Genomic DNA, 144179 nt, shown 5'->3' with positions numbered 1-144179 from the left:
TTGCAAAACAAGCACTCAGGTCACAAGCAGTAAACAACAACATACCACTAGGGAAAGCAGAAGGAAAGACAATCATTAAATCACAAATGCGAAAAGTTTGGCAGGAATACTGGGATACAAATGAGACCGGAAGACACTTCTACAATATACAAAAACAGGTGGGGAAAGGAGGAATGGTGGGGCAGGAGCAGGAAGGAGGAGGACACACAGATTAGGACACACGGCGCTTAATAGCACGCTACACCAAATCGGCAAACATCCTACTGGTGAATGCAGAATGTGTGATCATCCTGAATCTGTGCAACATGTTCTCATGGAATGCAAGGGTTATGAGAGAGAGAGAGGAAAGAACTAAAAGCAGCAATGCATAGGGAAAAAGTGAGCTTCACGGTAGGGAACATGTTGCAAAGATCAGAAAGCATTAGGAGGTATGTGAGCAAGTACTTGAGGGAAACAGGGTTAATGGATAGGGTTTAACATTTATTTATGTATATTATTACTATTAATATTTTTTATTTATTTATGTTTTGTCATCTATCCTAACTGCACATCGAATGTACCACACTCCAGTCCGGTAGGTGGCGGCAATGCACCTGTAAGCTGGATGCCAGTCGCCAATCAAATCCAACAGAAGAAGAAGAAGGAGGGTTGGGCGACCGCAGCTTGGAACCACTGGAGGGCAGCAGGAGTCTGGGTGAAACCGGAAGTAGTACACGTCCGAAGAAGAAAGTGTTTTGGCTGGCGAGCGACACTGCTTTAGTCGTCACAACACCAACGAGGTAAGCAGTGGTCACTTAACACTAATGCGTGTTAATATAAAGGATACATCGGTGAAACGAAAGCGTAGCGTGTCTGCCTCGAGACGTGGCTCAGCGGAAACCACGAAAAGCTGTTCAAGAAGACGCACATCACCACCAGTTAGCATTAGCATCAGGGCTGTAGTGTTAAAATCAGAGGTGGGTAAACTCCGACTTCTGTGATCAGATGGACCACGATGCAGTAAGGCAGACCTGGATATACCGCACGGTGTAGGCCTTTATTTTGTACCATACCGGACCAGCGTCATCAGGGTCAAAATTGTTGGTTATGGTTATGATGATATTGTGGTTATTGTTGAATGTTCATTTCGTGAAAAGAAATGGGAGACTACCTGCAGTCCATTACCCGATGTTTCTATCCTATGCGCATGTGTGCTATCTGTGACCATTGAGGCTCCGTTATGCTTCCGCGTAGTGATCACGCAATGGCCACGCAGTTGCTTGGAGACGGTGATGGTTCTGCGTGGGATTTACGTGTGAAAATGCAATTCAATGCCACACCGGTAGAGAGCGCTATGTTTTTTTGTAAAGACTGACCGACCAACCGAGACTCTTGTGTAAATAGAGTGCCGAAGCGGAAGCAGGAAGTAACGGCGCCATGGGTCCTTTCGGAGCGAAAAAAATGAATGGTGTTCAATGGACGGAAAATAATTATTATCTGATCCCCCGGTCGTTATGCCTTGGATTACACAAATGTTGTTTATAGGCTTAAATTATAATTTTCCATGTCAAGAGTTTGACCGTTTATTGTGCAATTCTTCAGTTAAAATTCATTGAGAAAACACAATGATAAAGACTACATGTTGTGTCGCGTATGTGACGTCACGTCATCGCCCTTTCCCCATCGGCGAAGTTGAGGCTCTCCACATGACCCGACTTATAGTGGTTCTCCCCCCTTTCGATACTTTTATTCTGCCCTTGGAAAAAAGCGGTGAAGTGGAGCAGAGAAACAGCCATCTCGGCGGACTTCGGACTCGGCGGGTGGTGACGTATATCATTCGCGACGAGAACAGCGAGGAGCTGTAGTTCACAAAGCGGCTCACACAAAACCTAACTTTATCAAAACTCTTCGCGCTTAATTGTCGTCTTCTTTGCGTGAAAAATTTTCTTTAAATATCACAAAGAACATATGTGAAATCCATGGCACAATTCAAACGGGACCAGAAAATAATTTGTATCTACCCATTGAATCGCATTGATATTTTTTTGCTTTTGAGGACCCATGTCCCGGAAATGGAGGGGCGGGACTTCACCACTCTATAGACATATCGTCGTTAGCCTCGTTAGCCTATTTGTTTACCTTCCGGCTTTAAACATCCACAATTTTTCAGAACTTGTTGCTTCTTGGTGTTTTATTTCTTTGTGCAAGAGCGACAAGGTGCAAGCAATAAAACCAGGTGCAAACAATAAAAGTAGCCTATTAAAAGTTTAAATGGCGGTGTTAATGAGTGGAAACCGCAAAAGCGGTCTCCAGCGGATGTAGTTCGCGGACCAATCACAGCCACTGCCGCTGCATTGGTGCTGCGTCACCTCGACGCACGTCTAGGATTTTCTGGAGGTGCATCGGGAGTTCAGCTTCTCTGCCTGCCTTTAAACAAGCGTTTGTGTTCGTTCGTTCTTTTTTTTCTATCATTGCATTTATGCCTAGCCTTCTCCCCTAATCTGAGGAGAAGGCTAGGCATAAAAATTAAATATTATTGGTTGTATGTTTAGCAGAGTAGGTCTACGTAAGAAATGTGTACAAAGTTACACAAAGTAAAAAAAAAAGACGCTACACATACTGCGCACGCATCATTCATAACGGTTCCGCTCTGTGCAGCTAAATCAAAGAATAAAGGAGTTACGCTAAAGTGCAACATGGAACTTGGAGACATAAAGGATAAATTAAAAACAGGACAATTAACGTTGAGCAAGTCATCAGGAAAGTCCGAGGTACGGGATAATTTCAAGTGAGTAGTGGGGTAAGGCGAACATACGTGTCGGCTTTGTCCAGTCATATCCTAATCGCGGCACTAACGTAGCCTATACAATTATTTGTATATTTTTGTGACTGAGTAGTGGTGCAGCCGCACCCCCACTTCCCATGGATATGCACATACAACAGCCTCATGCATGAAAAATACAAATTTCGGGTTGAAATCGGGCTCGGGCTTTTAATTACAGTTAACGTGTCGGGTCGGTTCCGGGTTCGGACAGAACACGCACAGGCTCGGGTAGGGTCGGGCTTGATGTTCTGGGCCCGAACTAAGCTCTACTTCTCATTAGGTCGGAACCCGAAATACTGCCAAACTGCAGAAGTCGTGTTATTCTTTGAGACCAGGTCACTCGGTGCGCGACTCGCCATCTCTCTCTCTCTCTCTCTCTCTCTCTCTCTCTCTCTCTCTCTCTCTCTCTCTCTCCTATATAAGTGCATTGCATTTTTTAATGACGGTATTGTAACTGATACTGTTGCTATTTTTAAGACCCGTGGTATACCGTATTACTGTATTACCACCCAAGCCTAATTAAGGCTAAAAAATGGAAGTAAACACATCTTTGCCCAACTTCAGAGTCATATTCCAAAAAACTGACAACAGGTATCAGGTCCAAACTTACTTTTTTTGAAAGATCATATTCTTGTTCAAATCACATAAAAAAATCGGGAGGGTGTTTTGCCTCAATTTGTCGCAGTGATTTTTTAAAATCCTGATATTGGTGGGGGTTTTTGTAGGTTTCCTCGTGTTTTTTAATATCTTCTGCACTAACAAAGAATAATTTAATATTCTTAATGGTTTCTTTTGCCCATTGAAACATCTCCATTGGTCGCGTCATTCTCTTCTCCTCCTCTCTCCTTTTCTCCACTGTCTGGTGCACCTGTTTCTTTATTTCCTCTTACTATCCTCCTCTCTCTTTCTCCTCCCTCTCTGACCTCCTGTCTCTCCTCTCTCATCACTGCCTGTCTCACCCCTGCCTGTAAAATACATGTACAATGAATTGTATTGGAGAACTCTGCCCTGAGTACAGCTGTTAGGCAGCCTGTCACTTTATTCAGCTTATTCGCTAAAAGGCCTACAGCACCTGATTGGACGATCACTTTCACATCTGTCCTGTCTGCTCCCGGATTTCAAACCGACCAACATGGCGGCTCGTTTGGAAACTTTCTCTTATTTTACGACAATAGTTCACTGAAATGTGTTTCTGAAAACATTTTATGCGAGAAATAAGCTATGCGGTTGCTGAATCTGTCTTTATTTTAGATTGACAAAGGTCAGTTTAAAAGATTTTCGAGAGCTTGCAGGAGGAGGCGGCGCCCCGTCTCTCGAAGGCATTGCACGGCTGACAATGAATGGGAAGCGTGGAAATAACGCTGCCTGTGGCCACTTGCCCCGGCCTCCATTAGAGACCGGCCGTTATTTACCTCCGCCGACAGTGAGACCGGCCAATGTTGGAGACCGGCCGGTAATAGCATACAGGCCAGTATTAGAGAATCTACGGTAACTCGCTAGCAAAGAGCTGTGTCTTATGCGAACCAAAACAACATTAATACGTTATTACGTTGTTGTCACGTGAAAACGTGCACCTATAATATTACACCTTCCATTAACTCCGCCACCAAAACCTTGCCTGTGTGTATAATGGGTTAGAGACATCTTAGTAGGAGCTGGCATTACAATGCAGCATTTTACTGAGTAAAACGAAGATGATTTGGTTGCAGTGGTGAGTGACTTTTGTGTTCTTGCTTTGAATCTCAGATTGATCACCAACAGAGTGGCCGTGTGTGCAGGGTTTGCTTCCTCACTTTCATAAAGAGCCAGTGTCTGCAGACCAACAAAGACAACATGGAGGCTGCAGTAGGAGCACAAACATGGTATGCACATGTACTCTTCACATAGTTTACTAGGCCTTGGCCTCGGTGGTACCCATCTTTAAATAGCCATTATTAGGAGGTACTGAGGGCTTCTAACTAATCGATTAAAATCGCCTACAAAAATAGTTCATCATCAATTATTTGAGTCTGTGTTTGAATGCATGGCATCGTACATGTTATGCCAAATACACACCAGCAGCCAGGGTGAACTGTCATGTAGTGTCTATCGAAAGCAGCAGCGAGTTCAGCCAGCTAATGCACAACACAGCCAGCCATATGTTAAAGTCCCAGTCGGCAAGTCTGGCGGATAGAGGGCACTCTGTCAGATTTTGAATGTTTACAACTCTCACGCTCCTCCCCCACGACCACCGAGCTCCTTCCCCTCCCTGCCCTTTGAAATCCCTTAAATCACGCCACCTTTGAAACGCGGTTCCGATGTTGACTCTGGTTTTATCACAGGCACCGTCGCAATTTTTATTTTTTTCCTTATTTTCCACCGGTGTTTTCTTTTCCTTTGTTGTTTTGGACCTCCTCGTTTCGGTTTTCAACCGAGGAATTGGAAGCTTGTTGCTACTTCCCTCCGCCTCCCCCTGTGATAGTAGAACGACCCGAGGGTGGTGGGGCTCTGTGTGTGCACGAACACAATAAATAAAATAAAATCAATATATGGTGGTCAATGATGATATTCTGGAATCTGGAATCAATTTGTGGCATGTTGATTCTGTGGCGCTGCACCACACATTGGTCTATGTATGGGAAACACTGAAGAGAGAACACTAGGAAAAAGAAAAGGAAAAAAAAAAGTATAGGATCACCCTTCTGTCATCACCATCACGGGAGCTGTCCAAGGTGACAGCCAAACCAATAGGACTCGAGTTATTGGGGCCCTATGAAATCCTATTGTGAATTCTCTTCCATTCAGAGACCATTGCAATATGTATACATATTGATTCAGTTGATGTTTTCTGCATCAATAAAATCATATGGTCCTTTTTGCTACAGTCAGAAGCGATCCGTAGACTATGTGGACTTATCCATGACAGGGATTTATACTGCCGTTCCAAAGTTAGGAGTCGTCTGCCACAAAATCTTGATTCATTACAGTCGGATGGATGAAAGGCCGACTCTCTATTTTTGAAATGTCTATCATGCTTTTAGCTTGTAGAAAGTTCTCTTTAGTAATACATGTTACTTTGTATGAAAGGTTAGCTAAAAACACTGGTTCAAAATGGTTCAACCAGACTGATGGTTGAAAGGGAAGAAAGTCACAAAGGTCCCTATAAGCAACAGTTGAATAATTGAATAGAAATCAGCAGTCGTTGGTAAAAGACACTGGAAGCTTGGATTTAAATAGGAACAGCTAAGGCTGGACGATATGACCTATAAATAATATCAGGATACAATCTAAAATAAGTATTATGTACAATATGCATCACAGTATTTTTAAATCTCCGCTAAATAAATGCACAATTTAACCCTTTGATGCATACAATCACACCAGTAGGATGGGTCTAAAATAATTAGGAAAACTACACCACCATCTGGTGGTTAGACACCAGAATCCAATGCAAAATCCATTTGATTCATACAGCTCGGTTTTATGGATGTAGTCCATGGCTGCGCACACGGGACTGTAACGGACACCTCATGGTGGCCAGAATCACCTCCATAACAGTCACTATGAAAGCACCAAGTGAAGTTGCTGCATATTGATCAGGTTACAGGTGTGGGTGCAGTTACAAGATCAGAAGAGATATGATGCATCGATTCTGAATTGAAACATTTTCCGTACCAATTTGTCAACTTTCAAGTCTGCTCCTTAATTCACTCTGGGCGCGACACAGCTTGACACGCACCCAAGTCCCCACCCAGCTGCACTATGGTGAGCTCTTTGACGTCAAGCCTGGTGTGTAGACCCAGTGCCATGGAGTCAATCAAATTTATGCTTGAAACTCTCAATTATACAAAAACGTACTGGAATCACTTTACATTTTTTTTAAGAAACTAAAAAAATATAAAATAATTTTAAAAAGATTATGATAAATCATGAGGGGAACAAAACGAATTTCTCTTTTATGCTGTATTTTTTTTAATTCTGCCCTATTTTTCAGTTCTCCACCACATTCGTGAGCTAAAACGCTTTTTCAAGTCAATATCCTATTTGGTCCCATGCCTCGCTGCATGCGTGTGAGTGACATAGATGAACCTGCATGCATAACCAGTCTAAAATGTCCTGGATAGTAAACTGGTTGACTGTTGACATCCCTAGTGTGTGTGTATATTCATCTATATGGATTTATGGATGAATATGAAGAGTGACCCTGTCTCTGGAGTGTTACTGGAGTTTTAACCTCTTCCTCTCTCATCAGGTTCCTGATTTAGGTGAGCTGCAGAGTCTTGTTCGGATGTGTGATCAGAAAAATGGCGGTGGCCGTGGTGAGATGTCCAACAGTGATGATGTGGACGAGCTTTCAGCCAGTGATGAATCTGAGCCTGAAGAACGACCCAGCAATACTGTCTTTGACCCGGAGCTGGACGGCGATGATGATGACGACGACGAGGTTCGGGACGTTGAGATTTCTACTCCAGCTGCTGGACACAGAGCTCAGTGTTCATTCAGTCTAAGAGGAGGGAACTCAGCCTTCTCAAACCGCAGCCACAGCATCTTTGAATGCCTGGACAGTGTCACCTGGCTGGCATCCTCCCCTCTGAACCACGATAATGTTCCAGACACAGTATTCGCTCGGCCTCTTCCTCCACGGTCCAACAGGAAAACGAGCCAGCCTGCATCCACCTGTGTCACACCAGCAAAGAAGAGAGCAGTCCCAGACTACATGGTGCACCCTGAGCGCTGGACCCACTATAGTCTGGAAGATGTGACAGAGACCAGTGATCAGGGCAACAACAGGGCAGCTCACCAATTCCTGTCCAGTCTGCAGCAGAGGAAGAAGCAACAGGAGAGCCACAGTGATTCCTCCTGCAGCAATCAACAGAAGATGATCTTCTCCAGACCCAGCGGGCTGCTAAAGGAAGAACCTGCTGATCAGCTGTCAGCTGTTGCAGGCAAAGAGAAGGAGACTCGCCTCAGTCACCTGGAGGACGAGGAGGAGGAGAAAGAGATGGCTGGAGGAAGGAGGACAGGCCAGAGGGTAGAAAAGACTGAGGAGAAAGACATGTGGGCAGCAGTGATTCAACCAGAGGAGAAGAAACAGGTGGAGAAAGACAAAGAGGAGAAGCTGGAAGAGGCCAACCCTGCCTTTACCTCCTTCAGGAAGACCAAGCGTATAAACTACAGGAAGAACTCAGGAAGAGAGGACAACTGAGCAGGCAGCTCGCTGCCACCTCATCACTGGCAAAAAAGAATGCAAACAGCATCATTCATCTTGTATAAAAAAACAGCTACGGTTGTCCAAATCTGCTGACTTTACTGTTGTAAAGAGTAACTTTACAAAAGCACTGTTAACAGTCAACTATAGATTAAAGTGTTGAAAGTTTAAGTGTTTATGTTCTGATGTTAGCATGCCAACTAACTATTTTACCAGATGGTGAAGTAAGCTAGATTTTCATCCTTTTTTATTAGCTGGCTACATGCTGCTAGCCGTAGTGACTGTGTAGCTTCTTCTGTCTCCTACATCTAACTGCTTCCTTAAATCATTTTCAAAGAAAACTTTTTTTCTGTTATGGTTGCAGTTTTCAGGACGTGGTTAATGTGAATTGACTTGATTCATTTATAAAACATTTGGGTCTGGTTTGCAATAAGTATATCTATTGTGTTTCGGACGTAAATTCAAACTAGTCAACATTGACTTGTGGTTTCACATGGGACATGAACCATCGTCTCCTGGGTGAAAATCCTGCGTTGGTTTTGGCCATCACCTAGACTTTCCCTTCTGGACTTTGATTAGAAACGTATTTGTGATGTGTCAAAAATAAACCCATCATCAGTTGAATCCAATCCAGCCTGGAAGACAGATGTGAAACCTCTTCATTTTTTATTAAATAAAAGAATAAACATGAGGGCAGTGAGCACATCCTGATTACCACAGTTGTTCTTCAGGTGGTCAAAAGGGGGAGATTGATCCTGATTTGATTTAAATGTATTGTGGCATGTTCTGGATTTTGTAATTGTCTCAATAAAAATATTGATTTCTATTTGTTTTCCTTTCATAAACATTCTAGGCTCATTTGAGCAAAATATAGAAAAATGTGGCTTGTTGAAAATGAGATTATTTACATTTATATCTTTGTGTTATTATTATTAGTATTATTAGAAGTGATGAAAAATAGGATGATTCCTTTAGCTTTTGTTTGAATCTGTAATGATGATGTCCAAAGGTTTTGCAGTGTCATCAACACAGTCTTATAGGGACAATGGGCCTCATTCACGAACCGTTCTTAAGAACAAATTTGTTCTTAAGTCCTACTTAAGAAGTTTTCGTATCCAGGATTTGTTCTTAGGTACGAACAAATCCTACGAACACTCAGGAGTACTCTTACGCACAAATGTGCTGACATGTTTGTTATGTCACTATAGATTAATAGTTACTCTCAGACACACTTGGACGGACGGACTCGGACGCTTGCAGCTCACTCGGACATTGTTTATTTCCCAGAATGCGCTACAGGAAGTTACGTCATTCTAAAGGAACATTACACCTGAACTCTCACTGCACATCCCCCTTTCTAAGTGCATTACCAATGTTATTATTAATATCCTCACAGTTAAACTCTGTGGATTTATCATATCTGTGTAACCATTAGTTAAATCACATCTCGTTCATTCAGCCATAAAATTTATTCAGAAATGATTCTAGATTGTAACTATAACAATAATAAAGACAATAAATGAAACAGAAACAAACTCTCTGTCTGTCTGTGCTCTGTCAAAACATTTAACTTAACCTTTAACATATATTCAGTTGAACTTTTCTCTTTTTTTTTTTGACTAGGAAGGTGGGGTGGACTACCCATTCCTTCCGCTGAGTGAGGGGATTTATTCTGCCCCGTGCTGTTCACTCAGACACCCAAGCATCTTCTATCTATTTCAGTTCAAAGTCTTTAAGGTAACTCGGGAGGTGTCTCTCTCTCTAATGGGATACCGGCTTCTTGGAGGTGTAGAACCTTGTGGAGCTGGAACAGGAGCTGGTGCACTGTTCTCTGGTGGGACAGGGTTTGGTGAGTCCATGGGTTCAGCCCCAGCTTCTGGTAGAGTAACAAGATGACCACGGTTGCGGCGGAGGGTCCCTCTGGGGGTCTCGACTAAGTAAGACCGTGGTGTCCCTGCTCTCGCTGTCACTGTTCCTTTCTCCTGTATGTCTCTTACCCAGACATGGTCTCCTGGGCTAAGTATGACCTGGTCACGAGCGCTGTGTCTGGTGTTAAACCTCCTCCACTGTTTCTCTCTCTCCTCTTGTTCTCTCTCTCTCAGTTGTGTGACATCTGTCCATCCCGGGTCGAGGCAAGAAGGGAGGACAGGCACGTTGGTACGGAGTTTTCTTCCCATCAGTAGCTCTGACGGGCTATGTCCGTTGCTCAGTGGCGTACCACGATATACCATAAGAGCCAGGTAAGGGTACTTTACTCTTTTGTAAGAGGCTCTCCACTGTTCTCACCGCTCGTTCTGCCTCGCCGTTGCTCTGAGGATATCTGGGGCTGGAGGTAGTATGAACAAAACCCCACTCAGAGGCGAACTGGTGAAACGCGGCTGCCGAAAACTGAGGCCCATTATCCGTCCTGACTTCAGCAGGAATGCCATGCCGCGCAAATATTGATTTGAACTGTTCAATTACTGCGGCTGCTGTGGTGATTCTCAGCTTGGCGACTTCAACGTACCTTGAGAAGTAATCTATTACAACCAGATACTGGCTGTTATTCAAGTCGAATAAATCTGCACCCACCAATTCCCAAGGTCTGTCTGGAAATTCTGTTGGCATGAGTGTTTCTCTGTTGTTCAGTCTTTCTTTTGTGCATGTCTCGCACTCCTCCACCATCTGCAGAAGTTGTGTGCTCAGCCCAGGCCACCACACAGACTGCTTTGCACGCTCTCTACACTTTGCGATGCCCTGGGCCCAGTATTTAAAAAGTGATCCACTGGATTATCCTGGTCGGATTGGATTAAATCGTGATCTGATCTGAAAACTGGGTATTTCAACACAGATCCAGAGAATCCCGATCCTGAAGATCAGGATTCAGCTTTGGTAATCCAATCCTCCCTTGAATCCAGATAAAGGGCTGGATTTGGGTATTTCAAAACGTAAGGCAGAGATCTGGATCAGCTTGATACCAATCATTTGGATCCCACCTCAGAGGTGGATTTGACTTGGATTGACAATGTCTCAGCTCCGCTTCTCATAGATATTGTTACTCAAGATGTTCATTACACTTAATCTAAATTGTCAGTGCATTACTTGAAACAAATTGGAGTAATTTAAGAACATTTAAGGTGTAGCAAAAGTGTTTGGCTATGTTTGTGTACAAACTGATTATTTTACTTAACCAAATCAGATGCTATTTTGCTTTAAATTACCACAATTATGTTTAGTGAGAGCCTTCTACATAAAGGGAGACAAATTAGGATGGAAAAAAATTATCTAATTGTGTCACTGATTAAGCAATAATACATGAAAATAATGCAACTACAATTTCAAACACTTTATTCAAAATCCAACAACTTATCACTGCATTTGAATTGAAGCATTTCCAAGGATTTCCAGCACTCATCCAGACCCTGGCCTTAATAGCTGAGTGGGCTCTGAAAGTAGAAGAAAGGGAAGGAGTATGAGTGATATCTTTGTCTTCATTTGGAATCCACAATAGTCACAGAAAGCGTGTGCATGATGACAACAGCATGATTTCCCCAGCATTACTGTAGCATTCTGACACTTCTGAATGAACTGCATAATTCATACACGACACACATACACAGTGTGTGGTCTGTACACATGTAGCCTATTTCCAGTCTGCTGTGTTGCCAATGACGTAACGCTAATAAACTCTGAACAGGTTGATGTTAGTTTAAACAGTTGTGGTATAATGTATGTGAGATTTATTACCTTGTAAATCAAACCATCGACCGCAAAATTCGTAAACAAAGCCAGCGACCGCTAGCCCGCTAGCTGCACACGGAAGTCAATGGAGCAGAGTTAGCTACCGTTAGCATGGCCGAGATCACTACAGCCTGGTTTTCAGTACGTGACAATTCATATAGCTAGCACGATATGTTGGTTGGCGTTCATATGGTCCTTAAACCGCTAAACATTACACAACGGTAAACTTGCATTTTTGACGTGAAAGTCGCGCTCCCAGCTGCTACTTCCGTGAAGTAGACCGCCATGTTTCAGATCCGGAGGCGGAGACTTGAGACTTGGTAATCCGTATCCAGCCAGGTCGGGATCACGGTGATCCACCTGGCTAGTGTTTTGAAATACTCAGATAAAGTCAGCAGGATCACCTTGATCCATGACTGAGAAAAGGAGGATTTCATTATCCGGATTATTCTGATCCGGATTACAAGTTTTGAAATACTGGGCCCTGACCAGTGTGTAACCTGTCCAAGATGTCTTTCTGTAACGATTTTGGGATCACCAGACGTATATGTAGGGGCCACAGCCCCACGATTCTCGGATGTGACTTCTCAACGAACGAAAGATGAACTATTCACCTTTAAAAGATATACAGACAAAGGTCCCCTCGCAGCAGATGAGTAAACATTCTCCTTCAGGTCACTGGACCGACCTGGAGAAAATGGAGGCCGCTTTATGGCTCGGTTAGAGGATTTACGAACCCTTAAATCAGAGCATCTACAAGTTCTCCACGCACCCCCGAACGAGGAGGACCAGACCTTCAGAGTCACCAGACTTTGAGGCACCTAAACACATCTGGAAACTGATTAACACCTTTGTTTGACAGAGAGCCTCGATTGAAGTATAAAGGATAACACCTTATCTCTTCCTCACCATTTGCTCCCAAGGCATGGTGAAGACCACTTCCTCCCCTCTTGGGAGTCATAAACTAATGACCTGGTCTGCTGGCATGCAGAGAGAGGTCACATGAACTCTGCAGGAAATCATGTTCACATTTTGACCAATCCAAGAAAAGGATGAGATATGTGTTCAACATTAGTTTAAAACCATCCATAATAATCATTGAGGAATTATAAGCATACTGGCGAACTTCCCGTTGTTCTACGTCGAAGGACAGAGAAGTTACCAAAATTGCTCAAAATTAACATTGTCATTGTAATGGACTTAACTACTGCACTCACGCAGTCAGACGAAAATATGTTTGCTCATTAATCTGCCCGCATCACCAAGGACAAAATGCTTACTAAGTTACCAAACTTGTTTGGGCTAGCTTGATAGGTTTGCATTGTATGTGTTGGATCAAAGTTCCTTTCAACTCTACCAAAAATGATTTGTACAGAGAAATGTTTACAGTTCATGTTTCATTTGTTTGACCTATCATTCTGTGTGAGAACTATATGCAATGTGCCAACTTTGACCATAACGGCGAGATGGTGTTCAAACGTTCTAGTCATAAGATTGCATTTCGTTTTGTTTAACAGTTTAAATCACAAAGATTTCGGACTGTAACTCGAACGGGTCCCTCCTGGACACGCCCCCTCGGTCAGCATAAATGCTGCGTGTTACAGACACCCGTAGCTTCTTGCGTCCAGGCGCTTCTTGCCTCCCGGGCTCCCCTCCCGGCTCTGGCCTCCCGGCTGGGCTGCGCTCTTGCCTCCCGAGCTCTTGCATCCAGGCGCTCTTCCCTCCCGGGCTCTGGCCTCCCGGCTCTTGCCTCCCCGCTCGTGCCACCAGGCGCTGGCCATCCGGCCTTCGCCTTTGCTCTTACCCTCTTCAAGTTTCGTACTTTTCTTAGTTCCCAATTTTTACTCCTTTCATTAGAATAGTTCGTTCGACGTTAGATTCTTCATTTTTGCATTTTTAGCTTTTCCTGTTCCGCAAGCCTTTTTGATCAATGCTAACTCAACCAGCGGCCGCAAGATTTGGCATATTGACTAACGCTTATACCTAAGTCACCCAAGGCGGAACTCAAGGAGAAGACAGCTGTTAAACTAAGACGGATTACGGCAAAGACGGACGCCCGCTACGAAACTACCGCTGATCGGCGCTAACGGTTCCCTCGGGCCTCGGCAAGGAAGATCCCTCCGGGTCTACGTCACCGACGGAAGAGCGACCGCTTGGAGTTTCAGTAAGCCGAGAAGAAGCGTCCCAAAGTAAGACCGAATCCGCATTCAACAGTAATGACCGAGTTGCAGGGTGAAACTAAGTATAGCGTCTGTTAATATCTGTGAGGTCATTTATCCCATTATTCACCTTTTCCTCTTACTAAGGAGTCCAAATTCTTGGGAAGAACACACTCGCCTTTATCGCCAAACGTGCTAGATGAGCTGTTAATCACATTTCCAGTTATATTTCTGCCGTTGTATTGGTGTTTTGTTTATTACATCTGTTATTGTTTTATTCACTTTTGTTTAATCCCTAGTTAATCAATAAATTCCCCTAAAGCATAAAGTCGTTGTCCGTGGATATTTCTTCTGTGCAGAATACAAAGATCCCTATTTCAAGAACTTATGATCTAAGGAAATGAGACTGATTTATTAAATGATATTGATTAATTAGTTAATAAGTGGTCATTAGAGTCATTAACGTGAATTCTATAAAGTTCTGTCTGACCAACAGATGGTGCCCCTTTTACGAGAGCAGGTATTAAAATTGTAGATTAATACACATTGATATACATATTTTAATATCGTAGTTTCCTTACATACACAGTTTACTTAGGTACCATTAGGTATTAACCCTTGTTTATCCTACATATACCTTTCAGCAGTCGGTCATTTTCTACCGTGAGATCCCCAGCATGCTGATGGTAAGGATAACGTGGCCCTCCTATGCTCTTTTTGTCTGGCCATCCGCTGATACAGTATTGTTTCACCTGTTTCAGCACGTCGTCTCTATCTTGGTGGTCTTTGATTTGTTGCAGTCTCATTTCTGTGGCAGGAAGACTTGACATCACTTGATGTGCATACAGATTGATCTCTGTCTCCAGATTTCGCCTGCGGTTCTTTATGGTGCCCGGGATAGCACGTCAGTAGTTGCTATGTTCTTGCCTGGGACATGTGAAATAGTGTATGCATACCTCATCAGTCACATTTTCAATCTCTGTACTCGTGGGGGTAGCTCAACCAGGTTCTTTGAGCCCAAAAGTGGTACCAGGGGCTTGTGGTCGGTTTCACTGTGAAACTCGATGCCGATCAGGAAGTCTGAGAAGCGCTCACATGCCCAGGTGATGGCTAGAGCCTCCTTTTCAATCTGAGCATATCTTCGCTCTGTATCATTAAGTGCTCTCGAGGCATATGCAACTGGTCCTCCTGCCTCTGGAGCAAGACCGCCCCCAGTTCATAAGACGATGCGTCAGCTGAGACTGTTGTATGTGCTCTCGGGCTGTACAGTGCCAAACCTGGTGGTTGACTTAACTCCTGCTTGATGCTCTCAAATGCTGTTTGCTGAGGGTCTCCCCAGGCCCACATGTTTGTTCTCTTCAGCAGTTCTCTGAGTGGCTGTGTCTTTTCTGCGAGGTGAGGAAGGTATTTACCTAAATGGTTGACCATTCCCAGGAACCTCCTTACACCGCTCACATCTGTGGGCTCCTCCATGTTGGTGACTGCTCTCACCTTGTCTCGGTCTGCTTTTACTCCGGTCCCCTCAATTATTTGCCCCAGAAACTTGACAGAGGTCTTGGCGAACTCACATTTCTCTCTTTTCAGCGTCACACCTGCCGCTTCTAGCCGCTTCAGTACCGCCAACAGCCGTGTGTCGTGCTGTGCCTGCGTCTCTGCATGGACCAGGACATCATCCATCTGACAGACCACACCATCCATGACATCCGTCTTTGGAAGTGTTCAGGGGCTGAGGAGATGCCGAAGCAAAGTCTGTTTAAGCAGTACCTCCCGTAAGGTGTGATAAACGTGGTGAGTAGAGCAGACTCTTTTGATAGGGGGATTTGCCAAAACCCTGAATTTGCATCGAGTTTTGAGAAGATTTTTGCGCCTTCTAGCTGTCCCAAGGAGTGTTCCACTGAAGGACTTCCTTCAGATGTCTCTCTCTTTTGACAGAGTAGTTCAACTTTGTCAAGTCCACACAGATGCGAACCTCTGTGTCATCTGGCTTCGGTACCGGGACCATCCCCGCACACCAATCTGTGGGTTGCTCCACTCTGGATATTACTCCAAGTTCTTCCATGCGGGTGAGTTCTCTCTTGACTTTTGGCAGAAGGGGCAGTGGGACCCGCCGGGGAGTTGACAGGGCGAATGGCTTAGCGTCTGCTTTTAGCTCTATTCTGTACTCTCCCTCCATTCTACCTAGCCCACTGAAGAGTTTAGGGAACTGCTGTTTCACTGCCTCTACTGAGCTCAAAGACACTGTCTTTATTCTCGCTATCAGCCCAAGCGCAACACTGGCCTGACGGCTAAGTAGCCCCTTTTGCAGACCCGCAACCACATACACTGAGTTTACTACTTCTTTGCTGTCTGTACAAAGTTTAGCTGTAAACTTCCCCTTAACTGTGAGATGGCTCATACCTGCACCATATAGCTTAATCTGGGTGGGCAACAACTTTGGTCTCTGAGCTATGGGTTGATATTCACTGTCTGGCAACACAGTTACATCGGCCCCCGAATCTATTTTAAATTCACAGTTCAGATTGTTTACCCGCACTGTAGTAACCCAGACTTCATCTGTCTGATCTACTGTGACTGACCCCAAAAATGCTACATAACCCTCCTCTTCACCTGCAATCTGGACCTCTCCCATAACTCCTGACCTGCACACCCTGGCATAGTGCCCTTTCTTTTTGCACTTATTGCAGGTTACCTCACTGGCTGGGCACTGAAGTTTGCTGTGTGATGGAGTTTTGCCACACCGGTTGCATTGTCGAGTGTCTTTGTCCACTTTAGTGTTTTTCCACTTTGTCCGTTTTTCTCCTTGCTGTTTGGCAGGTGATATGGAAATTTTGTACTTCTTGATGAGAGATATCTGAACTGAAGACTTACACATGAGAAGGTTTGGTAAATGTGTCCTGTGACCTGTGGCCTGTGGCCATTTGTGTGTGTTTTGCAACCCATGTGTGCCTTGCGACATAGTTGTGGTTTATGACCCAGGTAGGGTTTGTGAACCATGCAAGGTTTAGTTAAACATTTGAGTTTACGACTTCCATCCCTGTGAACTGAGTGAAAACACACCCACAAGAAGATGGATAAATATCATGTTTGTCTCACAATACGTTGAGTCTACACTTAGTAACAGACCAGCATGTTGCTCTGTGAATTCTCCTCTTGATCAAGATTAAATCCCTGTTTGGACCTTGAGCTGACTCCGATCTCCTTCCTCCAGTTCTATACCAACGGGTAATTATTTTAACACTTTGGCGCCCAACGTGGGGCCCCAATATCTTTCCCTCTCTTCGTACCAGAGGACCTGAAGACCTTAAGGCAGAGGAAATAGAAACCCTCTGAAAAGACCTCCACCGCGGGGCTCATATAGCCTTGTTTTGGACAGGAGGCCAGGTCCTCTGAAGAGGGGGCGGTGACGGGGCCAACCACAGAGGGGAGACGGACCAGCCAGGCAAACAGAGTCAGGGACTCATCGAAAGGGTAAGAAATTTCTAATAAGTAAAGCAAGTCGGGAACTTGGGGGATCGATCTCTTAGAATAGGTCAAAGGACCTAATAGGAAAAAGGAAATAAATAGAATCAAGCCAAGGCTTGGGGGAGCAGGACTCTCTTAGATTTAGGGCAGGACCCTAAATCCAGGTAAGCTGTCTTTGGAAGGACAAAGATTAAACTAATCCCGAAGGCCTGCGAAAACAAAAAGACGTCAGGGAGGGTCAGAGACCCATAGGTAAGAGTACTCAAAAGGAAAAGAAATGAAAAGACCGGTAAAATAGAAAAAACGTTTAAATAAAAATACGTATTGAAAATAATTAAATAGATAAATAAATAAACAAATAACTAAACAAATTCAAGCTGGGAAATTGTAATAGTTGTTTTAGATTGTTGTTGTTTTTTTTTTTTAAATATTGTTGTGAACCTGACGAGGTTCAATATAAATGAGATGCAAAATGAATGAGCCAGAAAGCTCTAGATAATGTAAAATATATAAAGAAGTGGGAAGAGAAGTATGGGTTTAAAGGAAAGTTGCAGGTGGAAGAGTGCAAAGAATTGGTAGAAAAAATAGAGGAAAGGTCAAAGGGAAGTGAGAAAAGGCAGAACAAAGAGGGATACACACAGGCAAAAGCATGGTTAAAGGAGGCAGAAGCAAGAAAGAGAGGAATGTAGAAACAGAAAGTAAAAGTAAGAGACAATGTAAAGAAGAAACTGAGAAAAGAGAGGTTGAAGAAAGGAAAAGATAGGAAGAAAAGGAGAAAAAGGAAAAGAAAAAGATTCAGTATGTAATAAACTTTATCCTGTTTTGTACTCCAACCGAGATAAACAGGATGACAAGTATGTGCCTCTGGGTCTCCACCCTCCCCCGTACAACATCCCTCAGCCACCACTGCCTCTTGTCCAGGCCTGAGCTCCACTCCTTCGCCCTCCCTCTCCACTCCTGCACCGATAGCAACAGCCGTAGGAAGCACCTAATTGGTGTTGGAACTGCTAGGATACAAGCTACGACTCACCATGAAAAGCCAAGAAAGGCGGAACAAAAAAGGCAAGTGAATTATTTGTCATGGAAGATGATGATGATGATGAAAATTATGCTAATTCATTTACTGATGTGTATTTCCGAGGCAATGTGAACAGTGGAGCCTGGAGGGGGAGAGGAAGAGGAGAAGGACGGGGAGGACGAAGATTTGGAGATGAGAGCTGCTACAGTTGTGGTAAATTTGGACATTGGGCTCAAGACTGTGGAGCTCCAAAGGGCAGAGTACAAGGAGGCTGGCGGGGGAGAGGAGGAGCAGGGAGACCCAGAGGAGTTGATGATTCATCGGCGTGACTTCAATAAATCAGGTCATGCATGAACACACACACACACACACACACACACACACACACACACACACACACACACACACACACACACACACACACACCAAGACACAGAAGAGGAGGAAGAAGAAGTATGTTCACTAAAAAGTGCTGAAATATTTTTAAGCATGAATCAAAAACCGATTACCGAACAATTAGAATAATCAGAAAAGATGAAGGCGGTGGTAGACTGCCTACAGACAACTATCTTTTCTATGGCCATGTCCGCAAACTTAGCAAAATTTGTAATAAATTTGTAATAAATTTGTAATTTGTAAAATTTGTGTAAAAGCCAGATACTATTATATGTGGATGACATCTTAATAGCGTCTAAAACTGAAATAGATTGCAAAACAGATACCTTAGCTCTATTAAAGTTCTTAGCTGAACAAGGACATAAGGTCAGCAAAAATAAATTACAATTGTGGCAAACGGTTGTAAAATATTTAGGTTTTAAGATTTCACAGTCAGGTAAACATCTAGACGAAAAAAGGAAAACAGCTATTTTACAAGCACCAAAACCTACAACCAAAAGACAAATGATGTCTTTCTTAGGTATGACTAATTTTTGCAGACAATGGATTGCTAATTATGCTGAAATAGCACAACCGCTCCAAAATACTATATATGACCAACCTATGGCAGCTCAAGACAAAATAACATGGACTCAAGAAACGAATGATGCTTTTGTTAGACTCAAACAAGTTCTAGTGAGCTCTGCAGTATTAGCTTTCCCTGATTACTCAAAGCTGTTTGTTTAGACTTGCGATGCAAGATCTGGTTTTATGACTAGTGTTCTAACACAACCATTTGGAGGAAAACAGAGACCTATTGCATATTATTCATCAAAACTTGATAACATCACAAAGGCTATGCCACCTTGTTTGCAGGCAGTACAGGCAGCTGCACTCAGTGTGCAGAGTTCTGCTTCTATAGTGTTATTTCACCCACTGACACTTATGGTGTCACATGCGGTCTCAGCACTTCTAATGCAGAACAAAATAGCTTTATGTCACCAGCGCGACATCTTAGTTGTATGACTATCCTACTGTCACAGCCACATCTCACTATAGAGAGATGCACTACATTAAACCCATCAACCCTGCTACCAAATGAAACAGATGGAATAGCACATGATTGTGTAGGAGAAACTAGTGCTAGAGTTTTACCAAGACCAGATCTCACCGATGTACCACTTGATGCTGCTGATATTGTGATATTTGTAGATGGCTCATGTAAAAAGAATCCTGACGGGACAAATGTAAGTGGATATGCTGTAGTAACATCTGACAAGGTTTTGAAGTCAGGCTCCTTACCGTCGCATTTCTCTGCGCAGGCAGCAGAACTTGTTGCACTTACAGAGGCGTGCAAAATAGGGAGAAATAAAGATATAACTGTATATACAGATAGCCAGTATGCATTCTCGACACTTCACGTGTTTGCACAACAGTGGAAAAATAGAGGCATGGTAACATCTACAGGGAAACCTATTACACATAAAGATCTCATTTTGCAGCTACTGGATGCCATTCAACTGCTAAGAAAAGTTGCAATATGCAAGTGTGCTGCACATACTACAGGTAAAGACTTTATTTCAATGGGGAATAAAAAAAGCGGACGAGGAAGCAAAACTAACGGCTGCTACTCAGAAAAATGTAGATGACATTTATACTACTGAGACTACGCTTACACATATAGATCATGACATTTTGAGAGACATGCAAAATAGTTCACCTGAGACTGAGAAAAACATGTGGCGAAATAAAGGAGCCACACAGACAGAAACGGGGATTTGGGAGAGCCTCGACGGAAAGCCTATACTACCAAAAAATGTATTTAGATTTGCTGCGATATTGAGTCATGGGATTACCCATGTCTCAACAGGAGGGATGGTATCCACAATAGAGAACATTTTTACTACATATGGATTTCACAATTACACAAAAAAAAATTTGTGTCTCATGATTGATATGCTCTAAGCATAATGCTCAAGGTAGACTACATCCTAAACCAGGTAAATTCCCAGAAGCAACATACCCATTTCAATGTATCTGTATGGATTTTATTGAATTAAACAGAGCTGAAGGAAAGAAATACTGTTTAGTAATAGTGGATATGTTCTCCAAATGGGTAGAAATTACACCAACAGTGAACAATGATGCAATAACGGTGGCCAAAATTTTAGCTACAATAATAGCTCCAAGGTATGGTTTTCCAGAAAAGATTTATTGTGATAACGGTCCTCATTTTAGGAATCAAGTAATACAAAAGCTATCGGAAATATTTTCAATCCAACTCAGGTTCCATTGTAGTTATCATCCACAGTCAGCAGGACTGGTGGAAAGAAACAATGGAACTATTAAAGCAAAACTGAGGAAGGCTATGGAAGAAACAGGGAAGAGTTGGGTAACATGTAGCTGTAGCATTAAGCTTACACATTCAACCTAACAGTACAGGATTATCACCATTTGAAATATTATATGGAAGGCCATTTAGGGTACCGCTAATAGATACAAAGGGAGATGATACAAGATTGACTGAAACAATCGTTAACTACATGTCAAAAATGATGAAGAACAAAAGTATTATGTCTACAGTATCTCCTTCTACAGATCCAGCACCAACAGGAGGGCCAATAAACCCAGGAGAATGGGTGTTTATCAAAGTCCTGAGGCGAAAGAATTGGTCAGCTCCCCGCTGGGAAGGACCCTATCAAGTGTTACTGTCTACACCCACAGCAGTCCGCATAGCTGAAAGACAGACTTGGATCCATCTCACACACTGCAAAAGAGCACAAATACCACTGTCAGATAAGTAGAAACATTCACCATGCCGGATTTAAAGCTATGCTTGATAACTGTTTTATGTGTGACCACAATTGCATTCCTTATTTCAAATATAGTGACACAAGGCCAGGTATACGATAAAATGAGGGAAAGAGCTATAGGAATACAATCCAGGTGGGACACTAGTAGAGGTGTAGTGATAATAAAATGTACTGAAGGGATGAATTGCATTGCTCAGATTGATGCATGTCAGGTTTTCCCCTGTTCAGGACAACACTTTCACTGGCCGGAGACAGAAAATTATATCTGTGTCACCACGGAGGTATGCAGCACATATAGAAAAGCGTGGGGTAGAGCTGTTCATATAGGTGGGTGTGCGTGCGAGAAGTGGAGTTGGGTAATTGCTAATACAGGACCACGGGATTGGGGATACAACCCAAATTCTAACTTGAAAAACCGACTGAAAATTATCAAGATATTTGTAAAACAAAATATTTGCAAAACAAACAATTGCATGCCTGTAATAATAACACTTAAGACTCCTAAACGCACTGATAACGGAACATATGTGTTGGGAGCATGGGGGAGTGGAATAAACAAGGTTGGGATATTCCATATAATAGTGTCCCCAAGCCCGAGAAATCAGACAACATCTGTAACAGCCACACCAACCAAACCGACTTCGATGAAAAATAATCCTGTAAAATATATAGACATAAGAAATATGAAGGAAACGTATGCCCTAGAAACAGGATTCACAGACTCAAATGTATGGCTACAATGGATCGTTCACACAGCCCGAAACAGCAAGTTATCCTCTTCCAATTGTCTAGCATGTGCAGCAGCCAGGCCGGGGTTAGGCACAGTGCCTTTTCCCCTTAATCCAGATAATGATCCAAAAGGTTTTCGTTGCATGCTAGAATTATACAAATCAGAGAGTGATACCAACTGCACCACTTTGAAACTTCTGTTCCCCCCAGTGTCATCACAGATTAAACCACCTTGGTTTACGCCATACACCGGGAATTATACCTGCTTGACACGAAGCAGAGGTACTGTGTCAGTAGGAGTATTGACAACCTGTAAAACCATCATTGATGTAATTAAGGGCGAGAGCAATGTCACTGATGACATAGTGAATGATCAAACCATGGCCAGAGCTGATGTATGGTGGTTCTGTGGAGGTAAGATACTCAGAGCAAAATTACCAACTGATTGGAAGGGAACTTGTGCTATGGAACAATTATTAATGCCGACATATATTTTACCATATGACACAATGGCATTAGAAAAAGTGACGATACATAATTTACGAACAAAAAGAAATGCACCAGCAGGATCTTTTGACAACAGAGTTTATACAGATGCAATTGGTGTTCCTCGAGGTGTTCCTGATGAGTTTAAAGCCAGAAATCAGGTTGCTGCAGGGTTTGAATCACTCCTGGCTTGGTGGGTAACCGTTAATAAAAATGTGGATTGGATAAATTACGTCTATTATAACCAACATAGATTTTTAAATTACACTAAGGAAGCAATTGGGGGCATACATCAACAGTTAGATAAGACTAGTTTAATGGCATGGCAGAATAGGATGGCGTTAGATATGTTGTTGGCTGAAAAAGGAGGAGTATGTAAAATGTTTGGAGATATGTGTTGTACGTTTATTCCTAACAATACAGCACCTGATGAAAGCATCACTAAGGCAGTGAATGGAGTAACCTCTCTATCTGCAGAGTTAGCTGAAAACTCTGGTTTTGAAGATCCTCTGACAGGATGGCTCCAGGACATTTTTGGAAAATGGGCAGGTTCTATAAAAACTATGATGTTATCTGTAACCGTAATGATTACCATTCTAATCGTTTGTGGATGTTGTTGTATCCCCTGTTTGAGAGGACTGTTACAGAGACTCATTGACACCGCTCAATTCATTGACTAAAACAACTATGCTGTATGAAAGGATCCCCATCACCGATGATCACCGAGGGGACTATGAGAATGCAGCACAAGAAAATGTTACTTCTGATCTGACAGATGATGATTTATATGGTAACCTCTTTGATGAAGATAAGGACACTACGGACTAAGAGATAATTGCTGTTATATGTTTATTCTACTGATTATGATGAGGCTACGGAAAATCTAACTGAAGTTGTAGTTTTCTGAATTGACCAACTAGAGCCACTTAGGAGAAAAATATTCACAGCATTTGTACATATTGAAGATGACCCCATTTCTTTTGTTCTTTTTACGTGCAAGGGATAGTTTAACTAGGTAGGGATAGGTCCGTAGCCAAGCCCGATAGGTTGACTAGCTTGGCGAGGACATTTATGTTTTGTTTTTGGGGGCAACAATGTAATCAAAATGCTTTTGAATTTATGCTTATTTTTATATCATTTCTGTGCCTTGTTAAATGGAGTACCTGCGGGTGGTTGCCGGGGCAGCGGGACCGTGAGAGAGTTTCCCTTTCTAGAAGGATAATGGATAATAAGAATGTTTTGAACTGCCTGATAGGGTTTTCGCTCTCACACTTCACAAAATGTATGTTATGATTATGCTTAGAATCAGCATAAACAGGAGGGATATGATATGGAAATTTTGTACTTCTTGATGAGAGATATCTGAACTGAAGACTTACACATGAGAAGGTTTGGTAAATGTGTCCTGTGACCTGTGGCCTGTGGCCATTTGTGTGTGTTTTGCAACCCATGTGTGCCTTGCGACATAGTTGTGGTTTATGACCCAGGTAGGGTTTGTGAACCATGCAAGGTTTAGTTAAACATTTGAGTTTACGACTTCCATCCCTGTGAACTGAGTGAAAACACACCCACAAGAAGATGGATAAATATCATGTTTGTCTCACAATACGTTGAGTCTACACTTAGTAACAGACCAGCATGTTGCTCTGTGAATTCTCCTCTTGATCAAGATTAAATCCCTGTTTGGACCTTGAGCTGACTCCGATCTCCTTCCTCCAGTTCTATACCAACGGGTAATTATTTTAACAGCAGGTCTGAAGGGTTTTGCCTGAGCCTTGATGCTGTCTACGTTGCACGGATGGTTATCACACTTGAATTTATTTTTGAGCAAGTCTTGCTGTTTCTTAACAAGCTCACTCTGGCGAATCCTCGTGACAGCTTTTTCTAACGTCAGCTCCGGGTCCAGTTGCAGTTGTTCTCATAGTCTTTTATCTCTTATTCCGACAACAAGTCTGTCTCTTATCATTTCACTGGGGAGCGCCCCATAGCCGCAATGCTCCGCTAAGCTATGCAAAGCTGTGATGAAACAGTCTGCGGTTTCTCCGACCTCTTGTTGTCTTTGGTTGAACTTTGCTCGTTCAAAAATCACATTTCTTCTCACAACACAATGTGCCTCTCAGCGTCTCGTAATCACCCGTCTCCTCGTCCGACAGATTCAGTGCAGTCAGAACATCCTCAGCCTCGTCACCCATCGTATAAATCAGCGTATTAACTTGATTTTCCTCCGCCTTCAATTCTAGCCCTGAGACGATTCTGTACCTCTCAAAGCGGCGAATCCACTTCGGCCACTCTTCAGGCTTTGTAAAATCAAATTTCGGCGGCAGGGTGACTTGGAACTGCTCCATTTTGCTGAGCGAGTGAAGCTCTAACTGCCGCCAACGGTGATTAGCTTGTTAGCCTAGCATCTTACTGGCAGACAGTTGGCTGGAAAATGGACGCTCAGTGAGTTCTTCAGTCGAGTAGCTCATCTTGCTCGTTAGTGTTACTCGCTGTGGAGCACTTCTGACACCATGTTATGTCACTATAGATTAATAGTTACTTTCAGACACACTTGGACGGACGGACTCGGACGCTTGCAGCTCACTCGGACATTGTTTATTTTAAGGAACATTACACCTGAACTCTCACTGCACAATGTTTGCATGGTTGTGTTGTCTTCTTTTGTCCAGTTCATTAAAATATGATATTACGGTGATCTTTCTGTCACATTTATTTATTTATTAATTAATTTATTCATTTTATTTTTGGGTAATTTACAGAACATTATTGTCAAGCATTTAGTACACAGCCTTGCGTAGTGGAGAAAAAGCAAGAGGTAGTCGCTGTAACGTCTTTAGCTTGCTGAGATATTTATTCTCGTTTTTACATTTACTCCCGCCTGGAGAGGTAGAACTGGCGCTTCAGAGAGCGTAGTTACGTCACATCCTGTGCGTACCGTAAAGATCAGAATGCCACAATAAGGTATGGCGTTTTCTGCGTGCGCCTACAATAGCATCTGTTCCTCACATAAGCTTCTGTTTGTAGAGCGTAGTTCCATAGCTTATTAGGTAAGTTACTCTCCAACAGTAAACATCTACCCATCTCGTAAAGGGTCCGCCACCCTCTCTCGGCCGTGCCATTTTGGTGGGGTGAATCAGGTGCAGACGTCTCATGTCTAATCCTATTCTTGATTAACAGTGCTTGGAACTCTCTGCTTGTGTACTCAGTCCCATTATCGGACCTGATGCACCTGACTTCACCGATTGGTGCTACATCTGCTAAAAACCGTTCTGTTGCTTGCACTGCATCACTCTTGGACTTTAGAAAGTACACCAGCATAGTACCTGAGTAGTCATCAGTAAAGATTTGAGCATATTTGTGACCATCTATGCTAGGTGTTTGCATGGGACCGGCTAGGTCAGTGTGGACTAATTCTAAGGGTTTCTTAGCCCTCCTGTCAGGCTCCCTGTTTCTCGTCTGCATGAATTTGCCCTTTGTGCACACTTCACATAACTGTGCTGGTCTAGCCACACTCCCCCTTATCTCCATGCCTCTCACTACACCTTGTAATTTCTGCACATCTTCATAATTACAATGCCCCAAGATTTCGTGCCAGGTTTGTACATCATGACATACTTTACATTGATCAACATCATCTTGAACAGTAGGCAAGTAATACAAGTTACCACTTTCGTGAATGTCGAACCTGCTACCGTCCCTTGTGACCATGCGATTGTCCCCTTTCTGGAAGGTGATCGTCGCTCCTCCATTTGTGGCTCTCGCCACCGAAAAGATGTCATGCGGGTAAGAAGGCATGTATAGAGCATCCCGCAGCTGTGCTCTGTGCTGTCGTCCCGCGCTGTCTTGCAGACAGATCGTCGCCATTCCTCTTCTCTGTGCTATTCCCGTGCACTTTGTTCCATCAGCTTACTCCACTGAATGAGAGTCAGGTTGAAAATTGTCATCAAAACTCTTAAACTTCTCTATGTCATTCACAATGTGTGACGTGGCACCTCCGTCCACCATGATGCCTTTCATCTTCACGTTGCCTGGTGGTCTCTCACTCTTTGTGTTCTTTGCCTTGAAGAAATGGTCCTCCTGGTCGCTGTCCCGCTCCTCTTGGACCTTTCTTGCGCCGTCTCGTTCCCCCTTTTTCTTGCACAGGGATTCTTCGTGTGTATTACTTTTACAGTAACCACACCACACTTTTCTGGTACACTTTCTCGCTTTGTGGCCCTTTATTCCGCACCTGTAGCACGTCACATTGGCATCTTCATCCTTCCTGTTGCCAGCGTGTGCCTTGGGTGGACCTCTGCCTTGTTGTTTAACATGTGTCTTCATTACATTATCTGTAGACTGTCTTACTCATTTTCTCACTCTCTTCATAAACCTGCAGTCTACAAATGTCACATTGTCTTCATTTTGTGTAACATGAACTGCTAGGAGTTTGAAGGAGTCTGGTAGCCCATTTAGTACCATGGCTACAGTTAATCCATCACTCATGGTTTCACCAGCATCTTTCAGGACCATCATTATGTTCTCTGCCCTTATGATGTAATCTGTAACACTCTCACCTCCTGCCATGTGTAGCTTGGTGAATGACGTGTAGAGTTTGATGATCCTTGGCTTACTTTTCCCCGAGTAGTGTTCCCTCAGTATTTTCAGGGCCTTTCTGCCATCATCCGCTGCTTCGTGTCTTATTATGGACAGGCTTTTGTCATCAATCAGTCGGATCAGCTCAGCATAGCAGTCAGTATTCTTCCTTCTGTCCGCTGCTATCTGATCTGCATTGCCGCCGGTTAGCTCATTCAACATAGTCTCTTTCAATTTTAGAATGTGTAGATGACCAAGGAACCTCGTTTCTCACAGGTCATATCTGTCTTCTGAGCCGTCAAAAAGAAGTTGTGGAGCCGGCGCTGCCATTCTGTTAGTCATCTCGCGTATTGCGTCGTGGAAAAAAAAACTTTAACTCCAAGTTGTCCACAGAAGTCCGTGTTATTCCGTCACGTTAAACTTCTTCCGACACACTATCCATGTGTCCAACTCTGCCTGGGCCCATAACCTGTCAAGCATTTAGTACACAGCCTTGCGTAGTGGAGAAAAAGCAAGAGGTAGTCGCTGTAACGTCTTTAGCTTGCTGGCATATTTATTCTCGTTTTTACATTTACTCCCGCCTGGAGAGGTAGAACTGGCACTTCAGAGAGCGTGGTCACGTCACATCCTGTGCGTACCGTAAAGATCAGAATGCCACAATAAGGTACCGTAACATACAGAGTAAGGGCGCCATCAAATCACAACATTTAACAATTATTATTTTAAAATAAATGAAATGTAAATTAACATGAATCAAGTCGATTGGAAACCATGCCATTAATTAGTGATCCCACCCTATTTATATGTGTAATTTCTCCATTCAAGGCCTGCGGAAACAATACATTTCTCATTTGTAAATAAAGTTGCATTAAAACAACTTGAATCCAACAGTCTGATTCACTTCAAAAATGAGGACAGACCGGTTTCAGAGCACATCTTTATTTTTTAAGTTCTCATTAATTTCTTTTAGTGTTCCTGAGATAGTTACAAGTGTTGATGCAATCTTCTCGAGTGTGTCTGCGATCCTTTTTTGATTGTCCAGCACGTGCCCGAGATCAGGCGTGGGGAGGCAGGGGACCGAGTACGTGTGTAGGTACTGCTGTAGGAAGGTTCTGGTTCCGTTTCTTGGCACTGCAGGACTTCATCTGTGAATAAATAACAAATTAAGGCATTGTTGCGACCCACAGTCCAATACTAAGACGTATTCTGATCTTACACACATTATGGTAAACTCCTGCCTTTAGGACACACGTTTTAAATAAAGGTATTATTTCAGAAAATAAATAACCTTCCGATCCTCTGGATTAGCCGCAGCACAGGGAGGGGATGAAACCGTTGCCTCTGGGCCCAGGTCTGTATCCAGACAATCAGTTGATGGTACTCCTAAAAAGTAAGGGGGGGGATTAAACAATTAAATAAAATAAAAAAAACAGTGATTTTTCCCATATAGCATACCTGAGAGTGTCGTCTCCCTGATGATGGCCCCGATGCGCTGGTCCATCTCAGCATTTTGCAATTTTCTTTTTTTGTTCTGATTTTAAGTCAAACCACTTCTTTTTGACCTCCTCTATTGTTCGCCCTTCGCCAGATACCGCAGTGGCGGAGCTAGACTTTTATCCTTGGGGTGGCCAGGGGGTGGCCAAGGCTATTTCAGGGGGTCCACAGACTATAACAATGAATTTGTTTCATGACTTATGAATTGCAATCGGAGTGTCAAATGTTGAAATGTACATACTAAGCACACAGGAGATGAGATTTATGTATATATAATTTGCAGTTTATTAACAATGCAGAAAATGTAAAACACAACTTGGCAACAATTTTTCAATAATTCATTAATAAAAAAACTTAAGGGTTCCTACACATTTGAAATTTCCAGACCCTAATTCCCAGACTTCTCAGTAAAAAAATAAATTAAAAAGAATCTAATAATTTGTGACATTTGAGTAATAAGATGTGTATCATGTGAATAGATTATGCAATTCATCATGGAAATCATTTGTTATCATTATTGAATTTGTATGCCATTATGTCACCAAATTATTTCCAGAAGATTGTAGATAGGTAGTGTATGCAAAATAATTAACCCACAAATCTTAAGATAACCCAGATAAGTATAAATATATTTCCATACAATTGTTTCCATCTTCCATATTACTACAGACCTGGAAATGTAGAAATTACATACTTTCCATACTAGCGTAGGAACCCTGTAACTTAAAATTACTGCATGTGACTGCTTCTATGCTCTGACCTGGTGATGATGGGCTGTGTGCATCACATTCTCTCTCCTCCTGACATTCTCTCTCCTCCTGACTCGTCCCAGGATGGGAGCTGCCAGGACTGCTGGCAGACCTGAATTCTGGCTGTCTGTCTGCCTCATCTTTTCCTGACTTGCTTCTTTTTAAAAAGAGGTCATAAATCTTCTCCCCCTGCCTTTTCATTCTCAACTGACCCTATGAAAAAATAAGCCAGTCTTGTTAACGTTACTCCTGGCATCACTTACAATCACACAATGTTATTAAATCCCCACTTCAAGCCTAAAAAATGTCAGGGCAAATAAACCACTGTAGACCTAAGTTTAATATTCAGACTTTTCAGCTAGTTGGCAGCAGGCTAACTACCGTGTTCACGTTACCTTTCAACAGAGCATGAAACAGCTAGCTGGCTGATTCTCCGCTAGTTTCATTCCTCTAGAATCATTGGAGAAACACGTAAATATAAATAGCGACCCAAATGAATTAAACGTAGACGTTAGCGGCTGTTGGAAGCTAGACGCCATGAGATGTAACGTTAACGTTTGCTTGATGCCGTGGCTCTCTGCTTGTAGCAAAAAAACAAACAAACTTCTATCTACAAAAGTTATTTTAAACAGTAGCCATGTTTCCATCCAAAGTGATTCGAATTACTGGGAAATGCGCATTAAAAGAAATTCGAATCATGTGTGTTTCCATCAAAAGAACGGACTTTGGTGAAAACTACAAATTCGCGCGAGTTTTCTAAGTCACGCGAGATTTTCCGCGGGTTGGCATGGCAACCAGCCTGTAAACATTCCGTCGTCTTCCTGCCGGTGACACCGGCTGGACCGGCCGGTGCTTGGGTGAGGTGCATGGGCTTTTCACACAGCCTTGTGGGCACAAGTGGCCCGAGTTCGGCCGTGTTCAGCTGTCTGTCTCCCGGCTGGTTTGCGTGCTGCGCGTCTTGGCGTTTCGCGTTCGACGGAGAGTCCGCCTGTGTGGACTCGCGTGGGGCTGGGCGGGCCGGTGTTTGACCGATGTCCGAGGGCTTTTCAGCAAGCTCTGACGGTGAGAGTCCCGACAGTTCGGCGTGGTTGAGGTCTCTATTTAAATGTCAAACACCGGAAGCAGTCGGGGTGAAAGTGCGCTACGTCACACTTGATTCGCATACAGCTGTTTCCATCCCATTCGAATCAACCAAAACCCGGCCATAGCGAGCGTATTTCATTTTGTGCGAATCAGGGGATTTTAATGCGAATCACGGCGTTTCCATCATCATTTTCCGATGCGATACATCTAGATGCGCATCTAAACAGCTGATGGAAACGCACTGACTCATTAGGACACCACCGTAAAACTTACTTTACGACGAGGATTTCTCTGTCCATGAAGGTTATCCTTCTTCTCCTTCTTTTTCTTTGTCACTTAGTTGATCTCCGGTAACAGGCAACGATAACCGACTCCAGTTCAAATCTTCCTCTTCTTCAGTGGCGATTCTTCTTCTTCTCCTAATGAACGTGGCTCGCAACGCTTTGTGGTGCATAGCGCCAACTACTGTACAGGAGGGACTTAGCAGTCAATAGGCTTCACTGATTTAAAAATGCAACTGGCTCCTTCCGACAAGACGTGCGGTGCCGCGATATGTCAATCATCTGGGGCACCTGGGGGGTCCAATCAGATTTCAGGGGGGTCCAGTGCTACCCCGGCCTCCCCTCTAGCTCCGCCACTGCAGATACGGTGTCCACTCCTTTTGTGACCGCCTCCTATGCTTCTTTTTTATTTGTGTTTGTGTAGCCTGCACTGAGGCTACTAAATATAACTTTTTTACTGCGGGTTATTTCCTGCAGCAGTACCTCCACTTCTGAACTGCTGAAGTTTTTTTTCCTCTTTACCTGAGGTGCTCCACTTGCTTTGCGTTTTGCTTTTGGCATTGTATCGATGCTGTTTCCGCTGTATGACATGTGTCTGCTCACGGTCCTGCAGTCTCTTTTATGGGCATTGATGGGTGGTTACCTATGCAAATACTATGTAAATTAGACTCACCTGGCACACGCTCTCAACTTACGAGGAGATGGCATTCATCAATTTACGAACACAGCTGCGAGCAATTCTGCAGTTTAAGAACACATTGATGAATGCCACGTAGAGTTTTCTTAAGAACCTTCTAAAGAACAGCTTAAGAAAGAATCTAAGAAAATTCTTAAGAAGATATTGGTGAATGAGGCCCAGTGTTCTTGGCTGAGTCTTTACTGCAGCAACCTGGGTTTGAGTCTGACGCTGGCCTTGTGCTGTAAGTATTCCCCTCTCAGTCCCTGTTCCCATTCTCCAGCTGTCCTGTATGAAAGGCAAAAAAAAAATTTGGAATTCCAATGCTTTTCTTAGCAAGAGTCGCATTCTGTAGCAGGCAGGTGCCAACCTCTGCTTCTGAAAAATGAAACCAGGGCTGAACACTGATGTGCAGTTAGAGTAAACAAGCTAGGCACTGCCTACCCAGCAAAATCAAACATGAATGTAATTTAATTTAATAAACGTGTATTTTTACTGTTTATATTTGTGATTTCTACATATAATTAGTGTATTACTTGAGAAATGAGAAATGTAGCAGTAACGCATACACAAATACGACAAGATGGTAGAATAAGCAGTGCTATTAATGTCCACTCATTGTGGACGGCAAGCAAACAAAAACATGTCTGTATTTGTAGCGTTAGACATTTCTGCAGCAGTCTATCGTTATCACAGTCATCAAAGTGGTTAGCTAGCACTAATATACACGGGAGAAAAAAAGACAGACCGCCATCGTCTCTTTGTTCGGGGAACTCACTGACCGTTTATTCTGCGCATGCTCACAATACCATCATAGTGCACGCAGGCACACACGCGTACATCACTGGGTAGGGTATTCAACATGACTTTGCTAACACATATCACATATGCTTAACACTCCCACTCAAACATGTTTATAGCTCTCTATAGTGGTAAACAAAAACAAAAAATACATAACTCCCAAAATAAAACAACTGGCAGTGTTCTAAAAACACATTTTTAGCATTTACATCTGCCAGTTCACATTACTCTCCAAACAAATACCCCTTGAACCTCTCAAACTTAGCCTGTGTCACTGGCTTGGTAAGAACATCAGCTACCATGTTTGCAGGGCAGTATTCTATAGATACTTTCCCTTCTGCGTGTGCAGACCGTACAAAGTGATACTTTATATCAATGTGTTTGCTTCTCTGTCTGCATACTGGGTTCTTAGACAAAGCTATCACTCCCTGGTTGTCCTCATATATCTTGACTAGTAAATGCTGGTATAATATTGTCTACAGACACAATAAGTTTAGTAAAGTTGTAACTTATAACTCGAATGTCTGTGAGGTTCCCACTGAGAACCGACAAACTGCCTCTAACGTCTCCCAATCGTCTGCTGCGTTTATCTCATTCTTCAATTATAAACCAATAAAGATATCAGCTATTGAATCATCTAAAGTTAAATCAGACTACACGCAGATAATGAAATCACTGTTAACAACCAACGATATGCTGTAGTTGGTCAGTTGCCAAGCTTCACTCGTATTTATTGACAAATTGACGTGGGAGGTGCAGGCGGATGCAGGCGGATGGCACCGGTGGATGCAACGGGTATCCAGTGATTCCCGTCCGTCCCCAGGTAGACTCTGATATGCTCTCTCTCTCTGGACTCTGGCGCCTCAGGTGGAGAGAAAGAAAACCACACATGGTGAGATTCGGCTTGGAATCATTATTATTTCATTTAATGCAAATCTGCTTTTACTATGAATGACCAAACATGAAACACTTTATTCACCTCAATATGATTACCAAACACCAGTTATGCGCACGTATATCGAGTAGAATTAACGTAATCACACAGCAGTAGAACAAAACAGTACAAACTTGAAGGCGCTCGCTCCATGTCTGCGCGTTCACATGGGCCTACTCACAGCCCCTCCTTTCTTTTCGTCTCCTCTCAGTGAAAAAGAGAGAAAGAAGCAGAGAGGCCCGTTTGCCAGTCGTAAATTAATGCTTTTTATCTGCCAGTATTCAAACAGGAAATGATTGAATGAGAAATCTTGACGGGTCCATGACAACTTTACCCATTAATTCATTTCAATTTAACCATTTGCTCTGAGGAGGTGGTTTCAGGTAGCCTATGAATATTTTGATTTTGGTCTCCGTAGGAAAATATCCGCACTTTGCTGCATACATGTGTAACCAAACTTAAATACACACTCATGCTAGTTCCTTGGTTATGTTAGTCATACTCTAATCATGCATTCAGTTTATCACATCTTCAGATCTGAAATGGTTTATGTGTTTAAACTTTGCATCAAATCTGTTTTACCGGTATTCAGGCCATAGAATATTGATTCTCCAATCCGACTATTTTTCTTTTCATGTCTCATCAGAGCTCCTCACTCAGATATGTGGAAATTGCAGTGACTAGAAGAACAATTATAATTAACAATTACAATTTTATATATATATATATATATATATACCTAATATTACACATGTCTATCATATTCTCTCCTCATAATATCCCTTAATTACCATAATTTGTCTCTTTTATATAATTAATAATGCTATTTTGTGCCTGTAAGTTAAAATTTCCATACCACCAATCCTTCATATATTTTTGTATACAGCCAATTTACACCAATTAATATTCCCTCTGTGTGAAATCCTGTATAGTTGTGCATGTTTTAATGTTATTTCGCCTGTTTGTTGTTAGCCAGGCCTACTTAGACCTAACTCTGATTTACAATGACTGAAGGTTGAAGGTAATAAAAACACATTGGTCGTGCCCCATCACTGAGAACTTTTTTTGGACATCCTAAATTAGCACATTCCTTATCACACCATTTCTATCTCACATTATCAACCATGATACATATGTATTGTATATTAATGCGTATTTAAAAATATTTTAATTAGAATTATATCATTAATTCATTAATTCATAATAAAATCAATCTCACCATCCGTGCAGCGTGAGATGTCACCATAATCACAATAAACACTGAAAAACTCAGAGACACACAGACAACACGATCAGGCCGGCCCCCCAAAAAATACAACTTTAAAACAATTGTTCAACTTAATTTCATCACAGATCCCCATAACAAGCCTTGACGCTTGTCTTTTGGACTCAACCCCAGAGTCCAACCACGACTGCAACAACTCACCTTTGATTTCCCTTAATACCCCATTACTTACGTTAGATTCCACTGTAATTTCCAATTCCCCCTCACTTAGAAAACTCCCTGACATTAGTACCCCATCTCTTTGTTACCCCTGTCTCCCTGACATTAGTACCCCATCTCTGTTACCCCTGTCTTCCTGACATTAGTACCCCATCTCTTTGTTACCCCTGTCTCCCTGACATTAGTACCCCATATCCTTAAAACCCCTGTTTTCCTGACATTAGTACCCATCTCTTTGTTACCCCTGTCTTTCTGACATTAGTACCCCATCTCTTTGTTACCCCTTTCTTCCTGACATTAGTACCCCATATCCTTAAAACCCCTGTCTTCCTGACATTAGTACCCCATCTCTTTGTTACCCCTGTCTTCCTCACATTAGTACCCCTTCTCTTTGTTACCCCTGTCTTCCTGACATTAGTACCCCATATCCTTAAAACCCCTGTCTTCCTGACATTAGTACCCCATATCTTTGTTACCCCTGTCTTCCTGACATTAGTACCCCAAAATCTCTTAACAAAATTTTCCCTTGTCTTCCTGACATTAATACTCTAAAATCTCTTAATGTCCCTTGTTCTTGATATTAATACACCAAAATCTCTTAACGAAACTTTCCTTTGTCAAAACTAGAATTTTGACTTTACATAACAACCCCCTTTTTGGGCCTAACTCTCCCTGACATTAGTACCCCATCTCTGTTACCCCTGTCTTCCTGACATTAGTACCCCATATCTTTAAAACCCCTGTCTTTCCTGGCATTGGTACCGCATCTCTTTGTTACCCCTGTCTTTCTGACATTAGTATCCCATATCCTTAAAAACCCTGTCTTCCTGATATTAGTACCCATCTCTTTGTTACCCCTGTCTCCCTGACATTAGTACCCCATATCCTTAAAACCCCTGTCCATCCTGGCATTGATAGCGCATCTCTTTGTTACCCCTGTCTTTCTGACATTAGTATCCCATATCCTTAAAAACCCTGTCTTCCTGATATTAGTACCCATCTCTTTGTTACCCCTGTCTCCCTGACATTAGTACCCCATATCCTTAAAACCCCTGTCCATCCTGGCATTGATACCGCATCTCTTTGTTACCCCTGTCTTTCTGACATTAGTATCCCATATCCTTAAAAACCCTATCTTCCTGACATTAGTACCCCATCTCTTTGTTACCCCTGTCTTCCTGACATTAGTACCCCATATCCTTAAAACCCCTGTCTTCCTGAAATTAGTACCCCATCTCTTTGTTACCCCTGTCTTCCTGACATTAGTACCCCTTCTCTTTGTTACCCCTGTCTCCCTGACATTAGTACCCCATCTCTTTGTTACCCCTGTCTCCCTGACATTAGTACCCCATCTCTTTGTTACCCCTGTCTTCCTGACATTAGTACCCCATCTCTCTGTTACCCCTGTCTTCCTGACATCAGTACCCCATCTCTTTGTTACCCCTCTCTTCCTGACATTAGTACCCCATATCCTTAAAAACCCTGTCTTCCTGCCATTAGTACCCCATCTCTTTGTTACCCCTGTCTCCCTGACATTAGTACCCCATATCCTTAAAACCCCTGTTTTCCTGACATTAGTACCCATCTCTTTGTTACCCCTGTCTTCCTGACATTAGTACCCCATCTCTTTGTTACCCCTGTCTTCCTGACATTAGTACCCCATCTCTTTGTTACCCCTGTCTCCCTGACATTAGTAGCCCATATCCTTAAAACCCCTGTCTTCCTGACATTAGTACCCCATCTCTTTGTTACCCCTGTCTTCCTGACATTAGTACCCCAAAATCTCTTAACAAAATTTTCCCTTGTCCTTCTGACATTAATACTCTAAAATCTCTTAACGAAATGTCCATTGTTCTTGATATTAATACCCCAAAATCTCTTAACCAAACTTTCCTTTGTCAAAACTACAATTTTGACTTTACATAACAACCCCCTTTTTGGACCTAACTACCCACGTCGCTACTAGTGACTAATCACAGCATGACTTATGAGCATTGTAAGCTTGGTCCCGCCTGTCAATTTGTCCTGTCTCTTTTCCTCTTTCTTTTTTTACCATATGTCAGTACTGTCTTACTTCTCCCTATATTTGTCTGACATTCCTCTCCCTTTAAATCCCTAAAATTTAGACAGATCTGTATCAACCATCCATCCATCCATTGTCTACTGCTTATCCTGTAGTCATGGTCACGGGGAGGGCTGGAGCCGATCCCAGCTGTCATTGGGCGAAGGCAGGGTACACCCTAGACAGGTTGCCAGTCTATCACAGGGCCAACATGTAGAGACAGACAACCATTCACGCTCACATTCACACCTACGGGCAATTTAGAGTCATCAATTAACCTATCCCCATCTTGCATGTCTTTGGACTGCAGGAAGAAGCCTGAGAACCCGGAGAGAACCCACGCTTACCCACGCTTACACGGGGAGAACATGCAAACTCCACACAGAAGGGACCCGGGAATCGAACTCTCGCTGTGAGGCGACAGTGCTACCCACTACACCACTGTGCAGCCCCTGTATCAACCAATTACGCATCTTTTGCCTATTTCCCCGCAGATTAAATCATTTTCAGCTTAACAGACAAAAGAAAACACAGACAGTTAGTCACAAATCAAGTTTTTCATTTATAGAGTGAAAAAGTCACACCTTGTTTGCCGGCAAAGGGGACTTTTGATCCGTGACCTCTGCCCTGTGCCTCGCAGTCACTGGCTGATCCTGTCGTGATCGCCAATCTGTGGTTTCTTAGGCAACTTCCCCGAGATGTCAAAGTGTAGATTGGTGATGAATAAATCTTCGGAGTAAGGCAGATGGAAAGAAAATTATCTTTATTTAAACAGATATCAAGCCTGCGTCTGAAACCATGCGTACACACCCGGTTGTTCCGAATCCCTGGCAGAGTCCTTCCTGGAGCCTCTGCACCTGTTCCACCTGGGAAGTCCTTTCTTGCTCTTGAATCTAAGGAAATCCAAACTCTTCCTGCCACATGTCTTTCTTTTAAAGAACTCTACTTCCTGGTCGGCCTTCTTCTCGCTCATCCTGTCACCTTAGTAAATTTATCCTCTTCCCCTCAAATGGAAGAGCTTGGTTGCCAGGCGCTCCATCCTAAAGCTTTATTTTGTACTTATAAGGTCATGTTCTGCTTAGCCATTCCTGCGGCAAAAAGATACTTAGTTACTCTTGTTAGAAAGGCTCCAGAAGTTGTTATGTTATGTTTATTATGGATGGTTATGTGCCTTAATAATTCCTTTGGTGAGCGCTTGTATTACTTTAAGAGCGCAAAGCATTATGGGGAGTGTAGTACGAGCAGCGACGCGATCTCCCGGCTAGTTTATCTCCCGTCATTTCAGAATAAACCACACCCACACAAACTCAGGCTCATGTACCCACACTCACTCTCAGGCTCACACACGCTCATGCCAGCACACGTGTTGTGACTGTACGCCCTCGAATGCCTGTAACTCACCTGTGCCTGCAACCCTTCAGTAAAGTGCCTGAACGAACTTCCTGTCTCCATTCATTGCATTCTGACCGATGCCCCGGGGCGAATGAAGCTTTAATCACAAAACCATCACCATACAGTCCTTTCCACCCTAGTCTCCACAATAACTCCTTTACTTCCTATAGCTAGTGTGTAACACACACAAAGAGAGTTAAATTTACAACTGAGTAGAGTGATGCGCAGGCCCTAAAATCCAACCCTGTTGGTTCAGTCCCAGTTCCTGCAACCACAATAGCCCAATGCCCACAGCCAGACACTGCTGTGGTCAGACACCAGCCTACAGAGTGAGCTGGGGGCTGCTGGGAGTGTGGGTGTACTCTGCACATCCCTGCCCTTATTTGCAGGAAAACTAGAGGGGGTGTGCACAGAGGGCCCATTGCCTGCCCCCTTGCAGAATTATCCATGAGGGCCCCTGAGAAGGCTACTGGTGGCTCTGGCTACCTGGCAGCAAAGATAGGTGGGTTTAGCTGTCATGTGCTGGTTGATACTGGAGCAACACAGTCTATTGTACCTAAACAGGTTTGGCTTTCTATCACCAAGGGAGGGTCTAACTTAGAAAGGTATGTTGGGGATGCAAGAGCAGCAAATGGTAGGGGTATGCAGTAGGCTTGGGCCGGTTTAATCATTTTCAAACCGGTCTGATACTAAGGGTGCACTCACACCAGGGCCATTCGATCCCTACCATGCCTTGGCGATTGCCCCCCCACAGGGGGTCCCCAGCTAGTTTGCACTCACACTGCTCCAGCCCAAACAGGCCTCAGCCTGATTGTACCTGTTGTACATCACGTCGTAATAAGACATACGCATGGCTTGATGTTGTTTTGAAGAAGCGCCGTCTCAAGTCATCACAATAGCGAACAACACAGAAAACATGACTGAAACTTTACTGACAAGTCCATCTGCATATACTGTATTTCTGATAAACAATCAGCTTGAATCAGCGTGTGTGAGTGGGAGCGAGCAGGCAGCGGATTCTGGACGGAGACACACAACTGCATTTTTATTATAAAAGTATGGGTTTGGTTCCGCTCCGGTCCGGTCCCGCTCACACCACGAGTCTGAAGCCCAAGCCTGACACAGAATCCATCTGTGTCCTACAGTCATCAACAGTATTTTCAGTGATAAATCAGTTCGATAGCGGGGGGAGATCCGAGTTGAACACTGAGGAAAATGAGAGGGACGGCCTATCGATTAAAGCCTACGTCATGTCCACATTGCTTACCCATTCTAAAGTACAGAACGGAGTGCTCACACTGGCCAAACGATCTGGACTTTTGGCTCAAACACAGTAGGCCTACGGTTGGTGTAGTGTGAGTGCACCCTAAGCCAAGGACCGGACCGGGTATACTGACCTTTCCCACTAGGCGTCGCACTTGCCATATCATTCGTTTTTTACACAGAAGATTGTGGCGTAATCATGGAAAGGAGAGTCAAAAATATGGACCACTTATCGCACCGCTTATAAATAACTTTGTTTTGTGTCTCTTCTTACAAAAGATCACGGCTTCTTGGAACCAGAGAGAAGGATACAGCACCGCAGGCCATGTGACGTATTCAATGAGCGTCGGAATTCCGAATAGTTCGTGGCTTCAAAACAACTGTGAAAGGTGGACTTTTGCTCGTCTTGCATATTCACGACTCTTCAAGTTGCTGTGCATCATATACATGTTGCTGCATACACCGGCGGGCTCGTTCGAGCAACTACCGCTGCTTTATCTTCTTCCACGTTCTCAACTCGTTAAATACTCCGGTGGTGCGTCGCCTAGTAAGACATCTTAAATACGTCGGTATGGCGTGCGCATCTCCCCCTCCCACCTCGACTGAAATGTGATCTCTGTCATGCCGCCTCAGACACACGCCGATCCGCTTATAAATACGCAACAAAAGGGGTGAAGTCCATCCATCCATCCATTTTCTACCGCTTATCCTGTATTTAGGGTCACGGGGGGGCTGGAGCCAATCCCAGCTGTCATTGGGCGAAGGCAGGGTACACCCTGGACAGGACGCCAGTCTATCGCAGGGCCAGGGGTGAAGTCGAATAGTTAAAAATAAGGTCCTAACTTCTATTCCTTGACCTTTGGAGAAAACGTCACAGGGTTAAGGAAAGGCGATAGGAGAACTCAAAAGGATTTAAGAAGAGTCGACCGCGGTGCTCAGAGAATCCGACTAGACTTTCACTCAACTACATCGTCATAACGCCGCAGCTGATGATTGACAGCTGATGATCGGCACCGGCGATTGACGTGCGTCTGCACTGGAGAAACTACAATAATGGACTACAAAAAGCACGTCGTCCACTTCTCCCTATGTTGTTGGTTTTATAAACAGCTTGTTTAATGACCGGCTTCAGGTCCAGCAGCTCCTCCTTCCTGTTCGACTGTTTGCTGTATTTACATTTCATTTGTGGTTTTAGTTTAGTTTTTGTCAAATTTGAAACATGATTGAAATAAATAAAAATATCATTAAATTATTATCACTGTCCACACGTATTTAGCAACACAATTCCAATTACTATATGTCTGTATGAAAGTAATTGTTAATTAAAACTGCAAGCTGTGTCATGACAGGCCCTCACTCATATGCGGCCGTGGAGTGCCTGTGGTCACAAGGCAGTGTCGCAGCCGCCTACCTGTGCTGTGGCCGCCTCCTCGTGGCGCAAGTTTAGACACAAGCCATTGACATTCAAAGCCATCTATCTCCCTAATAGCTGTCTGAGTTGCATGCGAGTGTGGAGCAGAGGAGACAATATATTAGATCATTAGCAGGTTTGGAAAGTTTCACGACTGTTGATCTGGTGTGATCCAAAGTGAAACTACATTTCAGTCACAGAGCTCACACACATGTCCATGCCTTCCTGACATCTCTCCTCCTCCCCCTGTGTCCTCTCTCCTGGCTGAAATGAGAGGAATTCATAAAAAAATAATCAGGTGTGGCTTTTACTTGGAAAAAGTCACAAAATCAGTGACATTTCCTGTCACCAGTAGGTGGAGCTCTGACTGTGAGTCAATATTACAGTGCAGACGTGTTCAGGGTGGGACTCTAATCAAGTATGGAAACTTTGGAGCAGATCAGAGGAGAAACACTGGAATTATAATAGTTTTGTTTCTCCTTCACCTCCCCCATTATTTACAGTCACAGAGCTGATACGCAGGTGGTTTAAAACATTTTTTTGTCCACTTCCTGTTGACTATAGGCGGTTGACCAAGAGGCTTTTTTGTACATCTCCACATGGTCTATCTAGGAAAAAATATTTCATGTGTGTACGCTCAACCTTAAGGGGGGGCTGTTACTCAGAAAAAGGGCATAAAAGTCACATTTCATGTCGCCATTAGGTGGCGCTCTGGCTGTGAGTCAATATTGCAGTGCAGATGTATTCAGGATGGGACTCTTATCAAGTATGAATTTTTTGGAGTAAATCGGAGAAGAAACATTATAGTTATAGCAGTTTTGATGCTTTTGGCGAAGGTTCAAAATAGTAGCGCAGTCACAGCATTGCCCTGGCCACGCCCCTAAATATTCTGGACATCTTTGGATACATTTTTGTCCTTAAGGCCTTTCCAACCATATATCCAATTTTGGTATCAATCAGATCACCGGTATAGTCCAAGTTAGATCAAGTACAACCCCTGTGAATGGCCAAAAATGGAAATTTTTGGATTTTTTTGGAAGCGCCCCACATTACTTGATTTTGATGAAAATCGACATGTATGGTTTTTGAAGCTATGTCAACATAGGTTTCCAGTTTCGTGACGATTGGCCCAAAGGTTATGGAGTTATGCTAATTGTGTTTTGGTGGCACAACCCTCTTATGTTTATTGGCCGATATCTTCTGAATAAAACCATATTTTCAAAACCTTTGGACTATGACCTCATCTATGTCTAACGAGTGTGCACACTAAATTTCGTCCAAATCGGATAAACGGTGTTGGAAAAATGCGTAACATCCAGTTTTTCATAAAATCCAAGATGGCGGAAAATTATGCAAGGCGGACTTTTGTACTCCAAGAGGATTTTTTGATAGGACATTTGTCTGCACATGTGTGCAAAATTTCATGTCAATCGGAGTTACGGTGTGGGGGCTGGCGAATCTCCACGCTAGGTGGTGCTAGCGAGCAACGTTTTTGTGGCTAAATACGAAACCTCCAAATTCTCCAATTTTTCACCAGGCCGCATTTTTTTTATGCAGAGAGCCCCAAAAGGCACGTTGAACATGTGAAAGAATAATAAGAAACCGTACAATAACGTGGTGCTCGTGTCACGTCCCACGGGCCATGATCAGGACCTCCTACCCAGTGTGTGTATGTTTGTGATGTTTTGTCTTTGGTGTGCTTGGTGTGTTTGGTTTGGTGTTTGTCTCTGTGTTTTGCTCCTCCTCTCTCTCCCTCTGGAAGCCGCTGGTGGGCGTGGTCGCTGGAGCTCCGGTCGGCACACCTGCAGCTCATCAACCGATCAGCGCGCCTACTTATACCCAGACCAACCTTCCAGACCTCGCCGGATCGTTGAATCAGTCACAGTGAGAAGACGCCAGCCGCACCTGAACTAGTTCTCGTGTTTTTTCGGAATACTCTACTTACCTGTTCTCTGCCTCATCACAGACCACCAGCCCCGAGCCTGAACCGGTCACCCGCCGACTACAACCTGGAGCCAAAGCCTGACCCTGAGTCACACCATCACTCCCGGCGCCACGAAGGATACCAGCCACGTCACCACTGTTGTTTGCACATTTCCAATAAACTACACGTGTTCCAACTAACTCTAGTCTGCGTTTGAGTCCCTGGCCCCAGACCCTGACAGCTCGGGCCCTAAATTTTTAAATGTTTTCATAAACTTTAAAGTCCCAGTCGGCAAGTCCGGCGAATTGAGGGCACTCTGTCAGATTATGAATGTTTACAATTCTCACGCTCCTCCCCCACGACCACAGAGCTCCTTCCTCTCGACTTCGTGCCCTTTGAGATATTTGTGTTTGCTGTGCCTCTTTTTACTGCCGGCTGTACACCAAATTGCCTCTCGGGATTATAAAGACACCTTGAACCTTGAAATCCCTTAGATCAAGCCACCTTTGAAACGCCGGTCCGATGTTGACTCGTTTTATCACAGGCACCGTTGCAGTCTTTCTTTTTTTCCTTATTTTCCACTGGTGTTTTCTTTTCCTTGGTAGTTTTGGGCCTCCTCGTTTCGGTTTTTAACCGAGGAATTGGAAGCTTGTTGCTACTTCTCTCCGCCTCCCTCCTGTGATAGTGGAACAGCCCGAGGAGGGAGGGGCTCTGTGTGTGCACGAACACAGCCCTGCGAGCTGAGTGGACAGGATGCGGGCGCTGTCGATTTTTGGAAAACAAATAACAGGCTTTACGTGCACGTAGAGGCGCGCTTTTTTTTTTCTAAAACCGGATGATTTATGTTGTTCTATCGGAGCATAGTGTCGGCTTCAGTGAATATGATCAAAAAAATGTTGCCGACTGGGACTTTAAATGTTGCTCTTGCAAAGATTTGTGGGTTGCCGTATTCTCCTTTCCTTTCGTATAGGAAAGTCTGTTGCATCCTATGCTAAAGGAGCTCTGAAAGGAAGCATTGGAGCTCCTTTCCTTTGCATTTAGAGAATCCCAAAGGCTCTTATCATGGTGGCCACTTGTTTACTTCCAGGTCACTTCTTCAGTTAGGAACCTTCCTAAGCAAAATAGATTTATTTTGTCTATTTTGTCTATTTTTAGTACGAATAGTTCCTAATAGCTCCAATGCTTCGTTTCAGAGCTCCTTTAGCATAGGATGCAAAGGACCTTCCTATACGAGAGGAAAGGAGATTACACCGACCCACAATTCTTTGCCAGAGCAACATTTAAAGTGCCGCACACCTTGGCCGTTCATGAAAACAAACGATATGTGCATTTGCATATTTATCAATTACTTTCATGCAGACATATAGTTATTGGAATTGTGTTGATAAATGTGTGTGGACAGTGATAATAATTTAATGCTATTTTTATTTATTTCAATCATGTTACAAATGTTTGACAAAAATGAAACTAAAACCACAAATGGACACAGCAAACAGTCAAACAGGAAGGAGGAGCTGCTGGACTGAACCGGTCAGTGAACGAGCTGTTTATAAAACCAACAGCATGGGGAGAAGTGGACGATGCGCTTTTTGTAGTCCATTATCGTAGTATCCAGCGCAGACCCACGTCAATCGCCGGTGCCGATCATCAGCTGTCAATCATCAGCGGCGCGTTATTATGACGTAGCTTAGTGAAAGTCCGGTTGGATTCTCTGAGCACCGCGGTCGTCTTTTCCTAAATCCTTTTGAGTTCTCCTATCGCCTTTCCTTAACCCCGTGACGTTTCCCCAGAGGTCAAGGAATAGGAGTTAGGAATAGGAGTTAGGACCTTATTTTGGGACTATTCGACTGCACCCTCGGTCCCGTCATGGTGAGAGGTGACGTCATGGGCTTCAGGTGACGCCTTTTACCTGTGTGCGCGTGCGCGCACGAACACGCGCGGCATTCACCTGGAAGTATGCGGAAGCGAGGCTGGGAGCGGAGATGGCGACGTGCGTGTGAACGGTTTCCGTGGGATTGGCGGCTTTGTATGACAGTAACGTTAAAGAGCAGCAGGACAGAACATATAGCCACCTTCTTGTTGGACGCGCTTCATCCGGACAGAGCGGCGGGGCTACACCGGGAGTACCGGGACTACTTCAACATGTTCTACAAGGATGTGGAGGTAAACACCGGGGCGATGAATGCTACGGTAGACGTGTAGTACTACGTGAGCCGCTTGTGGGAACGTTAGCGACGTAACTGGCGTCAGTGTGTCGGGATGAATAACGGAGCTTCCACTGGCAGCAAAGCTAGTTGTGCACTGGAGGACAGTTTCTACTTCTACATGAGGAACAGTTTCAGTCACGTGTTGCTCTGCAGCTTTCCAACACAAATGTAATGAGCATTAAGTCGTTCCATTCAGATTCCTTCATCTCCACAAAGGCAGGTGGTGTAACTGTATCCAGTAAACTCGGTGGGTCAGTGGTCAACGGGCAGCAGCAACACCACGTTTAAATAAGATTTAAAATGAGTGTGAACAAACTAGACATGGGTCACGTTCATCCTGCCTAAATAACTGCAGCTCACAATATGATCCTGAATAGTATCAAAATCTCCATAAAACTCTCATTTTATTAATGCACGCATGTTTTTTAATGAAAGCCTTCTTTTGCGAATAACAATCAAATAATCTGAAGTAATTTGATCAAAAATCATAAGGTCTCCCTTCTAAATTTAATTTTCTTTTAACCAGGCTCTATTTTCCACTTCTCTACAATGACAGCAGCCAGGCGGCTTTTTCAAGTCTCATGAAGATATTTATGATTATCCTAATAATGAAAATTCACGGGCTGCACGGTGGTGTAGTGGGTAGCACTCTCGCCTCACAGCAAGAGGGTCCTGGGTTCGATTCCCGGGTCGGCCCGGGTTCCTTCTGTGTGGAGTTTGCATGTTCTCCCCATGTAAGCGTGGGTTCTCTCCGGGTTCTCCGGCTTCCTCCCACAGTCCAAAGACATGCAAGATGGGGATAGGTTAATTGGTGACTCTAAAATTGCCCCTAGGTGTGAATGTGAGCGTGAATGGTTGTCTGTCTCTATATGTTGGCCCTGTGATAGACTGGCGACCTGTCCAGGGTGTACCCTGCCTTCGCCCAATGACAGCTGGGATTGGCTCCAGCCCCCCCGTGACCCTAAATACAGGATAAGCGGTAGAAAATGGATGGATGAAAATTCACCCCAATCAACTTTTCATGTCCTATGCCTACATGGAATAGAAGATATCTCTCTCAACCAGCTACACAATTGGAATACTGCTTAATGTATGTAATAAGGTATTTCTCTGGTTTAAGAAAAAAGTATATTTTGTTTCATCAAAAGCCAGAAAACAAATGATGAAAAGTCCAAAACGTGTATTTCATTTCCTTTTCTTTGTGCGACCTCGGCATCCGATTTAAATCCTTTTAGTTCTTTTACTTCCGTCCATCTTTCCATGGCCTTCCCGATACTTATTCTGGTCTTGGAAAATACACGCTGGTATTCTCTCACTCTCTCACTCTTTCTCTTCTTGGGTATTGGATTGGATTCCGCCATTCTAGCTTCTGATAACACCGTCAGCTGACCTCCTTTATGTACCACTTCGCGTGCACGAGCGCAAAACACCACAACACCCATCCCTTGTCTGTGGTTGGTTGGAACACTATTTATTTTGCTTTTGAGGTGTTGGTAGTACCATTTGTTTGTGGTTTGTGTGCGATCTCGGAGCCTAGGCTGCCTAGAGTGACGCGTTTTTTTGACGGCCTGCTTATGGGGCGGGCAGCTAGCGGATCGTGAGGTAAAAACAGATGAATGTGATTATTTATGTTTCGGCCCAGAATCGCTGATACAACCTTTAAATGAATTGCATTTGATTGCACCCAGTCACAATAATAAGAAAACAACAGTATTCCTCAGTTGTTATTTTCTTCAACGGGCACCAAACTTCAAATCACGTGGTAAATTCCTTCAATTTTGAAACTTGGTCTATAAAAGTCATAAAATAGTATCAAATATGGCGGAAAAACAAAGGGAATTTTAGAAGCTAAACCAGAGAAAACAATTTAACCTGTTGAATCCAGAGCTTTACAATTTCGATTGGGGAAAAAAACTGAACTTTGTGGACATTTTTTTCCCAAACAGGGATGCATAGATGGGCGAAATGTTGTTGTTCTAAGATGTCAGTACAGGAATGGAAAAAAGATGCAAAACAGCCATTAAACATTGAACTGATGACATCATCCTCAATTCTGGTCTCTGCAGCTCAACTCAGGTTTCTCCTGTTTATCTGCTGTAGAGATACTGGGTTGTTCTTTAGTAGAGATACTGGGTTGTTCTTTAGTGGAGATACTGGGTTGTTCTTTAGTGGAGATACTGGCTTGTTCTTTAGTGGAGATACTGGGTTGTTCTTTAGTAGAGATACTGGGTTGTTTTTAGAAGAGATACTGGGTTGTTCTTTAGTGGAGATACTGGGTTGTTTTTTAGAAGAGATACTGGGTTGCGTTTTAGAAGAGATACTGGGTTGCTTTTTAGTAGAGATACTGGGTTGTTCTTCTGTAGAGATACTGGGTTGTTCTTCTGTAGAGATACTGGGTTGTTCTTCTGGAGAGATACTGGGTTGTTCTTCTGTAGATATACTGGGTTAGTCTTCTGTAGAGATACTGGGTTTGTCCACCAGATATAGAAGATATCCGCCCACTGTAACTGTAGTTACACCACATTGATAATTGTTAGATTATTAAAGTCCCAGTCGGCAAATTTTTTTTGATCATATTCACCGAAGCCGACACTGTGCTACGATAAAACAACATAAATCATCCGGTTTTAGAAAAAAAGCTTGCCTCTACGTGCATGTAGCCTGTTTGTTTTGCAAAGATCCGACAGCGCCCAGATCATCCTGTCCAATCAGCACGCAGGGCTGTGTTCGTGCACACACCGAGCCCCTCCCCCCTCGGGTCGTTCCACACTCACAGGGGAGGCGGAGGGAAGTAGCAGCAAGCTTCCAATTCCTCGGTTAAAAACCGAAACAAGGAGGTCCAAAACAACCAAGGAAAAGAAAACACCGGTGGAAAATCAGGAAAAAAAGAAGTTGTGAACATTTAAAAATTGTGCCCTTGATCCGCCGGACTTGCCGACTGGGACTTTAATATCTCTGTTGGAAAACCAGTCAAATAATTAGACTACAGATGATCCCTATCTTTGTGGTTTTGGTGCTCAAATGTTACATAGCTACTACAGACATGTCACTTCCTGACATCAACACTGCGATGCACAGTAGTGCCTTTGATGTTTTTTACATTTTTATTTATCCTTTATTTATGCAGAAGGGCTGATGATTTGTGATTACCTTATTTAAGACTGTTTTCACTTAAAAGGATGTTGATTATAAACGTGCAATCACAATTATTTTGGCAGGATAACTGTGATTGTGTGCGGAGACAGACATGAGAAGCTGAGCATTGCGGGCAGGTCCGGACCTGCATGCTGCTGAATGTCTGTTGGAGAAGGAAAAGGTCTCCGCACAAAGGACCATGGAACAACCAAAAGAATACACAACGGCACTTGGACTGGTTGAATGTTAATTTCAATGGTGTAAATGCACCACGATAGAATGGTATAACGATACTTATGAGACAATACAATCTTATTACAAATTTAAACATTTTGTGATATGCTGAGTATTGCAAGAACATTTATTGCTTTATATTACGTCACTCTAACTGCAAATGATGCAGTCCAGAGTAGTGGTCGACCGATATGGAGCAAGGCGACCGACTGCCGATCTATAATGCCGATATCATGTTTTTGTTCTCATGTTTTACGTTGCATCTCATCTGTGCATGTGATAAATAAAGAACCTTCAAATAATAATTAATTAATTATTAGTTAATTATAACAATAAATGAGACACAAAATTGCTATAGGGGGTGCGGTCCACTGATGCTAGACCTATTACAGATCAGTGGTGAGAGCTCACGGCAGACTCTGGGTGTGAGAGGAACTGGACCAGTCCATTTATAAAAAAATGGCGTCCGCTAGCCGCGCCACTGGCCCCCCGCGAGAGCCGTCCCTGCGCTCGCCACTGGCCCCTGCACTTGCCGCCGGCACGATACCCAGCCCTGTGACAGCCGACCCTGCTCCTCGAGTAGAGCTCCTTTGTGTCAAAGGCGGCCTGTTGCAGAGGTTCAGGGTTTTCCAGGCACGTCCAACTGGGAAGCGGTCCTCGGGGAGATCCAGAACACACTGGAGGGATTATGTATCCCACCTAGTTTGGGAAAGGCTTAGAGTCTTCCAGGAGGAGCCGGAAAGCGTTACACTTCAATCTTTTTTTTTTTCACCAATCCCGCTGAATTAACTTACTGAAAAGCACAGGGCGCCAATGGCGAATCTGCCAATCTCTGTGATCTCTAGCAAATGCCAATCACATTGCAGTGTTGGGTTGTAAGCACAGGCCCTATTTGTGGACGTCAGGCCCTCAAACCACCCTCATGGAGTCGATTTCGGACCATTTGAGTTGAAACTTGAACATCAGTGGCCTGCTGGAGGTCATTTTGTAGGGCTCTGGCATAGGGCTGGGCGATATGGCCTTTTATTAATACCGCAATATTTTTAGTGCCATGTCACGATATACAATATATATCTCGATATTTTGCCTTAGCCTTGAATTAACACTTTGATGCATACAATCACACCAGTATGATGATTCTATATGTCTTCATTAAAACATTCTTGTTCATACTGCATTAATATATGCTCATTTTAAACTTTCAAAAAAGGGGAAATCACAACTAAGTCAAAGTTAACAAAACTGTATTTATTAAACAGTGAGTGGTACAAACATAAAATTGTCATTTCAAAGCAGAAAGTGCATGTTTTGTGCAAAATTGACAACATTTCAAAACAAGAAATTAGTGCACTTTTGTGCATGCTGTAGCTCACATGGCATTTCAAAACAACACAAAATTTAAGTGAGCAGTACCAGCAGTGAGCGAGCGGCCGCTGCCTCCTGCGCAGACCAGACGCGTATTTCTCCGCGACGGTCGACAAGCACTTCTGCTCAGCTGTTGTTGATTCAGAGCTATTTTTTTCATTTTGTTTGTTTGTTTTCATCTCTCTACTCTGTTTAGATGCACAAATATGATTGCATTTGTCAATCGCAGTATTTTATTTTGAAAATTGACTGGATTGTCTCGTGTTTCTTTGTGTGACCCATGTCAGAATTGACGCGATCGCTCGCGGCTCGCACACAAAATAGACGCCGAAACGATCACTGCACGGCCTCGTAGGATTGCGGCACTTCGCGTCTGATCGTAACTACACTTTCGGTTAACAAGGGCGCCGAAAGGAAGCGGGCTCCGCGGCCGGTGTGAACCCGGCGGTAGCACCTGCTGCCGCTACCTCTCTGCTGGGCGAGGGCGTGTGACGTTGTACGCACGTCAGACTGACGTTTGTAACTAGGGTTGGGCATCGAGATCCGGTTCCAAATAGGAACCGGTTCCTAACCTCCGGTTCCTAACCTCCGGTTCCGGAACCATTAAGAAGCTGTTGGAATTGCGATCCTTTTTTTTCGGTTCTTAAACGTCCGCACTAGTTTGTTTGTATTACTCCGCCCGGCGTGCGGAGACTCCGCGATAGAACGATCAGTAACGAGTAGTCTAACGCGCTACTATTGCCAAACCAGTAGTCAGATTAAAGTTACTTATCCAAATACACGGCGCGTTACTATTTTTGTCAGTAAAAAAAAAGATCTGCTTTCTTCGTGCGTCTCGGGGGGGTGACGTATGTTAGCCGACACCTTCACGGACGGTCGCGTGTAGTCTGCTTTACCGGCAGAAACGTAAACAATGAAGGGGGAAAGATACGCATTTTCCAGCTGGAAATACAAGCATTATTTCGACTTCATCTCAGCAAAAGATGGCAACATAAAGGTTCGTTGTACACTCTGTGTTAACAACAAAGTGTTGTCTACTTTCAAGAATACAACGTCAAACTTGAAAAAACCTTTAGAGTCACAGCATGGCACAACCACATTAAAAGAGCAGGTCCCGCTCGGTGACGGTGAAAAGGCGCAGCGTGTGAATAAACAAGACGAGTTCTTGATTTCACGGAGCTCCTGCTAAGTCAGTCTGTGCTGAAATGCGAGCGGAGTCTCTCTTGAGTGTTTAGTGGAGAAATGTCTCGCTGCTTGCTGGCCCCGCCCCCTCCCTTCGTCATCACGCCGCTCATACTTTAGGACTGTGCTCATTTGTTTCATAAAACCAATCCTTGCTGCTCTAATGCCGGTTCAATATTCATAAAATGTTCATTCATGATGTTACTGCCATTACAATATGCAAACAATTATTTAAGTTAAGTGAAGTCAAGAGTACTACTTTTCAAAGTAACTGTGGCAACACTGGACCTGTTGACCTGCACCTCAAAGAATCGGAATCGAGAATCGTTTAGAACAGGAATCGAAACAGAGGATCGGAATCGGGATCGGAATCGGTAAAATCCAAACGATGCCCAACCCTATTTGTAACTAGGTGCGCTTGTTTTGTCTCTCTTTGAGAGGGAGAGACGAGAGAGTGTGCGAAGCCTGGAGTTAAATGTCCGCGACTAAAAGCAAATGTCTGACAACGTATACTCGAGTTTCACAATATAGTCATTTTCTACATCGCACAGACTACAAGCCGCGATATATCGAGTATATTCGATATATCGCCCAGCCCTACTCTGGCAGTGCTCCTTCTGTTCCTCTGTGCACAAAGGAGCGGATATCGGTCCTGCTGTTGGGTTGTTGTCCTTCTTCGGCCCCCTCCACGTCTCCTGGTGTACTGGCCTGTCTCCTGGTGTACTGGCCTGTCTCCTGGTGTACTGGCCTGTCTCCTGGAATTTCCTCCATGCTCTTGACACTGTGCTGGGGGACAGCAAACCTTCTTGCCACAGTGTGCATTGATGTGCCATCCTGGATGAGTTGCACTAACTGGGCAACTTCTGTGGGTTGGAGAAACCGCCTCATGCTACCTCTAGTGGCGCAAACTGCCAAAATTCAAAAAAGAAAGAAATCTGCCAGAAAGGCCGAAAACAGAGAAATGGTCTGTGGTCACCACCTGCAGAACCATTCCTTTATAGGGATGTCTTGCTAATTGCCACTCGTTTCCACTTGTAGTCTGTTCCATTTGCACAACAGCACGTGAAATTGATTCCCAATCCCAATAATTAATACATATTACCATATGAGTACAAAGAGTTAAAGGATTTGTAAATTATTTGCAGAAAAGAGGTTATCCTTCATTCAACATTAATAAACAGTAGTATGTTCAAAGGGGTTTATTAACAATAAACAAAGAAACATACACTAAGTCTACGTGGCCTATCTAACTAAATACTACACGTGTGTGTGTGTGTGTGTGTGTGTGTGTGTGTGTGTGTGTGTGTGTGTGTGTGTGTGTGTGTGTGTGTGTGTGTGTGTGTGTGTGTGTGTGTGTGTGTGTGTGTGTGTGTGTGTGTGTGTGTGTGTGTGTGTGTGTGTGTGTGTGTGTGTGTGTGTGTGTGTGTGTGTGTGTTCCAAGATGGCGGCTGTTGACCAGTCAGCCATGTGGAGTGGGGGTGTTTATTTGTGGGAGGCTGTGTGGCCCTGCCTGGAGAACAGGTTTCTAGCTATGTGTATAATTAGTGGAATATATGTAGAATCGTTAGGAAAGTTGGATTAGTGAGCATGCAAACTGTCTGTACTAGATCACTACCAACTGAACTAAGGTTACACACTTGACTCAACAATACATCAAATAGTATCACTTGGAAACATTATTGTCATCACATTCAGTTTCTGTCCTAAGCTATGCCCAGATTGTTACCAGTCCTTGGTGAAGGGTTGGTTGTTCCTCTGAAGAAAGGTTGCTGTCTTCAGGTTCCTGTGAAGGAAAGTTGCTTTCCTTGGACTTGTGGATGGAGGAATTTCTAGTGAGGTGCGTCTAGACTAGGAATTCTTGTCTTTGTTGCAGAAGCAGGCTCCAACAGCCAGCTTGTTGGGTGTTTTGAGGGCGTTGCTTGGGGCTTGAGACCTGTAGTCCAAATCCCAGGAGAAAGAGGAGACCTCTGTTCAGGTCGAGGTTGCAGGAGGAAGAGGAGAGACCTCTGTTCAGGTTGAGGTTCCAGGAGGAAGAGGAGAAACCTCTGTTCAGGTTGAGGTTCCAGGAGGAAGAGAGAGATCCCAACTTTGTCTGCTTGGTAGGAAGCCAACTTCCACTGCAGATGGGGGAGGGGGAAAGACCCCCTGTGGAGGTGCGTGGTTGTGTTTCCACACAGAGGACGCTCCAATCCGAACGTTCAGAAACAATTAAATCTGCGCCCATGAATTGTTTCATAGACCCAAACCCTAAGGTCCCAACATCAGCCTAATCAGCTGCAATCCTGGCAGTGTAAAACAGATAAAATGCATATAAAAACATAATTCAAAGTGGTAAGTAGGCTATACGCTGACACAGATAAGTCAATCCCTCCAATGAGAATCTGTATCTCTCTGAACACGAGCTCAGTACTGATACTTAATAATACCATTACAGTTCTAACAATATTGTGTTTTCCAGATGCAACCGAGCAGAGTTTGCAGTAGGGATATTAATAACTGTTTAACCTGCTATCTGTTACACAGTTAAAATAAATATTAAAGATAAAAAAGCTCAGTGGAGCAGCTTGTCATTTTAATAGAATAGTGCTGATCCACCTTAAACGTCAGTCCACCTTAAGTGTTTCTGAACCAGAGTTGCTAACTTCGGGGCTAACTCTGTTCACTTTAGTGAAACCCCAACTTCCCAGCTAAATGAAGTGATGTGACTTTAGCTTCATAGTACAGCTGCTGATAAATGATGATTTAACATGTCCATCAGGTTATTGTTGCAGCTTATTAGGCTCCATGGTGAGTGGTTAACATCGCGTTGCTACAGTGGTGTCAGTGCCGTTGTATCTCAGTAGTTTTATTGATTGTTCCATCTTTGATTTTCTTTTTTCAAAGTCCCATCCAGAGCCAACAGTGTTAAAGCACTAAAATTAGTGTCTATTTCATAAATTAATCATCCCGCATTAACGCATTTTGACAGCCCTAGTTCTTACATATGTTGATAAGCGGTTTCATTTTATACTTTTGTGAATAAATTGATAACTGTAACTCTGATAATGTTCCTTCCATCTTGATCGGTAATTGAAATTGTTAGATGAGCTTTGCTGTTGTAAGATCAAACATTTTTAATAGGGTCATTCCATGCCAACTCATACACCCATGTACATGACACTTCTCAGATTTGGGAATATATGCCTTATGTTACCAAACAAAGGAATCTGAAGTTTCAGGTCAATATCTCAAATGGTTTGCCCGTGGCGTCCATTTGAATTTCAAGTGCCACACCCCTTTTTGACACATTGGAATTTCACATTTCATTTGTTGGCAGTTTTGGAGGCCCGTAACTTCTGTTCTAATACGGATAGAAGGCTGGAAATGGGTGTGTTAGTTCATTGTAGTTTGTACTAAACAAATCTGCAGGCAGAATCAACATTCCTAACTGTTTGGGTGAGAGGTTGCTCACCAAATTCCAATTTTGTTTTTGACGGCGAAAATTATTTTTCACTTTTTGGGTGCCCCTAGCACCACGATTAATGATCATATTTGTTCTAAACAGGATTATTTGTCATATTTGGGAACTTTGCTCTTGCCAAAATGAATTTGAAGGGTATGGTACCACTGGTTGGGGTTTTATGGGGGTCCAAAAACCCTTTTGGGCAGAGGTGACTCTTTTGGAACCCCATATTTGGACCCCCAAATGGACCATGTGGGCACTTGATGATCCTAATGGGATTCATACCAGATAAAGATACATATTTTTTTTACATATAGTTCTTTCTTTTAATGAAATAAAACCTTTGACTATGAAGCTCCATAATATGAATTTTATTCTTAATAATGCACCATTTTGGACATTATTTCCAGAAGTCTGGAATGTAGATCAGGGAGAATTTAGTGATGATAAAGCATGAAAATAGTGGAAATAACTAAGTTTTATGCTCAGTGATGGCATACAATTAATATTAAGACCTCTGGCCATTAATTTCCTGAAAATCACAAATTAACCCCTTATCCCCGATGAAAGAGACCCGCCTGTGACAAGCGACGTGCAGCACGAGCAAGTCTGCAGGCCACTGATGCAAACCATATTCTGACACCAATGGAGATTTTCAATGGGCAAAATAAAGCATAAAGAACATTACATTTAGAATAAAGATTTATCTGACTTACTGTGTGAAACAGGGACAACATAATTATTCCCTGGGGTCATTCCGTGTCATTTCATCAAATGCCTCCCCCCTGACCATCTCAGAATGTCCTGAAAAAATTCAAGTACAAAGACACACTTGTTAATAGGACAAATCCAAAATATTAGGTCTCTACTGTCAACAGTTTTCTCATGAAACATCATTGAATGAAGGGTAGTTTAGACGGTTTTTGGCATCATACTTTGAAAAGCCATTTTTAAACAGCAATATCTGAAAAACTATGTCACCTGTGGCCTTCAAAATGTCTACAGTGTATATCTGTTACTAATAGCCTCCAGACATGGAATATCGGGGGTGTAGCTCAATGATAACCTACTATGGTAGGTACTTAAAATGTCCCTGTCATTGGCGACAGGTCGCCAGTCTATCACAGGGCCGACATGTAGAGACAGACAACCATTCACACTCACATTCACACCTACGGCAATTTAGTGCCATCAATTAACCTATCCCCATCCTGCATGTCTTTGGACTGTGGGAGGAAGCCGGAGAACCCGGAGAGAACCCACGCTTACATGGGGAGGACATGCAAACTCCACACAGAAGGAACCCGGGCCTGGGAATTGAACCAAGGACACTCTCGCTGTGAGGCGACAGTGCCCACCAGTGGTACCATACCCTTCAAATTTATTTTGGCAAGCGCAAAGTTCCCAAATATAACAAATAATTCTGTTTAGAACAAATATGATCATTAATCGTGGTGCTAGGGGCACCCAAAAAGTGAAAAATAATTTTCGCCGTCAAAAAAATTGGGATTTTGGTGACCCACCTCTCACGCAAACACTAAGGAATGTTGATTCTGCAGAATTTTGTAGTACAAACTACAATGAACTAACACACCATTTTTCAGCCTTCTATCACTATTAGAACAGAAGTTATGGGCCTCCAAAAATGCCAACAAATGAAATGAGAAATTCCAATGAGAAATTCCAATGTGTCAAAAAGGGGTGTGGTACTTGAAATTCAAATGGAAATCTCAAACGGTTTGCCCGTTTGAGATTTGAAACCTGAAACTTCAGATTCCATCATTTGGTAACATAAGGCATATTTTCACTGCTTTTCAGCAAAATCTGAGAGGTACCATGTACCCCAATATTGGCTGTTTTCACATGGAATGACCCTATATTGTCTCACTTTAAAGGAGCTATTGACAACATTGATAACATCCAGCCACTAGATCACACTCCCACTCCCCCTTCCATTGCATTCACGTCACAGTAGGGCTGGATGATTATGGAAAAAATAATAATCACAATTATTTTGATTGATATTGAAATCACGATTCATAAACACGATTATCCATTGCTTTCAAAAAAGTATTTATTGAGCCACCAAAACTCAACTTTAAATATTTAGAAAAACAACCAGAAATAAATTAGTAACAAGTAAAAAAGTAAATAAAAAATATATTAAATAATATATAAATAATAATAAAAAATAATAGCAATAAAAAAAACAAAAATACAAATGAATACCCAGTCTACATGCACTCAGACTGTTCCCCCTGCAGTTTGCTTCCTACAAACTGAGGTTTTTGGCAGGAACACCAGTCTTTTCACCTCTGGCAGTGATAATAATAACGAATAATAGCAATACCAATGTAAAAACAATAAATACAAACTTCAGCGCGACATTTATCGTACAAAGCAGGCAGTGCAACTCTGTGTTTGCATGATGGCAACACGTACCGCTTGTCCAAAGTGTTGACCGGTGTCTTGAAGCCTGGTTGCTAACTGTACTGGTAGGGCACATATCCTCAGCTAGCATGAATGTCACAACCTCCGTTATCGCTCGCTGTCGCCGGGAGACAGTGGGATACGGAGCGGCATTGTAAAGAGCGTCCTCAGTGGAGGGCTGTGTGGCGGTGTTTTTTAAATTATTTGTTTAAATAAAACTGTTATCAATTTGATCTTTAACTGAATGTTTAAAACACATCAGAGCAAAATGAGTCAACAGTTATCTGTAATATGAAACCAAAATGTTAGTATGGTAAAACAATGCGCTTCTACTGTACCGACTGTGTAGTTTTAATACTAATCTTATCTGTGTGTGTTCAAGGAAAACATTGAGCTGTCGGACAGACAGAAGGACTGTTACAACGCTGAGCCCTTACTTTCTTCAACGGTAAGAATCCATCTCTTGGATCCTCTCCTAAACTTTTCATACATCAACAAGATAACTGTAGACAAATGTCATTGCTCACATGCAAACAAAGAATATATCTGCTCATGTGAAAGGATTCTTTGACTCTGTGTTGTAAAGATAAACCTGCGAGCCGTCAAACCTGCAAGCTGTCAGACATGAGCAAAGTTTTATCTTGAAGTCTTCTTTTCCTGTTCAAGATGAACAGTGAGCCTGTTGATGTCTCCTGTCTCATTTGCACCTTTTATCTTTAATGGGTCTTGTTATGTATGAAGCTACATATTGTGTTATACCAATAGTGTCTACTAAGGCACATTTGTGTTCTGTAATAGGTTGGGCTCTCGTGTGAATAAACCAGTCTTGAAGAAGGGTCATTCCATGTAAAAACAGCCAAAATCGGGGTATCATGTACACCTCTCAGATTTTGCTGAAAAGCGGTGAAAATATGTTACCAAACGAGGGAATCTGATGTTTCAGGTCAATATCTGAAACGGTTTGCCCGTGGCGTCCATTTGAATTTCAAGTGCCACACCCCTTTTTGACACATTGGAATTTCGCATTTCATTTGTTGGCAGTTTTGGAGGCCCATAACTTCTGTTCTAATACTGACAGAAGGCTGAGAATTGCTCTGTTAGTTCATTGTAATGTGTACTTCACAATTCTACAGGCAGAATCAACATTCCTTACTGTTTGGGTGAGAGGTGGGTCACCAAAGTTCAATTTTCTTTTGACGGCGAAAATTATTTTTCACTTTTTGGGTGCTCCTAGCACCACGATGAATGATCACATTTATTCTAAACAGGATTATTTGTTATATTTGGGACCTTTGCTCTTGCCAAAATGAATTTGAAGGGTATGGTACCACTGGTGGGGGTTTTATGGGGGTCCAAAAACCCTCCCGGGCAGAGGTGACTCTTTTGGAACCCCATATTTGGACCCCCAAATGACCACGTGGGCACTTGAAGATCCTAATGGGATTTATACCAGATAAAGATACATATTTGTTCTTTCTTTTAGTGAAATAAAACCTTTGACTATGAAGCTCCTTGATATGAATTTTATTCGTCAAAATGCACCATTTTGGACTTTTTTTTTTCCAGAAGTCTGGAATGTAGATCAGGGAGAATTTAGTGATGATAAAGCATGAAAATAGTGGAAATAACTTATTATTATGCTCAGTGATGGCAAACAATTAAATATTTAGACTGCTGTCATTCATTTCCTGAAAATCACAAATTAACCCCTTATCCCCGATGAAAGAGACCCGCCTGTGACAAGCGACTTGCAGCATGAGCAAGTCTGCAGGCCACTGATGCAAACCACATTCTGACACCAATGGAGATGTTTCAATGGGCAAAAGAAAACATTAAGAACATTACATTCTTCTTTGTTAGTGCAGAAAATATTAAAAAACACGAGGAAACATACAAATTGGAGAGACGTTACGCCTTGGCCAAAACGTTCAGTGGAACACAATCGCATCATTGCTTTATACCAATTTCCAAAAATAAGATACGGATGAAAAGAATATCACAGGATACAATATTCACAGATGTCGATGCAGGACAACAATCTGAACTACATTTTCCAGGCAGGAAAAAACATTGCCTGTATCTATGATGATGACTGGTTCATTGGAAACATTGTTGAAGGTTCAGATAAACATGGTGATGTTTTTGTAAAATTCATCTATGGACGCAGTGCTCGCCAATACAAACGTGACCAAAAGGACCATGACAAAATTATGTTACTGCTTCCACAATTTCTTGGTTAATAGTTATCCATAGATGAATTTCACAAAAACGTCACCATGTTCATATATATAATATAGAATATTGTATCCTGTGATATTCTTTTCATCCTTATCTTATCTTTGGAAATTGGTATAAAGCAATGATGCGATCGTGTTCCACTGATGGTTTTGGCCGAGGCGTAACGTCTCTACAATTTGTACGTTTCCTCGTGTTTTTTAATATTTTCTGCACTAACAAAGAAGAATGTAATGTTCTTAATGTTTTCTTTTGCCAATTGAAACATCTCCATTGGTGTCAGAATATGGTTTGCATCAGTGGCCTGCAGACTTGCTCGTGCTGCAAGTCGCTTGTCACAGGCGGGTCTCTTTCATCGGGGATAAGGGGTTAATTTGTGATTTTCAGGAAATGAATGACAGCAGTCTAAATATTTAATTGTTTGCCATTACTGAGCATAATAATAAGTTATTTCCACTATTTTCATGCTTTATCATCACTAAATTCTCACTGATCTACATTCCAGACTTCTGGAAAAAAAGTCAAAAATGGTGAATTTTGACGAATGAAATTCATATCAAGGAGCTTCATAGTCAAAGGTTTTATTTCATTAAAAGAAAGAACAAATATGTATCTTTATCTGGTATAAATCCCATTAGGATCATCTAGGGTTGCAAAGGGGCGGAAAATTCCCGGTAAATTTCTGGAAAGTTTCCGGTAAATTTCCACGGGAACTTAAGCTTGGGAATTTTGGAAATATTCCATATTTGGAAACTTGCCATGGGAATAATGGGAATTATGGGAATTAATGGGAATTTAGGGGAACTAACTGGGAATATATTATATCAAAGCATAAATATGAACAGAAGTCATAAGAACATCCATACAAAATGTTTTCAACAGATATTTCAACAGATTTTTTTTGAAAGTTGAACAGAACATGTTTTAATTAGTTGCTTCATTGGTGAAGTCAAAAACAGGAATGTTAGGTTCAATACTCCCAACCCCACTCATTCAAAAATGGAATGGAATGTTCCCATTCATTGTCTATGTAAGAAGCCATGCAATGCCGTGGCGGAGAGGCGAATTTCGAGAGACGGAGGGCTGCCGCCCGCAAGCTCTCAAAAATCTTTTAAACTGACCGGTGTCGATCTAAAATAAAGACAGATTCAGCAACTGCATAGCTTATTTCTCGCCTAAAATGTTCAGAAACACATTTCGTTGAATTATTTTCATAAAATAAGAGGGAGGTGGGAGGCTGCGAGGGGAGAACGATACGAGCTCGGAGGAGCACAGAGGGGAGGGGTGTGTGTGTGGGGGGGGGGGGGGGGATGCTTTTCAAACCTTTCAAATCGTAGACTAGAGCTGTAATAAATATATTTCCCCAAATAGCATCAAAACTTACTTCACTTCGTTTAGTCCAGAAGCTCAAATGTGTGCCTTCAATAGTCTTTGTGCTTCAGGCTCAAAAGTGTGGTCCAGTCGTCTAGTGATCTTCTGTACATGTGATGGAGGCATGCACAGTGCCAGTAGGGGGCGTGGTCTCAATAGCCTGCAATAAGCAGTGTGCTCTGTGCATGTGGTTGAGGAATGGCATGGATATTCAAGTGTATTTGAATGGCATCTGTTTGTTTTAGTCAAGATTATGCTACAAAATAACTTTCCTCAGCTATATTTAAGTCCCCATTGAAGAGCCAACCATCAATTTAAAAAAAATCCCAGTTTATTCCTGTTTATTCCCATTAATTCCCATTAATTCCCATGGAAAGTTTCCACTTTTGAAAATTCCCGGAATTTTGCAACCCTAGGATCATCAAGTGCCCACGTGGTCATTTGGGGGTCCAAATATGGGGTTCCAAAAGAGTCACCTCTGCCCGGGAGGCTTTTTGGACCCCCATAAAACCCCCACCAGTGGTACCATACCCTTCAAATTCATTTTGGCAAGAGCAAAGGTCCCAAATATAACAAATAATCCTGTTTAGAATAAATATGATCATTCATCGTGGTGCTAGGAGCACCCAAAAAGTGAAAAATAATTGTGGCCGTCAAATAAAAATTGGACTTTGGTGACCCACCTCTCACCCAAACAGTTAGGAATGTTGATTCTGCCTGCAGATTTGTTTAGTACATACTAAACAATGTACTACCGTATTAGAACAGAAGTTACGGGCCTCCAAAACTGCCAACAAATGAAATGTGAAATTCCAATGTGTCAAAAAAGGGTGTGGCACTTGAAATTCGAATGGACGCCACGGGCAAACCGTTTGAGATATTGACCTGAAACTTCAGATTCCTTTGTTTGGTAACATAAGGCATATTTTCCCCACTTTTCAGCAAAATCTGAGAGGTGTCATGTACATGGGTGGCTGAGTTGGCACGGAAAGACCCAGAAGTGTTTGAACAGCCAACAGCGTGTCTGTGGTGCTCTGTAGTATGCCTGTAGTAGTAGAAGTGTTAACACATAGATATAAAGTTCTTGATTAGCTCAAGAACAGCTCAAGAGAGCTTCATGGAATGGGTTTCCATGGCCAAGCAGCTGCATCCAAGCCATACATCAGCAAGTACAATGCAAAGCATCAGATGCAGTGGTGTAAAGCATGCCGCCACCGGACACTAGAGCAGTGGAGACGCTTTCTCTGGAGTGATGGATCACGCTTCTCCATCTGGCAATCTGATGAACGAGTCTGGGTTTGGCAGTTGCCAGGACAACGGTACTTGTCTGACTGCATTGTACCATGTGTAAAGTTTGGTGGAGGGGGGATTATGGTGTGGGATTGTTTTTCAGGAGCTGGGCATGGCCCCTTAGTTCCAGTGAAAGGAATTCTGAATGCTTCATTATACCGAGATGTTGGACAATTCCATGCTCCCAACTTTGTGGGAACAGTTTGGGGATGGCCCCTTCTTGTTCCAACATGACAGTGCACCAGTGCACAAAGCAAGGTCCATAAAGACATGGATGAGAGAGTTTGGATGGAGTTGACTGGCCTGCACAGAGTCCTGACCTCAACCCAATAGAACACCTTTGGGATTAATTAGATTGGAGACTGAGAGCCATTGAGCAAAGACACAGACAATTTAGAGACTGTATGAAAGAGACACCACGTAATGTGCCCTATGCTCTTCGACCTCGAGTGGAGGTTGAACTGAAACGTTGACTGAGCTTGGGATGATCTCGCCATTGGAGCATAGTGATCGGGGTACACCTGTGGTGCCTGTCAGCAAAAAGGATGGCACAGTGAGATTTTAAGGTCACCCTCAATCCAGCTCTCTGCGTGGATAAATATCCTATTTCGCATTGAGGACCTTTTTGCCTCGCTAGCAGGAGGTCAAAACTTCAGCAAGTTAGACTTATCAAATGCCTATCTACAGACCAAGTGCTTTTCGGACTGCGGTATGCATCTCAAGCAAGAATAGTGCCTGTTTTTCCAGGAGTCCGTGGAATACCTGGGACATATTATCGACGTGGCTGGACTCCACAAATCACCAGAGAAAGTAAGTGCCATTGTGGAAGCACCAGCACCAGTTGATGTCAGTCAACTACGCTCATTTCAGGGAATGCTAAACTACTATGGACGGTTTGTCCCTGACCTGACTACTGTCCTGAAACCACTGAATGAGCTGCTCGTAAAAAGGAAGAAATGGCAGTGGATGCCGGCCTGTGAGTCAGCATTCAAGAAAGCAAAAGCACTCCTTGTATCACAGGAAGTATTGACACGCTACGATCCTAAGCTGCCACTCCGCCTCGCGGGCGGTGCTTCACCTTATAGGGTTGGAACTGTGCTCTCGCACGTCATGCCAGATGGCACGGGAAGACCAATAGCCTATGCAAATCGAACTATCAGCAAAGCGTAACAAAATTATGCTCATATATAGAGAGAGGCGCTAGTGATAGTCTTTGGAGTACGCAAGTTCCATCAGTACCTCCTATGGAACCCACTGACCATTGCCCGCTGACCTCCATCCTGAGTCCAGTGAAAGTATGCCATCAATGGTGGCAGCCCGCATGCAGTATTCGGCGCTCCTCCTGTCGGCGCATGATTATACCATACAATACAAGAAAGGTACATTACATTCAAATGCCGATGGACTTTCACGGTTACTGCTGTTGGGGTTGTAGCAGGAGCAGATTTGGTTATCAACAGTTAATTATTAATATCAATATGATTATCAGTATTAATAATTATATTTAATATATTATCATGATATAATCATGAATAAACGGGGCACCACCCTGGGATCAGGGAAAAGATAACCTAAAACTGTATTCAGTCTCAATATAAAGGTTTTATACTCACATGCCAATCATCGTGATCATTGGCATAGAAGCATAAAAACAATCTAACAATTAAAAAGGCGTGAAATTCAAGCACTAGCCTTCACAACCTGCTGTTATCCAGTGACATATACACAACAAGCACAAGAGACCGCTAGTTATAATATAATAAGATTTATTAAAATCAGTAATAATGATCACAATCAATAACACTGCAATTAACAAAGCCTTATTACCTAACTACCTAACACACAAAACTAAGCTAAACAGAAGGAGAGACACACGTGGAGTGTGTGTGCGTGCGTGCGTGCGTGTGTGTGTGTGTGTGTGTGTGTGTGTGCGTGTGTCGAGAGAGAGAGCGAGAGGGAGAGATGGCTATGTGCGGCCACCAGATGGAGCTATTCCTCACAGCGTTCGGGGGCGGAGCCACTGACGTCCGATGGGGTAGCGAGAGAGAGAGAGAGAGAGAGAGAGCGAGAGGTGGAGCTATGTCCTTAGCGTCCGGCGGGAACAGCTGGCGGAGGACACGTGTGTGCGGCGTGTATGTGTGTGTGTTGGTTAGCGGGACACAAACAAAGAGAGAGAGAATGCGGGAGCGATATTCTGAGGCTCAGAAGGCGTGCCGCTATCACACGGGCGCCCGTGAATGAACTGGCGTTTATTTCGCGAGACCGGTCTTTTAATTGATAGTAGAGGCTTTCTGAGCTCGCGAATATGGCGGAGGTTAGTCGAAAACACTGTTACAGAAATCAACCCAGCGGCGATCACGATCAGCATTCAAATACAGCAGCACATGAACAAACGGACTCGGCGGTCCGCGATCAGAACTTAAAACACATTAACAAGAATTACAAGCATATCCTACTCTATAACTTATGTCTCTGCCCAGACTGATAGCCTCTTACTGGTGTCGTTGCGTAAGCTGCGAGTCCGTCCTGGCGATGATGGCGTTCCGTAACGCGGCGATAGTTCGTGGGCCCCGGCGTCAGCGGGGGACGTGATGAGTCGGCTTCGTCCAGACGAGAGCGGAGCGGGTTTCCTCTCGTTGATCAAACTCAAATAAAGAAAACAGTTGGTGTTTCCTCCTTCCACGAGCGGCGATATAATCGCGGCTTGGCGATTTAGTCAGCTTACTTCAGACAGCGTCTGGTAGCTGGAAGGCAGGAACCGGCTTGGTTCCTCTTGTTGCAGCGGTGCGCTGCAGGAGGGGTAACGTGGTGTTGCGCCGGTTGTAGGAAGAGACGCCAGCGTAAGAGTAAGAGAGCATTCTCCAGGCGGCTTCGGTTTATAAAGCTCATGGCTGCTGCCGGGGACCCCCTGGGGTGCCCGCAGTTGTCAGCCAATAAGGCACCAGTTGTGTGACGTCACATTTCTCACCTGGGTGAGATGTGAAACTAAAATGGCGGTGTAGTTTTGAATCCCCTTTGTCCCTTTGTCCTGTGTAGGCTTTGTAGGCCGCATGGTGTAGTCCTAACGGTTAGGTCCCAACACTGCTCACCCACACTCATGAAGAGAAGATAGGTGCCGTAGAGGTATTCAACACGTCTCAGCTGGACACACTACCAGTCAGTAGCACGGAGATCAGAGGTGACACCTCATCTGACCTCACTTTGTCTCGTGTCCTAGAAATTGTCTCAACTGGTCGTTTTTTTTAATTGTTATGGCATTCCTCACATCCTTGTGAGTGACGGCCCTTAGTTCTGCTCTGAAGAATTCAGTACGTTCCTTAAGACCAATGGAGTCAAACACATCCACTCTGCGCAATACCATCCTGCCACCAACAGCTTGGCCGAGTATTTTGTGCAGACGTTCAAGCTAGAGCCCGACTGATATATCGGCGGGCCGATATTATTGGCTGATATTAGGCATTTTCCAAACTATCGGTATCTGCATTTATAATGGACGATAAATGAATATTTAAAAAAATAAAATAAAAACAGACAAAACACCCTTATAAATGCGCAAGGCGAGGCAATTAACGTTGATGCACCACTGTGTAAACAGTGTTTTTTTTTTTTTCAACTTTATTTTTATCGAACACCGCCACAGAAAAATTAATTTCAGTTGTTGCATTCTTTTTGTTTGTTTGTTTTTTGTTAATATAAACATTCTGTTAGATCAATTAACAAGGACAGCAATAACGAGAAAGAAACAATTATCACAATTTTAGCACTGGTATTCAGGTTGATGGACTTTAACAGTATTCCAACCTCACCTAGCCCCACTCCTCACCCACCATTTCCAGCCACGGTGCCCATCTTTTCCATAATGAAAATTCTCTTGACTACTGACCGCCATGTATCAATTGTCGGGGGATCTTTTTTAAGCCAGTTTAAGGTTATTGCTTTCCTGGCCGCCGCAAGTAGTATGCAGTAGGTATGTCTTTTTCCTAGTCATCTCTGTTTCAGGGAGTGCCCCAAGGATGGCAAGCAGTGGGTTCGTAGGCAACTGAGAAACAAACATTTTATCGAGTGAGTCAAATATCTCCCTCCAAAAGTTGTCTAAAATTGGACACTTCCAAATATGTGTGTGGTTCGCAGACTCATCTCCGCAATCCCTCCAGCATGCACCTGTTTGACTGGGATCTATTTTGGAAAGAATTAGCGGGGAACTATTTTCCACTGGAACTCTCTCCATAGGTTTGCACAAGTGACTTTATGCACTTCTAAAGAAATACTGTCCCAGACCTCCATGCTCATCTCTAGTTCAAGTTCTGCTTCCCATTTTTGTTTAATATGCAGAGTGTTTTCTCGTTTCATACTAGACAGCGCGCTATATATAATAGATATTGGCCTCCAAGTATGCTCCCTTTTTAGTACCGCTCAATTGGTGAATCTGATTTTTTTTAATGATAGTCCAGTCTGGGTGTTTAGATAGATAGCTTCTTACCTGAAGATACCTATAGAAATCTGATCTTGGCAGACTGAATTCATCACCTAACTGTTGAAATGTTTTTAATTCCTGTTCCCTAATAAGCTGATGGACAAAATTTAGGTTCAGATGACTCCATTTTTTATATCCCCCGTCCAGTTTCAACGACATAAACCCTTTTAAACGAGCAATACTTGACAGGGCATACATTACTAGGGAGGCTGAAAGTCCTCTGTACCTCTCTCCATGCTGCCAAAGTGGCTTTTGACCATCTACCCAGGGTCTCTTTAAGGGCTTTATTTTCGGTGAATGGAACATCTGATAAAGGCATCAGAGCACAGAGTGACTTTTCAATCTCCAACCATCTAGTATCTCTCTCGTCCAAAATCCAAACTGTCAGGGCCCTAAGCTGACAGGCCAACCAGTAATATCTAAGGTGAGGAAGCCCCATCCTCCGAGCTGTTTAGATAACTGCAGAGTTTTGTATCTTACACGTGGGCGCCTCCCTTGCCAGATAAATCTTGAGATAAGATGGTCTAATATTGTTGTTGTAGCCAATTTGGATCTGTGTGTGTGTGTGTGTGTGAGTGAATGTGGGTGTGTCGGTGGTGAGGCACTGTGGTTGCTGTGGGTTACCTGCGCACCTGTGGACATGGGTGGTTGATTGGTCACAGAGGTTAGATGAGGGAGACACATTTCAGGAGTGACTGGGAAATCATGATCAGAGAAGCCACACAGTTTTTCAACCGTGTCTGTGTGTGATGGCTGAATGGGTTTTGTATCCCAATGTAGTGTTTTTGTATGAGTTAATTTTAAGTATATTGGCACCCGACCTTTTGTAGATGCCTTTTTAAAGATTTAATGATTAATAAAGTGTCAAACTCATTCCCCATGGAGGACCTCATTTTTGTAACACACCAGCATGAGTTGGAAACGACTTCAGAACATCCTCTGCGTGTTTAAATTTTGTTGAAAAACTTAGCTTCTTGCTGCACTCCACCCTATTCCATGCCAGCTGATTCCAATCAAGTGGATGTATGCAGACAAAGAAAGCCTGGCCAAAGTAACGCTGAAGAATCACGGTAGGACTGATTGAGAATTGTTAAGCCGTGTGGAAGAGATTGGCCTTCTCACAAAAAGGATACAGGTAAATCCTGCTACAATTCAAAATAAAGCCTCCGGCCTTTAAATCAGTCAAAATGGATGACGTGGCAGCAGCTGTCAATCAAGGTGAAAAGGAAATTGAACGTGATAAAAGATCAGTCAAACTCACAGTTAAAGCACTGGAAGCAAAAATAATATCACAACAAAAGGAAAGGAATCTCAGAATAAAGAAACTACATAAATTAACAAAGGAAGTTCAGCAATTAATGACTTCAAAGGAAAATGTGTCTGAGGTGCAAACAATGCGTGAAATGTTCTTAAAGCTGTGTATGGAAACCAATGAGTTGCAACAATCATTGAAATCAATGTTACCTGAGGATGAAATGTCAAAACAAGATGAATGGTATGAACCTCGAATGCAAAATAATAAAGAAATAATACAAAAAATGGAAAGGTGGTTGCTTGATAAAAAGGAGCATGATGATGATGATGATGATGATGATGACGTTGAAAGATACAATGAAGCTGCTGCTGGAAATGCAAATGGGCTTAATGATGATGATGATGATGATGATGCTGCAAATACAAACTTGCTTGATAATGCTGCTGTTTCTGTGGTCAAGGATGATATTGCTCCTGGCGACAGCATTTCTAACATTGGTCGTAAAACATGTTCATCAGCTGGCCGCTCCAGCCACAGGTCTTCAACATCCTCTGCGTGTTTAAAGGCAGAGGCTGAAAGGGCTGCTCTCCTTGCAATGGCAGCAGGCCTCAAAGAAAAACATGAACTGGAAGCCCAGGAGGAGCAAATCAGAAAGAAAAAGGAGCTTCTGGAATTGCAAAGTCAAATTGCTGCTCACACTGCAAAGGTTACTGTGTTGAAGTACAGAGAATCTGATGCTCAGAGCTCCAGAGCCTATTCAAATGGAATGAGTTCGTATCCGGAAAGATCAAAACGTAAATCATCTCTCAGACCCTCTGCTACAGAATTTGTTCCACAACATTCAAACCATCAGTTCCATCATCTACCTATAGGAAGCAGCAAAGCTACAATGCCACTGGAGGCACAGCTCAAATATTCAAACCATCAGTTCCATCATCCACCTACAGGAAGCAGCAAACCTACAATGCCACTGGAGGCACAGTTCAAACAGCCACATCCACCGCTAGGAGGGAGCAAAGCTGCCAATCCCAATCAATGGGTGTACGACCCAAGGAAGTTTGCACATGGTGGACCAAGGCCTTATGTTCCAAATCCAAAACCAAGCATGTCTCAAGGATTTCAGGAAACATTTAATGTGCATCACATACAGGAACCCACCATGCATTTTACACAGGAATCTATTCAACGTACTGACTTAATGCAAACCGATGTGGATCAAGACAATCTGTTAACTATCATGCAACGGCAAAATGACATTCCTGCCCTTCTGATACAGCAACAGTCCTCATTGTCACTCCCTCCAAGAGATATACCAACCTTTGATGGAGACCCACTTGAGTATAGTGCATTCATAAGAGCATTTCAGCACGGAGTAGAAGGAAAGGCTGCTAGCAGTATAGACTGCTTGTATTTCCTAGAACAATATACAAAAGGACAACCAAGAGAACTGGTTAAGAGCTGTCAACACATGCCACCCGACAGAGGATACCAAAGAGCAAAATAACTTTTACTAGAACGCTTTGGAAATGAGCAAAAAGTCCTGTGTAAAATGCATGGTGGGTTCCTGTATGTGATGCACATTAAATGTTTCCTGAAATCCTTGAGACATGCTTGGTTTTGGATTTGGAACATAAGGCCTTGGTCCACCATGTGCAAATGTTTCCTTGGGTCGTACACCCATTGATATGGCAGCTTTGCTCCCTCCTAGCGGTGGATGTGGCTGTTTGAACTGTGCCTCCAGTGGCATTGTAGGTTTGCTGCTTCCTGTAGGTGGATGATGGAACTGATGGTTTGAATATTTGAGCTGTGCCTCCAGTGGCATTGTAGCTTTGCTGCCGCAGAACCTCAGGGCCGCAGAGAATGTTGATGTTTTTAAAAAACGGCTCAATACTCATCTTTTTAGTCTGGCTTTTAATTAATTAACTTTCTATTATTTTAAGTCTGCTATTTTATTCCCCAAGTTTTAATCTATTATTTTAAGTTTGCTTATTTTAGTAGTTTATACTGATTTTATTCTATCCTATTTAGCTATTTAGCTTTTTTATCTAGTTTTTGCTATTTATTTTATTACTGCTATCTTGTTCTATTTTACATTATTTTATCTCTTTTACCGTCGACTGACGGGAACCAGAGTCCCTCATGGTGTGGATGGCCTTTCACTCACCGATGTCTCAGTGCCGAGCCATGTCTCTACAGTTTTAGCCAATGCAGTGCGTGGGTGTGTGTGTGTGTGTGTGTGGTGTGCCGAGTTGCGTGCATGTTAGTGTGAGTGTGCGAGTGTGTTCCGGGTGGGGGGTCGGGTCTTTCTTTCTGTTGTTGTTGTTTTTATTGTTGTTGTTGTTTTGTTCTTATTTTCTAAATTTGTATTTTCTGTACGGCACTTTGTGTTGCATTTACCTGCATGAATGGTGCCATATAAATAAATAAAATTGAATTGAATTGAATTGAATTGAATTGAAAAAATAGCCAGTGCATACATGGAGAAAGCTCTGGGATGGCCACCAGTAAAGTCAGAGGACATCAAGGCGTTGCAAGCTTTTTCATTGTTTCTCCGTGTTTGCTGTAATGCAATGGAGGATGTCAGTTACATGTCAGAGATGAACATGCCATCCAACATGCGTGCCATTATCCTGAAGCTACCCTATAAATTGAGGGACAAATGGAGAAACACTGCTTATGAGCTGCAGGAGAAGCACCACCGTCAAGCAGGCTTCAGTGACATTGTCAAATTCATTGAGAGACAAGTGTCTATTGTTTCTAATCCACTTTTTGGAAACATTCAGGACACAGCCATTTCATCACAAGATCATAAAATTGGAAACAAAGTCTCACATGCTCGAATCAAGGGAAAAGGAAGTAGTTTTGCAACTTCTGTGGCAGCTGTCTATTCTAAACCTGTGACTCAAATGCAAAAGGAGAAAAACTTACCTGATAAATCAATAAAGGTGTCTTGTCTGCTGTGTGAAGAGGGTCACAAATTGGAGTTGTGTCCCAAAATGGAAAGGAAGTTGCATCGAGACAAAATCGACTTCTTAAGAGAGAAAGGTGCTTGTTTCGGTTGTTTAACTGTTGGACACATGAGCAAAGACTGTCATAGGCGTCTGTCTTGCAAAGTGTGTAACCTGAAGCATCCTACCATCCTCCACATTCATTCAAAGAAAGAGATCAAACAAGAGGACACACAGCAGGAGACAACAGAGAACAGTCATGTAATTCCTCCTAAGACATGCGGCCATATAGGGGCCGGACCACAGGATTGTGTCTTGGCAATTGTACCGGTACAGATCAAGGCCAACAAAGACAGCAAGATACTCACCACGTATGCGTTCTTAGATCCCGGCAGCACTTCCACTTTCTGCTCTGAGCGACTCATGAGGGAGCTAAAGGTCAGAGGAAGAAGCGCCAAATTTCTCTTGAAAACAATGAACCAAGAAGGATTTGTGGACAGTCGCATCATCTCAGGACTGGAGATAGCAGCACTCAATAGTAACACCTACTTCAAATTACCTGATGTGTACACACAGTGCAGGATGCCTGTGACCCGTGATAACATTCCACGGCAGGAAGAGTTAAGTGCCTGGTCTCATCTCAACTCTGTTGAAATTCCTGTCATTGATGCTGATGTGGAACTGCTAATTGGAACCAATGTTCCTAAGGTAATGGAACCGTGGGAGGTGGTAAACAGCAATGGAGAAGGACCTTATGCCATCAAAACCCTACTGGGTTGGGTTATCAATGGACCATTGAGAGGAGGCAGTGATATTAACAGCGGCTGTCATACCATTACTGCTAACCGAATATCCATTGCTCACATAGAAGAACTGCTGGTGAAGCAATATAACCACGATTTCAATGAAAAATCAACAGATGAAAAGCCAGAAATGTCCAGAGAAGATCTCAAATTCATGGATATTATGAACACCTCGGCCGAACTTAACAATGGACATTATTGCTTGAGATTACCTTTCAGAAACGATGATGTTATCATGCCCAATAATCGCCACGTTGCTGAGCAGAGGGTCCGCTGTCTGAAAAGGAAAATGGAGAAAGATGTTACATTCAAAGAAGAATACACTCAGTTTCTCAGTGATGTCATAAGTAAAGGTTACGCAGAGAGAGTGCCAGAACACCAGCTGGAAGGGAAAGCAGGCAAGGTTTGGTACATCCCACATCATGGCGTGCGCCATCCAAAAAAGGGAACCCTGAGAGTGGTGTTTGATTGCGGTGCAAGTTTTAAAGGCACCTCTCTCAACAGTCAGTTACTGCAGGGGCCGGACATGACAAATTCTCTGTTTGGAGTTCTCACAAGGTTTCGTCAAGAACCTATTGCAGTGATGGCGTATGTACAGGCAATGTATCACCAAGTCAACGTTGCAAAACAGGACATAGACTTCCTTCGCTTCCTTTGGTGGCCGAATGGCGATCTGGCACAACGTCTCACTTGAGTACAGAATGACAGTTCATCTGTTTGGCGCAATATCATCACCTAGCTGTGCTAGCTTTGCTTTAAGAAAGGTCGCTGAGGACAACAAGGCAGCCTTTCCAGTATATGTCATTGATACCATCAAGCACAACTTTTATGTGGACGACTGCTTGAAGTCCTTGTCTTCAGAAACTGAAGCTACAGCATTGGTGAGAGACCTGACAGCTGCATGTTGTTTGGGAGGCTTTCAGCTGGTAAAATGGATCAGCAATAACAGATCGGTGCTGGAATCCATTGAAGTGGAAAAGCGGGCCAAAGAAGTCAAAGAATTGGACTTTGACAGAGACAGTCTCCCTGTTGAGAGAACACTGGGGTTGCAGTGGTGCGCAGAAACCGACACCTTCAAGATGACAGTCCAAGAAAGACCATGCACAAGACGAGGTATTTTGTCTACTGTAAGTTCAGTGTATGACCCCATTGGATTTTTGGCCCCCTTTACCTTACCCGCCAGGTTGATGTTGCAAAACCTTTGTAGGCTGAGCTACAGTTGGGATGAGCCCATCCCTCAAAGCTACCAGCAGCAGTGGATCAGGTGGCTAGAAGATCTAAAAAGGCTCAGCATATTCAGCGTGCCACGATGCATCAAGCCCAAAGATTTCGGACAACTCATAAGTGCCCAGTTGCACAATTTTTCCGACGCCAGCGAGGATGGGTACGGCACGGTTTCCTACCTTCGTCTGCAGAATGAACAGAACCAGGTTCACCTGGCTTTCATCCTGGGAAAGGCACGAGTTGCTCCAGTAAAGAAAGTGACAATTCCTAGTATGGAACTAACAGCTGCTGTGCTTGCAGTGAGGGTCGACAGGATGTTGAAAGCGGAGCTGCAGTTAAACCTAGAAAGTTCTATCTTCTGGACAGATAGTACAACTGTGTTAAAGTACATTGGGAATGAAACAAAGCGCTTTCACACCTTCGTGGCTAACAGGATTTCTGCTATAAGAGAAGCTACTGTCATCTCACAATGGAGGTACGTGGACACCAAGCAGAACCCAGCTGATGAGGCCTCTCGTGGGGTCAAGGTTGAGTATCTTCTTACAACCAGCAGATGGATCCATGGCCCAGACTTTCTTTTCAAGAGTAAAGGAGAATGGCCCACTAACATTGTGGAGTCCACTTCCATCAGCAGTGATGACCCAGAGGTTAAAGGAGAGGCCATAGTGAACACTGTGATGATCAAAGATGCACCAAAAGCAACAACTCAGCTACTGACCTACTCTTCTTCATGGAAAAGGTTAAAGACCTCAGTAGCCTGGTTTCTCCAACTGAAAAAAGTGCTGCAGCTGTTGAGTCAGAAGAGGAAAGAAATAGAAGCTTCGGTGTCGAGCAATGGGCTTGACACAATTCAGCAAAAGAATGAAGTTGAAAGAACCATGAGAGCATTCAGAGCCACACTGGGTGGTCAAACCTTGTCGCTCGAAGACACTTCAGCAGCTGAAAGTGCCATCATTCAGTATTGCCAACTAGAAAGGTTCAGTGGTGAAATAGCAGCACTGAAAAGTGGAACATCTGGAGTGAAGAAAAGCAGTCACATTTACAAACTCGACCCAGTGCTGGAAAATGGGCTTTTGAGAGTGGGAGGACGGCTCAGCAAAGCAGCTATGCCAGATGGCATGAAACATCCAGTCATTCTTGCTAAAGATCAGCACATCTCCATTCCCATCATACGCCACATTCATGAACAGCTGGGACATTGTGGAAGAAATCACCTGCTTTCCAGACTTCGCCAACGTTATTGGATCACTAACGCAAATTCTGCTGTCAGAAGGCTCCTTTCTTCTTGTGTCATGTGTAGACGCTACAGGGGAAAGCTGGGGGAACAAAAGATGGCAGATTTGCCAAAAGAGAGACTTCAACCTGACCTCCCACCATTCACAAATGTGGGTGTTGATTATTTTGGCCCTTTTGAGGTGAAGGCAGGCCGCAGCCTCATTAAACGCTACGGCGTCTTATTCACTTGTATGGCCAGTAGGGCTGTGCATTTGGAAATGGCATATTCTTTGGACACCAGTTCTTGCATCAATGCACTGCGCAGATTCATTTCTAGAAGAGGCCAAGTCTCACATCTCAGGTCAGATAACGGAACCAACTTTGTGGGGGCAGAACGTGAACTGAGAGAAGCTCTGTCTGCACTTAACCACAAGAAAATTCAAGGTGCATTACTTCAGTCTGGAGTGAAATGGAGCTTCAACACTCCTGCTGCATCCCATCATGGAGGAGTATGGGAAAGAATCATTCGAATGGTCCGAAGGGTACTGAACTCTGTACTTCAGCAGCAACACACAGACGATGAAGGATTGCAAACTCTTCTGTGCGAGGTGGAAGCCATATTGAATGATCGTCCCCTCACAAAAATCTCAGATGATCCTAATGATTTGGAACCCTTGACTCCAAATCACATCCTTTTGTTGAAAGGCAAACCTGCTCTACCGCCTGGCCTTTTTGAGAAAAGCGACCTTTACTCCAGACGACGTTGGAGGCAAGTTCAATTTCTTGCGGATCTCTTCTGGCACAGATGGATTCGGGAGTACCTACCTCTGTTACAGGAGCGACAACAGTGGATGAAGGACAAGAGAAACTTTGTTGCAGGAGATATTGTGCTTGTGGCGGACTCAACTGCTCCTCGCGGATCCTGGTTGTTAGGGAGGATACTGCAGACCTTTCCGGGCACAGGAGGACTCGTGCGGTCTGTCAAAGTACAGACCAAGTACAGCACATTGGAGCGACCGATCACGAAGATCTGTCTTCAGCTGGAAGCTGATGAAACTCTTGTAGAGACTCACGTCATACCTTAGCATCAAGTTTGACTCTATGGACATGTGAACATTACCAACTGCGATAAAAAAAGAAAAAAAAAATGTATTACTGTAATTGGCTTCAGTTGTTCTATTGTGTTGAATTGTTATGTTATTATACAGTAACAATTAGGGGCCGGTGTGTTGTAGCCAATTTGGATCTCTGTGTGTGTGTGTGTGTGTGTGTGTGTGTGTGTGTGTGTGTGTGTGTGTGTGTGTGTGTGTGTGTGTGTGTGTGTGTGTGTGTGTGTGTGTGTGAGTGAATGTGGGTGTGTCGGTGGTGAGGCACTGTGGTTGCTGTGGGTTACCTGCGCACCTGTGGACATGGGTGGTTGATTGGTCACAGAGGTTAGATGAGGGAGACACATTTCAGGAGTGACTGGGAAATCATGATCAGAGAAGCCACACAGTTTTTCAACCGTGTCTGTGTGTGATGGCTGAATGGGTTTTGTATCACAATGTAGTGTTTTTGTATGAGTTAATTTTAAGTCTATTGGCACCCGACCTTTTTTAGATGCCTTTTTAAAGATTTAATGATTAATAAAGTGTCAAACTCATTCCCCATGGAGGGCCTTATTTTTGTAACACACCAGCATGAGTTGGAAACAACTTCAGATTCCCTCAAGTGGCCTTTTTGTAGTTAGATTGCCACTACAATTGTGAACATACTTTTTGGTGGTGAGAGGGGTAATGTTTGAAAAAGAAATAACAGCCTAGGTAGCACATTCATTCTAATACTTTCTATTCTGCCCGAGATAGAAAGGGGCAGCACAGCCCATCTGTTGAGATCAGCAGATATTTTATCTATCAGTTTATTGTAGTTTGCCTTATACAATTTATCTAGATTTGGTGTAAAAGTAGTCCCCAAGTAAGAAATACCTTCCTTTGGCCACTTAAATGAGAATGCTGCTCTGATTTGGTGTGTAGTAAGTGAATTCAGGGCCAAGGCTTCTGTTTTATTGACATTGACTTTATATCCTGAGAGGGATCCAAATTTAGCAAAGCAGCCCATCAGATTTGGAATTGAGTTTAGGGGGTCTGACACGTATACAAGGACATCATCTGAGTAAAGTGAGATTTTATGAGTTTCATTGCCAATTTCAATCCCCTTGATCATTGCATCATCTCGTATCACCTGTGCCAGTGGTTCGATGCTTAACGCAAAAAGGAGCGGAGAAAGTGGACACCCCTGGCGTGTCCACTTTCTACCCAGAGCGAAAGGCTGGGAAATATGTCCATTTACTCTGACCATACTCTGAGGAGCAGTATAAAGTAGTTGGATCCATCTGATAAAATTCGGCCCAAATCCAAATTTAAGGTTTTCAGTAAAAATGGCCACGACACGCGTTCAAATGCTTTTTCCGCGTCGACTGCTAACGCCATACAGGGGGCTGGATAATTGTGACTTTGCTCCATAACATTAAGAAGTCTGCGGACATTATCTGATAGATGTCGCCCGGCTATGAAGCCCGTCTGATCTGGATGTATTAAAGTTGTAATGACCGTTTCGACTCGTTTAGCTAGTATGGAGGTCAGCAATTTATAGTCAGTATTCAAAAGTGCAATTGGCCTGTAGGAGGCACAGTCTGTGGGATCTTTATGTTCTTTCAGTATTACTGATATGATTGCCTCTTTCCAAACTGTTGGCAGTTCTCCTTTCTCAAGGGAGTAGGAATATGCTCTCTCTAGGATTGGGCTGATGATATTAATAAAATTCTTATAAAATTCATTAGTGAACCCGTCAGATCCAGGACTCTTGTTGTTCTTCAAATTTTTAACTGCCTTCTCAATTTCCTCTCTAGTTATTGGTCTGTCAATGAACTCAGCTGTGGTAGGGTCAATCGTCGGCAGTTTGATAGAGTTAAGGTCCATCCATCCATCCATTTTCTTCCGCTTATCCAGTACCGGGTCGCGGGGGCAGCTGCCTGAGCAGGGACGCCCAGACTTCCCTCTCCCCGGACACTTCCCCTAGCTCCTCCGGGAGGACCCCAAGGCGTTCCCACGCCAGCCGGGTGACATAGTCACTCCAGCGTGTCCTGGGTCTTCCTCGGGGTCTCCTCCCGGTGGGGCATGCCTGGAACACCTCTCGAAGGAGCCAACAAGACCACATCGTCCGCAAAAAGCAGGGATGAAATCCAGTGGCTCCCGAACCAGATCCCCTCCGGCCCACGGCTGCGCCTAGAAATCCTGTCCATAAAAATAATGAACAGGACCGGTGACAAAGGGCAGCCCTGCCGGAGTCCAACATGCACCTGGAACAGGTCTGACTTACTGCCGGCAATGCGAACCAAGCTCCTGCTCCGGTCATACAGGGACCGAACAGCCCTTAGCAGAGGGCCCCCGACCCCGTACTCCCGAAGTACCTCCCACAGAATGCCACGAGGGACACGGTCGAATGCCTTCTCCAAGTCCACAAAACACATGTGGACTGGTTGGGTAAACTCCCATGAACCCTCAAGCACCCTGCGGAGGGTATAGAGCTGGTCCAGTGTTCCACGGCCAGGACGAAAACCGCATTGTTCCTCCTGAATCCGAGGTTCGACTATCGGCCTAATTCTCCTCTCCAGCACCCTGGAATAGACTTTCCCGGGGAGGCTGAGAAGTGTGATCCCCCGATAGTTGGAACACACCCTCCGGTCCCCCTTTTTGAATAGAGGGACCACCACCCCGGTCTGCCAGTCCAGAGGCACTGTCCCCAACTGCCACGCGATGTTGCAGAGACGTGTCAACCAAGACAGCCCCACAACATCCAGAGACTTGAGGTACTCAGGGTGGATCTCATCCACCCCCGGTGCCTTGCCACCGGGGAGCTTCTTAACTACCTCGGTGACTTCAGCCCGTGTAATGGGTGGATGAACCTCTGAGTCTCCAGCCTCTGCTTCCCCAATGGGAGACGTGTCAGTGGGGTTGAGGAGATCCTCGAAGTATTCCTTCCACCGCCCGACGATATCCCCAGTCGAAGTCAGCAGCTCCCCACCTCCACCGTAAACAGTGTTGGTGGAGGGCTGCTTCCCCTTCCTAAGGCGCCGGATGGTTTGCCAGAATTTCCTCGAGGCCGACCGATAGTCCTCCTCCATGGCCTCCCCGAACTCTTCCCAGACCCGAACTTTTGCTTCAGCGACCGCCCGTGCTGCAGCACGCTTGGCCTGCCGGTACCCATCAGCTGCCTCGGGAGTCCCCCGAGCCAACCAGGTTCGGTAGGACTCCTTCTTCAGCTTGACAGCATCCCTTACTTCCGGTGTCCACCACCGGGTTCGGGGATTGCCACCACGACAGGCACCGGAGACCTTACGGCCACAGCTTCGAACAGCCGCGTCAACAATGGAGGCAGAGAACAAGGTCCATTCGGACTCAATGTCCCCAGCCTCCCTCGGGATCTGGTCAAAGCTCTCCCGGAGGTGGGAGTTGAAGACCTCCCTGACAGAGGGTTCCACCAGACGTTCCCAGCAGACCCTCACAACGCGTTTAGGTCTGCCAAGTCTGTCCAGCTTCCTCCCCTGCCAGCGGATCCAACTCACCACCAGGTGGTGATCAGTTGACAGCTCAGCCCCTCTCTTCACCCGAGTGTCCAAAACATACGGCCGGAGGTCAGATGACACAACCACGAAGTCGATCATTGACCTCCGGCCTAGGGTGTCCTGGTGCCATGTGCACTGATGGACACCCTTATGTTTGAACATGGTGTTCGTTATGGACAAACCGTGACCAGCACAGAAGTCCAATAACAGAACCCCACTCGGGTTCTGATCGGGGAGGCCGTCCCTCCCAATCACGCCCCTCCAGGTAACACTGTCGTTGCCCACGTGAGCGTTGAAGTCCCCCAGTAAAACAATGGAGTCCCCGGTTGGAGCACTCTCAAGTACCCCTCCCAAGGACTCCAAGAAGGCCGGGTACTCTGCACTGCCGTTTGGCCCATAGGCCGAAACAACAGTGAGAGACCTATCCCCGACCCGAAGGCGCAGGGAAACGACCCTCTCGTTCACCGGGGAAAACTCCAACACATGGCGGCCGAGCTGGGGGGCTATGAGCAAGCCCACACCAGCTCGGCGCCTTTCACCGCGGGCAACTCCAGAGTAGAAGAGAGTCCAGCCTCTCTCAAGGAGTTGGGTTCCAGAGCCCAGACTGTGCGTGGAGGTGAGCCCGACTACCTGTAGCCGGTAGCGCTCTACCTCCCGCACTAGCTCAGGCTCTTTACCCCCCAGTGAGGTGACATTCCATGTCCCCATGGCTAGAGTCACCGTCCGGGGATTGGGTCGCCGGGGCACCCGCCCAGGACAGCCACCCAAATCCCACCGCACCGGCCCCTTCTGGCCCCTTCTGAACCCTCCTGCGGGTGGTGGGCCTACAGGAGGGCGGGCCCACGTCGCTCTTTCGGGCTGTGCCCGGCCGGGTCCCGTGGGCACAGACCCGGCCACCAGGCGCTCGCCTGCGAGCCCCAACCCCGGGCCTGGCTCCAGGGTGGGGCCCCGGTGACGCCAATCCGGGCGACGTGAACGTCCTCGATTTTAGCTTCTTCATTAAGGGCTTTGGAACTGCTCTTAGTCTGACCTGTCACCTAGGACCTGTTTGCCTTGGGAGACCCTACCAGGGGCATTAAGCCCCGGACAACATAGCTCCTAGGATCATTCAGGTGCTCAAACCCCTCCACCACGATAAGGTGTCGGTTCAAGGAGAGTTAAGGTAATTGTCGATTTTATCTGGGTCACGTTCTTCATCTTTGTCCGAGTACAGGTCTTTGTAAAACCCCTGCAAAGGTCTCTGCGATTTCATTTGGTTTGAATAAAAATGGTTTGTCTGGTTTACCACTTTTGATTTTTTAAACTGTTGTGAGACTGTATTGTTTCCTCAATTGAGAGGCCAGTAGGCGGCTAGCTCTACTCCCATGCTCATAGTATTTTTGTTTTAGGAACCTTAAATTTCTTTTGATTTTTTTCCATCAAGAGGTCATCAAGTTCTTGTTTAGCCATTTTCAACTTGCGTAGGTTTTCAGGTGAGGTATTTTCTTTATGCTGTTTTTCTAGATCATCAATCTTTTTTTCCAATTCCATACGCTTAGCTGTCCTAGCCTTTTTGAAAGTTGAAGCCAACTGGATTATTTTTCCCCGTAACACCGCCTTCGCCGCATCCCACAGTATGATAGGGGAAATGTCATCTCTGTCATTAGATTCCAGATAAAAGGTGAACTCATCTCTTAATGACGTTTGAAATGCTGGAATTCCTAGCAGGGAGGTATTTAGTCTCCATCTACGCGAGGCGATCGCCCGCCACCCCACCCCCCCCACCCCAACGTCCCAAACTACCGACACAGGTGCATGATCAGACAGGGTTATATTGTGAATTTGACAGTCTAATACTCTAAATGATTCATTAATAGGCATAAAAAAATAATCAATCCTCGAGTATGTGGAGTGAGGGTGAGAGTAAAATGTATAATCTCGATCTCTTGGGTGTTTGTATCTCCAGACATCTAGGAAGCCAAACCCTTCACAGCAATTTTTTAGTGCCCTACTCATAGTTGTTGGGTGGGCATTTGAATTCATACTTTTGTCTAGTAATGGGTTCAGTACACAGTTGAAGTCTCCTCCAATCAGCAATATGCCTTGTGCCTTCTCAAGTACCAAGTCGAATATCGTTTTATCGTTTTATAAATTGTGGGCTGTTATCATTTGGGGCATACACGTTAAGCATGGACACCTGGATTGTAAACAGTGTTTTAAAACATGCATGGCTAACGGCGGAAACACCTTCGACTTAGCCAAACAGTTAAAGGACAAGCACCCAGACCTGCACACTGAGCTCAGGGAACGACAGGTCATTTACTCAGGAAAAAAAGCCACATTCAGTGCTAAAAGCAAGCGCCACCCCCCTTCACTCTTAACAAAAGTAGCTCTGGAAGAAAAAAAATAGAGCTGGTTTATTTATATTATTATATTTTATATTATATTATTGTATTTATATTTTCACAGTGATTTTTAAACTTTTTGCCATACATGTAGCCATGTTGATTTACAATAAATCTGAAGTGGTCCCTTATTTTTTCCAGAGCTGTAAATTGCATACATTGCATGCATGCATTAGAAAAGCTTGTCTTTGTGGTATTTCATTTTATTTACTGATTAATAAGTTATTGTTCTAAGATTTTCTATCAAAATAAAGTCAGTAATGACATTTTTTGCGGTCTCTTTTTATTTGAAAAAGTATCGAAAAGTATCGAAATACATGTTTGTACCGGTACTGGTACCAAAATGTTGGTATCGTGACAACACTATGACATACCGCAACACCCCCCATGCAACCATGAGAGAAACCCCAGCTATGTTGTTCCTTGGATGCTCTTGGCTGGATTTCCTGTAACCCAGTGTTGCTGGAGCAGTGCACAGGTCACAGGATGCTCAGCAACAACACTGCCAACAACACTCTAGGGACAGACTTTTTGATGTTGTGGAGGCTGTCCTAGTGCGTGATTATCGGAAAGGGGAGGAGAAGTGGGCCCAAGGTTTGTCATGGAAAAGACGGGACCAGTGTCATACAGGGTAAATGTGGGCACACCAGGGGTATGGAAACGTCATGTAGATCAGAGCCTCAGCAGAATACAGTGAACCTTCCTGTAAGCCCAGATTGATAGTTGCACCACACTTCACCCTGATACACTGCAACAAGAGCTGGATGATGATCAAGTTCTGGAGAGGACACCAGCCCACTGAAACCACCACAGACAGGACATTCTCAGGTAACAGAGGATGAGAGATCAGTGTTTCCCGCAGGATTTTTTTCAGCAGCGGTGGTGTGGTCCCCGAACCCTCCAGGGGGGTCCGTGGGCATGCCCCCCCGGCCGAATTTTTTTTGTACCCTTTACATTGGAATGCATGAATCTGGTGCACTTTGAGAGGAGAATATGCACTTAAATCCTATTCAAACAGTCCTGTGTATTACTGTAGATGGGATTATTGGTGTTGTAACTTTGCCTTTTGTGTCTTCATTTACAGATTTTTATATTTTTGTATAGTAATATTTAACAAAAAATGTCACAACGCAAATATAATTTGCACAATTTATTTACAGATTTTTGCCTAATGCTTAAACACTAAACATGGTTGCTATGCCCAAAGCATAACTGTTTTTTTACTTAAGACACTTTGTTCAAAAATTAAATCTCCTGCAACAATGGGCAAAACACATCTTTTTAAATTATAAACCTAACTAAAATTTGAAAAGAACACACACACACACAATACTAGAGGAAAAACGGCACGGAGGTTGCGGTTTATAGATACAATAAAATGATTGGGCTCAGAGGGTTTTTAACACTGGTGGTCATGTAGTGACACATTTTAGCAACTTACTTTCTCTCTCTCTCTCTCTGTCTGTCTCTCTCTCTCTCTGTCTGTCTCACTCTTTCCTTCTTTCTTCGATCTTCCACTTCACTCGCTACTGCTAGAATCAATGTAACTTTGCAACCGTGTAGGGTAGCCTACTGCCAACAACTGCCACACTCGCTGTGTATTTTTCTTCTTTGATGTTGGTTACGTGACGATGTGCCGCGTGCTGCGCAATTGACGTTACGCGCTGTACATTTTCTAAAAGGAGCTACGTAAAAAAAAAAAGCGCGCCGCTGCTGTGTGAACGTGGGGGAAACACTGGAGATAGCAAGTTGGCTTGGGACCCCCCTCTGGGTGGCACTGACCACGGCACGGTACGGATCGAATGGCCCTTGTGTGTGTGTGTGCCCTTAAATTCATCTTAGTAGCTAACTCCATTATGAGTGACCTGTCAATCACAAGGTTGCTTTGCCCCTAAGCATGTTGGACTCTTAAGGGCCTGTTCAGACTGTACCTTTCCGATGACTACATATAGCTACATATTTATCCTGAAATACAGTCCCATGGGAGACACCAGAAGGGGCGGGACTTCACCTTTCTACAGACAATTGAGGATAAACATCTTTGATTACAAGCTGCAACACTGGTATTGTTTTCATATTGCCAGTGTCTATGTCGTCATGGAAAACTGTGATCCTGGAACCTGTAGCGGGACAGAAAAGATTTTAAGTTGCCAGGTGTTAAAGTGATGGTTCGGAGTGAAATGCACCCTAGGTAATTTCCACCATGACATCCAGCCAAATACCCCTTCAGAAGCATTTTTAGCAATGGTCAGCACATAGGGCTATCAGCCGAATGGCTTAGTACTGGCGCTATGGTACAGTGGGTATATCTCGTAAATTATCCCACTAATAATGCATGGAATGTTACCAAACTTCTGAAAGTTTGTATGTACACCAGGAGTTTATTTAAAAAAACACCTGCCTGATAGCCTCTATCCTCGGCTGCTATGCTACCGCAGCATACACGCCACTTCCGTGTTTACCCAGCCGATGCCGTGACACGAGTTTCACGTGAGAGTATGAAAAAGTTTCGCTGAATTTTTATAAATGCTTGTATTATCAGGTCAACACATTTTTATAAATGCTTGTATTATCAGGTTAACAAGTGTTGACCTGTTAAAAATTCAATACTTTTTCATACTCTCGCGTGAAACTCGCGTCACGGCATCGGCTGGGTAAACACGGAAGTAGCGTCTGCGCTGCGGTAGCCTTAGTTAGTGTTATTAGCCGAGGATAGAAGCTATCAGGCAAGTGTTCTTTTAAATAAACTCCTGGTGTACTTACAAACTTTCAAATGCCTCGTTTTGTGAGTACAGACCCTATGTGTACTACTGTAGAAGTTTGGTAACATTCCATGCATTATTAGTGGGGTAATTTACGAGATAATCAAGATGTACCATCGCGTTAGTACTAAGCCATTTGGCTGATAGCCCTATCTTGACCAATGCTGACCATCGCTAAAAATACTTCCGAGGGGGTATTTGGCTGGATGTCTTGGTGGAAAAGACCTAGGGTGCATTTTACTACGAACCATCACTTTAATATCTGGTGTCTTGCTGCGTGTGGACAGATCGTGACATCATGCAATCACAAAAGCTCATGGGTGTGTAGCATAACAGTTTTGAAGCTTTTCAAGTTCAGCATTTTGGATTTTGTTCTTGCCAGTGAAGAGAAGTGATCACATAAATGTTTACTGAGATAATAAATCAAGTGAGAAGTAGGGTCATTTTCTGATCGACTTCCACAAAATTAGACTTCTTTTTTAACCAGAGTTCGAAGAGGCGTGTGGTAGAATTTGGGGAATGGTTGTTTGTTTTCTTGTTGTTGTTTCTATTAGCTGTATAAATCTGAGTATCATACATATTTTGAGCTGCTTAAAAATGTAAACAACGTAAAGATTTTTTGTTGTTGAACAGCCCACCCAGAGGACATTTGACTATATACTGGTGGGCCACAAGGTGGATGATGACACGGACCAGAAGGCACAGAGACAGAGAGCTTTCATCCAGCAGCTGGAAAAGAAAAATATCACCATCACTGTGAGTCTCCTTCACTGATTCTGATTCCTCTAAACACTCTGACCTGACATATGCTGCAGTGTGGTGGGAACCATTATTCCTTTTATGTGTGTGTTGTGTTTGTGTCTTAGAGGATCATCCATGATGATAAAGTGTTTTTCGGCCTCCGTGCTCCCAGCGAGATGTTTACAGACTACCAGTACCTGCTCAAAGTCTCCGACTCTTGCAACTGGTGTGGAGATGTAAGGGGCTCCATTACCCAGGCTACCAGGTAACACACACTAGTGTTGCATGTTTAAGTGATGGTTCGGAGTAAAATGCACCCTAGGTAATTTCCACCATGACATCCAGCCAAATACCCCCTCAGAAGCATTTTTAGTGATGGTCAACATTGGTCAAGATAGGGCTATAAGCCGAATGGCTTAGTACTGGCGCAATGGTACATCTTGTATATCTCGTAAATTACCCCACTAATAATGCATGGAATGTTACCAAACGTCTGCAGTAGTACACATAGGGTCTGTACTCACAAAACGAGGCATTTGAAAGTTTGTAAGTACACCAGGAGTTTATTTAAAAAAACACTTGCCTAATAGCTTCTATCCTCTGCTGCTAAAGCTATGCTCAAACGAGGAAAAACGATTCACAGCAGTATTTATATTGAAAGACATTCATACATGGTAGTCTGAAACCAAAGAACCCCAACTTTGTGAATGTGGAAACAACACAACTCTGCAGAGAAAATAAGAGTGAAAGAGGTGAGAGCTTTAGCTTTCATAGACGGATGCATGGACTTTAGGTTGCAGGATATATGAGTAGGATGTATACCAACACCTGTGCAGTCAAAATCCATCATAAACCTACTCATTTCCAACCTTTTTATTATTTTACAGGATCCGAATTGTCCATTTTATCCTTAATCAGACCTTCATCAACACAGGGGGTGAGTGTCATAAGTGCCATAGAAATGAATGGTATAATTCTTTGTAGACCTTCAGCAAACATAATGGCATAGACTTTTAAGAGGCAGCAATGAATATTGATTATCAAACATAAATGAGACAAAGAGTAGCCTCTCATGCATATATGTTCTGTTTTTTTTTTTTTTTTGGGGGGGGGGGGGGGGGGGTCCTTTATCAGAGAACCTGAAGGAACTGTTGATGAAGGATGTGTTTGAAACCATGTTCTGCCTCCATGAGGTGAGTCAACCTTTCACTGGCCTCTTTCAACAGCTGGAGACGCCTGCTCTTGTCTACTTTTTAGGCGAGGTGCAGTTCATCTCAAATGAAAGTAGCTTGTTTTCCATTTTGTTTTCAAACATTTTGAAACTGCGACCGTTGTATGGGAACATAACTTTGCAGGAGACACGGTAAGAAGGACAATGCTGCAACAAATTGCAGTAAAGAAAGGATCTGCATTGTATCAGGTTTATTCTAGCTTACACAAAACTGTTGAATATGTGGATCAACCCTGATAGCTGGTCTCAGACATCTCTACTCTGCACACATTGTATCATTTTTACACAGAGAAATTAAACCAGCATTTCAACTCAACACAACTCAATCTTTATTTAAAAAACACGTTTAAAACAACCACCAAACGACCAAAGTGCTGTACAGGACAATAAATTAAATAGTAAACATAATATAATACAATAAGAGAGCCAGGGAGAAAAGCCTGTGAGGTCTGGGAAGATCTAATGTGCAAAGGCAGGCCATTCCAGAGCTGAGGTGCAGCCATCACAAAGGCTCGGTCGGTTCTGGCTTCAGGGTCTGTGTTAAGCTAACAAACAGGTCAAAGGATCAGTGACATGATGCTTTAGATAAACAGCTGAGTCCTCTGGGTTTGTGAATGTTTAGACAAACGTTGAAATACATTTTCCAAATATTGTTATGTTGATGTGTATTAGCATATGAGATGAGAACATATTCTATCTGTATGTTGATTTTTCCCATGATTCTCAGAGAAAGATGCAGAAAGAGCTGAGGAAGAAGTGGGCTCGATGGTCGGGTCTGTTCTCAGGACAACCAGTCAACAATGTCAAGTCAGTCTGTAACTTGTCTCTCTGTCTGTCCTACTGTCTCTCTTTTCTTGACTTACTGTCTGTCTTTCTGTCTGTTATTGTTTCTGTGTCTGTCCTTCTGTCTGTGTGTGTGTTACTGTCTGTCTCGCTGTCTCTAACTGCCCTTCTCTCTCTCTCTCTCTGTATAACTGCCTCTCTGTATGTGCCTGTAAGTGTTTGTCTGTAGCTGTCTTTCTGTCTCTCTATCAGACTGTCTGTCACTCTATAGGATGTTAACAGAGGATTAAGGACATTAGAATGTAAAATCCATCCCAGAGGTCTTCATTCTGCCAATTGCAAATTCATCTATTTCATACTTATTCCTTTTCTCTGCTAATCAGTAGCAGCAGGTATAGAAGGGTAGCTGGTTAGTTGAGTAGCCTTAGGTCCTAGCTGGGTTATCTAAGCTTCCACCTCAGTCCTCTGTCCTCTCCTCCTTGGTCGGTCAACTGCATGTCTTTCCGAGCCATTTGTTCTGGCAGATCTGGCCGGATCTTCTCCAGGTCCGTATGGAAGTAATTCTGTGCCATCAGAGTTTGAATAGGAATTTCTAAGATTGAAATTTTTTAGTGAAGAATCAGACTTTGAATTTTAAAAACCATCAAATGTCTAGCACTGAATTTTTTTTCGGCCTCTGAATTTGAAAAAAATTCAGTGTCAAAAAAATTGAGTCTAAAAAAATTCAACATCTCAAAAAATTCAGTCTAAAAAAATTCAACGTCAAAAAATTCTGTGTAAAAAGAACCAGACTCAACATCCGGGTCACCAGGGAGAAGCAATCGATCCCTGTCTCAATTCAGCCAATGTCCAGCCAATCATGTTATGCTCCATTTGTCATGTGACACCCACCCAGGTAGGACAGACCGGTCAGGCCATGGCCAAAAACGCAGGTGATGGTGCATGTTCGAAATGCCATACTAACGTACTGCCTACTACATACTCAACGTGTATGTACTGCATACTGTCTACTAAATGAACGTTTGAGTATGCTGTTACCCTCAGACTGTTCACATGGAAGTATACGCATCTTATACTACTTTTTTTTAACTTTATTGACATCAGACTCGTCCTCATCTTCTCCCACAGTGGTTCTAGCACCCGTTTAATGGAAATTACTTTGCATGATTACTATTACACTTAATTAAATATTTCTAAATATTTATTAAGTCAAACTACCATTGTCAAATGTTTTCTAGTTTATTATATATGTGCGCTCCCAAGCTTTCCCTTTCTTCCTCTTACCTGAGTTGCTGCTTCACTCGCCATAGATTGCGAATATTAAGCAGCTTTAATCGATCATTAATCGTCCGTTCATATATCGTATTATACCTCTGACCACGGAACAGCAGCACCTTCACCGCGGGGATGACGGAGGCAATCGGCCCGTCAAAATCGGTACATTATTTACATGTACATGGAATTTGGATTTTCCTCTGAAGTAAGTAATATCACTTATCTGGTTTAAATACGTTCCTTTATTATTTGATCATCAATAGACAAGCATATGCATGCATAAACTAAATCAACAGACATGTAGGCTAATATAAGTTGTTTTAACCTTTGTGTCGTGTTCGTTTCTCCCCCCTTACTTTAGTGTTCCCGGTCAAATTTGACCGGCCTGTTTTAACTGCTCTTACATTAATACAAAAAACACTGATCATCACCAAATTTTATTTTACTCCTCTTTAAGCTGTTACCAATGTCTCAGACTACTGGTTTACATGAATAACTGCAGTGAATATTGAAATTGTACACTTTATTCCAAAATTAGCGTGTATTGTAAAAAAAAAAAAAAAATCAAAACAGAGACCAAATTCACAAAACATCAGAACATCAGCATGAACACATCATCCATGTGTGAATGTGTGTGTGCGTGGGTGTGGGTGTGTGTGTGTTTTCACACACAGGATTGGCATTTTGCAATCAGGTCGGAATGCGCCTTGCAAACGTAGGCAAGGTCGGAAAGGTTGTGAAGTTTTGTCATCAAATCAGATAACTTGTGAGTGGACATGAAACTGTTGCAGGGACATAGTTGACCAGAATATAGGCCTCCCTGACTCCGCATCCCACAGACTTTTTGTAGCCTCATTGGTGGACCGATATATTCCTGCTGGACCTGCTGGACCAGGACCTCCAAGACCCATGTAGTCTTGGAGGTCCTGGTTCAATGCTTTCCATGTGTCTGCAAACACACGCCTCCCCTCCAGGTTTGTCATCAGTATAATTTCCATAATGGACTCTGGTAAAAAGAGTTGGAAGCTGGACTTGATGTCATCCACATGAGATGTTGCGTTCCGTGTTGGCCCTGGCGTCATCCTAACAATATCCTAAACTCTTGCTCTGCCTCCTCGGTCCTGGGTGGATGAATACCAGTGCATGTTGCCATCCTTGGACTGGAATGTCATCTCAGGTGCCTCTTCCTCAGGTGCCTCTTCCTCACCATCTGTTGACTGGTCGGTCTCACAATGGTCTGGGTCAAAATCAGGATCGATGTTGTCTTCTATTTCTGAGACATCCTCCTCTATTTCCGGTTCAACTTCAATCCCTTCTTCATCAGTTTGAAAAAAAAAGGTCAAGAGCCTCTCTGGCAGAAAATCGTCTGATCAGGTGCCTACTCATTGTGTTCAGAGTAAAATGACAGCAATACACAAATAAAGCTTTATATAGGTGGTCTGTGTGAAGATGATACATTTTGTATCAAAAAGTGTGGTTCACGTAGGGGAGAGGCACATAAGCGCAGGAAAGAGGTGAGAAGAGGAGACACCTAATTATTCAGTCTGAAAGGGGTTCACGTGGGGTGTAGTGTGTGTGTGTGTGTGTGTCTGTGTGTGTGTGTGTGTGTGTGTGTGTGTGTGTGTGTGTGTGTGTAGTGACAGTGGTGGATTTGTGGTTGTATACTATCTGATGGATGAACACAAACTAGGGTCACCCATTCATTTCCTATGGCGTTCATTTTTGACCGGGAACACCACAGGTGTTACAAAGTTGATTTAACGACTCAAAATTCAACGAAAGTGGTGATGATTAATTGTATATGTTCAAATGCCTAGTGTGGAGGATATCATAAGGCCTTGAGACAATAAAATGTAAAACACAATATTTATGATTGATGAAAGTAGGAAATCGGTCAGATTTGACCCGAACACGACAGAAAGGTAATATCATGTATGAGTTTGGTTGTATAAAAAAAGACAAGTACCGGGATATTAGTGAATAATTTATTAGACAAATAATCCATGTTATATATACAGGTTTCAATATCTGTACGATAAGAAGAAATAAGTAGTTTATCAACAAATGAATAGGAAAACATTGAGAATAAATGTAATATATAATGTTTTCTGTTACAGGTTGGTGCCAGAGGGCCGTACTGCAGGTCAATCCTCATGTTCCCCCGCTGGGCCTCTACTTTGGGGAAGGGGATTTAAGGAAGGACCTCCGTCTTTCAAGTCGTTCCATGGAGAACCTCGTCCACTGCTTACTAACAGAACATAGTTGGGTTCCATGTCCATAGTTCCACGGTGGTGATGGGGGTGACAGCGACGAAGCCAACGAGCCACTCCGCAGTCCTGGGACATCCTCAGAGACTCCAACAGTCCTGGGACATCGTCAGAGGCTTGTAGCTGCAGTGTCTGCTCCAAATGTCCAGATCCCTGTACTGCAAGAACATGATTATTGTTGAGGTTTTATTTTTGTTTATCAGTGGTGCAGTTTATAAGTAATGGCACACAGTACACAGTTCTTACAGTCAAATGTTTCCTGTTAAATGTTTGTTTTACCATTATATCTGATGTTCTTTACAAATATAAATAATAAATATCTGAATATATATTATTGTTGACTCATGTTTTAGGCCTGCAGGTCTATTTCCCTCCTGCTCTGGAGGAGAGACCCTGCTGCAGTGGTTGGTATCATGGCTGAGGAGATTGGGGTGTAGTGGGGGAATAGCAGGTCTTTGCTCCATCACCTCATCAATGACAACAAACACTAGTGTGCAGCAGTGACCTCTCCTCCCTCAGTGCCTACACCTTCAGTTCATACAAACAACATATACAAACACTTCCCATAATCATGTTTTAGCTGACTATTCACCACTCGTCATATACTGTTCCACATGGGATAAACTTAGTGGACTCTGATGTTTTACAGATTGCAGATATTACCCAGCACTGACTTTGCCCGATTATTTATAAGAAAGACAACTTCATCTTGTTTCTTTTATGCTGTAGTGTTCAGCACTTTAAACTGCTTCCAACTCGCCTTGTATTCCTGCATGAGGGTCTCCCACTTCTTTGTCCATCCAGGCTCCACCTTCCCTCCATCCATGTTCTTTAATAAACATCCTGTATGAAGATCAGCATATAGAAAAGTGTTACAGCTCATTGATGATTCCTTGCTGTTCAACAGAAACATTTCAGGTAGACATCTCAGGAGAGCAGTACATACGCTGTATATACGCTGGTGTTCAACCTTATATCATTGAGAAGCTAAATATGCAACAGTAGAACTTAAACGGAGCCCTGCATAGGAGAATTATAACATTTAACACCACATTTTCTTAAGTAAAGCCTCTCATAGCAGCATTCCTCCTGCCAGTGAACTTCTCCTCATCGTTCCCTCCACCCAATGAGGCGTTTGGTGTCTACATCCATTCCTTTAACGAACAACGATGCACCGCGTTATTAATCACCGTTATAACCATGGTTTAAGATGGGCGCTATCTTCTTAGTCAACGTCGGTAAAAACGGCACATTTGCCGCTTCGCTTACGCTCGCTAACCTCTAGGGTTAATTAGCGTCAGTAGGCTAGCCGGCTAGCAGGCCCTTCGATTCGTAACGTTAACGTACAATTCCAACAACAATGAAGTAACGTTCATTATCAATACAATTTAAAAGTCAGCTGGAAACATAAATATCGTGTAACAGCATACTTACATTTGTATGCGGTTTGTTGCTGGCTGTCACCAGGATCGCCGCATTCGTCCGCCATTATCCAAAAAGTTTCAGAAGTCATACAACCAATGGAGCGTAACATGATTGGCTGGACGTTGGCTGAATTGAGACAGGGATCGATTGCTTCTCCTTGGTGACCCGGATATTGAGTCTGGTTCTTTTTACACTGAATTTTTTGATGTTGAATTTTTTTAGACTGAATTTGTTTTATAAATTGTTTTTTTTTTTACACTGAATTTTTTTGAGATGTTGATTTTTTTATACAGATTTTTTTTTTAATTCACAGGCAAAAAAAACATTTCAGTGCTAGAAATGTGATGGTTTTTAAAATTCAAAGTCTGATTTTGATACTAAAAAATTTCAATCTTAGAAATTCATATTCAAACTCTAATGGCACAGACTTACTTCCATAGGTCCGCTGATCTTAATCCAACCCCAACACTTCTTTTCCTGATGTTGAGTGTATTCTGTCATATGACATATGCCATATACATTAAGAAATGTTCACATATCGATGTCTAATCTTGTTTTTATTTATCTCTGGAAAGAAAGTGATCTAATTGCAGACAAACAACAACAAATACTTTTTTTACTCATTAAACAAAAGACATCAACATCAATGTATATTCTAACTGAGGAAGTCAGGACACCCTACCCCCTAATACCTAGTGTTACTGCCTTTGGCTGAAATAACTTCAGTGAGACGCTTCTTATAACCCTCTACCAGTCTCTGACATTGGTCTGAGAAAAGTTTGCCCCACTCCTCAATGCAGAATTATTTAACTTGTGAGATGTTTGAGGGGTTTCTAGCATGTACAGCCCATTTCAAGTCACCCCACAGCATCTCAATGGGATTAAGATCTGGGCTTTGACTGGGCCATTCCAGGACTCTCTTCTTCGTTTTCAGCCAGTCCTTGGTGGAATTACTGGTATGTTTTGGGTGTGTTTAGGTGTTTATTTGTTTATTTTGGGCATGTCAATTAAATCGTCATCACCACACTTCATCTTTGTTCAAATAATACAATACACATGGCCGAAGAGAAGCCAAAGCTTATCTAGTCCCGCCCCCATTACCCACAGGATAAAATCTTCATCATCATCTTTTCTTTAAAGATGTCATTAAAGGGTCATTGTCATGTTGCAGGGTCCAGTTCCACTTCAGCTTTCATTTTCTTACAGATGGTCTCACATGTTCCTCAAGCACCCTGTGATACACTGTAGAATTCATGATAGATTCTATGATGTTGAGCATGCAAGGTCCTGCTGCACCAAAGATAGAATGTAAATTCTATTGTAAGTGTTCCAATAATAAATGCAAAAAAACAGGAATATGGCAATGGCCATATGAAACAGTCCACTTTTCTAGTTGTGTGTTGCTGTGCTTCCTCCCTGCAGGTGTTACTTTGGAGAGAAAGTAGCGTTATACTACCTTTGGCTGGGTTGGTATACCAAGCTGTTGGTTCCAGCTGCTGCTCTGGGTGTCGTAGTATTCCTTTATGGACTCGCCTTTTTCAACACCAACCCTCTCATGTGAGTCACAAGCTGTGGAATTAATATTCTGTTGTAAATGAGCTAAAACGAGAAAATACGTGACACGCTCATTTTGTGTTGATGTAACTTGATTTATAAAGTCCCTTTGATACAGTTTTAAAATTTGAAAATGTGTGACTTTGATGAATTCTCATGGTCTTATAAAACACTGCCATTGACACCAAGAATGTTTTTGATATTCTTCTCCTAGATCTCTCTGATTATCTCTGTAAAGTTTGTTTACGTATTCAAAATCACACCTGCCAAACTCTCTTAACTGGTGTTGTAAATTGCTCTTTTCAGCCTGATGAATATCACTTGTGACACTGAAACAAATAAAGCAGGGGATGCTTTAGTGTGTGATATTACAGTAGGTGATGTTACAGTGTCGAGTAGCGATGGGACGATATAGGACTTTTTAGTGGACCACAATAAAAACATTCACAATGAATCCAGCGTGGTGACTTGAAAAAGCTGTCTAGCTCACTATCATTGTAGAGAAGTTAAAAATAGAGCCTGATTTAAAAAATACAGGATGCATGAGGTCCAGTGTCTGTTGACCTGTAGCTCTCATACAAGTCTCAATGCGAAGAGTGTTTTGTTTTGGATGACTGGAAGCCAGCTTGTCCTGTTAATCAGGTTTGTGCAGCAGCTGAATCAGTAGCCCCTTTTTTACACTGCCTTTTCATTGTGGGAGTATCACTCAGCGCCGTCGTCAATGTAAACCAGGTGTGTCAAACTGATCCAGTAAAGGGCCGCTGTGGCTGCAGGTTTTCATTCCAACCAAGCAAGAACACACCTGATCCAACCAATCAAGGTGTGAAGGCCAATCAGGTAGGTGAATAAGTCGAGTCAGGTGTGTTCTTGCTTGGTTGGAATGAAAACCTGCAGCCACAGCGGCCCTTTACTGGATCAGTTTGACACACCTGATGTAAACGCTCACCAAGGCTGGAAGGCTTAACAGAATTACGCCTCTAAGAATACAACAGGTAGTCACAGAGCCGCATTTTGATGCAATCGAGCTAATCAGATTTCAGACGCTCTTTGACTATGTCACACAGCTGACGATACCATAGACGAGACCTCGGTCGCCCATGTGACGTCTCGCTTGTTCCGGAAAGCCGGGGTGCTCTCTAAACACACCCCGGCATTACGCCGCAAACAAAGTTCTAAACGCTCCAGTTCGCGGCATACTTTGACTCGCTTTTCCACCATTACGGCGGAATCGTCTGTGTAAAAGTGACACAACATGATTGGCCTTTTATTTCCCTTAACCCTTTAATCTTTGTCCCTTTGTTTGTCCTCAGTAAGGAAGTGTGTCAGTCCAGCATCATAATGTGTCCTCGCTGTGATAAGAGGTGCACAGTGTGGCAGCTGTCAGACACCTGCACCTATGCTAAGGTGAACTCATCTCAAGTCTTGTATTCTGTGGGTTTTGATCTCTTCCACTGCTTTCAGTAGAGCCATGCTCGGGCCAGGACCAGGTTAGTGCTGGACTTTTGGGGGATGAAACATTAGCACAGCCCGAGCAAAAGTCTGCAATGTTTCAAAGTCTTGATTGTCCAAAGTGGAGGCTGTACGGGGAGGCAATATTTATGTAAAAGTGGACCAGTGTATTGTTTCCTCTGGTGGAGATGTGGACATGCACGTAGAATTAAGGTAAAACAGCTACTACAATGAAAACACCTACAGTTTCTGTAGTACATCTTTTGAGTTTGCATCGGGAGGAATGTCAGCAACAGAAACTCTGGTAAATTCTACACTCTGGGCAGATAATAGTGTTGACAAGTAGAGATGAAATGAAAAATTTCTTTTGACCATTTTAGATCACTTCACTTCATATTGTGCACCTATTTGACAATATATGCAACATTTCTCACAAAATGTGCTTATCTCTTAAAGTAAGCTAGTATGAACCACTTTCAACCAATAAAATCATGAAATCCATCCATCCATCCAATCATCCATCAATCAATCTGAAACTTTTAGCACTAAGGTGAGTGTGAGCCACAGTCCTTTGTAGCTTTGTATCTGCAAAGCTCATTGAGTCAGTGGAGGCCGGAGTAAAAGGAAAGTGTCTCTGTATTTCACCTCAATTTGTGTTTTGCAAAAAGCAAAATTAACCACAAGTCACATCCCTACTGTAAACTATAAGCTTTTGAAGGCAACTAAAGATTGTGTCTTTCTGATCTCAACTGTCTGTTACACTATAGAGGTGACCTCTGTGCCTGCTGGTCACATATCACATCAACAGTGTCATAGAAAGCACACTGTCTGGATTTATGACAGATTTCTAAATACCCAGGTATACTGTAATACCGCCTTAGCCTAGTACATCATTAAGGAAAATTCTATTAAATATTAATATAGAAATACATTTTTTTTTAGGTTTTCTAACATAACCAGTCTACAAATATAAAAAAATGTACATAGTACATAAAGAATTAAGACTTTAATCCAACAAGAGACATAGAGTGGTCTAACCAAGGAGTTTGTTCCTTGGTCTCTGAGGTCACAGGTTTGATTGGGCTCGCTGGACACATCTACAGTACGTTACGAGTTACAGCTACTAATACATGTCGGAACAGTGAGGGTCGTTAAATTACCACAAATCAGCTGACACAATCAGGGTGCTGCATATTTATTAGTGCCTGATTGCTTTTCCACACAGTATTTGAGTGAAGAGGTTAGTCTTACATAATCCTGGTTTTATGAAAAGCTGATCCTGCTGTTAATCTGTTTGTGTACGACCATTTTTATGACTTTTCCTCTTGACGGGATATTTGGTGTTTTCATCAACACAGGTTAGCCACCTGTTTGACAATGAGGGTACGGTGGCTTTTGCAATGTTCATGGCGATCTGGGGTGAGTGTGGAGTTTGATCTGATCGGATCTCTCATCCAATGTGATCTACTCTGAAGTCTTATGTGATCTACTCTAGTGTCTAACCCAATGTGATGTAGTCCCTCTTTAACTGGTTATATCTGTGTGTTGTCAGCCACTCTGTTCCTGGAGCTGTGGAAGAGACACAGAGCCAGATATGTGTCTAAGTGGAAGGTCTATGACTGGTGTGAGGAGGAGGTACTAGAAACAAATCACCTCTATTTATTCAGCAAGCCTGGAGCCTGCAGGAGACACAACATGTTAGCGATAGCAGTGTAAATGTCAGTAAAACTCCTTGTAATATCCCTTTAATGCTGAGTTAAGTGTGTGTGTGTGTGTGTGTGTTGACAGGAAGAACTGATTCTGGAAATAGTCAATGATCCAAACTGTTATCCAAAACAGTTCAGACACTCCTACCTGCGCAGCACTCTAGTCCTAATTCTGGTGACTCTCATGGTAAGAGACACACACACGCACGCACACACACACACACACACACACACACACACACACACACACACACACACACACACTTGTCTTGTGTGACTTTGGACCTGCCAACACGTTCACTTGCCAAAATGATGTTTCATAATAACATTTAATAACATTTTCTCCAATTCCAAATATTCATAACATGCCTCATTAGACATGAATGCGTTTGTGTCAGTTCTGCTTCCAGTTGAGTAAGATAAACGTTTTGTGTCTCTGTGTTTGTTCTCTGAATATTAACCTACTCCCCCAGCTCTGTATTTCTTTATTCTTTTACCCACAGTCAGTGTTGGAGTTAGGTGGGAGCCAGTCCTTACTCTATGGGATCTTAGCTCCCACAGAGTAAGGACTGGCTCCCATGAACGCAGTTAACTCAAATGTCTGTGGGGGTATTTGAAAATACAGCAGCATAATATTCTGATTACAAATAAAGCTATTTTCCCTTCCACATATGGAGTAATATCGACATTAAAGATAAATAGCTTGACATGACAAAAAATTGAGCTTGCACAACTTTGTAGCCTCAGTAGCTACGAAAAATATTTTCAGCAAAAAATAAAAAGATCAGTTTGTATGCATACTGTCAGTGCGGTCACATGGTAAGATCGTATTGTTTTTTTCCCCAAGAAATACGTTGCCACTCATTGGGGGAGGGGGTCTCTTCAAAAATCCCTTTCTAACATGCCGTTGAATAAGTACGATAATGGTTAGTGACCTGGCTGACTCCGCTTCGTTAGATGGCGCTGTAGCCCTTTCTACAAGATGGTGTTAGAACTACTTCCGGTAGACAGCTACTTAACAATAACAAACTATCTGGCGGCATACAGACAGTCTCCTCGTCCGTCCAGAAATGTGTTGTTGATTTCTTCGAAGCCATGGTATCATTTGACTGTTCCGGCAACATTACTATTTATGACGGCGTCGGCGCATCCTTCCACTTCCAGGTGAAATCCCCGGCGAAAATTGTCGCGCATGCGCAGGACGCGAACACGATTCAATCTCGTTCACAAGGCGGCAGAAGTGAGATAAACAACGACTCAAGCCAGGGGTTGCAATCGGCTTCAGAAATCCGATCCCTACACGTTTCTTATCCTGTACACATGAATTTGATACGGTTTGGATGGTTTTAAGATCGTATAAAGCTCGCCCATGTGAACGCAATGAATGTGTATGCCTGTGTGCACGCGCACAAGTTTCACACGTAGTCGTCACGAAAGGCGCACCTATTTAATTATAGCCTTGCGCATCCATAATTTTTTTTTTGTTAAGACCCCCACAGAGATGAAATCATAACTCGAATCCTGCCCACAATGCCATAATGACCCATCGTAGATTGCAGCTTTACAGAACAGAAAGTCAAGTGAGATCAGAGCAGTACAGGATGAGATGAACAGTGTGATGGACTGGCGACATGTTGGTGTGTTTTTTTTGTGTGTGTTCCAGTTGATGCTGATCATCGGTCTAACTCATGCCCTGGTGGTGTTTCGAGTGGTGGCCGCCCCCTTGATGTCTGAGGGCAGCTGGGATTTTATCAGGGATCATGCCAACACTGTGGCTGTGATGCTTGGAGCTGTACTGCACTATGTCACCATTCAGATCATGACCCGGGTATGTAAACCTGCATCTTGATCCTCATGCTGCATTCCTCGGTGGAATGGGAAGCACAGGAGAAACCCACTTTATTCCATGGTGGTGAGCTGTAGTAGACCTTGTAGTCACACCGGATTAACAGCCTTAATTAGCTTCTCTTTTTGTGTTATGTATTTTTAGCAGTTGGTTATAAAGTAAAACGTCACACAAACAACTTGTGTAAAAGGAGCTGATTAGATTGTATTGTATCACCATTCGATTTTAATTAAATATCAGCATTTGCAGCCATTCTACCAAAGGTTTGTCAACATCTCTGTGGTTCGTTTCACCAAGTGGGAGATATCATTGGTGTCAGAAATTCCTGATATGTCCAACTCTGAATTGCAAGTTGGAGTATGACATGAACCATTTTTTCCACTCTATGAGGAGATGATCCTACTTCTCTCTTGATGTATTATCTCAGTAAACATTATAAACATGAGTTCTTCAATCCAGCATGATGTTCATTCAGTACATTATGGTCCATTTAGAGTCCAACAGACCAGAAAGCAGGGGATGCTTTAGGACGAGGCTACCTTATGATTGACAGATACCATACTACCACGGCCTCGCTACCAATCCTACCACGCTACCATTTTTACCATGCTACCAATGCAGACCTTGAATTATGAAGCTAACTTGCCATGTTCATGGCAAACGTTGTTACTCCTGCAAGTTTGACCACTTAATCCTTTTAGTTTATTTGCGTCACTCAAGCTACACGCAAGAAGGCAGCTTCCCTCCATGTAGATCCTAACCAGTTTCCTCCGTCATGGCTGAAATCACCACTATTGCTGCTTTGTAGATGTTGTGAAGTCCCAGATCCACCAGAAAACCAGACACCTCCTGTCTGAGTTCATGACATCATCCAGAGGTGCTCGGTGGATTTGATTCCCTGGAACTACAAGACCCACGTCTGCTGGTTTACTACAGCTGGATGAACCAGAATAAACTATTTAGCTGTGATCAATAAGCAGATGCAAAGGATGCTGAAATAACTCCATAATGATGGTGATTAATAAAAAGTGTGAAGTCAAGCATTGTTAGGTCTGTCTGTAAGACGACAAGCTAACTACTTTTAAAATGCTTGTTTTATGAATGGAGTCTGGATTGATCGCTGTTTGCGTCTATTTGCATTTTTGTATTGATTTTGTATGCAATTCCCCACACAAAAATGTGCATTGCTTATGGTGTGAAGTCAGCATAAAAATACAGAAAATGTAAGTGGCTTTAAGAACTTTTCAAAGTAACTAAACAGTGTTCTGAGCGTTTCGGTTCATTCTCAACAGTCAGAGTTCAGTGAATGATGGACATTTTCAGCAAACAGTAAAATTACTGTTACGCTCCAAAGCATTTTTAACCTTTGTTGCTCTAACTAGCTGACATCACAAACGCTGTTGTGAGAAATAAATTGAGTCCCAAAACCTAAACTGGATCACAGGGCCTGGCAAGCTTTAAAACTTTTCATTCAATGCTCCAAGCTCGTTTAAAAGCTCCTGAAGAGCAGGTGATTTGAGAAAACACAGCTCATAAAGGTCTACTTGCCGACGATGTAATAACCATCAAAAATCTCACATCTTTCTCGTCTCTGTAGGTGAACAGATGTGTGTCCCTCAAGCTGTGTGACATCGGTGAGAACAAAGTATTTATGTATTAATATTGAGAATTTAGTATACAAATGCAATAAAAGATATAGAAATTTATCAATTTCACCGTAGCTTTAAAACAATAAATTCTAGTTAAAATATTGAAATACATTTTAATACGTTTTTGTAATATCTCATGTAAATGAATGCATTTCCATGTGTTTTCTCTCCCTCTCGCTCGCTCTCTCTCTCTCTCACTGTGTGCGTGTGTGTGTGTGTGTGTGTGTGTGTGTGTGTGTGTGTGTGTGTGTGTGTGTGTGTGTGTGTGTGTGTGCGCGCGCAGAGAAGACAAACTCATTTGCTGCCACAGAGAGAAGCTTCACAGTCAAGATGTTTACCTTCCAGTTCTTCACTCTCTTCTCCTCACTCTTCTATGTGGCCTTCTTCCTGGGCAGGTAGTCTGTCTGTCTGTAACTGTCTGACTCTGTCTGACTGTAACTGTCTGTTTGTCCGTCTGTAACTGTCTGTCTCTAACTGTCTGTCCGTCTGTAGCTGTCTGTCTGTCTGACTGTAACTGTCTGTTTGTCCGTCTGTAAATGTCTGTCTGGAAACTGTCTGTCTGTCTGTAGCTTTCAGTCCATCTGACTGTAACTGTCTGTTTGTCCGTCCATCTGTAAATGTCTGTTCGTAACTTACTGCCTGACATATTATTTTCTTAACAAAATATAAGGTGAAACCACTATGTTTTGGTGCCAAACTGTGATGAGGGTCATGATGTTGGTGCTTGCTTATTTAAAGTAGCTCCACCTTTTTTCCTCCAGTATGTGAAACTAGAGGAACTGTGCTAATGCTAATGTTTTGTTGGCAAAGGATAAATGGACATCCGGGGGATTATGTGCGTATCGCTGGATGGAGACTGGAAGAGGTGAGGAGCACCACTTCTTTTGTTTCTAGTCATTCATATAGCATGTCTGCACCCCAGCACTACTCCTTACATGTGTTGTGTATATGTTGTAGTGCCATCCTAGTGGCTGTTTGACAGACCTCTTCATCCAGATGGCAGTCATCATGCTGCTCAAACAGACTCTCAACAACATCTTTGAGTTCACTGGGCCGTGAGTGTGCTGTGTTTTCATTCAACGTCTTCTGTAAGACCCTGATCACACCCAAACGCATCGCAGTAGGTAGGGCAACTTAAAAAATGCCCTTTGGTAAAGTGCGTCGGGCAAAATAATAGGTGATCCTGTGTACTGGGGGTGCATGATAAACCAGGTGATCAGATGTGGATTCAAGCAGAAGTGAAGCGCTTGATGTTACTCTTCTGTTGGATGAGAAGGGTGGAAAAGACCATGAAAAGATACAGACTGAAATAATATATAGTTCATCCTAATTAATAACCACGAACCGCACTTGTCATTATCCGTTCCTACCACATCTACTGTAGGAGAAGAAAATATTTTTTTATTGTTTGTTTATTCTGCACATGCTATTTTGGTCACTGTCCTTCATGAATTAACACCTGGGTGTGGTTTCACTTCATTTACCTGTTCAGTTGCATGGCGTTTTTTTGTGTGTGTGTGTTTTAGACAAAGAAGGTGATTAGGGCTCCAATATTTTCTGTTGACCACGTCGTTTTGTTTCCATATCGTTATATTATGTTCATCAATAAACATAAAATAACGTGACTGGAGTGAACAATGGATTACTACGACTGCGTTGCAGTTAAGAGCCCACTGACCCTCTTAGTGGCTTTTAGTAGTGGCTACATCTACCTTCATCAAAACAGGAAGGGTTGGTTATGTAATCGTTGAAAGCTTTGTCGTAGGCAACTGGACATGCTCTAGGTTTTTCTTTAGGTGTTTCAAGGTGAAGGAAGTACCCACAAGAAGGAAAGTAGCAATAAGAAATCAGGGAAGCTCTTTAAGAAGAAAAACAATAAAAAAATGCAACATTATCATTCCATACATTGTGGTTGTGTCTGAGAAAAAGAGGAGGATATTCATTAAACACCACATCCCCATACACTTAAAGCCTAGCAGCCACAGTTGTTCACCCAAAGGACAAAATACCCAGAAACCATCTAGACAATGAACAAGCAAATGGTGCAACCAGGGTTGGAATTTCGTCATTTTAGGAGCAAGGCCATTTTGCCTTCACTTTCATTTTTTTAGGGGCACCAAGGCCACATAACAGGGCATAAAGGCCATTGAGTAAAATTAGATGGTTTTACCTTTCAGATTTATACCATAACCTCCTAATTCATAATAAAACATAATATAACAATTATGTATTAAAATATTTTGAATACCAATATCAAGTTGATGTTATGTTTTAAAATAACATCTTCCAAAGGAATTACTACTTGAAAGCGATAAAACGTATTCTGTATGAAATCTTTCTATATATAAAGATGCACGCGCACATACACGGGTAAGCAATGTGGGAATGACGTAGACTATAGGCAGTCCGTCTCATCATCGCTCAGTGTTCAACCCAGATATCGAGCCGTTTTATGAATGGAAATACTGTTGTAGGACAAAGCGGGATTCAGGGTCGGGCTTGGGCTTCAGACTCGTGGTGTGAGTGGGACCGGAGCGGAACAGGACCGGTACTTTTATAATAAAAAGGCCGCTCTCTGCAAAATCCGCTGCCCGCTCGTGGCCACTTGCTCGCTCAGCTCCGCTCGTGTTTACTAGAAATATGTGCAGACGCCGGAGGAACCGGACCGCTACTTTTATAATAAAAATGCCGCTGTGTGCTTTCACTGCCCGCTCGCTCAGCTCCACTGGGGTGGTGGCTGTAATTAAGCCCACTACGCTGCACAGGCGCTTTTTACATGGAACTTGCATGTGATGTTGATACTTCACCTGAGGGGCTCGTGAAGTTGCGTAAGTTCTATTTTAGAACAATCCCAGCAGAGCAATCGCTCTGATCCACAGACCCGGGACTAGCCTACTGTGCGCACTAGGGTGGCTGTAATTCCATAAAAGCCCACCACGTTTCACTAGCGTTGTTTACACTTGGACTTTGACAGGGGCTCAAAGGCCGCCTAGGCCTGATTGCCTCTTGGACATCATCACGTCGTAATATGACACACGTATGGCTTTACATTTTTTTCAAGAAGTGTCTTCTTGAAGTCATCACGAGAGAACAACACAGAGAACATGACTCAAACTTTACTGACAAGTCGCGTCTGTACATATTTCTAGTCAACAATCGGCCTGCATCAGAGCATGTGAGTGGAGCTGAGCGAGCGGCGCTAAACGAGTGGGGGGTGGATTTTGGACAGAGCGCAGAGTGGCATTTTTGTTTAGCACTGGTACCGCTGACACCACAAGTCTGAATCCTAAGCCTGACCCAGAATCCTGCTGTGTCCTACACAGTCATCAACAGTATTTTTAGTCTGCTATCAGCTCGATAGCGTGAGGAGATCCAAGTAGAAAACCGATAGATAATGAGAGGGACGGCCTATCCATTAAAGCCTACGTCATGTCCACATTGCGTACCCGTGCATGTGCTCATGCATGAATCGTACTGTACTGAAATCTACCTCTTCCAATCTTGCCGACGAAGCGTACCGTTCGTAAGTATGGAACGGAGCATAACACTAGTCAACAATCCAGACTTTAGCCTCAATTATGCCTGGGCTCGGTACCTAAATACCTAAACTGAATTAGCCTCTTCAATACGAGGTGAATCGTCTTCAAAAACCCAAAGCAAATCCAGTTGCTTATAATGAAGTTTTCGAAGATTATTATGACCCACATGACTGAGAACCTTCACAGACAGATTTGTTATGTAGTAAAGCCCCTCATGCATCTTGCTTGATTTGATTGGTGTTTAGAGTGTTGGTTTATTTGAGATTTGTTAAGACAGACTAAAGAGAAGACAGACTACGACGTGCTGTTCACTATTTATTCAGAATTGTATCATTAAGTAAAATCAAGAGCTCAAGGACTTTTTCTGTTTGAAAAATCACAGGCATCAAAGCTGATAAGCATCTAGGATGTTAACTGCAACCAATCGCCCAGAAAAAGATGCACAATTTCTTGCAGCCAAGTGTTATATACATTTCTCTTTTATCAAAAAAAGGTGGAGAGGAACTGTGGTTTAGACTTTAGCCCTCCCTTCGTTGGTGCATGAGGTGGTCCCAGCTCCATAGCAACATAAGCTTGTTTCCTGGAATCGACACCCTGTAGAAAAAAAAGATTGACCCGTCTGCCTGTCCCTGCTCATCTGCTCTTTGTTTTATGTTTCTCGTCTGACTCCTTCAACTCTGAGTAAACCAGTTGTTGGAGCCACTCTTTATTTTGTTTCTAGTTACCTATTTAAAGACATTAGAAATGGCACCACCTGGTGTTGACCGGTGGTAGTGACAGGAGGCCTTTATGATTAGGTCTCTGATGACACGCAGGTGTGCAAACCAACAGGTGAATGCTGAGAGAGCACACAGTTTTTACTGCTCTGTTTTGTTCTCTGTTTATGTCGATACCAACACTAAGTGACACTTAGAACGCTACATTTTAGATATCACAACAGATTGTGATAATAGCATATGTTTTGTTTATTTGTACTTTTTAGTTTAATTCAATTGGTGCACGTTAGAGCTGCGAGCCAACACATGCACACACTCGCACACAATCCACCCATAACCAACCGGACAGACGACAAGCAAATCAACAACCAAGTAAGTGCAAACTCGAAGCACGTAAGAACCTCTCGACAGCATAAAGGCTTTAGCTAAGCACCACTCGTAGAAGCTATTGACCTAACACCAGTGTTATCTCTTGACCTTCCTCTCTTCAATGAATGTGGCTTCTGTGTGCTCTCACATATCCTGACTTCTTAATTGTCTACAGGATATGTGCAACCATTTTAATAAGGCAGATGATTGATGAAACAATTTAGAATACAGTTAATTTAATTGGTGCATAGCAATTAAATCACAGTGTCTCTAGACTTGAATAAACAATGTGCTGGTGCATGGCAGTGATAATAGTCACAGTGTTTGGACTTAAAAACAGATGCATGAATCACCCAGGTGTTAATGCAGATGGTAATCTATGGTCAAGTGAACTAGTAGTGCTAGGCAGGGGTCAGTGTAACTGTAAGGCCCACATAATTAACAATGTTAAAGTAAACATAATGTTAAAGTAAATTTAACGGAGCAAAGCTCCCCATAGTACAATAATAAAATGGAACAGGGCTCTTAGTGGTAAAGTGAAAAATGGAAAAATCCTAAAATTGGCTACCGGGGCCAAGTGTGACATGACAAGGGTGCAACTCCACACTTGGTGCTGAAAACTGGAGAATATTTTAACTTGTATGCACGTCTAAAAATTCTAGAAAAACATGATGTACGCCGCTGGTTTTGTGGGTGACTAATTTCTTGCAACGCAGCTTGGTGTGATTGGCCTGTGAAGGCAGTGAGTAGGGATGAGTTAGTGTCTAGTCCTACGTAGTCTCAAACTAGACCTCACTGGACAACACAGTGTAAACATGTCAGACTCTGTTGTGTTTTCCAGCTGGTTAAAGAGCTGTCTGAGCAGAAACACTACAAGGAAGCTGCAGAGGAAGTGTGGTCACTGTTACAGGAAGGCCTGCCGTGTTGAACCATGCGACATCTGCAAACTCCGGGACTGGCTGTATAATTACCACCTGGCCAACACAGATGCCTTCAGTCTGTTCAATGAGTTCCTGGAAATGGGTAGGTCTACAGTATCCCCCTGACCCTCACAAAGAAAAACCCAACTCACAAGTTCCAAGGTGGACTGTAACCTTACACAAAGTCCCAACAGTACCTGCCTGAGAAATGTCAGCAGTAGAGTCAGGGTTGGTTATTATTAAGGTTGCGTTTGGATGGGATATACAGAATGGAGGTTGGCAAGGCATGAGGTAAGGTTAGGGTCAGGTATGTCCTGATTTGGCTTTGACATTGCAGGTTATTGAGTACAGATCATAGAGTGTATATAAGTGGACGTAGTCATGGTGATATCACCTGTTGGTATATAGACTACGGTTTTGAAGCCTTGAGTTTGGCATTTTGGCTGTCACCATCTTGGAGTTTGGCCGTTGCCATCTTGGAATTTTTGCTACGTTTTTGGGGGCGATTGGAGAAGTGGGGGAATTGCTTTTCAATAAAGTGCCTGATTTGGGGGGGGGAAAAAACAATACGGCTCTTTTGGGCAAATTCCATTTTGCATACTGGGACGGGAATGAGGAGAAAACTCCAGACCAAAGGTCTGTGCAAACCATCATTTTCCCGAAACTGCAGCCAAATCCTTATAGTACTGATGACCACTAGATTGTTGGAGACCCTGTAGGCCACCACAGGAAGTTGGAAGCAAATTACAGAGTATAAAAAAACTACGTGATGTTTCTGTATGTGCCCAGGGTGGTCATTCGGCAGAAGATTCGCAATTGACCCAGTCAAGAAGTCGATTGATGTTACAGGCCCAGGAATACTGACAAAAATGTGGAAGTGTTAGACCACCTTCAGGCTTTGGTAGCTGGAGAACAAGTCTACTGAGACGAGCAGGTTTATTCTTTCAGATGAATGCATTCCATTTTTGATCAAGGTTAACAAAAAAGATTTATTGATACAAATTGGAATGTGCTGAAAAAGGTACAAGAATAGTAGAATTACTATATTTATCAGGTTAACGCAGCCCTTGACAGATATAGGCAAGGAGGACCATCTGGATAAGTCTGATTTACATTTGTCTAGTAATTAATAAACATTTTGAAGGAACAGATCTTTGAATAAGTTGGTTACAAACACTCCCAGATATCTAAAACCCTCCAAAGCTACCTTTTAAAGTGGAGTGTGTGGGAGAGATTTCGCTAAATCATTAACAAATACCAATTCACTTTTTTGAAGATTTAGTTTGACTGCAATCATTTGGAACAGTAAGTAAGTAAGTGAGAGAAAACAGAGGATTAGAAATAAGAGTAGGTCATCTGCTTATAATGATTATTTGTGGACTACACCAAATCGTGAGATGCCCTCAAACCTATAATGACTACAGAGCCAGATGGCCAAGGGCTCTATAGCTAAGTAAATAACAAGGGAGAAAGTGGACAGCCTTGGCGTGTGCCCCATGTTAAAGGGGGAAAGGCTGAGACATAATAATGTTGGTCAGACTTATACTTGCTACCAGAGGAGTCACTACCTGATGGCCAGTAAGAGAATACAAGTTCAAGGCACTTGAACATTGGTTTCATTGGTTACCGCTTCATAATTTTTTATTCTTTACAAGGAGAGTAACAGCAACGCAACAGTGCACTGAGCACTGCACATTTTTCAGCTCTTGAACCAAACTGTTATACCCGTCGAGATGGTTCCTCGCATACAAAAAAACTCATTAATCCACATAGACCAGCAACTATCCTCTTTCTATATATATATTTTTTTTTTCCTCCCCCCCCAGTGGTCCAGTTCAGTTTCACCACCATATTTGTGGCAGCGTTCCCCCTCGCCCCCCTGCTGGCTCTCGTCAACAACATATTTGAAATCCGCCTGGACGCCATCAAGATGGTCCGCCTGGAACGGCGGCTTGTCCCAAGGAAGACCAACGACATCGGTGAGCTGTGTGTCTGTTGCTATATGAGTGGCAGGTTTCTGCGTAGAGTTGGCTGCTGCAGCATAAACATCGACTGAATATTGAAATCATATATCAGAACAGTGGCTTTCAAAATACCAAAACATTTCGAGTAACCCATACTTACACTGTAAAATGTAATAAAACATTTAATAAATTGAATTAAAATATAACAAATGAAAACTCTAGTTGGGCAGTGTGAAGATAATAATGATTAGTTGTTATAGTATGTCCCGTTTATTTATTTGTTTGTTTATTTAAAAGGGACAATGCACATCAATTGACATTTTCAGTTTACACTCAAAATGTAAATATGCCAGAGTTAGCAAAAAAGCTAATTTTCGTCTGTAGTTTGACTGTAAGTTACCAAGACACCTCAACAACTGACAGATTGAAATGACAATTGATGGTTAATATAAATAAATATTTCATTTTTTGTGGTGATCATGCCGCGTGTCCATTTTTAAACCTCACATTTCTTTCAGAACATCTGAATGATGTCAATGTAAAGACTTTTTTTCACCACCCTCAGTAAAAAATTCGAAGGAAGCAAGGTTTAGCAAAAACATCATCCGTCTCCTGGTTAAAGTTCTGTTTTGGACCCATCCACCAGAACTCCTCCCTATGTGGACTCTCTGAAACTAATTTGTTCGTAACTAATTGCAAAAAAAAAAATTGCAAGGCGTTTGAAGTTATCCTCATCCACAGTGCATAATATCATCCAAAGATTCAGAGAATCTGGAACAATCTCTGTGCGGTGCAGTGCCGGTCAAGGTCGGAAATCCATACTGGATGCCCGTGATCTTCGGGCCCTTAGACGGCACTGCATCACATACAGGAATGCTACTGTCATGGAAATCACAAAATGGGCTCAGGAATACTTCCAGAAAACATTGTGGGTGAACACAATTCACCGTGCCATTCGCCGTTGCCGGCTAAAACTCTATAGGTAAAAAAAGAAGCTATTTCTAAACATGATCCAGAAGCGCAGGCGTTTTCTCTGGGCCAAGGCTCATTTAAAATGGACTGTGCCAAAGTGGAAAACTGTTCTGTGGTCAGACAAATCAAAATTTGAACTTCTTTTTGGAAAACTGGGACGCCATGTCATCCGGACTAAAGAGGACAAGGACAACCCAAGTTGTTATCAGCACTCAGCTCAGAAGCCTGCACCTCTGATGGTATGGGGTTGCATGAGTGCGTGTGGCATGGGCAGCTTACACATCTGGAAAGGCACCATCAATGCTGAAAGGTATATCCAAGTTCTAGAACAACATATGCTCCCATCCAGACGTCATCTCTTTCAGGGAAGACCTTACATTTTCCAACAGGACAATGCCAGACCACATACTGCATCAATTACAACATCATGGCTGCGTAGAAGAAGGATCCGGGTACTGAAATGGCCAGCCTGCAGTCCAGATCTTTCACCCATAGAAAACATTTGGCGCATCATAAAGAGGAAGATGCGACAAAGAAGACCTAAGACAGTTACAAGACTTTCTTCAGCTCCCCTCGTACCTCCGGTAAAGGTGGAGGTCTGGTCTCCGTTTACAAATCCAGCTTTCAGTGTCGACAGATCAATTTAGACACTTACTCCAGCTTTGAGCTGCAGGTATTTGAATTAAATCTGTCCACTCCCGTGTTGTTTGCGGTTGTGTATCGTCCTCCAAAATTCAATAAGGACTTGATACACGACTTTGCTGACCTGTTGTCAAAGGTTATGGTGAAATATGACCATCTCTTAATTTCTGGTGATTTTAATGTCCATGTGTGCTGTGAATCAAACCCTCTGGTCAAGGATTTCTGGTCTGGTTTGTGTAAACGAGATTTGTGCGTCGTGTATTTCGGACCATTTGCCTGTTTTATTTACTGTTTCAATACCTTGTTTGAGGCCTAAGCTCCTGTACGCCGCTCACGTACATTTAACCCTTCAACTGCATCCCAGTTCTCAGTTATTTTTAACAAATGTATGATCTCAGATGAAAACTGTGATCTTAGCGCTGAGGAGTGTCTTAGCAGTTTTAACTCCATATGTTAAAAAAAATATTGGATTCTGTTGCTCCTCTTAGATCCAGACGCTAAAGCACTTTCTGAGCCTTGGTTGAATGACTCCACCCGCTCTCTCAGACGCTCATGTCGGCGTGTTGAGAGAAAGTGGAAGAAGGACAAACTCCATGTCTCCTTAGAGGCCTTAAAGGTCTCTTTATCCATCTATCAGACAGCTGTAAAAGAGGCTAAAACAAAGTATCTATCTAATCTTGTTCTCACAAACAGTCACAAGCCTCAAGTTCTCTTTAACATTATAAACTCTCTCTTGTAAATCCCTGTGAGGTTCCTTCCATCCTGCCATCAGCTTCCCTTTGTGAAGACTTTGTTAAATTTATCGGAAAAATCTCTGCTCTCAGGATTTACACACCCTGGCAGCCTCCGATTGTTACACCGATGTGCCCTGCTGTTTTCGACCAGTTTGAGCCTGTGTCGCTGTCATCACTTTCAGATATAGTGAAGGGTCTGCGGCCTAAGCGCTGCCCCTCTCACCTGTGGAGTCCCTCAAGGCTCTATTTTGGGCCCTATCCTGTTTTTACTGTATTTGTTGCCCCTGGGATCCATCTTAGCGAAACACAACATTTCTTTCCACTGTTTTGCTGACAATGGACAAATCTATATCCCTTTAAAATCCAAAGAGTAAGGATACATTGCAGCCATTGCTTGATTGCTTATCTGATATAAAAACTTGGATGGACATACATTTTCTTAACCTTAACGAAAACAAAACTGAGATTATTATGTTTGGGCAAAATGTTCATGATTTTTCATGACTCCCCGCACTCATGTCAAGAACCTTGGAGTAACACTAGATAGTGGTTTGACTCTTAGCCAAGATTAAGGCCTATCTTCCTCCCAAAGACCTAGAGAGAGTGATCCTTTATTTCTTCACGGCTGGTTTACTGTAATTCTCTGTATGTTGGTGTCGACCAGTCGTTGCTCCGTCGCCTGCAGCTTGTGCAAATTGCTGCGGCTCGTCTCCTGACTGGAAAAAGAAAGCACAACCACATTACACCAGTCTTGGCCTCGCTACACTGGCTCCCTGTCCGCTTCAGGATTGATTTTAAACTTTTGTTATTTGTTTTTAAAGCTTTAAATGGACTGGCACCGCTATACTTATCTGAACTTTTACACTGTCACACTCCAGCCAGAGCGCTGAGGTCGGCAGATCAACTGCTCCTGAAAGTCCCCAGGACCAGACTAAAAACCAGAGGGGACCGAGCGTTTGCGGCGGCTGCCCCGAGGCTCTGGAATAGCTTGCCTTGGCATATTAGATCAGCCCAGACCCTAGAGGTCCCTTTTGAAGACCCACCTGTTCTCCATGGCTTTTAATTCAGGCTGAGCATAACACCCGTCTACTGTATTTTATGTATATTTTTATTTATTTATTTTTATTATTCTCATTGTATTGCATTGTATTGTTTTACTGAACTGTACAGCACTTTGGTCGACCATTGGTCGTGTAAAATGAGCTCTATAAATAAAGGTTGAGTTGAGTTGAGCAACTAGAAGCCTGTATTAGACAAGAATGGGACAACATTCCTATTCCTAAACTTGAGCAACTTGTCTCCTTAGTCCCCAGATGTTTGCAGACTGTTATAAAAAGAAGAGGGGATGCCACACAGTGGTAAACATGGCTTTGTCCCAACTTTTTTGAGATGTGTTGATGCCATGAAATTGAAAAACAACTTATTTTCCCCTTAAAAACAACTTTTTTGGAATCGGGTTTGTACAAACAACATCAATAACACTTTTTAAAAAGTTGTCTGATGCTGCAGAGAGGGATGGAGAGGCGCTGCCCACATGCAACAGGAAACATCCGATTGGAAAAAAAACATTTTTTCAATAACTCACATATTAACGAAGACAGCAATGACTTGTCAAGTAATTTCATGCCTAAGTCAAGTCTCAAGTCATGAATAGCAAGTCAAAGTCAAGTCTTTCGTCACCGTTAATCAAGCAAGTCACAAGTCCTCAATCTGGCGACTTAAGTCTGACTCTAGTCAAGTCACACGACTCAAGTCCCCCATCTCTGACGTGCGGAGACAGGACTGTTGACGGCAAAAGTATCGATATTTTGCAAGTTAGTATCAAATCCGACACAAATTTTTAGGCTCTATTATTTATCGAGTATCTTTTTTTTTTTTGACAACCCTAGTGTGTGTAACAGTACTGTCTGCAGGTGTGTGTATGTGTAACTGTACTGTCTCCTGTCTGCAGGTGTGTGGACGAAGGTGTTGGAGGTCATCGGTGTGTTAGCAGTGATTGCTAACGGTCTAGTCATCGGGGTGTCATCAGACTTCATTCCACGTCTTGTGTACCATTACCGTTACGGTCCCTGTGCTAATGGCAGTACTCACACACCGTCAGTTATGTTCCAGCTGGTAGAAACACCTGATAACATGTCAGCAGACTGCATTGTGTCTCATCATGAGTGTTGTGTGCTCTTGTTGCAGCTGCATGCAGGGCTACATTAATGACACTCTGTCTACAGCGGTTGTGACTCACCAGTCAGTCCGACAGGACTTCCTTCCAGCTCAGATGATCACAGACAACGGCTTCAACGTCACACAGTGCAAGTGAGGAGACCTTTCCCTTATTCATGGTTCAGACTACATGACAGATATCTTGTCGGACGTGTCGGCTCAGATCAAAATGGTAAATGGCCTCATTTATATAGCGCTTTTCTCCAAAGCGCTTTACAGGAATGACTGACATTCACCCATCCACGCACACATTTACACACCGACGGCAGAGTCAACCACGCAGGGCGACAGCCAGCTTGTCAGGAGCAATTGGGGTGAGGTGTCTTGCTCAGGGACACCAGGCACTCAGCTAGGAGGAGCCGGGGATGGAGCCGGGGAATCGACCCGGCAACCTTGCGGTTGCCAGCCAAACGCTCTACCTCCTGAGCTAACCCCCCCCCAGATCAACAACGACAATGAGTGTTGCAGGCAACAATCGATCCGTTTTATACCAGGGGAAGCCAACATGATGTCCGCGAGCAACTGGCTGCCCACAGGGACCAACCTTGTTGGTCAATGTGCTTAACTGCAGATAAGCTTCACTTGTCAACCTCAATCACTGGTTTCATGCTAAGGTGTCGGTCGGACATACTAATACATTTAATACAGTGTTGTGGGGACTAAATATGTTTGTGAGGAGTTGCTGAGTGTTGGCTAATGCTAGTAAAAATGCCAAGCCAACCAAGACAGTTATCACAGTAAACAGCCCAGTTATATCCAACAACGTATCCAACGAGCCACTTAATCACATAAACATGTTGATGTTTGCGATGCCTCACTTAGAGTTTTGCTGTCTATTAGGGGTGAAGTTAGATTGTTAACACACACTGGTTGCAGGTGTGCTAACGTTAGCTACATCTGCTGTGCTAACGCTAGCTGCTGTAGGGGATTTCAGGCTCTGATAAACGGTGAATTCTTTAGTTTTTAGATCCACTGTATTCTGTGTGTTCTAGTCCTGTTGACTTCTCCAGATTTGCATTTCAATTTACAAACACTGCTGCAAGTGATATCCATGTGTCCGTGTCGGATCTTGAATGCAACTGTTTCTGCTGCTTTGATTCCCCTGAGATGACAACACTTCATGAGCAAGCAACACGAAGTAAGTGACCATATAAGGACTGTGGAGAAACGACAGCAGCAACTTTGGATCTGGATCCATCTTGATTTCAGTTGTGAAGCTGTTAACAAAGTTAGCTTCATAGTTCACCTTACGACATCGGTTCTAGCATGTTTGATTTGACTTTGACCAATAGGAGCACAGAGCGAGCGGTTCACAACGGTGAAGAGAAAGAGGAACAGCCCTGGCTCTTTGATGTTTCCTCGAGGGACGTTCACGACGGAGTGAAACAAAAAATTCTGGAGAGAAATAGCTGAGTTACTTCAGCAACGTGTATAGAATCACACACATGGTCAAAGATGAGCAGCCATGATTGGTCAATGATTGATCACCTGACATAATGACCATCGTAGCGACACTAACATCATGGAGTCTGAACCAGAAGAATCAGTGCCAGGTTTGATAAACAGGACAAACTGTGTGTTTGTGCAGGTACAGGGACTACAGGAGTGATGAGGACTACACTCTGACCTCTCAGTTCTGGTTGGTGTTGGCCACGCGCTTTGCCTTCGTCATCTTGTTTGAGGTTTGTACTCCAGTAAGAAAGTGTTGTCCACTTGAACTGTAGAGGCCGATTAAAAAGTATGTGTGTATCTTGTTTGTGTTTCTGCAGCATGTTGTGGTGCTGTGTAAGTTTATAGCCGCCTGGTTCGTCCCAAACAATCCCATTCGAGTGAAGAATAATCGGCTGCATGACAAACTGGATCGGCTGAAGGAGGAGCTACGGTAAGTGAGTGGTACCACAAAGGTCAAGAGATGATGGAAAGTGTAGACTGGATTTGCCTCAATTACTCTGCTCTCTCTCCTCTCGTCCGTCAGTCATTTTTCCTTCACTGTTATGTGTGATGGTATATAATGCTTGGTAGGCTTGGGTGGTATTCTAGAGTATTTAGAAATCCTGACAGTATATATATATATACATACGTTGATCTTTCTATGAAGCTGTATTGACGTGATGTGTTGTAGTGACCAGCAGATGCCACCAAAGGTCGTATATTTTCGGAAGCCTTATAACTTTGAGTTTAGCAGTGCTGGGTTATGGTGGACTGGCTTTTATTGTATAGTATTGTGTGTTTGTGTTCTTATTTTAGTGAAGTGAAGCGCAGCAAATCGACAGACGTCTGACCTCCTACAGCTGACCTCAGACCTACCACCGCTGATGAATCCCGAATGGTTGAAGTGTCTTCTTTTATTGTCTGTATTTGTTGATCAAACTGAGACTGTACATACAGACTGTAATGTTGTGTGAGGTTTAAGTGTCAGGGTAACATTGGACTCCTATTACTCCTGCTGATGCACCGTGTAACAGCTAACAGCAATGTGATGTTTTTATATGAAAATATAAGAAAGAATGTATAAAAGTAATTTAATGTTGATTATAAGTTGTTGTTGTTCCAGTAAAGGGACAGTTCAACAGTTTCCTGCTCAGCATTTTTTCAATTAATTTCAATGAACTCTTCAATGAACTCTTCATTAAAAAAAATATATAATAATAATGAAGATGGAAACTTGGTTTTTGGTCCACCCATTCCTGGGATATTTGAGACTTCCCTGGTGAAGGCTCAGTGTCCTTGGCACACAAATAGTTGCAGGAGAGAGAAACTAAATGTCATAATTCGAATAGGTAAAAAAGGTCAGCTGACTAAAATAACCTTATCATAATATGAATGCTCTTGGAGATCACCACTTTGTGATAGTTATTCATAACCACTGCACTTAATAACATGCAATTCCAGGACCACTCTTACTTACCTTATTCCTTACATGCAATTAGTAGACGCAGACAGTAAACTACTTTACCTTCTATATTGCTGGGTGAAAATCACCCAAACATGTGCCTGTAGGAAAAAGTGTGTTTTGGATTAGGAAAACACCCATGCCATCAAAGATGTCAAAGAGAATGCTGAAGCTACCCAGAGACCCATGACACTCGGATAAACACAGCATAATGAAAATCACATAAATTGATTTGCTCAGGTGAAAACCACCCGGCAATAGTGTTCTAGGGTTAATATACATGTTCCAGTGTTTCCACAGTCCACATGTGTACCTTGTATCACTCTGTTTAGTGTTAGTGAGTGCAGTTATTAGGCTATTTTTTGACGGTGGGGAGATTACTATTAACAAATACATTTCTGCACTTGTCCATCTTGGCAGTTTAAGGAGGATCCTGAACGCATCATTATATGCTACCTGTAGCTTTGCTGTGGTATATTTACACCAGAGATGAGCTGTGTAAAGATGAGTACAGTAGGCTCTGAAGAGACTATCTTTAATGTCATCTGTGCACATATGGAATCTGCGGGCCAGCATATTGGCCTGAGCATAAAGTTTACAGTACTGACGCTGGATGTCATCATCATCACACAAATCCTCAATGATGATAACCCAAATACCGTACTCTCTTAACAACATCTAAGGGCGGTCAGACAGTAAAAATGAGGGAAACTTGCTTCTGATCCTCCTTACTTTTAGCAATCAGAATGACACTCTTCTTAGGGTTAAACATAATGTCATACTGGGCTCCAAAGCTAGAGCACACTTTAAGCAATTGCTGTAGCCCAGCACTGTATAGAGACATGATGACCACATCATCAGCATATATGAGGTGGTTAATGAGATACCTACCATACATCCAGTCTTACACTGACTAAGCTTCATGGAAAGATCATCCATGTAAATATTGAAGAGGACAGTTGACAAGATGCCACCCTGTCTCACCCCTGACTGCCCCATCTGATTTGCATGGTCTGTTGTGTGTACCAGAACTGCAGGATCCCTATCAGGTAAAGTGGGACACCACGCTCTTGGAGTTTGGGAAACAGTTTGCCATGATTGACCCTATAAAATTCTTTTGACGCATCTAGGAAACATAAACATGGTGGAGTTCTGCCGTCTGTATTTACTAATTATTTATTTTAGTGCATATACACACTGATCTGTCCCAAGCTTGCTTTTGAAACCAAACTGGTTGTCACTGGTTCCCATATACTCACTAAGCCTATCTAAAATAATTATTTCTAACACTTTAGAAATTATGCTAGCTAGAGCAATAGGTCTGTAGTTATCTATGCTGGAGATTTTTCCAGTTTTGTCTTTAATCACAGGCACTCAGAGATGGACAGAGTACTCGACCCCAGTACTTGAGTAAGAGTACAAATACTACTGGTCAAAATTTACTCCGTTACAAGTAAAAGTAGCTCAGTCGACATGGTACTCGAGTAAGAGTAAAAAAAGTAGTTGCTTTTAAAGGTACTTAAGTATCCAAAAGTACATGCTTTTAAATGTACTTTAAGTAAGAGTAAGAGTAAATTTCAAATAAAATGAATGGTTCTAGGCTTAACATAGTTAATAAATATTTGTGTAAAAAAGTCTTTGGGGGTTCATGTCTTCCTGCACGACCAGTAAATACCAACCACTGCTATGCGCTATACAGTCACACAAGATAAGTAAAATATAATACAATACATATACCTTTAACTAGTATGACTAGATTAACATAATGTCAATGTCAATGCTTTATTTTTGGATAGGGACAGTGCACATTATTAAACGATAAATTATAATAACATATCTCTGTAAATATGCCGGATTATAGCAAAGATTTGATTTAAGCCACTGTTTCAGTTGTCCTTTAAAAGAGGAATATGTGGGGTGTTCCCTTATTGTAGAGGGAAGACTATTCCAGATCCCCCCCCCCCCCCCCCTACAAAAGACAACACATTCTTCCCAAATGCAGTGTGCCTGTGGGGGATCTCACAGTCTCCTCTAACACAAGCCCTGGTGCTCATACCTTCCAGAGTCCTTTTCCTTATGAATTCATTCAGTGGTGATGGAGCAAGACCATGGAGACTTTTATACACACAACAAGCAAATCTAAATGTTTTAAAATTATGGAAACTTAAAAAATTATGTTTTTTAAGAGTCTTGCAGATGTGGTAGGAGAAGGGTTTTTTTATCCAGAGTCTTTAGGGCTCTTTTATAGAGAGAGTTGGTTTGAGTGCTGTCGTACATGCCAGTGACCAGCTCGTTAAGCAGTAGTCTATATGTGAGAAGATCATACAATGTAAAAACATCAAAGCTGCACTGCTGGTTAATGAATTCCTAATCTGTTTGAAATTTGCCAGGTTGTATTTGACAGAGTTAGACACTTTTTTGATGTGTTTCCCTGAAAGAGATTGTCGAGTCCAGACAACTCCCAAGTATCTGAACTCGCTCACCAAAGCAAGCTCCTCCCCTCCCAGAAAGACACCAGAATGATCAGTATTTGGCGGGCTTTTAGCAAAATACATACAGACACTTTTTTTAACATTTAAAGAAAGGCATGAATCAGTGAGCCAGCCCTCTAAGATAATGTATCTTACAGTGTAATATTGCCAAGGAAACTGCACTGTCGTAGCTAAAATTTTCTGAAAGTTCCTCCGGATCATTGTCACACTCGATTGTCGCGGTTTTGTGTTGACAAACACAGTCGAGAGCGTTGCTACTTTGGCGGTATCCTTATGGGGAGGGATTACGTATTTCCGCTTTTACGTAGATCCTAGTGGAGAGCGTGCACTGTGATAGGGTTCCTTCTTTGACAAACACAGCTTGTGTCCAAAAGTATTTAGAAAAAAAAAGAGCAGACCTGAAAGTAACGAGTACTTTTCAGCCTTTCTAGAAATTGACTTGAGTAAAAGTAAAAGTATTTGTCTTGGAAATGTATTCAAGTAAGAGTAATAAGTACCAAAGAAATCTAATACTCAAGTAAAGTACAAATCCTCTGGATATGTACTTAAGTACATTACTTAAGTAAATTTACTCCGGTACTGTCCACCACTGCAGGCACTAACAGTACAGACAACATAGAGTCAGGCAGTATGCCATGCATATATAACCCAGTAATACACATAGCAAGCAAGACGTGCAATCTACGACAGGCATGTTTAGGATGTTCTGCTGATATCTGATCAAAACCATATGCTTTGTTCATGGACAATTTCTCAATGGCATAGTACACATCATCAGGTCTAATAATCACACCGTTGTTAAAAAGAACATTTCCAACATAAAATGTCTCACTCTTAACACAATTAAAAATGTGACTGTAATGTTTGGTCCAGAGTTATGCAATATTTTCAGGTCCAGTGACTCCAGCAATACTAGACGGCAAAGGCATTTTACTGTTATTCATAACCTTAACTTCTTTCCAGAAATCATTGGCATTATTCTGCTGAAGCTTTTTGGCCATGGCGTTAGCCCTCATAGCCTGCTCATTTCTTTTAATAAAACATACAGCATACTTGCATCGTGCATTTGCCTGTATTTGTCAAGCTCAGGGCCATGTCTAACTATCCCTGATAACACCCAGGTTCAACAAGCTTCTTTGGCCTCTGCATGGAGTTCAGTCACATATTCATTCCATCCTGGTCTGGAATTGTGTTGTTTACGTCTTTTGTTGCAAAAAAGCTTACCACTACTGATAAGACAGTTTACAATCTTCTCATACATTATACAGAGAACTTTACTATGATTCTGGTCATTACAGTTAATGTAGGATAGCAGATGGTATATCAACATTACTAAGACCTTATCAGTCAATAACTTGTAATTCCAGAGGTCTGTTAGGCGTGTTCGTTTATTTGAGATTTGTTAAAACAGACTGAAGAGAAGACAGACGAACTCTTAACTATTTATTCAGAATTGTATTGTTTTTTTTTCTGTTTGAAAAATCGCAGGCATCAAAGCTGATAAGCAACTAGCATGTTAACTGCAACCAATCGCGCAGAAAAAGATGCACAAATTCTTGCAGCAAAGTATTATATACATTTCTTCTTCCTCAAAAAAAGGTGGGGGGGAACCGTGATTTCGACTTTAGCCCCCCCCTTCTTGACACAACACCTCGTTTCCTGGAATCAACACCCTGTAGAAAAAAGATTGACCCGTCTGCCTATCCCTGCTCATTGGCTCATGCACATCTGCTCTTTGTTTTCAGTTCCTTGTTTTCTGATTCCCTCAACACTGGGTAAACCAGTCTTGACCTTCCTCTCTTCAGTGAACTTGGCTTCTGTGTGTTCTAGCGTAGCCTGGCTTTTTAATTCGTCTACAGGATATGTGTAATTACTGCTCAAAAAAATAAAGGGAACACTAAAACAACATAATGTAACTGCAAGTCAATCATATTTCTGAGGTATCAGCCTGTCCAATTAGGAAGCAGCACTGATTGGGAATCAATTTCACCTGCTGTTGTGCAAATGGAACAGACCACAGGTGGAAACGAGTGGCATTTAGCAAGACATCCCTAAAAAGGAATGGTTCTGCAGGTGGTGACCACAGATCATTTCTCTGTTCTCGGTCTTTCTGGCAGATTTTTTTCTTTTTTGAATTTTGGCAGTGTTTGAACCACTAGGTAGCATAAGGCGGATTCTCCAACCCACAGAAGTTGCCCAGTTAGTGCAACTCATCCAGGATGGCACTGTTGGGGATGTAGCAGGAGCAGATTTGGTTATTAACAGATAATGATTAATGTCAATATAATTATAGATATTAGTAATTATTTTTAATATATTATTATGATATAATCATAAATATACGGGGCACAACCCTGGGATCAGGGAAAAGATAACCAAAAACTGTACTCAGTCTCAATATAAAGGGTTTTATACTCACATGCCAATCATCGTGATCATTGGCATCGAAGTATAAAAACAATCAAACAATTAAAAAGGCGTTAAATTCGAGCGCTAGCCTTCACAACCTGCTGTTATCCAGTGACATATACACAAGCACAAGAGACCACTAATTATAATATAACAAGATTTATTAAAATCAGTTATAATGATCACAATCAATAACACTGCAATTAACAAAGCCTTATTACCTAACTACCTAACACACAAAGCTAAGCTAAACAAAGGAAGAGACACACGTGGAGTGTGTGTGTGTGTGTGTGTGCGTGCGTGTGCGTGTGTGTGCGTGTGTGTGTGGGGAGAGGAGAGAGAGAGAGATGGCCAGGGACGGCCACCAGGTATTCCTCCCAGCGTTCAGGGGCGGAACCGCTGACGTCAGATAGAATAGCGAGAGAGAAAGAGAGAGAGGGAGAGATGGCCGGGCGCAGCCACCAGGTGGAGCTAATTCCTCACAGCGTTCAGGGGCGGAGCCGCTGACGTCAGATAGAATAGCGAGAGAGGGAGAGAGAGAGAGAGATGGCCGGGTACAGCCACCAGATGGAGCTATTTCCCTAGCGTCCGGGGACGGGAACAGCTGGCGTAGGATACGTGTGGGGGCGGTGTATGTGTGTGCACATGTGTGTTAGCCGGAACAAAGAGAGAGGGAATGCGTGCGTAATACACAAAGGATCTCGGGAGCTCGTGAATTAACTGGTGTTCGTTCGGCGGGACCCCGGTCCTTTAACTGATGATCACTTACTGAGCTTGTGAATGTTTCCGAGGTTGGACACACACTGTTACTGAAATAAAACCCAGCGGCGTGGGTCCACAATCAGCATTCGAATACAACAACACAGAAAGCAACGGACTCGGCGGTCCGCGATCAAAACTTAAAACAAGTTAACAAGAATTAGAAGCATATCCTATACTACAAACTTATATCTCTGCCCAGACAAATAGCCCCTTACTTTGTCGATGTGTATAAGTCCGTCTTGTGCGGCGGCGGTGCTTCTTGACTTGTCCAGCGAGTTTGGGGAAAAGACTGTGGCCTAAGACAAAGGACGTTAAAAATTTGACTCCTGTTGCAGCGGTGTCCTGCGGTGGAGGAGCTCACCTCCTGTTGCAACTGTGTGTCGCGATGGAAGAGCAAGTTTTAAGGTAACGCCGGGTTTTATACCTCACGGCTGTCTCTCAGGGACCCCCTGGGGTCCTTGTGGTTGTCAGCCAATAGGAGAGTTAGTCTGACGTCACACTTCGCAGCTCGGTGAGAAGTAAAACAAGATGTAGTTTTACCCCCTTTGTTCCGACCGCATGTGAAGGCTTCTGGCCTTCAAGCTGGTCGCTCTGTGTTGTCCCTGGTGAGGTCCCTACAGCACATCAATGCGCACTGTGGCAAGAAGGTTTGCTGTGTCCCCCAGCACAGTGTCAAGAGCATGGAGGAGATTCCAGGAGACAGGCCAGTACACCAGGAGACAGGCCAGTACACCAGGAGACGTGGAGGGGGCCGAAGAAGGACAACAACCCAACAGCAGGACCGATATCTGCTCCTTTGTGCACAGAGGAACAGAAGGAGCACTGCCAGAGCCCTACAAAATGACCTCCAGCAGGCCACTGATGTTCAAGTTTCAACTCAAACGGTTCAAAATCGACTCCATGAGGGTGGTTTGAGGGCCCGACGTCCACAAATAGTGCCTGTGCTTACAACCCGACACCTTGCAATGCGATTGGCATTTGCTACAGATCACAGAGATTGTCAGATTCGCCACTGGCGCCCTGTGCTCTTCACGGATGAGAGCAGGTTCACCCTGAGCATATGTGACCGACGTGACAGGGTCTGGTGATGCCGCAGAGAATGTTCTGCTGCCTGCCGGTTTGGCGGTGGGTCAGTGATGGTCTGGGGAGGCATTTCTTTGGAAGGTCGCACAGCCCTCTGTGCTTGCCGGAGGTACCCTGACTGCCATTAGATCCTCAGACCCATTGTGAGACCATATGCTGGTGCAGTGGGCCCTAGGTTCCTTCTAATGCATGACAATGCTAGGCCTCATGTGGCTGGAGTGTGTCAGCAGTTCCTGCATGATGAAGGCATTGATGTTATGGATTGGCCTGCCCGTTCCCCAGACCTGAATCCTATTGAGCACATATGGGACATCATGTCTCGTTCCATCCACCAACGCCATGTCGCATCACAGACTGTCCAGGAGTTGTCCGCTGCTCTGGTCCAGGTCTGGGAGGAGATCCCTCAGGAGACCATCCGTCTTCTCATCAGGAGCATGCCCAGGCATTGTAGGGAGTGCATACAGGCACATGGAGGCCACACGCACTACTGAGGATCATTTTGACATGTCTTGAAAAATCTCCACAAAAGTTGCATCAGCCTGCGATCTGATTTTCCACTTTGATTTTCGGTATGATTCTGAATCGAGACCTCCATAAGATGAGGATTTTGATTTCCTTAATCATCCTTATGTTGTTTTGTTGTCAACGCATTGAACTTTGTAATGAAGAAAGATTTCCAACTGGAATATGTTATTCATTGAGAACTAGCATGTGGTGTTTAGGTGTTCCCTTTATTTTTTTGAGCAGTTTATTTTAATAATGCAGATAATTGATGAAACAATTTAGAATACAGTTAATTGGTATTGGTGCATTGGGGTCATTCCGTGTCATTTCATCAAATGACTCCCACCTGACCATCTCAGAATGTCCTGTAAAAATTCTAGTACAAAGACACACTTGTTACTAAGAAAATTCCAAAATATTAGGTCTCTACTGTCAATAGTTTTCTCATGAAACATCATTGAATGAAGGGTAGTTTAGACGTTTTTTGGCATCATACTCTGAAAAGCCATTTTTAAACAGCAATATCTGGAAAACTACCTCACCTGTGGCCTTCAAAGTTTCTACAGTGTATATCTCTTACTAATAGCCTCCAGACATGGAAAATCAGGGGTGTAGCTCAAGTATAACCTAGTATGGTAGGTACTTAAACTTCTCCTTGTCGAAATGAAGTAGCAAATTTGAAGAGTGGCTGAGCTCCCATTTTTGCAGATAAAAGACTTCTATCACTTCTGCCTCTATCTCTGGTGTTAGCTTAAACATTCTACAAAATATGGTTTCTCTTAGATGATTAGTTTCACAGATATTAATCCTCAAAAATGGAAGTAAACACGTTGTGGGGTTTTTTTGTGGCCGTTTTTGGTACTGCATGTCCCAATAGCCTACTAGTAAACATCACAGCAGGGCAATTCAATTGGGTTTTTTACCATTTACCAAAGACTTACATGTGACTAAATGCTACTGATAAATTTAGCCTTACGAAAACATTAAAATGTAGCACAGTTGTAGTTACAGAAGCAACAGCCCGCCAGTTAGTCACCATGGCAACACTGTTCAATCACAATCAAGTGATTCCCTTGCTGCATTAGCACCGTATGTCATACTGTGATAAAGACAAACTGTTATTCAACATCAAACTTTGGAGACTTTTGTACTGTAATGTAAAATCTTTATGCTCAAATTAAAGCTAGGGTCTACGATCCTGGAGAGCTAGCAAGAGAGCTAGCAAGATTTCAAAGTCGCACTTCCTCTAAGTTCCCCTCCCCCCCTCCCCCTCCCGTCAGTGCTCCGTCCAAAGCCACGCCCCCACAAACTTGAACGTGCATCTGGCAGTGAGACTCAGCAAGGAGGAGAGCTGACTTTGCCGACTCAGCCATTTCTGCCTCAGACTACGACTACCTCATGTCTCATTCATCAGTAAGCACACTATTTTATTATTCTAATGATAATTCAAAAAAAAAAAAAAGTACAATAGTATGTCTCTGCCGACCCAGAGGCTGCAGATTCAGCTTTCAAGCTAGCATGTAATGTTTAGCAATAATAACTTTAGATGTTTTGTGTTTGATGAACTCTCAAATGTACGTCACTTTGGATAAAAGCGTCTGCTAAATTACATGGTAACAATGTAACGTTTTTTTCCCCCCTGACAAACGTGAATTTTGTGTTCAAATATATCTTGTTATTATGCTTGTTAGAGCTTTCACGACGAGAGCATTGGCTCTGATCCTAGCTACAGTCCGGGGCTGAGCACGTCTTCAGGCCCGAGGTCATCGAACAAGAAGAGGCCGTGCTAGAGGTGGTGCACCGGGTAGGAGCTGAGGAACTCGAGGTAGAGGACGTGGAGCAAGCCGGACTGCGACCGGAGAACACCTTCAACATGACGACATTGTGCGAGTGGAGAATCTGCAAGCTCAAAGAATTGCAGATGAGCAGGTAGCCTATCTAAAATAGCATTTTTAATTAATATTTTTCGGACCTCAACATCACCAATAACTATAAATGATGATGACCTGCCTTGTAGGCCTACTGTGAACACAAAAGTCCTCTTACAGGACAATAAAGATCTGTCCAAAAAAGTCTAATCTTCTTGATGAATTATTGTTTTACAGGCCAGAATTCAAACACTGAGCTTTGAAGAATGCAAACATTTGCTGCAGACCTGCCTGTCAAGGGACCCAAGCCTCATCTTTGATATCCTGCACATGTCAACATCAGGGGGTCTTGCGACTTGCCAGAAGGATCTGGAACGATGTCTGGGCTGTGGAGGACCTTCCAACCCAGGGGAGAGTAATAAACAATTCCGCCACGCAGCATACCGGCAATATGTTGTGTGGCAATATGGGGCACTGGGAGCTGGGCACAGAGTAGTAATTCCTAGTTGCTGTGTTTGGAAAATAAGAGACCGCTACCCAGATCCACACGGACAGTATAAAGGTTTCATCCCCAGTAGAGTGTAAGCACAGTGTAATAAATAGCATTTACTTTTGAGCCCTGCCGTTTACACTGTGTACTGCTTTATATATTCCTGTAAAATTTGCACTGAGGTTTACAGTCTGTACAGTCCAAAGTTATGTTTTTTATTGTAATTTATAATTTGTCTAGTTTGAATAAAATTTAGAAAATGATAAGTGCCTTTCCTTTACTGTTTCTGCATAAGCAAGCTATTACATTTCTCACCTCCTTACATTCTAAATGAATGACAACAAATGTGGTCTAACACTTTTTATTATTTTATCAAAAAATAAACATAAAAAAATAGACCTAACAAATACTTTTAAAAACAAGAACACCTGAGTGTATCTACACAAAAGAAAAGGTGTTTCCAGGGATGGCTGACAGGTCATGCTGTGCATGCGGCGTCATTGTCAGCTGTGGTGATCACTCCTTTAGCAGCGATTTACCTTTAGGAAGAATATCAAAATTACACATCTGACAATAATTACTGTGTTTCAGAGACACACAATGAATAACAACACTCACAACTTTGTTTCCATTTCACATAGTAACAAACATTTATGGCATGTGTTTCATCCTTGGCTTTGTTTAGATAATTATTTTAGATCATAACTTATGATATCAATTTTTAAAATGACCTTTTGCACATAATTATGTTTGAACTTTGTGATCAAGCTACAATATTGTAAGAAAACTCACATAGCCCTCTGCTGAGTTTACTCTGCAGAAGCTCCTGTGTTGATGGGGCCGGGACACCTGACAGAACCCCATGTTGACGGGGATCATCAGGCCTCTTCCTTGCGACCCGTGGCACACCCCCAGTAGCGGACAATCGGCGCCGCAGAATTGCACTTTGGAGGTCCACAATGTATGTGTAGTCCTTTTCCACCTTTACTGTGTAAAGGCTCCACTTCCTGGACTTTTTATTGTACACCTTGCCGTATCTACCATAAGAGAAAAGATTAGAAGCTTAGTGATACATTCATATTACCTTACAGTGTACATTATTTCATTTTTCCATATAAAATTAAACATACTGAAGAGAGCCATCAGCCCTTCTCTTGGCTGGTCTGTCAACGTGGTGGTTGTAGTCCAGGGCAGCCAACATGACTCGAGCAGCGTACACGGGCGGTGAAAAGCTGAAGCGCTTGCTTGCGTACATGAGAATATGATTGTGGATGATTGCATTCGGCTAATACGAGCTACACACGTAGCCAAGTTGGCAAACCTTACATATTTCATGAAAATAACAAATGCCCCCCGAAACAAAACAAATCATTACCTGTCCAACAGAAAGAGAGCAACCTCTGCATCACTTTTCAGGCCCTTCACATGCCCCAGTTGTCTCCACCGCTCAAACGCCGCACCGATGTTGACTCGGGTCCGACTTCTTTCTTTATCCTGAGCCTTTCTCATTGCACCCTTTTCTGCCTCAGGCTTTCTTTTCCTTGCCTTTTTAGTGGGGTGAGTTGGTAAAAGTAACGCTGGCTGCATTTTCTCCGCCATTGTAACCAAATGAACTCCGTATTCCTGCAGAGGAGTGTGCTGAAATGTTCAGGTGTTGTGCCACCGGCATCAGTGAGACCCGACCTGTGCACGCGCGGAGGAGGGCGGGACATGAAGGCATCTGACCAGTCAGGGCAGTTTACTAATCCGTGCTAGCCGGACCTGCTAGCACTGATTGGTTAGCTTTTTCTCAGTCCTGCAGCTGCCACAGAGGTCTGATTATTTTCGCTCCTTTTTCTGAATACATAATGTATTGACTACTCTCAGGATAGAAGGACCATTTCACCCAGTATAACAAAATGTGCTTCTGAACAACATTGTAGACCCTAGCTTTAATGGGGTCTTATCTGACAAAGTGTGCTCTTCCACTGGTTCACCACAAGGGTGTGTGCTCTCACCTTTGTTATTCATTTTATACACAAATATGTGTCAGAGTATTTTTAAAAATCGCCTCATTTTAAAGTATGCAGTATGCAGATGACTCCACTTTACAAAGTAGTCGACAACCGGACCGTGATTGTGTCCGGTTGTCGACTACTTTGTAAAGTGGTGTGAAGACTCTCACCTACACCTCAATATAGCGAGGACCAAAGACATGGCTATTGATTTCAGAAAGAATGTCAAAACACCTGAGCCTGTGATGATCAAGGGACAAGTCACTGAACAAGTGCAATCTTATAAATATCTTGGAACAATCATTGACTCCACCTTAAATTTTAAAGAGAACTGCAAAGCTGTGAGCAGGAAGGGACACCAGAGACTGTTTTGTCTGAGGAAATTGTCCCGTTTCCATATTGATAGGACCATGATGACACTCTTTTATCATGCTTTTATTGAATCTGTATTAGCTTTCTCACTTGTGTCATGGTTCGGAAACCTGCCCTTAAAAGAAAGGAACTCGTTTAACCAGATCATCAAATGGTCTGGTCGGCTGATTGGAGAGACACAGCTGAGCCTGGAGTCGCTGTACACCAAACAGTTGCAGCGACTAGCCAGCGCCATCTCCAATGACGTCTCCCATCCTCTTGCGAGTGAGTTCCAGCTCCTGCCATCTGGACGGAGATTCATAGTCCCAAGATCTAGGACCACACGCTTTAGGAACAGCTTTGTCCCTGCTGCTGTTTCCCTTTTAAACAAGTCCTAATGCACTTTGAGGTCTATCCTGTGACTTGTTGTTGCTATTTATCTATTTATTGAAAATGTTTTTTAAACCTATTTATTGTCCCTTGTATCATCACTTTGTCGTATCTTATCTGCCTTCAATCCTGCTCAGTGAACATCGGAGGTACCCATGTCTGTTTCATGCTGTGTGTTAACCTGTCTCCGGTTTGTCCTGTCATCAATGTTTGTGTGACGCCCTCTCCTGCTACTGCACAACAACTCTCCTGCTACTGCACAACAAATCTACCTACTGGCATTAATAAAGTAAACTGAACTGAACTGAACTGAGATAAACGAAACCTCCCCATTTAAAGACGTGTGCAAATTTACACATGATGCACAGCAGCATAACTTCATGTTGAATCTCTTTTTTGTAGGAGAGCTTTATTCATTTGTTTTTAATAACCCAAATTACGTGCACACCTCTTGTGTACTTCAGTTACCACCAATTATTAGCACTGATCTTTGTATAATCTTTGACTGTTTTTGAAATTAGGCTAATTTTCATAGAAAGGCGCTAATTTGCACCAAATGTCTGCATATTATCTCATTCAAATATCACAGGAGCACTGAGACGCTATCCATCCATACTACGTTTTCCTGAGCATGAATACTTTCAATATTTAGTTAACACACAGACATCTTAGAGACACTTGTTTTCTAAACAGAGGAAGAGAGAGAAGTGTGATACTGCTCAGTGTTTTGTTTGTTGCCAATTTAGTCTGTGTTCTCCTTCCAATTATATCCACACAGCCCAACTTTTGTACCTTCTCAAAACTGATGACAAGAGTCATTCACACTTGCCCTGCTGACTGGCCAGGTACACAATTTTTACTACAGAGACATGACTTAAAAATAGTACTTAGCATTGTGTAGCATCTTACCCTAGCTATCTTTGTTGTATACCAGCAATGGGTTAACCCAGCAACTAGGACTGCTTGAAACTGGTTCTATTGACATCATTACCGTACCAACAGCGATATATTGTTGTTTCACTTACTTCTGACAAATGTACTTAAAATGCGAAATGCCTTAAAAAAAATGAGACATGAAAAAGAAGGGCTAAAGCTCAGGAAAATGTGCCAAGAGTCAGACCAGGAGTGTTTTGGTTTTCTCAATACTTTTGTCACTGGGCAGGATTAGTAAACTATAACAGTCTCATATCTAATTACTCAAAAATCTGATTGAGAAGAAAAATGTTTTACCTCCCAAGATACATGTGCAAACTGTATATATCTGTTTGAGTTTGGAACCTCTGAAAGGGAAGCTTTTTTTTAAACAGCGGAAAGTAAGAGACTTGCAAACACAAAACCTCAAGCCGAGCAACAGTTTCCCCTCACTGAAGCCCCAAAAATGTCAAACTATCATCAAAACAAGTTTTGTTAACAAGAATCATCCCAAGGGATCAGTAAGAATGTCCGTTCCAGTGTTCATGTTGCAGAAATATCATTTTAATAATCACTATCAAGGAAATCCTAAAATGAAAAAGGTTGACATCACAGAAGTATGTTGTGACACTGAACAAAAGAGAGGAGCTATAAATAATCAAACCTGAGGAGGAGAGGAAGCGCTAAGGTTAAATGTAGCATGGCGTTTGTAAGGTTTCAGTCCGGTGGAAAGTGGTATGATCAGCGTCTCTTGCGGCGCTGAGGTCTGGACGTCGTCGCAGCTGCACACTCTGTTCTGCTGCAGCGACACGTCTCCACTACGGTGTAGCTGTGCTGGACCCTGGAGCCATTGGTGCAGCTCAGCTCCACCTGCCTCTGGCTGGTTGTGGCCTCTTGGCAACACTCACACTGGTGCATCATCATGTTAGCTGCGGCAGAGTATCTGTAAATACACATTCAACCAGCTGGTTACAACAGCTGACTCGAGGATCAGTGTCGGTACAATGCTCACTATGTCACATCAGGTAATTATAGAGGGTGACTCGCAAGCTACTCATTTGGTAAAGACTATTGATCAGTACAAAACGTGTGGCTGCATCACCTCCAGACATTTGCAGTCGTTGTAAGGTTCATATTTGTACTAAAACACCATATCATATTTAATCATGTGACATGACAACCAAGCAGGAAAGCAGAAAGGAAACGTAGCGTGCTGTGGTGCTTCTATTTGTAAAAATACGTGAGATGCTCTATCTGTGACCACAACAAAGCCTGAACCAACACCTCCACCAGGAGAGGGGAGCAGCTCATGTTTTTGATGTCTGCCCTATCTCATTGTAAGGCCAGACACTACAGGTTAATAGAGTAATAAACAAATACCTAAATATGCAAATTATTATTATTATTTAATTAAATATGCAGCAAGAGCAGAAGTCCAAACATTCGATAAAGGCAGGCACAAAATCTGTTTCATTTTCTTGAAGTATTAGATTTAAAGGTTTTTACAAATCATACAATAATACTATTACAGTGAAAGAAATTCTAAATTTGTCATTTGGATGTTGTTTTTATATTAATAATCCTATTATTATAAACTGTAAATTGCCTTTTCAATTAATGTGTTATCAATGTGATTTTCCTATAAGTGTGATCATTAATTTTTTTTAAACGATCACTATTATTAAAAATGGCATTATACATACTAATTTGATAAAGTGTCGGTATCAGTAAAATATGAACAAAAACTATCGGTATTGTATCGAGCTTAAACAGTCTGGCATCCTCTTCTTTTTCTCTACAGCTTTTTTCTTTTTTCAAACTATCTCGATAGTCACTTGTTGCCGTAGTAACAAATATTTCCACCATTTCACCATTCCAACTCACAGCACATCGTTTTTGTCGCTTCGCCGTTGTCAATGCTGTGATCACACCAAATGCCAGGAGATCTAATACAAAACCAAAGCTAGATATGACGCTCGTCTTGGTGCGGGATCAGAATCCGGAATGATTCCACCTGAGAGAACTGAACTTCACATCCCTGTGGACACCAAATGATAGAGTTGAGACTAGACTCACATGGATGAGCTTCCACAGTGTCCAGCGCAGGACGTCATATTGACTGGCTGCGAGCTGCGACAGTCGTTCGCCTCGATGACCATCTGCTTGCTCTGGACCTCACAGACGCTCCGCACCGTACCTGCAATACACAGCAGCTGTCAGGCTCCGACAATCACATGTGATGTCATCACGTACAAACTGTAGCACTAACTTACAGGACTTGCAGCATCCATTGGCGTCACTTGTCTCAGTGCCCTGGAGGATAAAGACACATGCCATGTCATATTAGCCAATTCTAAATGTTATTATAAGCTGCTTCAATTATTGCAACTCTCTAATTACTGTTCTCCACTAAAAAGCTGAAATCACTGCACTTGTCTATTTTAATATCCCTAACCAGGGTTTTTCCATCCTGATCATGTGACTTCAGCTGACTCAGAAAAAAACATGTAAAACATCATCTAAAAAAATATACTAAACTATAATAATAGTTATAATAATATATAATATATAATAATAATATTTTATTATAATAAATAAATAATTAATTTAGATTGTTTTACTTCCTGGGGTAAAACAATTAAAACAACGTTAGTTGCTAGTGTATACAGATGCACACTGGTGTTGTAGTTGAGGTACACATGGAGAAAACACCAACTGGTTTGTAACAGCGTTCATAAACTTCAGCTGGCCATGTAAAATGATATATGCTGTTAAGATATTGTTAGTGGTCCGGTCAATAACGGGCGTCTCTTTCCTTCCTCTTTGGCAGTTTTGCACTGTGCTGATTACCATCCAGCTTAAACTCACAGATTAATTTAGGTTATTTTAAATGGTGTCATTGTTAATGTTTTGTCTTAAGCACTTTGGATTCCATCTTTGCATGAGATGTGCTACGCAAATAAAGGCATTGTTATTATCATCATTGTTATGTATGTTGTGGGTTAGACAGTTTGTGGCAGAGGTTTAAAACTCACCGGTTCACAGTCCAAGGGGTTAAAGGGAGGACAAGTGGTCTTGGTCTCCTTGGTAACAAACTGTCCATTGATCTTCTCACAGGTGTATTGCACACACCTGTCATTAGGGGGCACAAACGTGCTGTTGACCTGCACCAACAGGAAGAGCAGAACAAGTTAATCCTTTCAGCTTAATATACAAACATCACTTAGTTCTGTCGGCCATGAACAAACCCCATCAGATATGATTCCGATGATATTAAAGGGTTTTGATATTTTAATAATTAATTTTATGCATGTTGCATTACATGTTTGTAATGTAATTTCATTTTTTTAGCTTTGAATTCTCTTTCATTAAATAAATTGGTAAAAAAGAAAATAGCTCTCCTGCTACAGTTAACATCCCTTTTCTCATCGAGCAGTCAGAATGTAACACACAGCTGCAGCACTGACCTCAATGACATGCGTCGTGTTCTCAGATGTGGTGAAAACACAAGTCTTCTGAACACACATACCACAGCACGTGTCAGGTCCAGTCTGATATACATAACCCTGTGAGAGAGTGAGAGAGTGAGAGAGAACAAACAAAATAACTACCTTGTTTATATGTGTGTGGGTGGGTGGTTGTGTAAACTTGAGTGTCTTCCATGTTTAATTACATTTTGTGTGAGGCATTTCAATGTATTGTAGTGACCCTGCAGTAATGTTACTGTTATAATGTGTTCTGTGTTCTAAAGTTCTGTGATTTCGGACTGTCAGTGAATGTGTTTGGTATAGATAGGTATGTGGTTGGATGAGTAAGCAAGCGGGCGGGGTGAGTGTAGGAAGGAGTGTGTGTTTGCATGAAAAAAGAGTGGGAGCTCTTGAGGAAGGAGAGCTGTAAGACAAACTCAGCGCTGTTGTTATTTTGGCGTAGTTACGGCCGACAGTAACTGTTGCGTTTCTAATAAATGAGAAAGGTCATTCTTCTGACGTCCGGTCGGACGTTATCATCTATGTAATGAAACGTTCTGAACGTGATACTGGGATTTCATGGTCATATAGTATTTCTATCACTTTATTGGACCATGCATTTAAACACTTCACCCCATTAACCAAAACAAAAAGATCAGGCTTTGAAAAAACTCCTGAAAGAATCCAAGGGAGCATTCACTGTACTTTGTTTAATCTTTGTGAAAATGATGTTACTAGATAATAGTTTGGCTAAGAGCCCTAGGATGTTGTTGTTGTGTTAAAAAAAATATAATTTTAGAAAAAGGTATTAATCATGATTTGCCACATTAAGATTGAAGAGTCCAGCACTGAACAATCACCACACCATGCACAAAAGTTGCCTCTGAGGGTGAATGTGAAATCCAGTCTCACAGCGGTTTGGGAAATTGTCACAAAATGCAATCTATTGGTTTCATGTAGGGACACAAACTGTCCATTTAATTTGTGTCCCTCAGCACTAAGACAATGTCAAATGACTGTAAAGAATGTAACAGGCAGCACTGAGAAACTCAGTGTTTCCAGCTTTTGTTGCCTTAAAAAGCTGATAGTTGGGATGGCAGTTTTGGTTAATTGACGTGATATATACTTAACTAAGCCTAACTTGAGTGGTTTTGTTGTCTGAACTTAACTTTCGTTTTGTAACATAATGTCGTCCTGACTTACAGACAAAAACCCACGATGCAGGCATGGACGATACTTCCAATTATAATATATTAGTTTGAAGAGCAACGCAAAAAAAATTAAAATCTGTGTACATACACATTTCACGACACACTGTATTGGAACGTGCATGTTTGTTGCTATTTCCTGTGAATGAACTTACTTCAGAGCAGTTTGTGTTGCAGACAATGGGCTTGCAAGTCATGATGTTGAGCTTGCTGATGGGATCCATTTTGGAGCCACAATAACACTCATGGCAGGGTTTGGGTTCAAAAGACTCCTCTGATTCTGAGCCTCCTGGGCCTGATGGTGCCGTCGTTGTCCCTGATGGTCCTCCTGGGCCTGATGGTGCGGTTGTTGTCCCTGATGATGGTCCTCCTGGGCCTGATGGGGTGGTTGTTGTCCATGAAGGTCCTCCTGGGCCTGATGGTGCGGTTGTTGTCCCTGATGGTCCTCCTGGGCCTGATGGGGCGGTTGTTGTCTCTGGTATCTCTGGTGCTTCTAGTGGTGGTTCTAATGGTGTTACTGGTGTTGGTATCTTGGAACCAGGCTAGAAGATACACATTGATCAACACTTTACTCATCACTTTACATCATTAAAGTCATTTGTTTTGGACCAAAGGAAAAAAACATCCACTGTTGTCTTTTACTTCTGCTCTGTTTCAACCAATAGGTGTAAACATGAAGTCCTATTGACCGACGGGTAACTCACTGTAGCACAGCGTCATCACTCAGTGCGGTCACATGGTAAGATCGTATTGGTTTTTCCAAGAAATACTTTGCCACTCGACGGGGGGGTCTCTTCTAAAATCCCTGTTCACATGCCGTTAAATAATTCCGATAATGGTCAGTGACCTGGCTGACTCCGCTTCGCTAGATGGTGCTGTAGCCCTTTCTACAAGACGGTGTTAGAACCACTTCCAGTACACGGCTACTTAAAAACAATAGGGGAATTCGACTTGATGTAGCCGCCTGCAGCGCGCTACCTAACGTGATGTATTGTGGGTTGAAGCGATGCATGATGGCTAGAATTTGTGTCCGACTTAGCAGCCGACTGCAAAGACGTCACAGGTTCGTGACCATATCACAACAAGTTTTTAAGAGTTCCTGCAGCGCTTGGCAGCGTGGCGGCTGCAACCGGCGGCTGCAACCGGCTTGCCCACACCTCCGCTACAGCGGAATGGTTCTCATTGGTTAAAAGTTCAATGACGTGTGTTCAGGTCCGCACTTGGCGGACACCTTGTGGTGAAATTATTTAATGATTTGCCTTTTTATCTCATGGCTTGATCTAAAGTTGTGTGCATTGTGCTGTGAGTAGGCCAATTTATTTGTGAGGTCTGGTTAATACAAACATAGAATGATAATACAAATATACTGGAAAAAAAGAATGCCTTCCACATTCCGCCTTACGTTTGTGTGTGTGTGTGTGTGTGTGTGTGTGTGTGTGTGTATACATATATATATATATATATATATATATATATAGGATATAACATATCCTCTTTGGTTTGCTGCTGTGTTCTATCGCTTGAGCACCATAGTCACGTTGACTTTGTTGTCCGACTTGACGGCGTTTGGCTGCCGTATCTGTTAGAGCCCGCCCCCTCAGACACCTGCAGCTCTCGTCGGCGTGATAAGTCAAGTCAAGTCAAGCCAAGACCATCCCGAACAAGCCTAATAACAAACTATCTGGCGGCATACAGACAAAGATGGCGTTCGAGGAAAATTAGTTGTTGATTTCTTCGAAGCCAAGCGTTTGACTGTTCCGGCAACAACATTACTATTTATGACGGCGTCGGCGCTTCCTTCCACTTCCGGGTGAAATCCCTGGTGAAAATTCTCGTGCATGCGCAAGACGCGGACATGATTCGATCTCGTTCACAAGGCGGCACAAGTCAGATAAACAACAACTCAAGTCAGGGGTTGCAATCGGCTTCAGAAATCCTATCTCTACACGTTTCTTATCCTGTACACATGAATTCGATACGGGTTTGATGGGTTTGAGATCGTACAAAGCTCGCCCATCTCCCCTCTGTTTATAACTAATTCATATATTTTTTTAATAATGTAGTAATCATCATGACATTTTTTGATCAATCTTAATTTTGGAGGCCCCAGCCAGGTAGTTGGGGACCTATGCGCTCTGTGTACTCTGCATACTCATGCGGAGCAGCGGCCCTGTTTTTGTGGCATCATGAAGAGAAAAATCTGGTTCAGGTCTTGATTCTTGACAACAATTGGACCTCATATGTTACAAATAAGCTAGTACAATGACACATTTTTGCTTTCTGATGTATCAGGATCAAATAAATGATAATGTATATACAGGTTACCATGTTACCACTTGATCTTGCATGTTTGTTTGGGTTCTTTCCCAATCACGTATCATTTCCAGCCATGTGACTTCATGCTTACATGCAACTTTGTTCATTTCTAATACGTTATTGTACAAAAGAAAGGGAGCAATGTACTGTTTTTAATTGATATGTGGAGTTTGAACGGTGTACTTACCTTGTACTCAGTCATGTTGTAGACACATACGCCTTTAGGAACTGCAAAAACAAACAAGAGACATGAGTTTGTTTAACACTGACACTAGTTATTTAGATTTGGAATGTGATGCTTGCTAAACTAGGCTAATCTATCTCTACTGGATGCACAGGAAAATATTGACCTTCTATTAGTCTAATTCATGGAACTTGTGCTTTCTTCCTTATTGTTTTGAAAAGCCCTTAATATGAGGATCAATTGTTTGATTTACCTTTCTATCAATATATTGTGAACAAATATTCAAATGTGTAAATCAACTTTCTTCTTTTCAAACTGAATAGTTGGACTGATGCCTGGTCAGCATGTTTCTGCCTCCCAAGGAACCCAAAATGCAATTATATAAATGTTTTAGAACATTTGTGCCTCAGTCAGTGGATTTGATTGTATGTTTGGTGACAGTAGCAAACATCAGAACATGAAAATGTGAAACCATGAAACTGAAGATGTACAAAGATGGTGATTTTGAGCCCTTTATGAATCCTTTTCCATTTTGGATGGATTTTTTTTCTGCTGGTGTTAATGTAAAGCACTTTATAACCCATGTTAAAAATGTGCAATATAAATAAAGTTGTATTATAATTATATGCAGCTCTGCAATATTTACAAGCATGTACGCTCACATGTGCAAAACTTCGATGCAAACCTTATAAAATATCTGTAATGCATAGGAAGACAAATAAATAAACAAAATATCCATATTCAAATTTATCTTATCAGCCTGCTCTCTTAAAAAATGATGTTCCCACTCAAATAAATTGCGTTGTGAATTACTATTACTGAATTACTATTAATTTTGGAGGGAAACACATCTTGAGAGAGTCTGGATGGTGGACAGGTCCAAAAACACAGGACTTCCACCAGGAGACTGATGTTATTTTAGGCCTGACTTTTTTTACTAAACCTAACCAGGTAGTATTGTAGCTTGTTTGGTTTGAGTTTCAAACTGTTACTGAGAGTAGTTTTGTTGTATGGGAGCATCATGTTGTGGTCGACATAGTTGGGATGTCATAGCGACAGTGTCATAGCCATGACAGGCTGCATCCTCATGTCACACAACTGTGTGTTTCTGTAGATTACAGACGTGCTGTCATTATAATAATAATTGCGATGCCTTGTAGTTCTTTGAACAAAACCAAAATGGCTCCTAGGAACAGTGTAGGCCATGTGGATCTTGTGCTGAGTTGTGTATGATGTTTCAACAGTGGTGTTTGTTGGGAGTACTGCTTTGTTGATAGACTAGAGCTACATACCACATTGGTAGGCTTGGCAGCAGGTGCCATTAGTGTTGCTGAGTTGGAAGCCCGGCAGGCAGGTGGGAGGACCGGGACACAGGTTTACGTTGCACTCTGGGGACAAAAGGCAGAGGATGTTTAGTGGGATGCATAACATATCTGAGCTTATTTTACCATACAGAAAATAATTTTAACCATTAGCTACATAAAGGTAAAAAAAAAAACATGTTGTTCAATCTACAATGTGTTAGTTTGCTTTGGAAAGCAGCCAGCATTAATGTTAACTATATATTGGCATTTTGTCCATCACCATCTTGAAATTTTTTGCAACCAGTGAAGGAAGTGAATATATTTGGACACAGAGAGAATACAAATTTAAGGCACTTCAGATTTGGCTTCACTTTTCACAACATACGAAAATAATGGAAAATTCCTGTCCATTTACATCAGTATTTTGTGACTTTTTCAGGAACTGCCATCAGACTGTGTTGGTTTAGATGGATATCTATCTCATGTCTGTGTGATCAATCGAAAGCTCACCAATTAACACTTTGTATCTGTATTTGTTTAATCCAAAAAGAAAAGCAAACAAGCACAATTACCGATCGAACAATTACTTTAAGAATGTGGCTCAGATGAGATATGGCCAATCAAGTAGCATTCACATTGAAGTGTGCTGTGTGTATTAAATCTGCATTAGCACGTCTTTGAAATAGATCAGCTGTGTCAATATGACAGAGAGAAGGAAGAAGAAGCATGCCTGCTGTTCATTTTTGAGGAAGATTTGACTGCCATCAAGGGGACAGAGTGACAGAATCAAATTTACTGACCACATGACTGCGTTGTGCAGCAGCCCTCTGTCTGGTTGACCAGCTGCTGGCCAGGTGCACTGCAGTTGTGGCTCTGTACTGTTGGGCACTGAACTGGCTGACACTGGATGCTCATGGAGTCGCTGTCACACGTACAATTGTTGCAATCACTTCTCCACATGTCACCTGGCTGTTTCAGAGACAGGGAGCAGTTCAGACACACAGCTCATGCTTTGCTCGTGTACGTGAATTTGATGCGACCGACAGAAGCCTCACCTGTTTGGGTTTCCCATCAGGGCCAACACAATCTGAAATCCAAACAGAAACATGTTGGTAGATTTGAAGGTGTGATTGAAGCTCATGCTTTGAGAAGTTTTCGATGGGATCTCCTCTTACCGCAGGAGGTGACACACGTGTCATAGACTGTGTTGAATAAGATGGTGCCTTGAGCACAGAAGCAACCCTCTTTAGTTTGGTTGCTGGATGAGTCACCTGCCTGGAACTTTTTGTTGTATCTGATATCAGAAATGGAATGAATGGTTATGACAGTGGTGTGATATCACAAACGTCTCAAAGGATTTTTCTTCTCACCAACTTAGTCACACATCAATTTGTAAAATAGTCACAACATTTTATTGTAGTGATTCGTGTATATGGACACAAATCCTTTTTTTCCCATGTCGCTCCGCACCACTTTCAAACTAATATGTTTCAATTGAAAGTATCACTCTAATGTAGGGATGTCGGGACGACATTACGCTACAAAACAAACGTTAGTTTTAGGAAAAACATTTTTCAACATTTTCTTTCTCAATATTTAATACTGGGCTGCACGGTGGTGTAGTGGGTAGCACTGTTGCCTCACAGCGAGAGGGTCCCGGGTTCGATTCTCGGGTTGGGTCTGGGTTCCTTTTGTGTGGAGTTTGCATGTTCTCCCCGTGTAAGCGTGGGTTCTCTCCGGGTTCTCGGGCTCACCCCACAGTCCAAAGACATGCAGGATGGGGATAGGTTAATTGATGACTCTAAATTGCCTACAGGTGTGAATGTGAGCGTGAATGGTTGTCTCTACATGTGTTGGCCCTTCGATGGACGGGCGACCTGTCCAGGGTGTACCCTGCCTTCGCCCAATGACAGCTGGGATCGGCTCCAGCGACCCTGAGTACAGGATAAGCGGTAGACGATGGATGGATGGAATATTTAATACTACGTCACTAGATCTGGATGTTGCATCATCACGTGGATGTGTTTAATATGTCCTCCATGAAAAAGGATCGCAATTAACTTTCCATTGGCATTGTTTTAGTGCTGAGTGACACAAAAAAAAAATACAATTTGTGTCTCTGTACACAAAACAATAGACTGTATTTTGTGACTATTTCAAGACCTGCAATGAGATTGGGTTGTTCTCATACACTGACAAGAAACAAAAAACAACTTCCACTAAGGACATTAAACATTTAACTCATGACAGCAGAAATGTGAGCATATTAATCAGGACGTGATGTGAATGTTAAGATGTCTTAAACACCAATTTTATCTAAATTGTTGATTTATTCTTTACCTGTCATTGCATGTAGGTTCTACAGTGGGGCCACAGGCCTTGTACACCTTGTTACCTGGACAACTGTGCTCTGTAAGATGGAGATATAACACATTTGTCAGAACTTTATGTGACAACTCCAGTATCATACACTACTGATAATATATCTCTTACCACATTGCCCATCGGTTGCATTCCTCCAGTCGATACAGATTCCGGTAACAAAGCACTCAGTGGCGTAGGCCTCCAGGCTGCTGCAGCCTGTCTCATTGCCATTGTTGCAAATATCAGACCTGCAGGATGTCACATAGTCTCCTGGTGGTATGACTGCATTGCACGGTGCAAAAACACTAGAAGGAACACGCAAGCCAGGACAGAATGAAAAGGGATCAGTAGTGACCAGAAAATATAAACATCATCTAAGATGTAATGGAAAGCAATCCACAGACCTCGAAAAATACATTATCAGTGATAAAATGAACACTGGAAAGCAATAAAGTAGACCAGCAATAAACATTAACTTTTTTACAAAAGTATGTATTCATCCAAACTCATCTTCTACATGCCATCGTAAAATATACACTTTCTTGGAAGAAAATGAAAACACTTTTGGAAGGCGGTATATGACACCAATAATACAGTACCTCTTTGGTACAGAGCTGGACAAGCCACTAGAACCCATATCTATGAAGAGAACTAGCATTAAAATCATATGTAGCGAAGAAATATCTCTTGCTCAGCTGGAACCAGCAAAGACCTCCAATTCTGATGTTTAGTTCAGATTCTGAACTAAACATTACAACTGGAGCAGTGCACTTAAACTCTAAAACGTCAAGTGGATATCTTTCTGACCACATGGACCTCTGACCTTGTCTGCCCGGTCTGGCCAGATATGCTTTGATTCTGTGTCGAAAAGAAATACGAACTGTGACCTTCATTTAACCCTTGTTCCCCCCCCCCCCCCCCCCTTTTTTAGGATGTTTTTATTTTTTCACTCCTCAGGATTTTACTTTCTGTTACTATTATGTTGTCTTGCCTGTTATTATGTTGTCTTGCCTCCATACTCTACCTGTTGCTATTTGTTGAATGTAGAAAATTAAAAAATATAGACATAATTGAAAAAAGTATATACATTTCCTTTTTTTCCAAGTTGTTACTCCCTTATTCCTTAATTTCAAATATCCTTCCCTTGAATCCATTGGTACGTAATGTTGCCAAATATAATATAATAGAAAATAGAAAATAAAAGAGTTGCCAAAGTCTTTTTTTCATTCATTATGGAGGAAAGTATACATCAGAAAATAACATGTTAAATACATAACTTTCCATTATCATTTTAAAATTTAATTTATTACAGTTGTTCTCACCTGCTGGTTAGGAGATCACATATGGCAGGTTTGCAATAAGGCTGTGTTGTTGTCTGTGGTGGTCTTGTAGTTGCCACAGTAGTTGTTGGGGTCGTTGGGGGGGTGACACAGGAACCTGGGACATGCCACTGGCCTGCAGAGTCTGAGCAGCTTTCCAGCTGGCCATTTGGAGAACGACAATCGTTGGCCTGGGAGTTGTCACAGGTCCCTGGAAAAAAAAGAAGAAGGAGTTTGAAGCCAAGAAGCAGCTGAATCAACAGAGTTGTTCTTAAATAGCACATACCATTGATTAAAGACAATTCATGGTATTTAAAGTCCCAGTCGGCAACATTTTTTTGATCATATTCACTGAAGCCGACACTATGCTCTGATAGAACAACATAAATCATCCGGTTTTACAAAAAAACGTGCCTCTACTAGGGTTGTGAACGATAAACCAATGCGACCGGATATTCGGTTCAACAAGTGAGAGATACGGCTGCATCGGTAGCAGCCTCCTCAATCGATACGAATTATCAATGAATTCCTAGATGAATCGGTTATTGAGTCATGGATCGGGTATTGCAAGACTTTGAAGCGGTTGGCAGCATTACACCACCGTCTCTAAAACAACGCGAGAGCTGAAGCTGCCGGCGAAACACCGTAGCTGCCTAGCTGGTATGAGTGATAAACAAGGGACAACACGGAAAAAGGAGGAGGTGGAGGTGGAGAGGCGGGCGCAGCACTGCGACGCTGCCGTGTGACCGCAGGCACTCCACGACTGCACGTGAGAGATGGACGGCTTTGAATGTCAATCGCTTGTGTCTCAACTTGCGCCACAAGAGGCGGCCGCAGCACGGGTAGTGTCCACGACACTGTCCTGTGACCGCCATCCAACGATTCAGCCAGACTTTTTTTTGGTCCATGTCTAAAAATAAATACATTGACATGTGATTTTGTTGTTCTGTTTTTTGTTGCTGCCAGTGCCATACAGCCACAATGCTTGGGGATATGTGGTATTTTACATATTTGAAAAGAAACTATTGTACTGTCACTTTCATAGAATTGGCTTCTTTATTTTATAAAATATCTACAACAAATATTAACTGTAGAATCAAATCGTATCGTTCTTACACTGTATGGAATCGATTTGAATCGAATCGGTCTGTAATAAAAGGATATCGTTTTTGAATCGAATCGTAACCTGTGTATCTAGATGCATATTGAATCGTTTATCACAGAGAGATGTGCAACCCTAGCCTCTACGCACGTAGAGCCTGTTGTTTGTTTTGCAAAAATCAACAGTGCCCGGATCATACTGTCCACTCAGCACGCAGGGCTGTGTTCGTGCACACACAGAGCCCCTCCCCCCTCGGGCTCGTTCCACTATCACAGGAGGGAGGCAGAGGGAAGTAGCAACAAGCTTCCAATTCCTCGGTTAAAAACAGAAACGAGAGGTCCAAAACAACCAAGGAAAATAAAACACCAGTGGAAAAGAAGGAAAAAAAGAAAGATTGCGATGGTGACCGTGATAAAACCAGAGTCAACATCGGACCTGCGTTTCAAAGGTGGCGCGATCAAAGGGATTTCAAAGGGCACGAAGTCGAGGGGAAGGAGCTCGGTGGTCGTGGGGGAGGAGCGTGAGAGTTGTAAACATTCAAAATCTGACAGAGTGCCCTCGATCCGCCGGACTTGCCGACTGGGACTTTCCAGAAAATTCCTTAGTGGTCCAGAATTGTTGCATATGTAGAGATAGCTGGTCTTTCTCACAAAAAGGAAACCTCAATTGAGTTCAGAATGATATTTGCTTAATTTGAATGAGCTTAATTTTGAGAAAAAAAATAGTGATGACAGACACGCTCCAAGGTCTCCAGCCAATCAAAATGACGAACAGACTTCAGATTTAATTAAAAAAAATGTTAGGAATTAGGAATTAGGAAAGATGTTCCTCTTCAGATCATTCTGTTTTTTTTTTTCAGAAATATGAATTGCTTTATTCAATTCTAATTTATTAAACATTTGGCAGATAAGGAGCATTGAAATGTTTCTAATTTAGCTTCTGTTGTCACTGAATAGTTTTAGGTTATGTATCAAGTTAACTCACCACACTGTCCCTCAGTCTTTCCACCAAACAGGATATAAGGAAGCTGAATGCTGAATGATGAGGCCCTATAGACAATTGTTACGCTGATGCTGGGTATTTCCAATGTGATAAGCATATCTGTGCTGGTGAGTTGTAGGATAGAATTTGTGAAGGCGGGATATACACGTTTCTGATTCACATACACCTGTAGGACAAGGTGACAAAACACATTAGAGAAGATAGCAGCATTTCTAAACATACAATACACAACACCACTTTGACTAAGAGTTACCATGAAGGCAGCGCTCTCAAGACAATCATGCAAGTGACCATATAAATACCATAGGAGTAGAAAGGATACTACCATTCAAATCAACATAGCAGGATGGTCAGAAGGGCAGCTTTTCCTCTGTACCATTGCCATTGTGACCGTTGCTTTCTAACTACTGTGTAAAGTAAACCCACTTATGGTAAGTCATGGACTAAATAAGTTCAGTTTAACAACTCAATGCTTCATCAACACACTCCTGTTACAGCGGACGGACGCACATTGCTATTGTCAGATGAGTGACAACTTTGTTGAGCTATAACAAATGCAACAGTAAAGCAGTGGAAGTGGTAAGCTTATCAAGGAATTTGCAAGCTATTAATTAGGAAGCTAGGCAGCTAACTGACATTCAGGTGATTTTGCTAGCTTGTTATGCTTTAATGCTACAATGGTTACAGAAAATCAGCCCAGGAGCAGACTGGCGAACAGCTGGGTCGATCCAAGTAAAACCCAGGCTGGTATCACTGATACCAATAACAATACAGATTTTTCTTTTATTTCTTGTATAATTTTACAACTTCTATGATCATAAACAACTGTTACAAAGCAATTTCCTTGTGGGGATTAATGTTATTGTTATTCTGTATTCAGAAAATAAGAAATAAGAAGTAGGCTGTGAAAAAATCTTTTTTTCTTGTTGTTGATGTAGCAATCAGTCTTTACTCCAGCAAAGAGCTGTAACAAAGCATGTGGAACATACTCCAAGTTCAACGGTGAGGGTCTGAACAAGCCATACATACTCCTCCCTTACCCCAAATTTCTGATATTTTAATATGAAAATCAATGCCAGAACAGGAAACGTTGGGCTCGGAAGTATTGATATTTATGGATTGACTAATTTCTTCTTCTGAGCTTGAACAACACTTTCCAGTCCCACTATGTGTGTTGTCACCATACTACTACAACACCAAATGCAGATTGAACCCAAGATCCTGGTCTGCTCCAGATTTCTGCCTAAAAGTCAGTTAAGGCAGTTTTTCCTCACCACTGTAACTATTGCTGCTGGTGATGTTGAGACTTTGAAGATTCATTGACTCATTCATTGAAAATCATGAGCGTTTTCTGTGTGGAAAGTGTCCTGAGATAACGTTTGTTGTGATATAGTGATATCACATGAAATAAAATGGAATTGAATTGAATAAAAACTGTTCAAACAGTCTGTTCCACTCCTATTCTATTTCTGTGAGATACTAATACTAAAACAACAAATGCCTTGAAAAATTCACATGGTTGCTTACCGCATTAGTTGCTGTTCCGGAAGTCATCAGCTGAGTGAACACTACGTTGAAGGCACCATATGCCATGATGAGAGCCCTAGGACAGTATGCGCTGTCTGAAGGTTCGCAGTAATGGTTATTTACTATTAAAGTCAGGTTATATTCATCAATAGTCTCTTTGACCAGGTAGTAAGAGCAGCTTTCATTAAAACTGTAGGATTTTCCATCAAATGTCTTGTAGTGGGATCCAGTCCAGCTACTGCACACACCTGCAGGATAACAAGAACCATGCATGGAAATAATCAGAAACAACTGGAAAAGGTAGAAGGCAGAATTATCTCCAACAATTAATAACAGAATTACTTGTATAGTGAGTTGCTTTAGTAGCTGCTACTACTGAAGCAATTTTTTCTTCAGTCACTTGTAAATACATCTGTGTCACGGTTACTGGTTCAACTGAAACACCATTGTGTTCCTGTCTGAATTCTGTAGAACTTGAGTCTGTTGGAATATGGATTCTGATGTACCACATGAACGTTGACAACATGTGCCCACATATTTTTGATGGCAGCAGCAGCAGCAGCAGCAGCAGCAGCAGCAGCAGCAGCAGCTGTAAAAGGGTCTATTGAAAGGTTACATTTTCAACTTACAGTCACATTCATAGTGGAAGCAGCATCTGTCATCGTCATAGACCATGACAGCTTGGCGTCCATTGGCACAGATGGTTTGTTGTACTGTGGGACAGGGAGTGGTTGCCTCTGTGATCTTGCCATTGGTGCAGGTAGCTGTGTTGCAGTTCACCTTCCAGGACTCTCCATTCTGGATGGGTATAGCAATTCAACTCATAAGTTCCAGGCGGTAC

At 42.8% G+C, this 144179-nt stretch overlaps 3 protein-coding genes and 1 long non-coding RNA gene across 6 annotated transcripts in view; 2 read left to right on the top strand and 2 right to left on the bottom strand.

Annotated features, from left to right (window-relative positions):
• The first annotated feature begins 644 nt into the window (after positions 1–644).
• On the top strand, positions 645–8817 carry tssc4 (tumor suppressing subtransferable candidate 4). Of its 2 annotated transcripts, XM_084006481.1 has the most exons (3): positions 645–779; positions 4550–4665; positions 7035–8817. In XM_084006481.1, the coding sequence occupies exons 2-3, from the start codon at positions 4663–4665 to the stop codon at positions 7986–7988; spliced, it is 957 nt and encodes a 318-aa protein (XP_083862607.1). In that variant the 5' UTR covers positions 645–779; positions 4550–4662; the 3' UTR covers positions 7989–8817. The 2 variants fall into 2 exon arrangements, with proteins under 2 accessions (XP_083862607.1, XP_083862608.1); XM_084006482.1 differs by lacking the exon at positions 4550–4665.
• A 19525-nt stretch (positions 8818–28342) lies between these two features.
• On the bottom strand, positions 28343–31214 carry LOC311012743. Its single transcript, XR_014597069.1, has 3 exons — positions 30925–31214; positions 28614–28708; positions 28343–28470 (listed from the first exon to the last, which is right to left on the bottom strand). It is a non-coding gene; the product is annotated as an uncharacterized lncRNA (long non-coding RNA).
• Positions 31215–44671: 13457 nt separating this feature from the next.
• LOC311011748 (anoctamin-9-like) lies at positions 44672–114023 on the top strand. 2 transcript variants are annotated; one of them, XM_084006877.1, is made up of 24 exons: positions 44672–45002; positions 57217–57282; positions 84032–84154; positions 84265–84404; positions 85027–85076; positions 85274–85332; positions 86098–86177; positions 92543–92677; positions 93985–94078; positions 95482–95542; positions 95676–95758; positions 95912–96016; positions 97493–97657; positions 99273–99309; positions 99608–99719; positions 100135–100189; positions 100282–100379; positions 104790–104971; positions 106695–106847; positions 111132–111276; positions 111368–111490; positions 112986–113079; positions 113167–113279; positions 113645–114023. In XM_084006877.1, the coding sequence occupies exons 1-24, from the start codon at positions 44796–44798 to the stop codon at positions 113676–113678; spliced, it is 2514 nt and encodes an 837-aa protein (XP_083863003.1). In that variant the 5' UTR covers positions 44672–44795; the 3' UTR covers positions 113679–114023. The 2 variants fall into 2 exon arrangements, with proteins under 2 accessions (XP_083863003.1, XP_083863004.1); XM_084006878.1 differs by lacking the exon at positions 57217–57282 and having other exon boundaries at positions 44673–45002.
• A 14064-nt stretch (positions 114024–128087) lies between these two features.
• LOC311011708 (intestinal mucin-like protein) overlaps positions 128088–144179 on the bottom strand; it is an 18679-nt gene continuing 2587 nt past the window's right edge. The window contains exons 4-20 of the mRNA XM_084006822.1: positions 143968–144136; positions 143339–143586; positions 141794–141977; positions 139711–139918; positions 138518–138693; positions 138365–138434; positions 137200–137318; positions 137080–137111; positions 136825–136993; positions 136013–136108; positions 134724–134764; positions 132376–132762; positions 131013–131111; positions 130581–130709; positions 129819–129858; positions 129622–129742; positions 128088–128488 (exon numbers count right to left, since the gene is read on the bottom strand). Coding sequence (XP_083862948.1) covers positions 128287–128488; positions 129622–129742; positions 129819–129858; positions 130581–130709; positions 131013–131111; positions 132376–132762; positions 134724–134764; positions 136013–136108; positions 136825–136993; positions 137080–137111; positions 137200–137318; positions 138365–138434; positions 138518–138693; positions 139711–139918; positions 141794–141977; positions 143339–143586; positions 143968–144136 — 2490 coding nt within the window. The 3' untranslated portion in view covers positions 128088–128286. The remainder of the gene's footprint in view (positions 128489–129621; positions 129743–129818; positions 129859–130580; positions 130710–131012; positions 131112–132375; positions 132763–134723; positions 134765–136012; positions 136109–136824; positions 136994–137079; positions 137112–137199; positions 137319–138364; positions 138435–138517; positions 138694–139710; positions 139919–141793; positions 141978–143338; positions 143587–143967; positions 144137–144179) is intronic.

Source organism: Eutrigla gurnardus (genome assembly GCF_963514095.1).
Source record: "Eutrigla gurnardus genome assembly, chromosome: 1".
Classification (NCBI taxonomy): domain Eukaryota; kingdom Metazoa; phylum Chordata; class Actinopteri; order Perciformes; family Triglidae; genus Eutrigla; species Eutrigla gurnardus.
The sequence above is the reverse complement of the archived record's forward strand: the minus strand, read 5'-3'. Positions and strand labels throughout refer to the sequence as shown.

What these genes read in the sequence shown, in the direction of transcription:
- LOC311011748 (XM_084006877.1), top strand. Translation starts at nt 44,796, where the DNA reads ATGCGGAAGCGAGGCTGGGAGCGGAGATGGCGACGTGCGTGTGAACGG. An exon ending in TTCAACACCAACCCTCTCAT is followed by an intron (nt 92,678 to 93,984) that starts GTGAGTCACAAG and finishes GTTTGTCCTCAG; the next exon opens with TAAGGAAGTGTGTCAGTCCA. An exon ending in AATGTTCATGGCGATCTGGG is followed by an intron (nt 95,543 to 95,675) that starts GTGAGTGTGGAG and finishes GTGTGTTGTCAG; the next exon opens with CCACTCTGTTCCTGGAGCTG.